The 144,179-nt window shown below is 45.2% G+C and overlaps 1 protein-coding gene and 1 pseudogene across 4 annotated transcripts; one reads left to right on the top strand and one right to left on the bottom strand.

Annotated features, from left to right (window-relative positions):
• Window positions 1–25,177: 25,177 nt before the first annotated feature.
• Window positions 25,178–25,872, bottom strand: LOC147464333 (uncharacterized; annotated as a pseudogene).
• A 1,191-nt stretch (window positions 25,873–27,063) lies between these two features.
• On the top strand, window positions 27,064–128,441 carry LOC147464332 (exocyst complex component EXO70A1-like). Of its 4 annotated transcripts, none has more exons than XM_086514145.1 (11): window positions 27,064–27,298; window positions 52,644–52,739; window positions 88,769–89,017; window positions 114,129–114,267; window positions 114,369–114,581; window positions 126,556–126,764; window positions 126,848–127,048; window positions 127,170–127,269; window positions 127,429–127,517; window positions 127,680–127,826; window positions 128,032–128,441. In XM_086514145.1, exons 2-11 carry the CDS (start codon window positions 52,723–52,725, stop codon window positions 128,132–128,134), a joined length of 1,467 nt encoding a protein of 488 aa, XP_086370271.1. In that variant the 5' UTR covers window positions 27,064–27,298; window positions 52,644–52,722; the 3' UTR covers window positions 128,135–128,441. The 4 variants fall into 4 exon arrangements, 3 of the variants coding, with proteins under 3 accessions (XP_086370271.1, XP_086370280.1, XP_086370292.1); XM_086514154.1 differs by lacking the exon at window positions 27,064–27,298 and adding an exon at window positions 51,899–52,453; XR_015188342.1 differs by lacking the exons at window positions 27,064–27,298; window positions 52,644–52,739; window positions 128,032–128,441 and adding an exon at window positions 88,011–88,548 and having other exon boundaries at window positions 127,170–127,355; window positions 127,680–127,725.
• The last annotated feature ends 15,738 nt before the right edge of the window (window positions 128,442–144,179 follow it).

Below are 144,179 nucleotides of genomic sequence, written 5' to 3'. Positions count from 1 at the left end.
TAGGTGTCCTTAAAATCGGAGCACTTGCTAGTGTTTTCTTCAATTGTTCATAGGCCTGGTCACACTCTTCAGTCCATTTAAATTCAATGAGAAGCTTGTACAAAGGACGTGCTATCTCAACGAAAAATAAAATAAATCGTCGATAATAACCCACATGTCCCATGAACCTTTGAACTCCCTTGTAATTGGTTGGTGGTGGTAACTCTAGAATCACTTTAATTTTGCTCTCATCGGTTGAGATACCATTCTTAGATAATATATGCCCTAAAATAACTCCATGCTTGACCCAAAATTGGCATTTGAACGGGTTCAATGAGATACGATATAACCTACACTTTTCAAACACCTTCCGCAAACATGATAGATGTTCTTTCCAAGAAGAGTAAACACAAAGGTCGTCTAAGAAAGCTTCACAAAACTCTCTCAAATATTCTTTAAAAGCAGTGTTTAATAATCGTTGGAATGTAGCAGGGGCATTTGTTAAGCCAAAAGCCATCACACGAAATGCAAACACGCCAAATTCTATGATGAAGGCAGTTTTAGCTTGGTCCTCTAGCGCTATCGTGATTTGGTTGTAGCCTGAGTACCCATCTAGAAAGCTATAAGCTTCATTGCCTGCAACTCTTTCAAGTACATTTTCGGAATATGGTAGGGGGTAATGGTCTCTTCTAGTAGCTGCATTAACTTTTTTGAGGTCCACGCACACCCTGAGTTTCCCATTCTTTTTTGGCACGATAACTATTGGAGACACCCATTCAAAGTGTTCAATAGGATATATGAACCCACATTTGATAAGCTTTTCTAGTTCTTCTTGAATGATCTTTGCGTACTTAGGATTCATTGGGTAGGGTCTTTGTTGTACGGGCTTCGCAGTGCTAATCATAGGGATTGTATGTTGGACCACAGAAGGTGGAACACCTTTCATATCATGTTATGTCCAAGCGAATATGTCCTTGAATTCCTTGAGAAGCTCTTTGAGGACCGCCTCTTCAACTTCTGTGAGGTCTTGGGCAATAAAAAGAGGTTTTGATTCTTCACCGGGGTCGGCTAATTCTATTTCTTTAACTATTGCCGGACCATCATAGATTCCATTATTCCCATCGATAGGTATTCTTTGGGCTTTTGTGTACACAACCTTTGCTTCCCCTGTGGTGTAAGATTTGAAATGTTCTAGTGCAGGATGCAAGTCTGTGGATTCTGGTTGTGCTTTGGTCTGTGCTTCTATTTCTGCTTTCTTGTGTTGTCGAGCTAACTCTTGGTTTTGACGCCTCCTTGCAGTGCGGCTCAACTTTGGCTTGTCTATGATCTCTAATTGGGCTATGTCATGGGGTCGTGGTCTACACCACATAACATTTTGGAGATATTCACCCCAATCGTCTACCAATTTTCAATGAGCATCACATGCTCCTATATAACTGAGCCATTCTGCTGAGGATCTCTTCTTTTTTATCCTAGCACGTACATTGGCTCGATATCGACGCCTCTTAAAGTTTTTCTTTTTCTTATTTGAGACCTGCTTTTGATTTGCATTTAGATCTGGCTCACTAAAGGAGTCCTCGTTGGTGTCCTCTTCACTCTCGGAGGAGCTATCATCGGTTGATGTGCTCGGTCCTTCCGAATGTTTTGACTCCGAACTTGCTCCACTCTCTAATTCATGAGATTCAGAATCTGTTTCAGTCTGGGAGTCCGTGTCTGAGTCGTGTTGGTCAAAGTCTTCTATTGAGCTATCGGTGTCACTGTCAGATTGGTCTACAATTGCCTTGCCCTTAGAAGATGCATGTATGGCACTTATCATGTTCAGAGGTGCAATTTGTGGTACCTCTTCCCCCTCTGGTGTGACCCAAGTGGTTCCTCTATTTCCCCAGGTATCTATGGTTGCAGCTAGGTGTACCCAGTCCACGTTGTCTGATTCCGTCATACCCGGTAACACATCCATGTAAGGAGAATCTTGGCCAATGTCTGTATCCTTCTTACAAGTGTAACAATATTGTAGTGGGGCCGAGTGAACTGTGGTGTCAGAGCGATGATCAATAATGGTTTTACTCCCTAAGGGGTGTACCTTACCAGTCACCAAATCCACTCTAAAGACAGAGTCTTGGAATTGCAAATAGACATGATTTTTAGACCAATCATGAACGATTTGTGCTTACCTCATGAATGGTCGTCCTAAAATCATTTCATATGACATAAGGTGTTTAGAGAAATCCATTACAATGAACGTATGTCGTACCTTGTGTCCTAGAACTTTGATCTTAAGATCCTTGAGCATCCCCATAGGTTTGGCTATGGTACCATTTGCCATCTTTACCACAATGTTAGTAACACTGAGGCGGGGTTTTCCCATGGATTCCCAACAATCTTTTGTAACGATGCTAACTCCCGCACCACCATCAAGAATTCCCTTTATAGTTAATCCCTTGGTAGTGATGGGTAGGGTCGCATTAGACTTGTCGCCTTCAAAATACTGCCCTAATTCGTTAATGGGTACCTCGATCACAGACTCGTGTCCATCTAAGTCAAGTGATTGCACATGATTTTCCTCATCAATCATAATCGAGTCAGGCCTATTTGTTTGCGCAAACTGCGGTAATCCCGTTTGTAGCTCTCCGTTAAGGAATGCTCGAAGTGCAAAGAATAACTCAAGATCTCCATACAACTTTGCTATGATCGTGGTTCGGACCTCAGAAGACATAAAGTCCACTAGTTTGGCAACATTCATTGGCATTTTGCAGGGTGTAGGTCCTTGACTAGGAACTGGTGAGGATGGAATCTCATATTCCTCAATGGGATCAGGTATTCCTTCGTTAAACATCCTTTCCAACAAGAAATGTGTATGCTCACTTTCTGATGTCCCGTCCTCACTCCCTTCTTGGATGATACTAGGTATGGCTAACGGTCTATGGTTCATGTGGGGTGGATGAACTTGCGTGGGAAACACTGTGTCATGAATTTTGACATGCATGGGTTCTGGTTCTAGTTTCCTTTGAGTCTCCTCCACTAAACCTCTTAGATGTTTCACCTGCTCAATCTCGTCTATTGGGTTTGGGTACGTCCCAATCTTCTTTTTACGATTCTTCCCTTTTTGCCCCTGCGGTTTATCTTGGGGGTCTTGGATTGGATTTGGAAACACTTGTGGTGTTTTCAGAGGCTCTTTATGGTTTTCTCTTATTCAGTTTTTATTTGGTTCCATGTTACGGTTTTCTTTGTCGGTCTTTCCGTTTGTGGTATTGGTTCTAGTATCCATTGTCTCGATTGAATCTGAATCATCCTCGAGATCATTCATATACACGGGGTCATCTCCTGTTCCTATGTTTGTTTTGGAACTTGGCTTTGAATTTCCCGTATTCTGCGACCTCTTCCTTCGTGTCTTCTTTTTCTTTGCTTGGATAACTGACACGGTATCTCTCTCTTCGAGGATATGGCCTGGCCCTTGAAGCATGGACCGTGTAATCGCATAAGCGGGTGCGACGGGTGGTATTGGCGATGTCACACTAGCAATTTCGACCAAATTTAGGGGTGTGATTTTAGGCGCATTTGGGTTATAGGGGCATTGGGCAATCAAGTGATCTATGCCACAACGATTACATGTGAGTATTGGCATTGCAGACGTGCTCCCTTGATTCATTTGCATCTGTGCAGCATTCTTTTGCAGCCTAATAGGGCACTCCACTGCCCGATGTGGTCCACCACACTCGTAGCATTGAAGAGGTGGCCTCCTAGCCTGGGTGTTGATATTTTGACCTCTGGATGCGAGAGCAGCAGCTTGATAAACCGGCTTGACTTGCCCCCAGCAATCTTCCATGTAGTATATAGGACACTCTTCCAATGTATCAAGTCCGTAGGCAATACTAGTGTCTATTTCCTCCTCACAGCCATCTGCATAAGCATTAGATGGCTCGCAACCCACTTGGTTCATAGGGGCGACTCTTGGATGCGGGGGCTACGGTCCTAGCACAGGAGGTGGTAGCGGTGTAGCTTGTACAACATTTTGAGATCTAGGGACCATGTGTTGCGGTAGTTGCTCAACAGGTGGAGCAGGCATCAATACAGGAGCTCGAGGCGCATCCGTCCAGGCTACAGGTGGTCTATTTGCCATCATACGTTTGATCATTAAACAATCCTTAGCTTGGTGAACATACCTACCACATGCGTTGCAAGTTCCATTAAATTTTACTCTAAACGTAGGGCACTCACTAGTGCTATGTGGACCTAAGCAAATGGAACACCATTGTTGCTCCCTTCTTGGATACATGTGACTATTTTGAGGGGGTCGATTATCCTTAAGAGACTCTTGGATTGCCTTGGTGAGGTCTGTCAAGAATGTCTCAAATACCTTTGGCTCATTGGCAATGGGCTTTGCAGTCATGGGTTCATACTCAATGGCTTGTGAGCTAGTGGATCTCGTGTCAGTAGACACCCTCATGCCTGTTATCATCAAGTTGTCCTCTAATTGGATTGCATTGGCAGTGACATCTTCCCAGGTTGTGATACCTCTAATCACTAGTCCATTATAGATTCCTTCATTCCTCAACCCTCGAATGAATCGATCAAGCAATTGGTTATTGTTGAAGCGCTCATTTACAGGGCAACGAGAGTTTAAGTGCTTTAGACGACTAATGAAGTCCCTTACTGACTCTCCTTCCTTACGTTCGGCCTTCTGTAGCTGAGATGCTACACCCCAAAGCACACCTTCTCGTATGTACTCCTTTAGAAACAACCTTCGAAGGGTAGGGTAGATTGTTTTCTCGTCCACCCTTAGGGTTCTATACCAATCTCCAGCCTTCCCACTTAATGTCAAGCTTAAGGCATTGCACTTATGTAGTTCGTTGCGTTCCCCTAAGGAATCACATACTTTTTCAAACACTTCAATGTGTTTTCTAGCATCTTCGTCCCCATTGAATTTTTGTGTGAGTTTGGCAATTTGTACTGCCTTACTTCTAGGCTCTCTATCAGATGCATGACGCATATTTTCCGCGATAGATCGAACTATGGTTTGAGCAAACGCTGCCAAGTCACCTATGTGAGGAGGCAGGGCCGGTGGAGGTACTCTTGGAATCATATGTGGGAGAGGGACGGGTACCGGTCTTGGCATATGTGTGGATGATGCAGGATATGGAACATAATCGGGCATAGGTCCACTCGGATAAGGGCTAGGGAGAGGCACTCGAGGAGCATAAACAAGTGGTACAATTGGAGGTGTGGGGGCCATGTGTGCATAAGGGGCTAGAGGCACATACGGTTGAGGCCCCATATTAGGTACTACGACACTAGGTAGTGGCACTGCGCTAACCGTAGATGTCATCGGTACATTCTCTGTCAGGTCTATCCCTGGAGTGAGCATTGTGTTTTCCTTAATAGAGGGTTGAGCCAAGTTAGGGAAGCTAAAGTTGTCGCTCGGAGGCTCAGATTGCATAGAGACCCCAGGTGAAATGACGTAAGATGGGTCCATGGGACTCATTAGAGGAGTCTCCATTTGTGATAGAGTAGGCTGTTGAGCCTTACTCGTATCCAGAAATCTCATGGGACCAGTTGAGAGTATATTTACCCCTCGGTTTTACCTTTCTGATTGAATAATGCCATGGATAACATTACAGATCATTTTCTGTTGATCTTCGATGCTCGTGGCACTAGAGGTGGATCGTACAATCTCTATCCATCCTACATGGTAGGCGTGGCCAGAGTGTAGATCCGTCAACACCTCAGTGTGGAGGTCGTATGTCCAATGATCATTAATGAACAATCCTTCTAGAGTCGACGTGTTAACGGTTTCTTGTGAGGTAGAAGCAATGTTGCTCCCCGTGGTTTTACTTGTCACCAACGGTACTCTAGAGGGAACTTCTGAAGGAGGCAGCTCAACAGGGCCTTCTTGGTAAGAAGTTGGCAGGATATCCACATGGACACTCTTTGGGGGTGTGGGGTCCACGTGCGATGTGAAAGGAGAGTCCACTTCCCCACCCCCTTCGTGTGCTTCATTTGCATCAGGTTCCGAGCGAGTAGCTCTACCTAATGTTTCCATGAAACGGCTAAACATACTAGTACTAGGCTGTGGAGCTTCGGGAGGTGCATGGCCTTCTCTCTTAGTGTTTTGGGTAGGGTATGCTTCCATGATTTCTGAGTCGGAGGAGGAATCACTAGCGGCTATTTTAGGGTCTTGGGTGGTGCTACCTTGTGTCCCCACTGAGGGTCTAGAGCCTATCGTGGATGGGTAATGGGTGTCCGTATGAACAAAGGCACCCTCAATATGCTCGTGTTCTAGCACCCGCCCAGAGCGTAAGTGCATGTGCTTTTGATACCCTAAGGTGTCAAAAAGCTGCTCTAGGAGGCCTTGTGACTAGTTTTTTGCGTGTTTTTTGTTTGTTTTTTTGCTAGATTTTTTAGAGTGTGTCGTGGAATGGGCCGTGTGATAGCTCGAAACGAGCGTATCGCTAGGAGGGACGCGCTGTGCTTTACAGCCCACTGTTTGGTTCTATTTTGCTCCAGAAAAGCCCGAAATAGTCTTTTCCTAGCTGGGGAACTAGGCTCCAAATAGCAAGTCCTAGTGTGCAATGAAGGAGAGGAGAGTGTAGGACTTATCCCACATTCCTCACTCCCTCCTTATGAGTCTAGCCTATATATATAGGAGTGAGACTACCCTATATCATAAGACAGAGACGGAGCCTGGGCCTAGGCTTGGGCTTGGGCTTGGGCTTGGGCTTGGGATTGGGATTGGGATTGGGTCAAATGATCCCGATCTCACTTTTATACAAACCAACCCGTCCGTTTTTATAACCTCCCTCACTCACGTTTTTATTTTTCGAATTTTTTTTTTTTAATTTGGATATTATTTGGTACGCGTTTTGGTGCGCGTTGACCTCACCTAACTATTTACTGTCTCACCTACCTACTGACCTGCTAATCAGTGGTTCACCTAATTACTAACCTACTTAATTAACTAACTGTGCGCCTAACTGTGCACAAACCAGAAAACACAGAAAATGCAGAAAATTGAAACTTGACAGAACTGTGCAGTGCAAACCAGAAAATGCAGAAAACGCAGAAACGCAAGAAATGCTTACCGTGTAAGCTGAAATCGGAGCTTAATAGAACTAGCAAAACAGAGCTTAACAGAACACAGAAAACTTGAATGCAGTCAACAACATTGTGTCTTTCTCTACTGTTTTTGCATAACAACAATAATCAAACTTAAGCCGCGCCTTTCCTACATAAAAAATAGCTTCAATACAATTTACAGGTCGCCATTGGAGCTTCACGCGCAGCAGCTCCCCGGCAGCGGCGCCGAAAATGTCAAGGCTAGGGACTTGCTACGCGCCGTGTGCGAGCCACAAAGGCTCCTAGCACACAGTCATACAACAGACAAGCTCACAAGGAAGAATGGTGTGTCACTCACCTTCCTGCGTAGTTGCGAATGAAGGATTCCCGCGCCGCGAAGAAGAGGGAGACGCCGCTACGCCGCGCTCAACTGCCTCGCCGCCGTCCTGCCGCCGCAACGCTCGATCACACACACACTCTCACTCACTCTCTCTCTCTCTCTCTCTCTCTCTCTCTCTCTCTCTCTCTCACACACACACACACACACACACACACACACACACACACACACACACACACACACACACGTACACACACACACACAAGGAGATGGTGAAGGAGAAGGTGGAAATGGAGCAGGAGCGGCTTCTATTGCACAATGAGAGAATGAGTAAAAATTAGGTTTAGTGGATTTTATATGAGCTCACCCCATTCACACTTGGGCGCCCATACTTAGCCAACTAACTCCTTGAATATTCCAGTTAGAGTGCGCCTGTCATCGGCGATCACCCTTACCCTGTTCCTATTGGTCCGACAAGCCCGGTACCTGACTCTAAACAATACAACGTCGTTTATAGATCATAGGGTGTCCGTGTGCCATGAGGGTTAACAGCCTTCAACCAGAAACTTGATGCAGCCTTTGGAGACGAGGGCTTCACGGAGTCCTCCAAGCTACACCATGTAGCTATGCACTTCTAGAAATTGGATTGTCAATGGTGGGCTAGCCTTCGTGGAAATGGCAAAGCCCCAAAGACATGGAAAACTCTACGAGATTTTTGCATGAAAATTCATAAAAGTGCTTGAAAACCAGTGCTAGAGACTTGGGGATGCTTGTGAATGAATTATGGCCAAAACTTTACCAGCAAACATTATGCGCTCATATGTCTGTACGGTAATTCTGGCAACAAAATGAACTTTTGACATTATACCCATCTCTTGCATGTTGTGTTGAGCACATACACCAAATTTCATCTGATTTGAGCATATAGATTGAGAATTGAGGGGATTTTACTTCTTCAAGAGATTTCCTTGTCAAAAGTGGTGATTTTGTGCAATATTGATTTCCAAAAATTTTGTGAGCACATGAGGGCACACCTTAATGCAGAAGCAATCTTGTGATTTGTAGTTGCTTTTTCCACAATGTGTTATTTTGAGACCTTGTGTAAGTGCCAATTCTTTTTTCTTCCTCTAGAAGTGAATTGATTACATTTTCAAGTGTGGGAATGGGATCTTTCTACTTAAGCACAGTTACGATGTTATCAAAGCTACTTGGTAGGGCTTTGAGAAGGATGGAACTTGTACCTCAACATAGATAAGCTCAGTTGAGATACTCTTAAGTTTGTTGACGAGGCTAGCAACATCATCTTACTCTTGCATAGTGAGACCATAAAGTTGAATTTTGAGGCTCATCTTGGAGTGCTTACCTCGATCACTGAAGAGAAGCTCTAGGGTTTGCCAAGCATGAAGTGCGGGTGTAGCATCATCAATGTACCTTTAGGGTTCTCCAAGCATGAAGTGTGGATGTAGCATCATCAATGTGGTGAATGAAGTCATCTTCGAGTGTAGTAATGATGATTCCAAGTGCTTGCTCATCTTTGGCTTGTTGTTGGGCATTCAAGGTTCGTGTTGAGGTGTCCCCCGAACCAGATGGCAATTTTACAATACACATGTTTTTTTTTCATAACAAATCCCTTTATCTTTGTTTGCCAGGTGTGAAACCCAACACCGTTGAGCTTATCAATGTTTTTCGTGGAAATTTTGTGTGTAGGGAAATCTTATCGAGACAAGTCGGCATTGTCTTAACCCTTTGACAAAAGGTGTGGCTAAATAGTCTAAAATGTGCATGCATAATAGAATTGTATGTAACCACTTTTAATACAAGCAAAAGAATTATGTTATGAAGTTGAAATGGTGTTGGGATTTTTTGACGGTTTGCTGCGAGTGTTGGTTGTTGGTTGTTGGTTTTGAAGAGGGCTGATGGGAAACCAACCGTGGGATGAGGTGTTGGGGTCGAGCAGTTCGATCAAACGAGAATTTCTTTTGGACAATAGGGACAAGCAGGGATTTCATTAATGTAATCACGATCGGATGACTACGTCAATAACTTTAGCATTTACACACAAAAAATCACGTGATCACATTAATTGTTAACGTGACTTTGATCATGACCTACAAAAACCTATAGAGCCGGTTAGCCCTCCGGGTTTTCCATTTTTCCATGCGGGGCCCGTCGGGCTTTTTCATTTTCCCAGCGGGCCCGCCAGGTATATGTAACTGTCTGACGGGCCCGTCGGGAAAATGAAAAAGCCCAGCGGGAATAATTATATAAAGTAAACAGTGTGTTAACCGCGGTCTTTTAGCTAGGCAAATCCTTGGAGAGTGTATCCAAGTGCTGGGTATAGTCATCTCCTTGTGAATTGACCTAAGGTTATAGAGTCACAGGTCCTTTTTTTGGGCCAAATGTGATTCTTAATTCAGTAACCACTTCTAAATTTTTTTAATTCATTTACCGACATAAAGGTACGAAACCAAAACAACTAAAAACTTGGAGAATTATGCTCATTGCGAAGAAGCCATTGGTCCAAATGAGGATTGTAATTGGTTTTAGAAGATGAGCATATGTAAATGACAAGTCGATAGTCAAGGGTCGCATGTCCTATACTAGTGTACCGGGCATATAAAGATCCTTGAAGTCTTGCATTTGAGTTGATTTACACTTGTCACTCCACAATATAAGAGCTATAATCCTTGATTGGGTTAAAATAGCTTTTATATATTGAATTGGTTGCATGGGTGGGCTACAATCCTTCACTGGGTACAAGTAGTCCTCAATTGAGTGATTATATTGAAGATTTATTTGCGTTAGTTCATGCATTGGTTTATACAGAGAGTGCATTATGTATTACGATAGATTATTAGTGCATGAAATGATCAATCATATATTATATTGCTTTTGTTTGTTTTTTTGTAGCAATTGAAATTAGATGTGTCTTATTGTTTGCAAATCAAAGTGGACATATAAATAATCATTATAATAATAATTACATAGAGAGATTCATAGCATTGTTATGCATAGACTACATTGCAATGTGTATGGTTGCTCATAATATAGGTGATCGATATGTGGATTGACTAGCGTGCATTGAAAATCTCATATTGTGCATCATGGTTACTTTCATATTGAATGGTTTTCAAATTTTAATATATATTGAAAATTAAAAAAATGTCTCAAAAACTGAACATCTGGTTCTTTTGTCTTCGGTTTTAATTTAAAAGCAATGGAGCAAAATGTGGGCACAAGTGGTATGAAGAAGCCAAAGAATAAAAAAGCTCCTAGCAAAGAGTGGGATTATGGTCACAACATATGCAACCGATATATGGAGTGGCAATGTAAATTTTGTCACACAACAAAATCAGGCGGTGCACCACATATTAGAGATCATTTTCTGGGTAGCGCTAAAAAGAGTTGTAAGAAATGTGAACATCCTTAGGCACCTGCAGTTGCAAAGCGTTTGAGAGAAGAGCTCGCCAAAAAGGGTGGCAAGAGACAACAGATATATATCTCTGTGGCTTCGAGTCAAGAGTTCCCGGAGCCAAATATTAATTCCGTAGATCCTCCAGTGATGCTAACTAACCTTGGAGAACAACCTGCGCAAGGAGAGAAAACTCCAGGCAGTGTTCCTTTCAAACGTCACAATGAAGGTGGACTTTGTCAAATGCGTCAAAAATCATTACATCAAAGCTTTCGAGTGCAATCTCTAGAAGAAGCACAAAATGCACTCACAAAGCAATATTCTTTATTGGAAGTGCTTTGGTCATGGTAGACAACAATTATTGGAAGGTTGCTTGAAAGAAAATCGATGAGTTTGGTCCAGATTTTCAGCTCCTTCTTATCACACGATAAGAAATATTTTCTTGGACAAATGTTACATCGAAGTCAAAGAGCGTGTTGGTAAAATAATACTTGGGAATATTTCGCTTTCATGATGTACGATTGCGAGTGATGGCTGGTAAAATGTTCAGAGAAGACCGCTGATCAATGTAATACTGGTTTGTCCAAGGGGAGAAACGCGATTGATAGTTCTGGTGCAATTAAAAGTGGCAAATACATTTTTGAGGTCTTGATTAATGTAATTAAAGAAATTGGTGTTGAACATGTCGTTCAAGTAGTCATGGACAACGCAAAGAATTGTAAAAACGCCAGTAAATTAATAAAGAAGTGCTTTCCACACATTTTTGCCAATGGTTGTAATACGCACAGCTTAAACTTGATGCTGAAAGATTAGTACACTAGTGAAGAAACCACGTGGTTCGCCAAAATAATTGATACAACACGTCAGGTTGTGAAATTTATCTTGAAACGACAGAGTAATCGATTTGGATAGGATGCGCATGTCAGTGATGTTGAAACTTCCTGTTGAAACTCGGTTCTGCACACACTTTTATACCTTGGAATCACTTCTCCGTAATAAATGCGCTATGATTGACACATTCAATTGTGGGGCCTTTGATGAATGACAGAAAAGTGAAAGATAAAATTACATGTCTACGTGGCAATGTAAACAAGGTTGCTTGGTGGAGGAGTGTAATGGATGGATGCATACCATGTAATGATGCTCGTTATGTTCGCGATACTCAATCTTGATCAAAGGGCGCCAAACTTGGGCAAAGTGTGGATGATGTAACATTTAATGGTCTAAAAACTTATGTGTAGCGGAAATTAGCATGAACATAGTGGGCATTTCATTAGAATAGATTCCTAATGAGAATTACAAGAGTGCTTGGGTGGAGAGAGCAACAAAAAGCATAACACCTAGTTAGATAGCATCAACAATACTTTCAAAAGAGAGAGAAATTAAGCTATTGACAACAGTTGAGGACCGGATTCGCATGGAGCCGGTCCCCCCTCCAAAAGGCTTTGTATTATGGTTTCTCCCATCAAGAGAGACATTGTACAATACAATTCTTTGTGTTCCTTCAAGACTAGCTAGTGCAATGAAGATGAAAGCTTCATGCACTAAGCAAAACACTTAGTAAACACAACTTTAATTATCCCCGTTCTCAGACCCAAGACCTCACACACCTTCGAAGATGGTGAGAGCTAGCAAGGTATGAGAGTAGATTGAGAGGAAGAAGGAGTATCTTATGAGAAAGATGTACATCTCCTCACATAATCACTCATATTAGCATAGCTTTAGCTTAGTAATTAGCTTGGTAGAGGAGATGAGCATGCATTGAAGCTTGGCTCTTGGTTGGATTTGCATCCACAAGCCAAGAGTGTGTCGATGTAGGCTTCTATCTCACAAGCTTGGAGTAGGTGATGAGCTTTCCATTAAAGCTTGGGAAGAGATAGTCTTCTCTTTCTTCACACATGAGATTGTGTGAGTGTGTGTGTGATAATGCCTTGCAAAAATCACCCCCCCCCTCTCTCTCTTGGGCGAGCCCTCTTGCTATTTGCTCTTGCACGCTCCCCATTGGACCTCCCCCAAGTCAAGCCAATGGCTATTAAGCAACATAAGTGATAGCCTTCTGACATGTGTCCCCCTTTCCCTTTTTGTGAGAGCTTTAGGTAATTTAATAATTAAACTAAACTCTCATTGGACCCCTTTGCCTCCTGGCCAATAGGAATCAGGCAAGCCATTGGGCTCCTGAATGCTCATTGGACCCCTTGGGAGACTGTCCAATAGTCTTCTAGGAGACTTAATTCTCATTGGTTCTTCTATTAAGTGTTTTTAAATTAATTAAACTAGATTTACTCTAGCCTAATTCTCATTGGTCCACCTCCAAGGCCATCCAATAGGAATTGGGCACACCTTGTGGGCATCTGGGCTAGGGAGCTAACATGTGTCCCTAATTCCCTTTGTGTAAAGGGAGCCTGTGTGTGTGTGTGTGTGTGTGTGTGTGTGTGACTTTCTCTCTCATCCCCTAGAAGAAGGGCTCGCCCCCTACCATGTAGGGATATGCAAAGACTTTTTAGTTACACACAAAGCATCCAATTTCCCCTAGGGTTGACCTTTGGACACAACCTTTGAATTTTGGAACCTTAGCATTTTGGAAGTCTTAATGGGCTGAACCTTAGGGTTTTTTTAGCCCATTGTTGCACATGGCTCTTTTGCAGATGCCCCCCCCTTTGGATCCCTATTTTCCCTCCTTTGGATCCCTATTGTGGCCGGTCTGCTAGCTTAACCAATATTCTAGCTTTTTCTCCCCTGGCACTTCTCCACATTAAATGATCAGTTTAATATGAGAAAATCATTTAGGAGAATTAGATATTGATTATTATGACATTACCTCTCTCTTGAAATCATATTCGTCCTCGACTATGGTGTAGAGAAGATAAAGCATATTCATGAGTCCTTTTCTTAGCGGGTAGAGGATCCCTATGTTACCCTACGACATCATTCCACAATGGATGACTAGTGCATTTGGCGCTTGAGAGCCTGAGGCTGCCGCAAGCATGTCTGCACATTAGTCCTATCAGTCTTCCATAGTAGAGTGACAAGCTCTACTTGGTGTTTGGGAGACGTCGTCTCCGCAAACTTGATCTAAGCATGCATACTACTTCATTTTTGTGCACAATAAAGAAAAAGAGAGTCTTATAAGACCAAAAAAAAATTGTTCATTTTTAACATTTTGTACATTTGCTTACTCTTGGGAAGCATTGTAAGCATTGACAAGGTTTAGGTTATCCTTTAATTGTATGCCTTGTATCCATCTAGCATCTTCAAAAGGATAATTCTTAAACTTAATAAGATATCGTCGGATAGTTTTACGTCTCTTAATACCTTGTCTTCGTGTCGGAGAATGGACTCGGGCTGCAGCACCTCCTCTTGGTCCTCGATCTCCGGTGGGTCTTCAATAGTTGGCTCTTGAGGTGGCTCTCCTTTGTAAGGCTTTAATAGGATCACATGGAAAGCATTGTGTATGAGCCAATGATTGGGCAACTTGAGTTGATAGGCCATCTCATTGATTGGCCTAAGAATCTGGAAGGGACCATAGTACCTTTTTGCTAGTTTAGCATAGTACTTTTGGTGGCCCGTAGGATTCTTGCCCGTCGTGTGCCTTAATCGAGCCTCGGGAAACTTTAACAAGACCCAATCGTTTTCTTTAAAGGCTTGGGCTCTTCTGTGCTTGTCAGCAGCAGCAGCCTTTTGCCTTTGCTGTGAGATAGAGATAGCATCCTTAATCTTTTGAAAAGATTCTTGTAGGTCTCGGCTATACTCATCTGCAGCGAAGATCTTCCGATGTACCTTAAGTAGCAAGGGACTTTTTGACCTCCCTCAATTACCTCGAAAGGTGCTTTTCCCGTGGAAGTATGTACAGTGTTATTGTAAGCATACTCCACTAAGGGTAAGTACTTCTCCCATTGGGATCTTTGATCTACTTCCGTTACATAGGCTTTTAGTAGATCGAGAATTGTTAGGTTAGCTATTTCACTTTGGCCATCCATTTGTGGATGATAGGCCGAAGAGAAGTTTAGCCTTGTTCCTAAATTCTCAAAGAGACCCTTCCAAAAATTACTGGTCATTCTAGGATCTCTATCCAACACTATGGACATTGGCAATCCATGGTACTTGAAGATTTGTGAAATGAAGAGGGTTGCCATTTTATGGGCTTTGATAGTCTCTTTGATAGGTATAAAATGAGCTTGTTTACTGAACATGTCTACTATCGTCCATATTCCCATATTCCCATGGATAGACTTAGGCAATCCAAAGATAAAATCCATGGATATGCTCTCCCATGGTGAATTAGGGACTGGCAAAGGTTGAAGCAATCTAGGTTGCTTCCCTCTATCAAACTTTGTCTTTTGGCATACCACACATTTAGAAACATACTCTTGTATGTTTTCTTTCATGGTAGACCAATAGAAATATGTTTCAATCCCCTTTAGGATAGACTGAATCGCTCTATGCCCCGCATAAGGAGGAGCATGAGATTCATACATTACTTTCTCATGTACTGAGTTAGTAGCGCATAGTCTATTGCCATAGAGAAGATAACCATCTTGTAAAGTAAATGGTTCTTCTTTCTTCCCTAATGCAAGGGCTGAAATCACATCTCTAAAATCGGGAGCAATAGCGTACTCATCTATCATTGAAGATAGATCATTGTGAGTTGCTATGGAAACCGCATTCACTCTTGGCCGTCTTGAGAGTGCATCAGCTACTTGATTATGCTTGCCAGCAATGTGAGCAATATGAAAATGAAATTGCGAAAGGAAATTTGCCCACCTCATTTGTTTGTCGGAGAGCTTGGTCTGCGTCATGAAGTACTTAAGACTTTGGTGATCCGTTCGCAGAATGAAAGGAGTCCCCAATAAATAATGCTTCCATGAGTCTAAGGCATGTAGAACTGCAAGGAGTTCCTTTTCATATATGCCTAGAGCTTGCTCAACAGGGTCGAGCCTTCGACTCTCATAGCCTATGGCATACCCTTCTTGGAGTAAAACAGCTCCAAGGCAATCACCACAAGCATCACATTGGACCTCAAATGGTTTTGAGAGATCTGGTAGTGTAAGCACAGGTTGAGAGATAAGCTTTTCTTTAAGCTTTTCGAAAGCATTGTTCTCCTTAGCAGACCATGTGTACCTAACGCTTTTCTTTGTTAGGTCATGTAATGGTCCTGCAATTTGTGAGAACTTTTCTATGAAGCGTCTATAGTATGCACACATACCTATAAAGCTTCTTAGTTCATGAAGATTCCTTGGTTTAGGCCATCCTTTTATTACCTCTAACTTTGATGGATCCATTTGGATGCCATCTTGAGAGATAATGTGACCTAAATACTGAATCTCTTGCAAGAAAAATTCACTTTTCTTTCGATTAACATAAAGTTTATTCTCTCTCAAAACTTGAAATATTACCTGGAGGTGTTGCTTGTGTTCGTCTAATGAATTAGAGTAGATGATAATATGATCAAAGAACACTCTAGTGAAGGTTCGATGAGGCCGGAACAGCTTCTCCATCAAGCGGTTGAATGTGGCTGGTGCATTGGTCAAGCCAAAAGGCATGACAATGTATTCGTAAAGACCAAATGTGGTGCGAAATGCAGTCTTTACAATATTTTGATCAACTATCCTTATTTGATGATAGCCACTTTTTAGGTCAATCCTACTGAAGTAGGTCGATCCTTGTAGCTTATCAAATAGGTCTTCTACCCGTGGAACGGGAAACCTATTCTTGATAGTGATCCTATTTAGTGCTCTATAGTCGACACACATACGATATGTGCCGTCTTTCTTTTGCACTAATAGCACCGGTGAGCAAAATGGAGATGAGCTAGGCCTAACCATGCCCTTCTCAACTAACTCATGCACTTGCCGCATAATCTCCTCTTGTTGAGCAAGTTGAGAAACTCTATAAGGAGGTTTGTTAGCAGGTGAACTTCTTGGAAGAAGTTCAATTGCATGGTCATCATTACCTCGTTTAGGAGGTAGCTCACAAGGGATGTCGTCAATAAAAACATCTTGAAACCCCTTGAGAAAATTGGATAACTCTAATTCCTTTTGGTTTCTTTTATTTTCTTTTGCTAAAGCATTAGGTTCATTTTGAGAATCTTTAACAAAAATCATGTGCACGGAAATAGAGCTCTTTATTGACTTGTTGAAAGCTGGTGTATGTACAATGGGGATAGTGTTACCCATTTCCTTAGCATCTATATACATGTATTTTTCCCTGAACTTAAAGGAGATTCCCCTTCCAGGAAATTTAACATCGGCAGCCAGGCGGTCAAACCATGGCGCCCCTAGGATTACATCCTCATGCTTGAGAGGAGAGATAAAGAAGTCCTCTTTGTCCACATAGCCTTGGACATGAAGCCTCAATTTCCCGATTAAGGGAGTGACTGAAGCTTCTTGCCCCTTAAAGGCACTGTCTGCGGGGTAGGACATCTCCCATCTCGTAGGATTGTATGCCTAGCTTGGTGGACAACTCTATAGATATAAAATTGTGAGTAGAACCAGGGTCAAAGAGAATAAAAGCATCATGTTCTCTTACCTTTCCCCAAGCATGGCATAGAGGAGATCCTTTGTGATGAGTTTGGTGAGTCTCCTCCTCTTGGATTTCAACCAAGGAAGCTCTAGGAGGATCTTGACGGTTGTTCTTTTGGGGACAAGCGCGGTACGCATGCCCTTGTTCGCCGCACTTGAAACACCGGTTATCCTTGCGATAACGCTCAAGCTCTTCAGGAGAGAGTTTGTTCTTACCTTTGTAAACTCCCTTCTCTTTAGCTTTGTTGGAATTGCCCTTATGAGACTTTTGGACATTGTCCTTCCCCTTAGGCTCATTGGAACCCTTGTTTTCCGGGGGCTTATTATTTCTTTTAGCCCCCGTTTGGAATTTGATTCGTGAGGCCACCATACTATGGTGTATTACCGCCGATATGGTACGTGGCCTTTGGGAGTTGACATACTCAGCCATTTCTTCGGTTAAGCCCACACAAAATTGTTGCTTTTGCTCTCCAAAATCCAACTTTTTAAAGACTGTGGCTTTCAGTTGTAGGTCCCAAAACTTGTCTACATATTTGTGGATGGATTCATTGGGAGAGAGCTTTCAGCTTCGCCATTCGGTGAGTACTTTGTCTTTGGCATCGGTGGCCAAAAACTGCTTCATAATGGAAGCTCTTAAAGCTTTCCATGTTCGTGGAGCTTCACCGTTGGCTCGTAGGCTAGACCACCATTGCCTGGCAGACTTTTGAAAGTGCATAGCTACATGGCGTAGCTTAGAGGACTCCGTGAAGCCCTCATCTCCAAACGCCGCATCAAATTGTTGGATAAAGGCCAAGACTTTGTCCGTAGCACCAAAGGTACCATCATAGGTAAGGAAAGAGATGCTCTTCCCTCCCTCTTTGAATTTCTTCAGCTTGGATGACCTCTTCCATGCGGCATATGATTTCCTATGGCCTCTTCTTTTTGATGGTTCAAAGGTTGCACCATCACTTTCTTCAGAAGGTGAAGAATTTGAAGAAGGTGGAGACGAGGGTGACCTCTTTCTTGCCTTTTTCTTGTCTTGATCTTCGTTGTCTTCACCATCACTTTCATAAGAGGAAGAGGATGAAGAAGATGGAGAAGAGGGTGTCCTCTTTCTCGCCTTTTTCTTCTCTTGCTTTTTATCATCCCTCTTTGAATTATGGCGTGGAGAAGAGTGTGATGGTCTTCTCCGCTTTGGTGGTGATGGAGAGCGTTTAGCCTACCGTCTTCGTGGAGCCATCTCCGCCGAGGTGGCGGGAGACTCACTTCTTTCTCGTTCCTTCGATGGAGGCTCTTGAGTTCTCCTTTGGGAAGGAGATGCATCATGAAGAAGTAAATTCTTGAGCCCTTCGTAGAGATTCTCTTCTTCTTCCCGAATTGGAGAGAGACCTCTTTTGGGAGTCTCACAAGGAGGCTTCCTAGGTGTTCTCTCGTCATGGTGATGAGCTTGGAGAATCCCATGAGCACGGAGCTGCCGTTGCACTTCACTTTGGAGATATGGATTGCCCATGGCTTGTTGAAGCCTAGAAACAAGATAGTTAACAAGCATTGAAGCATCATTAGTAGCTTGCTCATGAGCAAAATCAAAGTTATCAACATTAATTTCACTCTCTTTACTATTGTCAGCCATTCTAACAACTTTTAGGTGTAAACTTTTTAGGTGTACTTTGGCACTTCAAGCCCTAGTTGCTACTCCTCTTTACCCCTTTAGAAAAAGCACTCAAGCTACTGTACCCGCGGCTCGAATACCATTAATTGCAAGGAATAGAAGAGAGGGTCTTTCAACACCAAAACAGTACCGGCTCCTGTCAAGCTTCTAATAGCTCAATAGTGGTTAATCCCTAGTTGCTACTCCTCTTTACCCCTTTAGAAAAAGCACACAAGCTACTGTACCCGCGGCTCGAATACCATTAATTGCAAGGAATAGAAGAGAGGGTCTTTCGACACCAAAACAGTACCGGCTCCTGTCAAGCTTCTAATAGCTCAATAGTGGTTAAGCCGTAGGCAAGCCCCGTAGGACTCCACTATTAAGACCATAGCTCTTGACGGTGATGCCCCGTTAACTGCAGGCGCACTGCAAGACTGAAAAATCCCTATTCTACTTACTCACAGGCAATTAATAATACCAACCATTTATAGCTAGCTTGAGGACCTCCCTTCTTGAGCAAGAAAAGAGAAACCTTGTGCTCTGATACCAATGTAACATTTAATGGTCTAAAAACTTATGTGTAGCGGAAATTAGCATGAACATAGTGGGCATTTCATTAGAATAGATTCCTCATGAGAATTACAAGAGTGCTTGGGTGCAGAGAGCAACAAAAAGCATAACACATAGTTAGATAGCATCAACAATACTTTCAAAAGAGAGAGAAATTAAGCTATTGACAACAGTTGAGGACCGGATTCGCATGGAGCCGGTCCCCCCTCCAAAAGGCTTTGTATTATGGTTTCTCCCATCAAGAGAGACATTGTACAATACAATTCTTTGTGTTCCTTCAAGACTAGCTAGTGTAGACATGTAGTAGTGTTAGTGTGTATACGCGCTTCACCAGGGGCACTTTTCTCCCACTGGGTTTTTCCCCCTGGACATCTGGTGTGAAAGGACACCTTATCTCTTAGGGTTTCATATAAGCTTTGTAGCTCTGAGTTTGTATACACAATTATTATTCCAATACAGAGAGAGAGACTACAGAGATCTCGTACACAAGCTCTGTGTCTTCTCCTTCTCCATCTTCTTCCTACTCTGAGTTGCTGTCTTCCTTCTGTTTCCTGTTTCATCATCTTCAACAATTGGTATCAGAGCAAGGTGATTTCCAGAGCCTCTACTTGCGTTTTCGCGTCCGCGCGCGCAATCGCAGTTTTCAGGCAGTTTTCGGAAAATTTGTTCGTGGGAGCATCCTCGACGTTCCGGGAGTATTCTGATCAGGCGACCTGGGGTTTTACCCCCCTTTCGAAGCCGTTCGAGCCCTCAGAATTTCGTTCTGAGCAGCGTAGCAGAAGTTACTTTTCCGAGGCGTTTAGATCAAGAGGGTGTGCTTTCTGACAGATTTTCTTCAGGTAAACAGTTCTTTTGGGAAGCAGCTTGTCTTAGCTTTGTGCTGACATCCCTCAGCAGTTACGTGGGAAGCTTGATGATAAGGCAATCAAATGTATATTTGTGGGGTACAGTAGTGGAAGTAAAGGTTATAGACTTTACAATCCTGCTACAAACAAGATTTTTGAAAGTCGTGATGTAATTTTTGCAGAAACTACTGCTCAACCTATGGTTTCTTTTGATGTACCTCATATGCAGACACATGATGTATTTGAAGATTTGCTTCCTTCTTTTGTGGAGAATCAAGAATCACAACAGGTTGATAATCTTGATCAATCTTTTGATCAGCATGTGACACCTCATGATGTAGAGGAAATTGTGCGTGAAGAGCAAGAAGTTCTCAGGGAAGAAAGAACCTTGCCTAAATGGGTTCAGAAAACTTTGCAGGATAGCAAGTTGGATGCACCGTTGCCACGGAAAACACGTGCTGGTACTACTTTTGGCAGAGAGCAAGTAGATTTGGCTTGCTTTAGCACTCTTTGTGATGCAGATGAGCCTGATTCATTTGAACAAGCTTTAGAGTCTGTTCAGTGGAAAGATGCTATGCAGCAAGAAATTGATTCTATTCATAAGAATCATACATGGGATCTAGTGGACTTGCCTACAGGTAAAAAGCCTATTGGTACAAAGTGGGTTTTTAAGGTAAAAAGGAAACAAGATGGTACTGTTGACAGGTACAAAGCAAGGCTTGTGGCAAAAGGCTATGCGCAACAGAAAGGCATAGATTATGATGAAACCTTTGCTCCTACTTCTCGTGCGTCCACAGTTAGATCACTAGTTGCAATTGCTGCTCATCATGGTTGGAAAGTGCATCAGTTGGATATCAAAACTGCTTTTTTGAATGGTGATTTGCAGGAAGAAGTTTATGTAAGTCAACCAAGTGGTTTTGTTGTAAAAGGTCAAGAGCAAAAGGTATGTAGATTGCGTAAAGCTTTGTATGGTCTCAAACAGGCTCCAAGAGCATGGTATGAGAAGATACATACTTATTTGATTGGCCAGGGATTTCAAAATAGTCCAGCAGAAAGTACTTTGTATGTCAAAAAGAGAGATGGAGTTCTCATTATGCTAACACTTTATGTGGATGATATGCTTCTTACAGGCAATAGTGCAGATGAAATTGAAGCGTTTAAAGATGCTCTGAGAAAAACCTTTGAGATGTCTGATCTTGGTTTGCTACATTATTACTTGGGTATTCAGTTTGTGCAATCAGAGGATGGCATATACATGTTGCAGGCAAAATATTTGCATAAAATTTTGGACAAGTTTGGTATGCAAAATTGTAAGCCAATCTCTACACCCGTAGAAACTGGATCAAAGTTGAGCATGCATGATGCTAGAGAAACTTTTGATGTACATACTTATGCAGCAGCGGTTGGTTGCTTGATATATTTGGCAGGCAACACTCGTCCAGACATTCAATTTGGGGTTTCACAAGCAAGCAGATTTATGCACAGCCCAGGTATGCATCATTGGCAGGCTGTGAAGCGCATACTTCGTTACCTTTCAGGTACCCCTAATCTTGCCATGTTCTTTCCAAGGGGGGATATGTATGGAAAGCACAGTTCTATGCAGCTTCTTGGTTACAGCGATTCAGATTGGGCTGGTGATTTTGACACACGACATTCCACAAGTGGCAATTGTTTTTTCTTGGGAAATGCATGTATATCTTGGCTAAGCAAGAAGCAACCCACAGTGGCTACATCAACTTGTGAAGCTGAGTACAGGGCAGCTTTCACGGCAACAGTTGATTGTGTATGGATACGCAGGTTATTGGCAGATCTTTGTGAGTGTCAACAGGCACCCACTACCATTTTCACTGACAGTCAGAGTGCTATTGCAGTTGCAAGGAATCCAGTATTTCATGCAAGAACAAAGCACATAGAGGTTCACTACCACTATGTCAGGGAAAGGCTACATGCAGGGGAGATCACACTAACTTACTGTCCTACACAGGATAACATTGCAGATCTATTTACGAAGGCGTTATCACGAGAAAAGTTTGAAGCTTTCCGAAAAGCTTTGGGCTTACTCTCATACACATGATGATCTGCTACCTTGTACGGATTCACACTATCACTACAGGGGGGATTTGTAGACATGTAGTAGTGTTAGTGTGTATACGCGCTTCACCAGGGGCACTTTTCTCCCACTGGGTTTTTCCCCCTGGACATCTGGTGTGAAAGGACACCTTATCTCTTAGGGTTTCATATAAGCTTTGTAGCTCTGAGTTTGTATACACAATTATTATTCCAATACAGAGAGAGAGACTACAGAGATCTCGTACACAAGCTCTGTGTCTTCTCCTTCTCCATCTTCTTCCTACTCTGAGTTGCTGTCTTCCTTCTGTTTCCTGTTTCATCATCTTCAACAGCTAGTGCAATGAAGATGAAAGCTTCATGCACTAAGCAAAACACTTAGTAAACACAACTTTAATTATCCCCGTTCTCAGACCCAAGACCTCACACACCTTCGAAGATGGTGAGAGCTAGCAAGGTATGAGAGTAGATTGAGAGGAAGAAGGAGTATCTTACGAGAAAGATGTACATCTTCTCACATAATCACTCATATTAGCATAGCTTTAGCTTAGTAATTAGCTTGGTAGAGGAGATGAGCATGCATTGAAGCTTGGCTCTTGGTTGGATTTGCATCCACAAGCCAAGAGTGTGTCGATGTAGGCTTCTATCTCACAAGCTTGGAGTAGGTGATGAGCTTTCCATTAAAGCTTGGGAAGAGACAGTCTTCTCTTTCTTCACACATGAGATTGTGTGAGTGTGTGTGTGATAATGCCTTGCAAAAATCAGCCCCCTCTCTCTCTCTCTCTCTTGGGCGAGCCCTCTTGCTATTTGCTCTTGCAGGCTCCCCATTGGACCTCCCCCAAGTCAAGCCAATGGCTATTAAGCAACATAAGTGATAGCCTTCTGACATGTGTCCCCCTTTCCCCTTTTGTGAGAGCTTTAGGTAATTTAACAATGAAACTAAACTCTCATTGGACCCCTTTGCCTCCTGGCCAATAGGAATCAGGCAAGCCATTGGGCTCCTGAATGCTCATTGGACCCCTTGGGAGACTGTCCAATAGTCTTCTAGGAGACTTAATTCTCATTGGTTCTTTTATTAAGTGTTTTTAAATTAATTAAACTAGATTTACTCTAGCCTAATTCTCATTGGTCCACCTCCAAGGCCATCCAATAGGAATTGGGCACACCTTGTGGGCATCTGGGCTAGGGAGCTGACATGTGTCCCTAATTCCCTTTGTGTAAAGGGAGCCTGTGTGTGTGTGTGTGTGTGTGTGTGTGTGTGTGTGTGTGTGTGTGAATTTCTCTCTCATCCCCTAGAAGAAGGGCTCGCCCCCTACCATGTAGGGATATGCAAAGACTTTTTAGTTACACACAAAGCATCCAATTTCCCCTAGGGTTGACCTTTGGACACAACCTTTGAATTTTGGAACCTTAGCATTTTGGAAGTCTTAATGGGCTGAACCTTAGGGTTTTTTTAGCCCATTGTTGCACATGGCTCTTTTGCAGATGCCCCCCCCTTTGGATCCCTATTTTCCCTCCTTTGGATCCCTACTGTGGCCGGTCTGCTAGCTTAACCAATATTCTAGCTTTTTCTCCCCTGGCACTTCCCCACATTAAATGATCAGTTTAATATGAGAAAATCATTTAGGAGAATTAGATATTGATTATTATGACAAATGACATGGTGGTCAGTCCAATAGATCCTTGAAAATCCTGAAGAGCTGAAAGAGTCTGTAGTAGAGAAGGAGTGGCGATTACCATTCTCTTTCAAACAATGAAAAATTTTGGCTAAGTATTTTCATGCAAGGTGGAAGAGCGCTCATAGTCCACTCCATAGCGTTGCTTACATGCTCGATCCAGAGTATTGGAATTTAGATGTGATGTCCAATACAGAGGTGATAAGCGATTTCTATCACGTGGTCAACACGTTCTATTCCAACATTCAGGACCGAATTGATTGCATCAAAGAAATGAGTGCATTTAGATTAAAAGAAGGTCCTTTTGCGAATGATTTTGTACACGTAATGGCAAAAGAGCAACATGCATGGAAGTGGTGGATGATGAATAGTGGAGAGCATTACTCTACCTTACGTCCCCTTGCAATGAAGGTGCTCGCACAATCTGTAGCAAACTCAAGTTCAGAGAGAAATTGGAGTATGTACAAGTATGTTCACAACACTATTCGCAACAGACTATTAAGAGACAGAGCAGAAAAATTTGTGTATATGTTTTGCAATGAAAAGATATTGAATCACATCAAAAGTGCTGGCTATGAGGAGGAAATGCAAACCTGGTTGTATGATTGTCAGAACGAAAATGAAGAAGAGTTCAATGTTGGTGTATCTCTTTATTGATCTCTTTCCATTGCATGTGGTTTGGATTTGCCCATTTTGAGAGTCGTCGAGCAGTATGCGTCGCTTGTTGTGCCGACATGCCGTGTGCTAGAGACTTCATGCGCTGAAATGCATTAACAGCCGCTTGTTGTTGATCATCGGGCAGTGACTGGGTGCCAATATCTTGTTCTTCATCGGCCATTTTCTATTAGATCTACAGTCAATAGATAGACAAATATTCAATATCATTGGCAAATATATATTCTTACGATTCAACAGTCTCACAGATGCAGAATATAGCAACCACAAGGAAAATTTGAAATACTGACAATTAAATGACAAATTTGAAATGAGTAAAAATAATTGACTCAATTAGGTGAACCACTTCAAACCAGATAATACACTTCAATTAAAAATAGAATACCCTGGACAAGACATACGTATCTCATAAAAATGTTTAAATCCGATAAAATGATGGTGCAAGTTCAACAAGGGGACGTTGGACAGAGTTAGGGTTTGTCTTTAAATGTTCTTTGAAAAATATCAACACGTCAGAAGCATTCCTTCTTTGTTCTCGCTCTTTTAACTTCATCCAACAATCTACTTTAATCCGAATAGCCCTCATAACATCTTCGTTCAGGTGGTGAAAAACTTCTTCTAGAAAATAAACTTTTTTGGCTGCACTCCAAAAATCTGCCAGCATGTCGAATAGGTAGCCCAATGTATAAATATCGCTCGCTTTTGTGTATGCATCTGTGCACCGTGGATCGTATAGTTCGGGAGCAATCCACTGTCGCTTAGCCATCTCGGCATTCCTTGCTCTCTGTGCATCCAAAACTGCTTCGTCCGACTGTGAGCTTGGATGCAGGTAATTATTTGCTGCACGCTTAGCTGGTGTTGATCTCAACATCATACCCCAATTAATGATGTTGACGCGGGGTTTATGGTGCGAGTTAAGTCTAACATTATGTTGAACGGGTGCAGGTCACTGTGCACAATACCGACCGAGTGGGCAGGCGCAACGCCGTCGATTAAGGCATGACAAATGGCTGGCATTTGCTCGATCACTTCTTTGATCCGCACTGTGTCTATCTCGCTTACAGGAAGATTCGCTACAGGCAATGACCTCCAGTCATGTTGTAGCTTGTACATGTGTCGTCTGAAAAATTCGTGAGCGAATGGTAAGCGACACATCATGTCGTCCACGAAACCCCCATTGTAATATGGGAATATCGTGATCCAAGGAGCTTCGGTAGTAAACCCAATGCACCTTACAATAGAGGGGTGAAGCGTTTGCATTCCTTGCTCTATCTGAAGCTGTCATTTCGCCTCACTCCCTCCCTTGTAACATTTTCCCACATATGTAATGTGGTCTGGAAAAAATGAGATGCCTTTGATGGTGTACAATGTGCACACACCGAAGGAGCCTGTTCCAATCCTCATACCTTCTTCTAAGGCTTCGTGAGGGATGCCGACAAGATGAGCGCACTTTGCATTCAAAGCAGTGCGCATGATTGTGTCGGTGCCACCTCCCAAAGCTATTTGCGCATCTTGGGCCATCTTCAATCTCTTGGGTAAGGCTGCTTGGTCCTGCGCTTTTACACGCTTCATCTTTACCTTCTGTTCTTCCCACAATTTATCCCAAAGATTTCGCTACGAAGAATGATGTTATTAGCTTAATTCCGTCACACTGTTGACAATGTCACTTGATTGGTGTTCGATTAACCCACAATGATTGAACAACCTTTTTGGTTGAGCACACCCAATGGTTAACCTCCAAGAGTGGTACATAGGCAACCATTAAACGAGAAGAGCCAATCACACCTCCCACCACTTGTCCATCAAGCGGATCATTTGTCTAACTCATGGAGAGTTTGATATTTATCCAGAGTCTCATATTTATCGAGAACCTCTGGTGCGCACATGGCTTTCTTGATCTCTGCATTCTTAAAAAGAACCCTACAATCATTATGGCCCCACAACACCCCTATACTGGATTTCGCACATGGCTTTGTTGAGCTTTGCGTTTGTTCAAAAATAGTCTAGGATAAAAGCCCCAACTTAAGGAACCTTGATCATAATCCCTTGGATATGATGTAGGATGCATCAATCTTTGTGATCTAGAGTGCATATGATGGCTCGAGACATTCTATTTTCTAACAAAGTAGATGGTAGTGCGTCCAACACTCCATAGAAAAAACGCAAGAGAGTTCTTTGATTGGCTATGTAAAAGAAGCACAACCTACAAGTCGGACATACACCAAAAGGCCAGCTACGAGTGAGAATTGGTCAAACCTAACCGTGTGTACTTCGCTCCCCTTACATGACGTTCGCGTCCCCACGTTCAATTTGAACCGAATATCAACCTCTTGAGGCCAAGAAGCCGAAAAGCGCTCCGACCATGGAGAAGACACCTCTGGACGAAGACATGCTTCTCTCGACGATCAAGGATCGATCGTGCAGCTTGAAGGAGGGCTTACAGCGCAGCCACCAGCTCACTCATGCCATGCTTTCTGTTCTTGCCTCCTTTGATCAGCGTCTCTCCTCCTCCCTCGACGCCTCCTCTGGTTCTCATCAGGCAAGGCCCCCCATATAGATGCACTTCATATCTCTGAACATATAGATAACCCCTAGAGATAAGAGTTCCACCCATGTATCTTGTATCCTAGCCATCCATGAATCACCCCCTATCTACTAGTAAGGACCACATTTTATTACTTCATACTTTTGTCCTTTCTCAATAGATAGAGACACTTCATTAGTCTCATAGTCTGGTCTCTAACAGACGCAAAAAGATCTCTCTCTCTCTCTCTCTCTCACACACACACACATGTAACCCTATAGCATGCTATATTTGGTTAGTCTCATAGTCTGGATTCTAATAGACGTAAAAAGATCTCTCTCTCTCTCTCTCTCTCTTAGAAAGATGTAATCAAAGTTGGCCTCTAAAAGACATGAATAAAATCTTTCTTTCATTTCCTCTCTCTCTCTCTTTCTCTCTCTCTCACACACACACACTAAAACCCAGCATAAAAGATGCAAAAAGTGGAGCAACGAGCTAGAAATAGTCAAAATACATACTATAGGCATCAAGAGTGATGTCCCCAGCATAATAGGCAAAATGCAACGCTTACCCAATAAAGATTTAGAGTAGGGAAACGGGTCGGCATCAATGCCTTGAAACATTAAGGAGTTGCAATGTTGTCAAATGGTCCACATAACCCAAAATCTGACCCAGCCAATGAAGATTGCAAACTGAGACTGTGGAGACTGAAGCTCCCCACAAAGCCAGAATCATCTACATTTGAAGGAAAGTATTTTCTTGTGGCGCTACTTGGTGGGAGTTTTACTTGTTGGTAGCTTGTTGCATGCTCGGCTTATTGCGCCTCCTTATTGTCTCACTTGTCACGATGTTGAGGAGACTGTGCCACACTTATTGTGGGGTTGTCGTTGCTCTTGGTCCTTCATTCAACAGGTGTCGGCTGCTCTTTGGTTGCATTTTTCCTCCGCGACTTTTCTCTCTCTCTCACACACACATTCTCAGATGTCCCGTCTCTCTACCTTAGTGATCTCTCTTCTCCATAGTTGCCTTGTATATGTATGTGGCATTGTAGGTATTGAAGTGTATTTAAAGATTTTGTAGGAGTCAAGCTAGATTAGAGTCGAGGTGTCCACATCAGAGGCCTTCATTGCGTCTTCCGCTATCTATTTTGACATGGTATCAGAGCCTTGGTGGCTCGACCACCTCGGTTGCATGGTGTAGGTTGATCTGGTGCTGTATTGGGCTTGATTGAGAGTTCTTCAACACTTCTGGAGCATATTCGTATGGTTGTGTTTCTTTGAGGAGATAAATTTGGTGATTGCTTTTTCTTCTACAATTGCACATTTACTTATTCATGATAAGGAGTTCTACCTTGCCTATACAAGCAGATGTGGAGTTTAAACTTGTCTTCAAAGAGGGGTAGCAAGTTGACTCAATTGCACCTTTGTATCAAGTTGTGATTTTCGATGATGGAGGAAGATTACTGTCACCAGGAGGTGTAATTTTTTCGTTGCCTTCTTTAAATATGTACTGCATATTTTTATTTATTTTCTTTTAACTTGTTTTCCCCGGAATCCTTGAAAAGATACAAGTGGACATTGCATGGCCAGTGTGAAACGAGTCTGAGAGTGGTCGGGCCAGTTAGCATTGAATTCTAATAAATATGGAAGCCTATGTACCCCAGATGGATTTTGGGCCACTTGGCAAGTCACTTATAACTTTATAGGTTGGTTGGTTCTAGAAAATTAAACCAAAGGGAGTCAAATGGACATATGTCAGTAGAGCAGCTGCATGTAGGCTAAAACACACGTTCTAGAAGCCTCATCCAAGAGTGGTGCCCAAAATCGAAGTGGAGGCTGATTTTTGAAGGATTGTGATCTACGGAGTGTGTGTGAGTAGTGGGTGTAGGTAATCACAGCTTTAATGGAAAGCTTACCTTTTTCGTTGTCTCATGTAGCACGCTGATTTTCTCCCGTGCATCTCTCTCTCTCTCCTTTGCACATATAGTAATGCTCCACTAGTTGGGCTACTCAATTGACTATGTATAGTTCTGGGGCTTCTAGGCGTGTTTGCCAAGGCAAGAGCCTTTCGAACAGGGACCGGATTAGCTAATTGCTAATTCCCCATAGGTACGCATAATTTTATCACGAAAGATTGCGAATTTGGAGAGTTTTCTCGTGTGAAAACGCGTCCAATTTACAAGGGAATTGTCCCTTGTATGCGGGAGCCCTTGGGACATGTGTAGACGTGTTCGCTCCGCAAAAACGATCTAAAACAGAGAATTGCAGTCTGCTGTGTTTTTTTGCAAGTTTGGGGTTTTGTACCTAAACTGCAAGGAAACACCACGGAAGCCCTAGGAAAGCCTTGTGATGTGTGTACAGGGTTTTGGGCACCCAATAGTGGAAAAATAGAGAATTACAGCACGCTGAATTTCTGTTACAGCTCACCAGAAAGCTTCTAAATTGCGAGAGAATCCATCTTAGACAGGTACTTTTGACCTACAGGGGTTCAGACATTGTTTTGATGTTGAAATCAGGTCGAAAACTTGCGTATTCAACCCTGGCCAGGTTTGGACAGCTTTGTGAGAGTTTGATCTAAGTGTTCGAATCGTTTACTTTCAATTGAATAAAGAAATACCAAAATGGGTGCTAGTCTTTGGGGCCTACAAGGTGTCGGTCTCGTGTGTGTAGTGACATTCTAGTCGGTGGACGTGTGTGTGCTCTTTCCTCAAAGTGCTCTGTGTAAAGTTAACAGGTAATTGAAATAGTACCGCCCTCTACTGTGTACAGGCCGGTTATATGGTTCCATCGATGGGATAGCCACTTTTTCTTCAAAAAGTGCAACGTGGATTGTTGTGGGTGAAAGCAACACAGAGCTTGTTATTATGGCAGAGAAGAGAGACTAAGTTCGTTAAGAGGGATCTTCCTCACATGGCACAAAGAAAGTTTCTTCAACTCTTTAAGAAGAGGACAGGTTGTTCAGAGCTCAACTGCCAAGCACGCAGGAGTTCTTACAGGCTCCTACATAGGAATTTCAGGTGCCGACACAGGGTTTTCAGGCTCCGACATAGGTCATGACCGAGCCGTTGCAGGAAAACGAGATTTCCAATGCACAAAGGACACGTCATGCTTGAGGGAAAGCCCATGTGATTGAGCAACTAGTGGTGTCCATTAATCCAAAGCAATTTGCTTTAGCTAGAGAGAAACCGTTTGTGAATGGTCAAGGGAGTAATGAACAGGCTATGCCTCAGACCTTTCTCTTATTTACTTCATACCCCGGTTATTTTGGAGGTGGTTCAATGTCTCAAGCTATGGCTGGACCTTCCACAGATTATATGCCAGGGAATGTGTTTGGGACAATGCAAACAGGCATGGGTGGTTAACCCTATGTACGGGAACATGGGTGTTCAATCAAGTTATCAGGGTGCCTATGGTCAATCTAGAGTGCCTGGAACACAATTTGGTATGGCTGGTTTTTCGCAGCCATATGTCCAAAATGCAGATATGACACGTAAATCAGGTGATGCGAGTGCTGGAATGGACAATCATGGAGCACCACTTTTGCGGGTACCTGTTTATGACAATTTGACTCCTTTGAGTTGAGTTAGCCTAAGGAAAAGGAAAGGCAAAGAACGTTTGTTTCCAAAGCTCACTATGCGATATTATGGTCCTTTTCAGATTTCAAAAAAGATCAGCAATGTAGCTTACAGGTTGAAGCTACCAGAAGGCTGTAAAATACATAATGCTTTTCATGTTAGCTTTCTAAGGCCCTTTGTTGGTGATGTGCCAGAGAAGCTTGATGAGGAACAGCCCGAAGTGGAAGAATTGGACGAGATTCTTGTTCTTGAACAGATATTGGCACATAAGGAAAGGAAGGTTAGAAGAAAGGTTGCAAGACGCTATTTGGTGAAGTTCAAAAACTACCTATCTTTGGATGATAAATGGATGAAAGAGTCTGAATTAGTTGATTCACCTCAGATATTGCAACTATATCTTTGAAGCCTTTCAGATGGAATCCATAGTGACTTGATGTAGCCCTTTAGAGCCAAGTGAGAGCATGGTTCATGATGCTTGTTAGGTGCAACGGAATGAATGTTTGCGCTTTGCTCAAGATGAGTGCTCCGAACTGTGCTCAAGGTTCCTTTTGTTCTTATGGAAGGTAGAGCCTTCCGTTCTTAATGAGAGAATGCTATGATCACAAACAAAGTGAATGAACACTGTGCGTGCAAGTGTATGAGACTGAGAGATAGAGAGAGAAGAGAGATACGACACCAGAGACGTTTGTAAAACCCTCCTTCGAAGGCACCACTCTCGTCGACGAGAGTGGTCTACTTATGATTGCACAAACTGGTACAATGGGAATGCATGTGACTAATGCAAGTCTAGGCTATGTCGGCGATGATGGGGACGACGAAACCGACCTAAGGGTTGCAATCTGGTATCTGCTGTCCAAAAACGTTGTGGGCTGAAATCTGCTACAGTCCAAAAACGCTGATTTTGGGGGTTGTTTCTGAAGGTCTTTGTCGCTGAAAATCTGCAGGTTTAGGGCTGTTTCTTAAGGCTGAAAACTGATGGTCTTTCCGGGTTGAATCTGCTACTCTTTTAGGGGCTGATCTTGATGGTCTTTCTACTGCTGACAATCTGCAAACTTCAGGATCTCCAAAACGCTAGGGCTGATATCTGCTTGTCGATGTAACTGTTGCAAAAACGCTAGCTGTTGGGGCTGATCTGCAAATAAAAAACGCTAGGGCTGAAAACTGTTCTACTGTCATCTGATGTTCTGCAAATGCAAAAAGGGTAGGCTGATCTGCTGTGTCTTGAGGACACCGGGGTTGATTTGCTGTGCACAAATCGCCAAGGCTGATCTGATGCAAAAACGCTAGGTCTTCTATGGAGAAAACGCCAGAGTAGTCGCGGGGGTTGGTCTTGCTGAGAAGTTGCCTGTTGAGCAAGGTGCTCCTGCTGTCTCTTCTGCCAGAAAGTGCTAACTCTAGTTTGCTTATATACAAACTTACTCAATTTGCCCTACCTACTTTCCAACAAAAGTCACTTAAAAATAATAAGTGAAAAATGTCAAAATAAGGTAAAATAGGCTAAATACATTGGAAAATTCCTCTGAAGGATTCTGATGGGAATGCTTATGATCATGCTGTGTGCAACCAGAGGATATGCATCTATACTAAGTGATTGGGTATGCACGGTTTACGAATAGACTCACTGAAGTGCCAGATCACTTCTAAATCTATACTGACTGGACTGACTGAACCCTAATCATGCTGTAGCTTGTTCACGGACACATAGGGTTGGATGTGTCACGTGATAATGCTCAACTCTTTCCATACAGAATTTGGCTAGAGAAGTTTGTGCTTGAGAGTACACTAGAAGACTTCTATGCTTGATATATGTGTAGTAGCCAGGTTGGTGGGATTGTTTAATCGTCCAACACTACATTTTCGAAAACATGTATATTTTGGATTCCCATCATAGAATATATGTGATATCAGAAGATATCCGCATGTATTATTGGCATCTTGCCAATGACGTGCTGCAGCGGGGCGGGCCTCTCTCTGTGCTGCAAGTATATGACGTCCAAGCCGAACAGTGTACTGAAAGAAGGGGACTCCTGGGCGGTCTGCAGAAGAGAAGGGGTCCCTCCATAGCCACTCACCAGGATCCCACTGTACTCGTGTCAGTGGACATCACTCCCAAGCCCATAGCCTCCAGTGTCCTATCTCAAGAGCTGCTGGGTCAGGGTCTAAGACGCAAGTCCTCCCACAGATGCCCACAACTCGGATCCTCTGGAAACAGCACTCTGCTACCTGCGGGGCCTCTACTGCAACTCGCTGTAAGCGTCCCCCACCCTGAAGCTCGAAGAACAGGGCTGGGACAGTCGTTGAGCAAGCCCTGACTGAAATGAGAACCTCCAGTCGTGTGAAGGCTCCTATTCACCGGGGTGCTACTGGCTCGAGAGGCGTGAGCCACTCAGCTGGAACTGACTCTGAGATGTCCTGACACATGCTCTGCACCCCTCTCATGCCCTGTAGCTGGACAGCCTGCACCTCCTCCGACAAACCTGTGAACTCTAGCCAGTCACCTAGAGAGCGCGCTGGACCAGCTGCCATGGGACCCCAAGAAACATGAGGCCGACTCCCAACCAAGTGGCCTCTCTGAGTGCTAACCATGGGGTTCCAGACGAGGGGCTGCCGTAGGCGCTCCTCCGTGCACGTCGGCGGTCTCTGCTCTAGGCCACGCCGTAAGAGCTCCCAAGATCGAAGCAAACTCACAGCAAATCGGTCCTCCAGTCTCCTGCTCAAACCAACTCGGCGTAGCTCTGTAAAGATCCATCTGGTCGAAGGTTGCCAAGGGCCTCCTGACTGAGGCACCCTGGCATGAAGCCTCTGCAGTAAGAACTCCTTCCAGGGCTCCTCGCCTGGAAGAAGTCCTCTGACGACGAACTTCCCAAGAAGGGCTGTGCTCTGCTGTGCTGGATCAATGATCCCAAGCCCTCCCTGAGAACAAGGAAGTGTGATGACCGACCAAGCCACCTTGGCTCGGGCAATCTGAGTGTCGCGACTTGACCAAAGGAAGTTCTTGATCAGCCTCTCTACCTGGCTGATACAAGAACTCGAGAAGATCCAGCAAGAAGTGATGTACCACATAGTCGCCAACAACACTTGGTTGGCAACTACTACTCTACCAGCCAGCGAAAGTCGTGCTGAGCTCCAATGTAACAGCTTTCTCCTGATGGATAGGAGAAGAGGAGCAATCTATTGCTCGGGGGACAAGTCCAAACCAACCTGACAACCCAAGTACCGAACTGCAGTCCCTGGAGGAATCCACCTGAAACCCTCTCCTGGCATCCAATCTGGCACAGGAGCACTGCCAACCGAGAAAGCCACTGTCTTTCTCCAGTTGATCAGTGCGCCCGATGCACAGCAGAAGGTCTGCAAAGCCTGCTCACATCTGTGTAAATTGGCCTCCTGGCCCTCTAAGTACAAGGCCGAGTCGTCGGCAAACTCAGCGTCCAGAAGCTCATCTCCCCGTATAGGGAGTGCTAAACCCCTCAGACCAACCTGCTGTGACACCAAAAATCTGCTCATCGCCTCCGCATAGAACAGAAAGAGAAAGGGGGCAAGAGGACAACCCTGTCTGACCGATCGTGTGAGCATGAAGTGCTCACCTCTACCGCCTGCCAAAAGCACCTGACTGTGAGCCTATCTGTACAAAGCTGACACCCCTATGATCCAAGCATCTGAGAAGCCCATCCTGCGTAGCGTGCCCTCTAGAAAGTCCCAGTCAACTCTGTCGTATGCCTTCTCAAAATCGAGAAGAAGAATCACAAGGTCCTCCCCACGGAGTCGTGCCAGGGCAGAAGCCTCCCAGAAGGTGAAGATGTTGTCAAGGATACTGCGTTCCTTGACAAAACCTGTCTGAGTCCCATGTATAAGGCTCTCCAAAAGTGGCTGAATCCTCAAACTCAGAGCCTTGGCAAGAATTTTGTAGGCTGAGTTTAGGATGGTGATGGGGCGCCACTGTCGAATCTCATCCAAGGAGCCACCCTCCTTTGGAATGAGGTAAATCAAGCCCTCACTCATGCTATCCGGCATCACTCCTGTGAGCAGAATGTACTGAAAGGCACTACACAAATCTGGGCCAAGCAGGTCCCAGTACTCCAAGAAGAAACTGGGAGTCAGCCCATCCTCACCTGGACACTACCACGAGGGAGGGCCCTAAGAGCCGTGTGCAGCTCCTCAAGCTGAAGAGGTATCTCTAGCCTCTGGCGCATCTCCTCAGTCACAAGACAAGGCATCTGTGCCCAAACCTGCTCCTTGCATGCATCCTGTCTCTCTGACTGGGGCTCAGCCGACAGTAACTCACGGTAAAAGTCAGTAGCAACTGCACGCATATCCTCGGGCTCACAAACAACTGACCCATCTGGTCTTCTCAACTGATTGACCTTGGCATGCGAGTGCTGAGGTCCCACTGTCTCAAAAAAAGCACCTGTCACTCTGTTAACCACCTGAGTCCACTGAGATGCCTGTCGGTGAAAGGCAAACTCATGGCGCCTCTCCTCTGTGTAAGCAAGCTCCTGTCGAGCCTGCTGTAACTGCTCCTCCAACCATGGACTGTCGGGATGCTGCTCCTGCATCCTCTGTAGTGAAGCAATGCCTCATCTGAGACGCTGCTCCTCCTCTCTCGCTGCAGCCCGTCGAGCCAGAGACTCCTGTAGAAAAAAGTGGCTAAGCTGAGCTAGGCCTAAGGCCACTCTGTCTGCAGGTAGAGCCTGGCTGTCCATGCCCTCTGTCCAGAGAGCCTCTACCCTCTCTCTGAGTGCTGAGTCCAACAAGACCCGCTCTGGGATGCGAAGCATTGTGCTCCCACTCCTCTGCCTGTCTGCCACTGTGAGGATCACTGGTGCATGGTCCGAGAAGGATGTCCCTGCCAGGATGCCCACTGAGCCCCCCAAGTCACTGAAGTGGTCACTAGTGTAGAAGCGATCTATCCGCGATAGATTCACTCCTCCCACTTTGCGGTCCGATCTAGAGAAGGCAAGACTCTCTGGAGGCCTCACAAAGCCAGAATGCTGCCATGTATCCGAGACCCTCAAAGTCATACACAACCTCTCCCAAGCTGCTAACTCGACTCCATGCACAGTAGCATGGCTGCCTCCGATACTGTCAGAAGGGTCCTCCAACATGTTGAAGTCCCCTCCTACACACCAATGGTCAACCTGTGGTAGGGACTCAACAATTTGTGACCAAAACTCTGCACGAGCACTCGCCACATGGGGCGCATAGATGTTCAGGAAGCCCACAAGGCCACCCTGAACCTGCATAGTGATCCACTGAGCCCTACCTGGCACAATGATCCCTCTGCCCACAATGGCCTGCTGCAATGAGTCCGCAATAGTCATACATACCTCTCCCTGGATGCCTCCAGGTCCAAAAGCAGCTGACCAAAAGGTATCATAACGTCCACGCAAAATCTGACCACATCGCCGAATGCGGCTCTCAGACAAATGGTGCTCCTGAAGCATAAGGAGATCAATCTCTCCTCCCACAAGCCAACGCTGAAGCTCCTGACGCAATCGGCCCCGCTGTCGCTGAAACTGGGGCCCACCTAGTCCCTGCACGTTCCACGAGACGATCCTCATGGGGAACGAGAGAGAACAGATGCTGCCGCAGCAGCAAGACGGGCTATCTTCGAGGCTGGCTTGGATGGGGAGTAATCCGCATCCGAGCGTCCTCTAGATAGGCGAGTCTGCAGTGAGTGCCTGGCCCAAGCCCAAGCAGAGCGAGCCGTGCGTAAAGCAACCTCCTCTGTCCAGGAGTCCTCATGAATGTATACATAGCAAGGCAAACACTGCGTATTAGCAAAAAAGTACACCACAATGTGCCTACATCCTGCTGAGTCTGGGGGTGTCACCGCAAACTTGGCCAGTGGCCACAAAGTCTGCAGCAAATCTGTAACTCCAAGTTCTCCCATGTGGTGAGAGAACTCGAGAACCTGTGTATGCAACTATCCCACCACTGAGTCGAGGGACCACTCTGTCTCGGTCCTACCACAGAGGGGGAAGGAGAAACCAACTGCTGAGTCCAAGGCCTCTGTCCCCCTAGCGGCGAGGAACAAAGCATGTACTCTGAAGCAGGCTGCCTCGTGGTCTGCTGCGGAATCGCCGAGAAAGCGAGTGAACCCGTAATCGAAGAAATCCCAGCGGCGTCGGAGGTCAATGCTCGTCAGACCTCGAGGGATAGTTGCAAGGGAAGATGTCTAAATCTGCAGAGGGGGCCGCAAGAAAGGCTGACCTTCTCTCGCTAGGCGACTCGTGGCAAAAGCGCTGCAAAGAGATCTCCTAGCTGCCGGCGAGGGACCAATCTCCTGAGTCGACTGTGGTACTGAAGCAGGAGGAGGGGGAGAAGGAGCTGGGGGGGGGGGGGGGGGGGGGGGGGGGGGGGGGGAGGAGAAGAGAAGCGGGGTGGGGCGACAGAGGCAGGGGGGCAAGGTGGGGAGTGGACGGGAGCAAAAGGCGGGGGGGGGGGGGGGGGATGAGGAGAAGGAGGGGAACTCTGAAGGGGGGGCGGCTGGCGAGGGTGAAGCGGAGGTGGATGCTGGTGTAGGGGGCTCCTCCTGCTCAAGAGGACCAAAGCGGTTCCCCGTGGGAACCCACAGCTGCTGAGTAGGCACCTGAGGGCCACTCTGAGTGCCAGGCTGTCGCTGTGGCCCCTGGCGTCGACGGCCATGGGCCTGTTGCCACCCCTCCTCCGCTGGAGCCCCAGGCTCGGAGGGTGGCTCTGAATCTGTGTGCTGTGCCGCTGGCTGTGGCTGCGGCCCAGCCTTGGCAGGCTGGGGCTGAGGTGCAGGTCGTGGTCTCCTCCGTGGACAGGCCTTCGCTAGGTGGCCCATCTGTCTGCAAATGAAGCACTGGTTCGGGAGACCCGAGTACTCCACACTCTGTCTAAACCAACCCCCACTCACCCGAGGCAGAAGGATGACCTTCGGGAGCGTGTGGGTATCTCTGACCAAAACTCGAACTGAAGGGATGCAAGCCGCCTTGGCAGCTACTGATGCTGCCGTACGAGGTGTCTCCAGGACTGTCCCGATGGCGGAGCCAATCCTGGAGAGAAGTGGAAGGTACTCCCTCCGTAAACCCGGAAAGCAGACTGAGATGGGGATGTCTGCCTCCTCTACTAGCATATCCGAAGTCGGGTCAAAACCGTGTCGCCACTGTCGAAAGTGGGCGCGTGACGCTCGGATGGCCAGTGGACTCATAGCAATGACCTTGGAGGCTATCTCGGAAGTCTCGAACTCGATCTAGCAGTACCCCCGTCCGAGAATCTGGACATCCACGATCTTGCCCACCTCTGCGAGAAGGCGGGCCTGGAGAAGGTCTCGCAACTCTCCTGTGCTAGGTCGGGTGTCGAGAACCTTGCAAATGACCGAAGTCGCCTGCAAGCGCTCTACCTCTGCGGCAAGGCTCACTTGCTCTGTCGGCGAAAGAGCAAGTCGAATGGTGGGCTCAGCGGGGTCGGGCGAGGGGGCTTCAGGCGAGTCCCTCTGTGGCGAAGCTGGAGCCTCCATCTGTGTCTACTGCTGTGGCGTAAGAAGAGGATGGCGGGCGGACTCTGCAACTTGATACGCCAGGCACTGCCCCAGAAAACGGAGTCAATGCTGAGAGTACCGATGTGCAGGATGTACCAATGAGAAACAAGAGCAGGCGGGTCGAGAGAGGGGGGGGGGGCAACGGGTGGAGACGGCTACTGTGAGAGCACTAGCAGCAGCGGGCGGGGGCAATGGCGGGAGCGGCACAACAGGGGGAGTCGGCAGCGAATGGCAGCGGCGGCAGTGGCGGGAGGGGCTGCAGCAGCGGCAGTGCCGCGATCTGCTACAGCTGGGGATGGGCAACGCGTGGACACGCAAGGCAGCAAGGGGGCAGCGAGGGCTGGCGGCGGGGGGGGGGGAGAGAGAGGGCAGGCGGGCAGCGATGGGGGGGGGGGGGGGGGGGGGGAAGCGGGGGGCGCAGCGCAGGGGAGACAGCAGCAGCGAGCGCGTACTAATTAGGTACGTATAGTTTTATCACGAAAGATTGCGAATTTGGAGAGTTTTCTCGTGTGAAAACTCGTCCAATTTACAAGGGAACTGTCCCTTGTATGTGGGAGCCCTTGGAACATGTGTAGACGTGTTCGCTCCGCTAAAAACGATCTAAAAGAGAGAATTGCAGTCTGCTGTGTTTTTTTGCAGGTTTAGGGTTTCGTACCTAAACTGCAAGGAAACACCACGAAAGCCCTAGGAAAGCCTTGTGATGTGTGTACAGGGTTTTGGGCACCCAATAGTGGAAAAATAGAGAATTACAGCACGCTGAATTTCTGTTACAGCTCACCAGAAAGCTTCTAAATTGCGAGAGAATCCATCTTAACTAGTGGTGTCCATGTGATTGAGCAACTAGTGGTGTCCATTAATCCAAAGCAATTTGCTTTAGCTAGAGAGAAACCGTTTGTGAATGGTCAAGGGAGTAATGAACAGGCTATGCCTCAGACCTTTCTCTTATTTACTTCATACCCCGGTTATTTTGGAGGTGGTTCAATGTCTCAAGCTATGGCTGGACCTTCCACAGGTTATATGCCAGTGAATGTGTTTGGGACAATGCAAACAGGCATGGGTGGTTAACCCTATGTACGGGAACATGGGTGTTCAATCAAGTTATCAGGGTGCCTATGGTCAATCTAGAGTGCCTGGAACACAATTTGGTATGGCTGGTTTTTCGCAGCCATATGTCCAAAATGCAGATATGACACGTAAATCAGGTGATGCGAGTGCTGGAATGGACAATCATGGAGCACCACTTTTGCGGGTACCTGTTTATGACAATTTGACTCCTTTGAGTTGAGTTAGCCTAAGGAAAAGGAAAGGCAAAGAACGTTTGTTTCCAAAGCTCACTATGCGATATTATGGTCCTTTTCAGATTTCAAAAAAGATCAGCAATGTAGCTTACAGGTTGAAGCTACCAGAAGGCTGTAAAATACATAATGCTTTTCATGTTAGCTTTCTAAGGCCCTTTGTTGGTGATGTGCCAGAGAAGCTTGATGAGGAACAGCCCGAAGTGGAAGAATTGGACGAGATTCTTGTTCTTGAACAGATATTGGCACATAAGGAAAGGAAGGTTAGAAGAAAGGTTGCAAGACGCTATTTGGTGAAGTTCAAAAACTACCTATCTTTGGATGATAAATGGATGAAAGAGTCTGAATTAGTTGATTCACCTCAGATATTGCAACTATATCTTTGAAGCCTTTCAGATGGAATCCATAGTGACTTGATGTAGCCCTTTAGAGCCAAGTGAGAGCATGGTTCATGATGCTTGTTAGGTGCAACGGAATGAATGTTTGCGCTTTGCTCAAGATGAGTGCTCCGAACTGTGCTCAAGGTTCCTTTTGTTCTTATGGAAGGTAGAGCCTTCCGTTCTTAATGAGAGAATGCTATGATCACAAACAAAGTGAATGAACACTGTGCGTGCAAGTGTATGAGACTGAGAGATAGAGAGAGAAGAGAGATACGACACCAGAGACGTTTGTAAAACCCTCCTTCGAAGGCACCACTCTCGTCGACGAGAGTGGTCTACTTATGATTGCACAAACTGGTACAATGGGAATGCATGTGACTAATGCAAGTCTAGGCTATGTCGGCGATGATGGGGACGACGAAACCGACCTAAGGGTTGCAATCTGGTATCTGCTGTCCAAAAACGTTGTGGGCTGAAATCTGCTACAGTCCAAAAACGCTGATTTTGGGGGTTGTTTCTGAAGGTCTTTGTCGCTGAAAATCTGCAGGTTTAGGGCTGTTTCTTAAGGCTGAAAACTGATGGTCTTTCCGGGTTGAATCTGCTACTCTTTTAGGGGCTGATCTTGATGGTCTTTCTACTGCTGACAATCTGCAAACTTCAGGATCTCCAAAACGCTAGGGCTGATATCTGCTTGTCGATGTAACTGTTGCAAAAACGCTAGCTGTTGGGGCTGATCTGCAAATAAAAAACGCTAGGGCTGAAAACTGTTCTACTGTCATCTGATGTTCTGCAAATGCAAAAAGGGTAGGCTGATCTGCTGTGTCTTGAGGACACCGGGGTTGATTTGCTGTGCACAAATCGCCAAGGCTGATCTGATGCAAAAACGCTAGGTCTTCTGTGGAAAAAACGCCAGAGTAGTCGCAGGGGTTGGTCTTGCTGAGAAGTTGCCTGTTGAGCAAGGTACTCCTGCTGCCTCTTCTGCCAGAAAGTGCTAACTCTAGTTTGCTTATATACAAACTTACTCAATTTGCCCTACCTACTTTCCAACAAAAGTCACTTAAAAATAATAAGTGAAAAATATCAAAATAAGGTAAAATAGGCTAAATACATTGGAAAATTTCTCTGAAGGATTCTGATGGGAATGCTTATGATCATGCTGTGTGCAACCAGAGGATATGCATCTATACTAAGTGACTGGGCATGCACGGTCTATGAATAGACTCACAGAAGTGCCAGATCACTTCTAAATCTATACTGACTGGACTGACTGAACCCTAATCATGCTGTAGCTTGTCCACGGACACATAGGGTTGGATGTGTCACGTGACAATGCTCAACTCTTTCCATACAGAATTTGGCTAGAGAAGTTTGTGCTTGAGAGTACACTAGAAGACTTCTATGCTTGATATATGTGTAGTAGCGAAGTTGGTGGGATTGTTTAATCGTCCAACACTACATTTTCGAAAACATGTATATTTTGGATTCCCATCATAGAATATATGTGATATCAGAAGATATCCACATATATTATTGGCATGCAAACGAGGTCGCTTGCAATATTTCAAGGGTGGGGTGTGTCACCAAAAGGTGTATTTTTCCCGTTGCCTTCTTTAAATATGTACTACATATTTTTATTTATTTTCTTTTAACTTGTTTTCCTCGAAACCCTTGAAAAGGTGCAAGTGGACATTGAATGGCTAGTGTGAAACAGTTGCGGCCAAACAAGTTTCTCACATCAGAGTCTAGGTCGGTCAGTTTGGGATTGGTTGGGCTAGTTAGCACTGAATTCTGATGAGTATGGAAGCCTGTGTGCCCTTAGGATTTTGGGCCACTCGGCAAGTCACTTACAACTTTATAAGTTGGTGGGTACTAGGAAATCAAACCAAAAGGAGTCAAATGGACACATGGCAAAGGGGAACTGCATGCAGGCAAACACACACGTTCCAGAAGCCTCATTCGAGAGGGGACGCCCAAAATTGAAGTGGAGGCTGATTTTTGAAGCATTATGACCTATACAGTGTGTGTGAGTAGTGGGTGCAGATAATCACAACTTTAATGGAAAGCTTGCCTTCTCCTTTGTCTCATGTAGCGCGATGATTTGCTCTCGTGCATCTCTCTCTCCCCTTTGCACATATGGTAATGCCCCAGTAGTTGGGCTACTCAGTTGACTATGTACAGTTATGGGGTTTTTATGCGCGTTTGCCAAGGCAAGAGCCTTTTGAACAGGGACCGGATTAGCTAATTGCTAATCCCCTATAGGTACGCACAATTCCATCACGAAAGATTGTGAATTTGGAGAGTTTTCTCGTGTGAAAACTTGTCCAATTTACAAGGGAACTGTCCCATTGCGTGTGGGAGCCCTTGGGATACGTGTAAACGTGTTCGCTCCGCTAAAAACGATCCAAAACAAAGAATTACAGTCTGGTGTGTTTTTCTGCAGGTTTAGGGTTTCGCACCTAAATTGCAAGGAAACACCAAGGGAGCCCAAGGAAAGCCTTGGGATGCGTGTACAAGGTTTTGGGCACCCAACATTGGAAAAACGGAGAATTACAACACTCTGAATTTCCGTTACATCTCACCATAAAGCTTCTAAATTATGAAGGAATCCATCCTAGACAGGTACTTTTGACCTTCAGAGGTTTGGACGTCGTTATGTTGCCCAAATCAGGTCGGAAACCTGTGTTTTCAGCCCTCGCCAGGTTTGGACAGCTTTGTGAGAGTTTGATCTAAGTGTTCGGATGGATAAATTTCAATTGAACAAAGAAATACCGAAAGGGACGCCAGTCTGTGTGGCGTACAGGGTGTTGGTCTCGTGTGCGCAGTAACATTCTAGTCGCTGGACGCGTCTTTGTTCTCTTTTCTTCACAGTGTGTAAAGTTAACAGGTAATTGAAATAGTAACGCCCTCTACTCAGGCCGGTTATAATTACCTTCCTCCTAGAAGTAGAAGATGTACTTTGTTTTTTTCTTTTCATCAAGGATGGACGTTCTCAGATCTGGTTTCAATTGCTCTTGTTTATCCGGTATAGAGCAGACCAAGTGCATGCGTCAGTCCATGTGTTGGAGTTGGCTTTGGCAGGTAGAGGGAACTTTTATATCTCGAGTACCACTTCTTGTATAATTTTTTGAGAGAGGATGATGCCTAGAGATGGAGCATGTGGTGCTAGATGCTTAGCCATCTATGACAATAATTCGAGCAGGTATTGTTGCCTGTGTGGTATTACATCTTCAGCACTTTCTACTAGGATAGAGACTCGTTATAGAGAACGTGGGTCATATTGAAGAGAAAATAGCTTGTTGTAGCGAGGAAAAGGTGTCGTGCTCTCTAGAGTGGGTGCTCCTCAGTGCAGTATGCATGAAACCTCACTCCAAGAAGAAACATCACACAGGAATATGACTTAAACACAGAAGTGGAATATGACTCAGGACACGATACGACTCAAAACACAACTGCAGACTCAACTCAAAGGAACTCAACAACTCAAGAACCATATAACTTTGGTTGGCAGCACACACAGCTCCAAGCTCAGGACTCAAGGTACAATGGGGGTGTGGAGGCCGGAACGGGACGGGAACGGGGAGGAGGAGGGGGGCTCGGAAAGGGAACGGGGCCCGAACGGTCAACTAAAGGAAGGCTTGAATTACCTCCATTCACCTTAGTCCTAAACAACCCCAAAACTGTCCCCAAACTTGCCCTCAAAGTACCCTAAATATCTCCCCCAAATAGTCCCAAATCTGCCTCCACATGCCTACTTTTTTGCCCCCAAATACCTACTTTTACCTGTTCCCCGCGTCCCATTCCCCCTTGTCCCGGAACACCCTTCCGATTACACCCCGTTCCGGAATGGCGTTCCGTTCTCGACTCTGTTTCGGGAACGGGACTCGTCCGGAACGCCGTTGTGGAACGTTTGGGTTGCATTCCGCTCGTTCCCTGTTACATTGACAAGACCACCCTCCATCGCAGTGAGATAGAACAGTGAACTAGAGAGAACAGTGAAACTCCAGGATAAATGTAGTACACTCTTGACTGAAGAAGGTGATGTTTGGAGAAGATTTTAAGTTCCTAGGAGGAAGTACCAATGAAGCAATGCCGATATTTGCAAGATATGCTGAAGAAGTAATGACCCCGGCTCAATGAGGTAAGCTGACCAGAAAGTAGAAACTGAAGACTGCCAAGATGAACACATCCCACAAAGCTAGTGTAGATGCAACCAATCTTGAAATACATTGAGCACATACACGAAGTCATTGAACCAATGGGAAGCTGACCGGACAGGTCCATTTCTTCAACAATTTTTTGCCTTCTATAAAACAAAGTGGTGGGCTGCGGTTTCTCGTTTTTGCAATTCGTGCACATGAATGATTTTCGCAGCAAATTCATTCTAGGCTTCTCTGTATACATGGGTATCTCAGTGCCTTATTACTTCACTCTAGAGGGGAAGGGGTAGATAGGGGAGGCGTGGGTAGGGGTGAGGGGGTTGGGCTAGATAGGGGTGAGAGGAGAGGGGATAGGGGCAAGAGGGGGAGGGAGGGTGGGTAGGGGCGAGGGAGAAGTAGATAGGGGCGAGGGGGCGAAAGGTTGGGTAGTGGCGAGGGGGAAGTTGTCACGTGCACGTCTAACCCTTTGTTGATGTGAACAAGCTACTTCATGTTCAGTTCAACATAGGAAGTGTTCTGACACCTTTGTGAGTGTTCACAGGCCGTGCATGTCCAGGCACTTAGAGTAGTTGCATTTCCTCTGGTTGCACATAGCATGATCATTAGATTACAGTCAGTACCCATCAGGAGCATTTTACAATGCATAGAACCCATTTTCCCTATTTTAGCATTTTTTTACATATTATTATTAAGTGACTTTGTTGGGAAACTGGGTAGGGTATTTTTGACAAGCTAATATATAAGGAAACCTAGCGCTAGCACTTTCTGGCAGAAGAGACAGCAGATTGCATATGGCAGTACACCTTCTCAGCAAGACCGGCAAGGGAACCTAGCATTTTCAGCCACGAGGACCAGCCAACGTTTTTCGTTGCAGATTAGCCTGGCGTTTTCAACAGCAACAGATCGGCACTAGCGTTTTTGCAGATCACAAGACAGCCTTGCGTTTTTGCAGATTGCAGCTCAGTCTAGCGTTTTGCAGATTCCCGGCGACAGTTCAGCCCATAGCATCAGCGTTTTGCATTTTCAGCAGTTAGACTCCGTACCGAAGCCCCCAAACCTCACAGATCTCACCTTCTCACTGCAGATCCTCGCCGCACGGTCAGATCAGCCAGCATTCGCAGATTCAGCTCACTATTCGCAGATTTCAGCATATACGTTTTCAGCTCATCGTCGTCGCGTCGGCATCACCGCCGTAGTCACCGACATAGAGTCAGAATTGAGCAGATACAAGATTTGCAGATTTCAGCCCTTAGCGTTTTCAGATTTCAGCCCGTCTCGTCGCCGTCCTCATCGTCGTCGATATCATCGGCAAGTCCATTGCATTTAGACCATTGTATAAGATTTGTGCAATCAATAGCATAGACCTCTCTCGCCATAGAGAGTGGGGCCCTTGGAGGAGGGTTTGACAACATTTTGGTGTCGTATTCTCTTCTCTATCTCTCGGTCTCAGTACCTTCATTCACAGTGTTTTTCCACTTTGTTTGTGATCATTTGCACTCTCTCAATAAAGGAACGGAAGGCTCTCCCTTCCGTGAGTAAAAGAAACCCTTCAACACAGTTCGGAGCACTCATCTTGAGCAAAGTTCAACATTCACTTCCGTTGCAGCATACATTGGTATCAGAGCTTTGGCAGTGTTTTGTATCAGTCAAGGAAAGAACCACAAGAATTTTTTTTTTGCTTGTTGCGGTCTCACGTAACCCAAGACCACTTGGGCGTGTCGATTCCTAATCATGTTTTTGAAGAGTACAGGTGGTTTGGTTGATGCTTTTTCTAGTGACGCTTACCTCATTGCATATTCGATCAATCACGAAGAACCGGTCTTGGCTCTCGAGTCAAGATCTAAGGAACCCCCAACAAGAAGTATTATGTGTTTGCATGATTAGTCGATACGCATTGTTCGAGTGTTTCATTCGTGACGGTTTCCTGTATTTTAGTCACTGTCTTTATGTGTTCCCTTTTCATAGGCATGCCATATTGTACGATGAACATGATTCACTCACGAATGAGCACGGATGTATGATGATTACTCATGAAAAGATGAAATGTTTGCATTCAAGGAATTCACATTCCGTGTCTCTTCCTTGGCATGACACAGTATCCGAAAGAGCACAAAAAGGATTGAGCATCAAGCATGGGCATTTCCATTGTGATTTGCCACAATTGATTAATTTAGATGAGAGTCAAGATTCCACCCTATTTTTTTGCGTGTGTTTGATGAACGGTTTGGCACTCCGTCACTTTGTTCATCTGCATTGCGTGCACAATTTTTTAGGAAGACTACTATTTTTCCAGTCACTTTACATGGAATGGGTATGTTCATGTTTTCGTGTTGGAAGTGGTTTCAGGAATTTTCCTCCTCGGAGATTTTTGAAGAAGATAGATCCATGACTATAGCCGAAGTTGGAGCTTTGAAGCAGCCACAGATGACTTTGTGTCGCTTTCGGCGCGGCCCAAAGAAGCAAGCGTTGCAGACCTTTATGAAGTTCAAGTATCGCACGACCCACACATCAGAGTGGGCCAACGAAGAGTCCTTCCCAGGATTTATCCAACGTGATCTCCCTCGACGCCATATAATTCGGTACCAGTACCTCACTTTAAAAAGGAGGGGATGTCATGTGCACATCTAACCTATGTGCATGTGGACAAGTTACTTCAGGTTCAGTTCAGCTTAGGAAGTGTTCTGGCACCTTTGTGAGTCTGTTTGCAGGCCGTGCATGTCTAGGCACTTAGAGTAGCTGCATTTCCTCTGGTTGCACACAGCATGATCATCAGATTACAATCAATATCCATCAGGAGCATTTTATAGTGCATAGAACCCATTTTCCCTATTTTAGCTATTTTTCACTTATTATTATTGACTTTGTTGGGAAACTGGGTAGGGAATTTTTGACAAGCTAATATATAAGGAAACCTAGCGCTAGCACTTTCTGGCAGAAGAGGCAGTAGATAGTATCTGGCAGTGCACCTTCTCAGCAAGACTGGCAAGGGAACCTAGCGTTTTCAGCCACAAAGACCAGCCAACGTTTTTCCTTGCAGATCAACCTGGCGTTTTCAACAACAACAGATCAGCACCAATGTTTTTGCAGATCACAATACAGCCTGGCGTTTTTGCAGATTGCAGCTCAGTCTAGCGTTTTGCAGATTCCTGGTGACAGTTCAGCCCATAGCATTAGCCTTTTGCAATTTCAGCAGTTAGACTCCGTACCGCAGCCCCCAAACCTCGCAGATCTCACCTTCCCGCAGCAGATCCTCGCCGCACGGTCAGATCAGCCAGCGTTCGTAGATTCAGTCGGCTATTCGTAGATTTTAGCATATGCGTTTTCAGCGCATCGTTGTCGCGTCGTCATCACCGCCCTCGTCACCGACATAGAGTCAGAATTCAGCAGATACAAGATTTGCAGATTTCAGCCCTTAGTGTTTTCAGATTTCAGCCCGTCTCGTCGCCGTCCTCATCGTTGGCAAGTCCATTGCATTTTAGACCATTGTATGAGATTTGTGCAATCAATAGCATAGACCTCTCTCCCATAGAGGGTGCGGCCCTTGGAGGAGGGTTTGACAACATTGTGGTGTCGTATTCTCTTCTCTATCTCTCAGTCTCAGCACCTTCATTCACAGTGTTTTTCCACTTTTTGTGTGATCATTTGCACTCTCTCACTAAAGGAACGGAAGGCTCTCCCTTCCGTAAGTAAAAGGAACCCTTCAGCACAGTTTGGTGCACTCATCTTGAACAAAGTTTAACATTCACTTCCGTTGCACCTTACAAAAGTAGATAGGGGGAGGGGGGGAAAGGGGTGGGTAGGGGCGAGGGGGGAAAAGGGTGGGTAGGGGCGAGTAGATAGGGCGGGGGGGGGGGGGGGGGGGGGGGGGGGGGGGAATGTAACAAACTGCTGACGTGACAAAGCCTAAAGAATGGAGCCAACTTACAGATGTGGCCGAGGGGCCTAAACTGTCACAAAGTGATGACGTGGCTGCCCGAGAGCAAAAACCCTAACCCTAATTTTTGCCAAAACCCTAACTGTTGAAACCCTAATTCTAGAAACCCTAACCCTAAAACCTACAAACCCTAATTTTATAAACCCTAACCCTAAAACCTACAAACCCTAATTTTGGAAACCCTAACCCTAAAACTTGCAAACCCTAATTTTGCTGCCAAAAACCCTAAAACTGCAGAAACTTAACCCTAACTCTAAGGACAGCAAGGAGATTTCCGAAAATTGCGCTGGCTGATGACGTGGCAGGTTGTATGGATTTCCGTGATTTACTTAGACAGTTTTTTGGCTTTGCTTTTGGACCAGAAGCTTTTGAGTTTTAAAGGCTTTTTACTATAACTGCTTTTCAAGCCAAGGGCCTCTAAATATGAGGCTAGGGCTCATTCTCTGACATGCTTCCTGGAGAAGGTGCAGAGTCTGGAGTACCGGCTTGTACTTTGATGATGCAATATAAAGAAATACCGAAAGGGGCGCCAAGGTTTGGGGCCAATACTCTCTGGGGTGGAATTCCGCCACTCCGTGTCGCATGTCGTCTCTCTCTTTCAGTTCAGTTGTTATTGAAGTGCTAAAAGTTTGTTCAGTCTGTTCTTTTCTATTGGCACGTGGTGCCCGTCTTTGTGACAGTGGTATCAAAGCATCAAGCGTGTGCTTTTCTGAAAGCATACCGGTCCCACAAAAGAGCAGACAGAGCTATTGGAATTATTATTTGAGGTATCTTCGCCCTCTAACCCGAACTTATTAGCCACTCCCATCCTTACTTCATCGCGCATCGGACGCGCTCCCGTCTTCACCGCTCATGTCTTACAGGGCATAAGCCAATTAAGATTACTTGCAAGAGAAGGATCCAGATTTGTTTCAAGTCACTGTTTTTTTTCTCAGAAGCAGTGCCATGCAGATGTTGATGTCTACAGCTACCAAGCAGCATACTCCAAGTACTTGGCAAGCTTTCAAGAAAAATTTTGCCCGAAGTTATATGGTTTCTGACATCTTCCTTCGGAGTGAAACTTCTGGCAGAGTGGGGTATCTTGAAATGCTTGCCATGGAAACCCTAGCAGATTATAACTTGAAGTTTCTCGACGTCTCCCAGTAGATGTCTCTTCACGATCAGATGACCTTGGAGGTCCAGTGTGATTGCTATCTCTTGGGACTACCATCGTCGCCAAAGAAACACTGTTTGTCCAAGAGCTGATGAACCATGCTGTGCTTGGCTAAGATCTTATGGAAGGAACCTAACCCTAATTTTTGATGTAGGTTTCAGGATGGAAAGTCAGTCGACTTTTCGAGCTCGACTGATGTCGAGATTGCTTTTTAAGTTTGAGTTTTGTTTGATCTTGTTTGGTGATCCTGTTTGGAGTTTGTTTGAAATGGATGGTATCTGTTTTGAACCTGTTTTGGTGCCGATTTGAATTTTTTGGCTCTGGTTTGATACTGGTTTCAATGATTGGTGATTTTACTCCCGGGTGGAGAAGTGAGAAATTATGTTTGAGAATGCTTGTTCGTACTCATGGCCCGGACCCTTGTAACCGGTTATGTGCGGGGGGAGTATTGAATGATTAGAAATTGCTGTTTTTTTTTTACTCATAGCCCGGACCCTTGTTGTTATTTACGGGGGGAGTATTGTTGTTGTGACTCCCGGCCCGGACCTGGATGGTTATGCTGGAGGATTATTAAGAAGTCCGAGCAATGGTTACTCTCCGCACCTCCAAACAACGTAGGCTGTGATCTGGGGGGCATTTGGTTGTAAAAGGCCTCTATATCTCCCGGCCCGGACCTTTTTAGGTTATGCGGGAGGAGTGATGAGGGAGTCGTTGCATACCTCCCGGCCCGGACCTTGTTAGGTTATGCGGGAGGAGTGTTCATCGGCGGCTTTATGTTTCTATGTCTTGTAACATGCATATGTAAGCATTTGTGTTGCATTGTGATGTTCCAACTATTGAGTATTCCTAATTGGATGAGATTGCCTGGGTATGTAATTTTAGTGCATCAAGACACCTGTGGAAGATCAGTACGGTCTGGGTGTGATGGCTAATTTTACTACGCCGGAATATCAAGAGTTCCGATCTGGATGAAAGGAAAAGCTAACTCCTTGATCAAAAGAGCAGAAAGGATAACCTAACTCCTTGATCAAAACAGCTGAAAGGAGAAGCTAACTCCTTGATCGAAAGAGCAAAAAGGAGAAGCTAACTCCTTGATCAAAAGAGCAAACTGATTGTCCCTCGGAATATCCCTCGGAATGACCCTCAAAATTTTTTGAGCTAACTTGAGTTGTTTTGCAGATATGCTGTAATTGCGGACGATTACTCTCTTTCAAGAAGGGGAGATGTAACAAACTGCTGACGTGTCAAAGCCTAAAGAATGGAGCCAACTTACAGATGTGGCCAAGGGGCCTAAACTGTCACAAAGTGATGACGTGGCTGCCTGAGAGCAGAAACCCTAACCCTAATTTTTGCCAAAAACCCTAACTGCTGAAACCTTTATTTTGGAAACCCTAACCCTAAAACATGCAAACCCTAATTTTGGAAACCCTAACCCTAAAACCTGCAAACCCTAATTCTGCTGCCAGAAACCCTAAAATTGCAGAAACCCTAAATCCCAACCCTAAGGATAGTAGGGAGATTTCTGAAAATTGCGTTGGTTGATGACGTGGCAGGCTGTACGGATTTCCGTGATTTACGCTGGCAGTTTTTTGGCTTTGCTTTTGGACCAGAAGCTTTTGAGTTTTAAAGGCTTTTTACTGTAACTGCTTTTCAGGCAAAGGGCCTTTAAATATGAGGCTAGGGCTCATTCTTTGACATGCTTCCTGGAGAAGCTGCAGAGTCTGGAGTACCGACTTGTACTTTGATGATGCAATATAAAGAAATGCCGAAAGGGGCGCCAAGGTTTGGGGCGAATACTCTCTGGGGTGGAATTCCGCCACTTCGTGTCGCGTGTCATCTCTCTCTCTCTCTTTCAGTTCAGTTGTTATTGAAGTGCTAAATGTCTGTTCAGTATGTTCTTTTCTATTGGCACGTGGTGCCCGCCTTGTGACAGGAAAAGGGTGGGTGGGTGGGTAGGGGCGAGGGGAGGGTAGATAGGGGAAGGGGCTAGGGGCTAGGCGGGGTGGTGATGGTGACGTAATGGCAACATGCCATGTGACAAAGGCCTTAGAGTAGAAGCAAAAACCAAAGCCGCCTTCTCTATTCCAAAGCGTTGTATGCTGTAGAGAATGACTAGAAAGGCGACAAAGATAAAGACTACATATACCTCTTGTAACCGTCCTGTTGGAAGCAAGGAAAAGGTGTCGTGCTCTCTAGAGTGGGTGCTCAAACACAGAAGTGGAATGTGACTCAGGACACGATACAATTCATAACACAACTGCAGACTCAACTCAAAGGAACGCGACAACTCAAGAACCATACAACTTTGGCTGGCAGCACACATAGCTCCAAGCTCAGGACTCAAGGTACAATGGGGGTGTTGAGGCTCCAATGTGCAGGGATTGTGCAGACGTGCTGTGTACAACCCAAGATGATAGACTCTAGACGACTGACCACACAAAAGTAGATGCTGATGCATACCCATGACTGGAACCAACCACTCATATGTATCTCCTAAAGAGTCACCAACACTTGGCAGATATCCCAATGCAGCTAAGCCTATCTACTAACTGAGGTGGTGGTGATCTGGCCACGGTGTCCATTGGACCACAATCCGTAACACTTGCCACGTGTCATTGCCCAGGCGAGAGTTTGCCCAGTGTGAACTCGAGTCCAATTGCAACTAACTGTTTGTCCCATGCCAGTGACATTGTAGCCCTGCTACACTTGTCGGCAACAAAGATTCAAAGGAGAGTGATCTGAGGGATGCAAACTAAGGACATCACATGAGGGGAGTACATTGGCCAGCTTGCTATATTGGTGAAGCATAAGGCAGCATGTCTCCAATTCCCAGTTTGTTTTTGAGGTTGAGGTCAAATTTTTGGTTGAGGTCTTTTGGGAAACTTGCCCCCTAGGCAACAATGTGTGGACAATATATATAGTCATGGAATCTAAATAATGTTAAGATGTCAAGACATAAAGACATTCTTTACATTGTTAAAACTTAGTTTGTCTCAACAGACTTGAATTTAGTGAAATTGGTTTGTTGTGTTAGTTGCCCATGTGTACACAACATATTTTGTAGTTGTAAAGTGAAGACCTCTTGTTGTATGTAGAGGGGCAAGAAAGAGAATTTACACACTTTATTGGAAGGAAGCTCAACTACTGTTAAGCAAACCAATGATGAACTTTTGGTAAGCTTGATCTTATATAGATAACTTTGTGGATTGTCAAAGGTCCTAAATTTATGTTTTATTTTTATTTGCTTTAATGGTTATGGACGTCAATATTTTCAATAAGACTGCCGAAAAAGCAGCCCTTCCCTCATACAGTTGAACCCTTATTAAGGTTTTCTACCAACTTCAAACCTTCTTTCTTGTACAGAGACACACTCACAACATCGGAATGGCTCATGAAAACATCGATAAGAGTTTGAAGGTGACGAGAACTATTTTAGAACACTATGAACTTTGTCGCGAGGTAAATCTCTCATTTACTTGAGTAGTTGTCACTTGTCTTGTTGACCTTCCACAAAGATTTCGTTCAATATGTGGCAAGTGATCTTCTCAAGTTTAATAAGTGGGTTTATTGTAGCATAAATAAGTGTGAAATATGATTTCTATTTGAATTGATCTCCTTGTGAAGTTTCATTGCAGCTATATGACACGTGGTATATTTTAAACCATGACTTTCCTTTTTTGTTTAGCGTATAGTATTTAGCATTGATAAATGTACGCTTTTTTAAACCGAATAAAGTTAGTACTAAAACATTGTGGATTGTTGTGGTTAGATGTAGATGATGAAGCTCATGAGAACAAAGGGAGAGGAAAAGGCACCATAGCCATGTACACAAAGGTTGACAGAGAAGAATTGTCAACGTGAAAGAGAGTTTTATTAATGAGAAAACCTTACATATATAGCTAGCTAAAAACTGGTGGGATTAGGGTTGCAGGAAAACACAGCTTGGAGAAGACGAAGGAAGCTCAAGGCACACAAGTTACAACAGAGAGTGTATTACTTAGTGTGCAATGGTAAGATAGATAGCCCTAGAATGATGGGCGTATATACAATGCACGGGGGAAAAAACCTCCTAGTGACGGAAAAAAATGCCCCGGCGGTCCTAAGTGTGTTCACACACATCACTACCACATGTATATGGTAACAAATCCCCCCTGGAGTGATGCGGTGAACGAGAGCTGGCACATGAGTAAAGGGAAGTGCCATGCCCTGAGGACAGGATCAGTCCACAAAGGGGAGTAAGCCCAAAGCTTTGCGGAAAGCTTCAAGCTTCTCACGAGATAGTGCCTTTGTGAAAAGATCTGCAAGGTTCTTCTGTGTTGGCACATAGTTGAGAGCCTCTCCCTGACATAGTGGTAATGCACCTCAATGTGCTTTGTGCGAGCATGAAAAATTGGGTTCCTCGCAACTGCCAATGCGCTCTGACTGTCAGTGTAGATAGTGTTGGCAGTGTCCTGTCCAACACCCAAATCAGCCATAAGGCGTCTGAGCCATACACACTCAACCGTAGCTGTGAAGACTGCCCTGTACTCAGCCTCACAACTCGAAGTGGCCACAGTAGGTTGCTTCTTGCTCAACCATGATATACATGAACTGCCAAGCATGAAACAAAAACCACTTGTGGACACTCGCGTGTCAAAACAACCAGCCGAATCTGAGTCCGAAAAAGCATGTAAGTCTGGCCTCAATGATCCCCCCTTGGGATAAAACAAGCCAAGATGTAAAGTGCCACTAAGGTAGCGGAAAATCCTCTTGACTGCCTGCCAATGCTTAGACCCTGGGCTATGCATAAATCTGCTGACCTGTGAGACTGCAAACTGAATATCCGGCCTTGTGTTGCATACATAAATGACGCAGCCAACAATAGTTTGGTAAAGAGTGACATCAACAGGATCGCCATCATCATGTAGACTCAACTTCAAACCTGTTTCCATGGGAGTGGCAATAGGTTTGCAATCCTCAAGTCCAAACTTACATAGCAAAGTCTCTATGTAACTTTTCTGACACGAGGCAATACCACCATCACACTGCTTAAACTGTATACCCAAGTAATGATGCAACAGCCCCAAATCTTTCATCTTGAAAGTAGCATTCAAATCAGCCTTAAATTCAGCAATATGTCTCTCATTTGGTCCAGTGATCAGCAAATCATCAACATAAAGAACCACAATGAGAAGTACATCACCCTCACGCTTTACATACAATGTGCTTTCTGTTGGACTGTTACGAAAGCCTTGTTTGACCAAATGAGTGTCAGCTTTCTCATACCAAGCACGAGAAGATTGCTTCAACCCATACAAAGCCTTGTTACATTTGCACACTTTGTCCTCTTGTCCTTTTATGACAAAACCGCGAGGCTGCGTTACATAAACTTCCTCAAATATGTCACCATTCAAGAAAGCAGTAACAATGTCTGATTGATGTACATCCCAACCAAAATGAGCTGCCAATGCACATAGAAAATGCACAGTAGTCATACGACAAGTGGGAGCAAAAGTCTCTTCATAATCTATGCCTTTTTGCTGTGCATAACCCTTTGCAACAAGTCGAGCCTTATGGCGATCGATCTCACCATCCGGCTTGTCTTTCAACTTGTAAACCCACTTCGTACCAATGGCCTTTTTGCCAGAGGCAAATCACATAAAGTCCATGTGTCATTTTCTATAAGTGCATCATATTCTGATTGCATGGCAGCCATCCAATTTTCTGAATTCTGTGCTTCATCAAAAGACAGAGGTTTCTCAACATCATGTAAGCTAGAGACAGCCAAAGCATAACAATCTGATGCATAAGATGCATGGCGAGAGCCTGAACGAGTACCACTAGACAAAGGTACATCTAATTTACTGTCACGCAATGTATGCACTAGCCATTTTGGCATACCTCTAGCCTGCTCGTTTTCAGCCCTTTCCTCATCAAGTACATTATGTACATCTACATCAGTAATAGGCTGATCTGTAACATTTTCAAAAATCCCCATAGGTTGTACATTTGCCTCATTGGAATTTACATCAAACTTCTACCATTGAAAAGAAGCAACAAAGTGTCATAAATGTCCTGTGAGATGACATTACTGTCTCTAGTACATGACAACAAGGGCTGCACAAAATCTTCCAGAAACACAATATCTTGTGAGACCAAGATACGCTTTGTTTACGAATGATACAACCTGTAAACCTTTGCTTTCAACACTATAACCAATAAAAATACATTTGACAGCCTTGTTATCCAATTTTTTTGTGTTGTGTTTGTGGCACCAAAGCATATGCCAAACATCCAAAAACACGCATGTGCTCAATAGAAGGCTTTCTATCATGCCATGCTTCATATGGAGTAAATAGATTGCAAAGCTTTCGTAGGACACCTGTTTAGTACTTAAGTGGCACACATGATGGCCTCAAGCCAAAAAGAATGCGGCAAAGCTTGACATTTGACCATACACCGTGCTATTTTTATAAGTGACCTGTTTTTCTTCTCAGCAACACCATTCTGCTGAGGCGTATAAGGCACTGTACATTGGTATTTTATCCCACGACTAGCCAGAAATGCATTAAATTCATGAGACATATACTCCTCCCCTTGATCGGAATGGAGGGTGTCCATAGTACATTTCGAGACATTTTCAACCATAGCCAGAAATTGTTTAAGGCACATAAAAACTTCGGACTTCGCTTTAAGCGGAAATACCCATGCATGCCTGGAGTAATCATCAATGAAAGTCACGAAGTAAAGGTACTTTTCCAAGAACATAGTTTGCATGGGCCCACAAACATCACTATGCACAAGCTGCAACCTGCATGTGGATCCAATTGAACCATCCTTTGGAAACTTAGAACGCTGCATCTTACCCAAAATACAGCCTTCACAAACATGTTTGACAGGTGCTTCAAGAGGCGTCAAAGAAGCAACCATATCAGATTTTCGCAAATGTAGCAAACTGGCAAAATTTAGATGCCCAAAACGTGCATGCCAAAGTTTTGCATCTGAAATAGCCTTAGAATCCACAACTGCATTTGCAAAATTTTGACCACACTTGTCATACAAAGTGAGCTTATACAACCCACGACATAATATACCAAATGCAACAATTTCATCACCAAAACTGAGATCATGTACTGTACATCTGTCATCCACAAACTTGACTATAAGTCCAAGTCTAATAAGTGCAGATACAAACAAAAGGTTCTTCTTGGGTACATAAAGTGCATCAACAAGTGTGAAAGAACTGCCATTTGTAGCAGTAAGCACAATCTTTCCAACTCCATGAACCGGATAAGAGGCATTGTTGGCACAAGTGATTGTGTTCCCATAAGGGACACACTTGAGAGAGGTGAACAAATCATGATGTGAGGTAATGTGCTTTGTAGCACCACTGTCAAAATACCACACATGTGAATCTACAGCAATTGACATGCATGCATCATGGACAACAGGATTATAGGTACACTCTGCGCTAAAAGCCCATTCTGCATCAACATTAGGATCACAGTCTCCTTTCACAGAAGACTCAACAATAGTTGCATTTGTAGTGGATCCAGCATTTGGAGTGGAACTAGCCTCTTTGGCCTTCAACTTAGGACACTGCTTGATCAAGTGATCATTAGCTTTACAATAATGGCAACGCATCTTCTTTTTGCCCTTATCACTAGAGTTTCCAACGAATTGCTGCTTTCAGAAGCATTAGGAACAGTTGATTTTCCACTCATAGAAGAACCATAAGAAGTGGTTGCATTGTTTTTTTTTTTTCTTAGAAGAAGATCCTTCTATTAGTCAATGAAAAACTGCCCATAGAGCTACAACCACCCCTGCAAGAGAGGGCTACAACAATCATGATGGGGAGACTCTCCCAATGAAAAAACAACATATGCACAATGAGGCTAAATCAAGAGATGGGAGGAGGGAAGAGCCACACAGGTGGACGGTAGTGCCATCTGAGCACACCCTGGACCATGGTGAAGAAAGGCCCAGGACGCCAGAGTTGAAGGAAAGCCTCTCTGCGCTCCCGCATGTGGTCTCTCGAACTATCCTCTGAGAGTATGGACCAGCTCTAGCCAAAGATCCCAAACGGTCTCTGCTAGTGGTACAAGGTGAGCCTTGAAGATGTGGAAGCAGCGGGCCTGCCAAATGAACTAGAGTGTCAGGCCACTAATGAGCTCCCAACACTCCTCTCTCTCACTGCACCACTCCTGTGAAGTAAGCTCTGTAGCAGGTTGGAGTGTAGGTCCACCCCCCTGCATCACTATCATCCTGTTGGTGGAGGATAGCTCAAACTGAAGTGTCGGGCCCGTGAGAGTAGACCAAGCAGCTGCTCCCCATGTGTGCTACCGAGCTGTGGAAAGAGCTGGTATCAATCGAAGAACACGAAGCAACACATGCTGTGCCAAAGGACAGTCCCAAAGATAGTGACGTCGACTCTCCACAAGATGGTCACAAGCTGCACATGCGGCCGAGAGACCACCATGTACAATCCAGCTCCCAACTGCTGTAGCTCGGTGTGCAACCAGCCACTGGAACAAAGTGACTCGCCTCGGCTGTCTGGAGTCCCACAACCTCTCCCAAAAAGCTGCCAAGGACTAAGCTGTGAGACCCTCCTCCTGCTAATGAGGTGCTGCAGCAGGACGAGCCTCTCTTTGCGCTGCCAGTATGTGACGTCCCAGTCGAACAATGTACTGAAAGAAAGGGACCCCTGGATGGTCTACTGAGGAGAAAGGGTCCCTCCAAAGCCACTCCCCAAGGTCCCACTGTACTTGTGCCAGTGGACAGCTCTCCCAAATCCACAATCTCCAGTGGCCAGTCTCAAGAGCTGCTGGGTCGGATCTATGACACAAGTCCTCCCACTGATGCCCACCACTCGGATCCTCTGAAACCAGCACTCTGCCACCTGTGGAGCCTCTACTGCAACTCTGTGTAAACGTCCCTCACCCTGTAGCTCGAAAAACAGGGAGGGTATAGTCTTTGAGCAAGCCCGAACTGAGATTCTCCAGTCGCGTGAAGGCTCCCATCCATCTGGGTGCTGCTGACTTGAGAGGTGTGAGCCACTCAGCTGGTGTTGTCTCTGAGATGTCCTGACACATGCTCTACAGCCCTCTCATGCCTTGTAGACTGAATGCCCTGGAGCTCCTCTGACAAGCTTGAAAACTGTAACCACTCACCTAAAAAAGAGCGTGCTGGACCCTCTGCCATGGGACCCTAGGAAACATGAGGCCGACTACCAACCATGTGGCCTCTCTGAGTGCTAACCATGGGGTTCCAAACAAGGGGCTGTCTTAGGCTCTCCTTTGTGCAAGTAGGCTGACGTTGCTCCAGGCCTCTCCACAATTACTCCCAAGATTGGAGCAGACTCACAGCGAAGCGGTCCTCTAGTCTCCTGCTCAAGCCAACTCTGCGCATCTCTGTGAAAATCCATCTAGTCGAGGGGCGCCAGGGGCCTCCTGCTTGAGGCATAGCACTAAGCCGCTGAAGCAAGAACTCCTTCCAGGGCTCCTCACCTGGACGAAGTCCTCTGACGATAAACTTCCCAAGAAGGGCTCTACTCTACTGTGCTGGGTCTATGATCCCCAACCCTCCCTGAGAACAAGGAAGAGTGATGACCTGCCATGCCACTTTGGCCCGGGCTATCTGAGTGTCATGCCCTGACCAAAGGAAGTTCCTAATCAGCCTCTCTACCTGGCTGATACAAGAAGTCGAGAAGATTCAACAAGAAGTGATGTACCACATAGTAGCCGACAACAACTGGTTGGCCACTACAACTCTGCCTGCCAGAGAAAGTCGTGCAGAGCTCCAATGTAACAACTTCCTCTTGATAGACAGGAGGAGGGGAGCAATCTGCTGCTTGGGAGACAAGTCCAAACCAACCTGACAGCCCAAGTACCGAATTGCAGTCTCTAGGGGAATCCACCTGAAACCCTCGCCTGGCATCTAGTCGGGCGTAGGAGCACTACCAACCGAGAAAGCCACTATCTTTCTCCAGTTGATCAGTGCGCCAGATGCACAACAGAAAGTCTCAAGAGCCTGCTCACACCTGTGAAGGTTGGCCTCCTGGCCATCGAAATACAAGGCTGAGTCGTCTGCAAACTCAGCGTCCAGTAGTTGATCTCCCTGAATAGGGAGCGCTAAGCCACGTAAACCAACCTGCTGCGAAACCAAAAACCTGCTCATCGCCTCAGCATAGAACATAAAGAGGAAGGGGGCAAGAGGACAGCCCTGTCTGACCAAACGTATGAGCATGAAACGATCACCTCTACCTCTTGACAAAAGTACCTGACTGTGTGCCCGTCTGTATAAAGTTGACACCCCTCTGATCTAAGCATCTGAGAAGCCCATCCTGAATAGAGTGCCCAAAAGTCCGAATCAACTCTGTCGTAGGCCTTCTCAAAATCGAGAAGAAGAATCACCAGATCCTCACCACGAAGCCGTGCGAGGGCAGATGCCTCCCAAAAAGTAAAGATGCTATCAAGGATACTACGCTCCTTGACAAAACCTGTCTGAGTCCCATGTATAATGCTCTCTAGAAGTGGTTGAATCCTCAAACTCAGAGCCTTGGCAAGAATTTTGTAGGCTGAGGGCGGGCAGCGGGTGGGGCTGGCGACAGGTAGGCAACGGGTAGCGGGCAGGGCAGAGTGCGCAGGGGGCGGGCAAGGGGCTGCACGCAGGAGGAGGAGCGGAGGGGCTACGTGAGGGCGGGGACGGGGGAGGGGGGGGGGGGGCAGCAGCAGCGAGCTCTCGTTTTTCGGTTGCATTGTTGTTACCACCCTTTCTTTGAGCAACAATAAAAGCCTGTTCAACTGTACGCTTTCTAGTCTTGTTTTTTCTGAAAAGTGACTCTTGCAACAGCAATGTGCATAATGCATCAAACTTGACAAGTTCAGGATTTCCTTGGGTCATAAGTCTCCAAGTACTAGCAAAAGTCTGGTAAGAATCTGGCAAGGCATCAAGAACAATCTGCACAAGGAAACTGTCTGAAATGACTTCACCTGCAGAAATAAGTTGCTCATTGATATCCTTGACACCAGCAAGGAAAGTGTGCATATCATCTTCCTCATGCATAATCTTCGATTCCAGCTCTTTACGCAACAATGCAATTTTAGCCTCATTGAGACTTGCATAAAGACCAGCGAGAATATCCCAAGCCTGTTTGGCAGATTTCGTTGAACGAATGTGGGGAGTAATAGTGTGCTTCACAGACAACGCAATCAATGCATGAGTCTGCGCATCTTTTACATCCCAACGAGCTTGCTCAACTGTAGGCAAAACAACTCTAACAGCAGCAATCCTTGCAGCAAGACCTGCAACATCCTCAACATCACCTACATTCTTAGAACCAAGACGTACATCAATGCCCTTCACAATATTCCAAACACTCTTCGACACAAGAACATGTTGCATCATATAAGCCCACATAGGGTAATTGTCCCCATCCAATCTGTCCTCAGCAGCAAACATCTTGAACACATTTGTGTTGTTGTCAGCCATGGCAAATGCTGCACCTGATGTGAAAAATTCCCGAAAAAAGGAGAAACGAAGCGGGAACAACACGTGCTATATAGCACAAACCGTAGAAGATTGTAAGGGACCTGTTATGCAAAAAACGGCATTGATAGAAATCCTTCACAAAATGACGAAATATGGGATGTCTCTCCCTCACCTGAAAAAGAGAATTCACATGCAAACGGGTCTCATGAAACTCGTGGAAAGGCTCCTGTGGAAGAGCAACAACAGGTGGTGAAGACACCCAATGTGTCTACAGGTCTAAAGGAACATGTGGTATCTCGACATGAGGCTGCGAATGGTCAAGGCAGTAATGAACAAGCCGTTCACCATACCATTCTACCGTTTACTTCATATCCTGGTTACTTTGGTGGTGGTTCAATGTTTCAGGCTATGGTTGGACCATCCACAGGTTTACAAGGATACATACCAAGAAATGTGTTTGGGGCAATGCAACCAGGTGCGGTTAACCCTATGTACGGGAACATAGGTGTTCAACCAGGCTTTCAAGGTCCTTATGGCAATTTTGGGATGCCTGGAACTCATTTTGGCATAGCTGTTTTCTCACAGCAAAATGCTCAGAATGCGAATAACCCTGGTAAAACAAGTGATATAGGTGCTGGAATGCTTAATCGAGAAGTACCACTTCTTAAAGCATCTGTTGATAATAATGTGGTTACTACGAGCCAGCCAAAGGAATACAAGGAAGGCGGGGCAGCCGTGAAGTTTGACACTTTTAATGACACACAGGACAAAATGAAGGCCTTGACCTTCATACAGCAATTTGATGCGGCATAGGCAGGTGGAAACTTCACAGAGTCTTCCAAGATACGCAAGGCTGCCACCTTTTTGAAGGGAAATGCGTTGAGATGGTGGACCACATTGTTAAATTAGGGCCAAGCACTTACAACATGGGTTCAATTTAAACAGATATTGGCTCACAAACACTTTTGAGGTAGATGTGATCACGGCATGGTATGATTTGAATGCGTCAATTTGTGCAAATCTGGAAGAGTACAATCAGAAATTTTGGGATGCTTTGTTACCCATAAGCTCTTAGAGGTTTGTACCATTGACAGAACAGATTGAAAGGTATTGTTGTGGATTGCCAAAGGAAATGAGGGACTATTGTACGAAGACCAATGTCATCAACATTATGCAGTTGATTGAGAATGTGACAGTGGCCAATAACTTGTTGTAGGGTAAATTCAGTGGATTTAAAGGCAGCAACAAGGAGTCCCAGGGCAAGCAATTTTCAGCCAAGGGCAATGTCACAACAACTCTCACTGTACCACCTTTCAAGAAGAAGCCTTTTGGAGGACAGAGGCAGTTTAAACCTTCTTCTGGGCAAAGCCAAGGGAAGAAAAGGCATTTTTCTGGCAAGACGTTTGAGGAAAGGAACGCTCTAAGAGAGGCCAAGAAATGCTACATTTGTGAAGAGAAGGGACATTTTGCTAATGAATGCCCGCAAAGTAAGTCACAGGATAAGGATGACAAGTTAGACCATAAAGGGAAGAAGCCAAAGCTAAGTGCAGGACTTGTCCCAGATTTGGTTGGTTATCAACCAAACATAGATGCCACGGAATTGTGCAGAGCATGGGGCAAAGTTAGAGACCAGACAGTGCTCGTTTTCTTTGATCCAGGAGCTCGTGCAAATTTTATATCACCAGAATTGGCATCAAAGTTGGGCATTCATGCAGAGGAGATGGGTATGACAGGTGAGGCAGGTTTGGCATGCCCAGGTCATTCAGAGCCTGTTACTCCTATTTTGGGGAAGCACCGTCTGCACATTCAGAGTTATGTGGATGTGGAAGAATTCCATATTATGCCACTTGAGGGCTGTGACGTGTTATTGGGTATCCCATGGTGTTACAGGTTGCATGCTATGGTGGATACTTACAACAAAAAAATTACCCTTGTACATAGAGGAAAGCCTCATGTCCTTGATGTAAAGCTTAAAGGCGAGTCTGTTCCAGTTGTTTCTGCTTCTGCTATTTCATTCGTAATAAAGAATCATCTTTCTGCGTACTTGATCTTTGCAAAAGAAGTACCTAAAGTTGTATCTAATTTGTCTACTTTAGATAAAGACCGGTCAACTTTTTTGAGTGGTTTTGGTGATTGTTTTTCGGACTCTTTGCCGGGGAGTTACCTCCTGAGAGATCTGAGGATCATACCATAGATCTTGTGTGACGTTCTAGTCCACCGAATAGACCACCATACAGGGTTGGTGCAACCCAGCAGAAAGAGATTATGAGTCAGGTCAACGAGCTTTTAGAGAAGGGGCTGATTCAGCCTAGCTCATCCCTTTTTTGTTCGCCTGTGCTCCTAGTTGTAGCAGGCTACAGTGTCGCTTTCACAGGACACACAGCTAGTACAGTTGGTCTAGGATGGTTCACACTGGACGGACTCTCTGGGCTTGGCAGTGACACGTGGCAGCAGAGATACGGACTGGTCTAGTGGACATCGTGGCCAGGTCACCATATGGATGACATTTATGAGCCGTTGGTGACTCTTTATGGTGGTACATATGAGTAGTAGCGGTTGGTCATCGGGATTATCTTCGTCACCTTTGGTCCAGCATTGTCGTCGAGAGCAGTGAGTCTATACACAGAGACGTCTTCACCATCTCTGCACATCTGAGCCTCGACACCCCATTGTACCTGTGAGTCCTGGGCTGGAGCTGAGTGTGCTGCCACGCCAGAGTTTGTATCAGTCTTTGAGATAGTAGAGTCCTATGTTCTTGGTCTGCTGTTGTGTCTTTGTGAGCTCTGTTGACGTCTATTGTTTCCTTTTTGTTCAGTCTGTTTGAGTGAGATTGTCACGCACATTGCACTGAGGACCACCCACTGTAGAGAGCACGACACATTATCCGCGCTATAGGTGCTCATTTTGGCGATCACGGTGGGACCTCAACTGAAATCTCACTCTGTGGGTGCAAATCTTGAAGCTAGTTGGGTCTATCTAGCTTCGCCTACCTTGCCTAGCTTCTCCGACCTTGCCTTGCACTGTTCTCCTCTCGCCTGGTCCAACTGTTCTCTCGCCCTGGTCCAACCTGTCCTCGTCCCTGGTCTAGTTCTCCTCGACCCTGGTCTAGACCTCGTCCCTGGTCCAGCTTGGTCTAGTCACTTGCCTAGTCTAGTAGAGCTAGACTAGTCTTCAGCCAGTTCAAGGTCTTCTTGCCCAAAGCTTGGTTGGGTTGGTGGTCACTGCATGACACATACAAGGCGGTCAGTCGAGCGTCAAAGCGCACTACTGAGCCCTTTGAAGCACTACAAAAGAAGCAAGGCGGTCAGTCGAGCGTCAAAGCGCACTACTGAGCCCTCTGAAGCACTACAACAGAAGACGACCCTTGGAACCTGTTAGAAGTCCATCAACCTCATCACCCATACCTCCACATACAACTTCACCCATTCCTCCCTCCGGTTCCACATGTTTTAGATCACCTTCGCCAGTAAAGCTCTCTCCTATTCTGCTACAACAGGCTACTGAGCAACAAGCTCAGCAAGGGGCCATGGAGCCGTTGGCTAGCGTTTTGGCTAAGGTAAACGTCAAGTTCCCTACATTCAAAGGACTCTCTTCAGAAGATGTTGAAAACCATGCAAGGAGGTTTGTATCTCTCTGTAGGGGTCGTGGTCTTAACAGGGAAGATGCTTATTTGGTACTCTTTCCATCCACCTTGGATGGCTTAGCAGACAAATGGTACAGCCAGTTTGCAGAGAACCATTTTGCAACTTGGGCGACCTTAAGACAACAGTTCTGTGCAGCTTTTAGGCCAGGTGACTACCAGGAGAAGGTGTTGGATGAGTTGGCCAACATGGTGCTCCAGCCAGAGGAGACTTTTGCAGAACTTATGACGAAAACCAAGTCTCTGGTTGCCAAGCTTCCCCAGCAACCAAGTGAATTTATGGTTAAGAAATGGGTAGAGAAGGCGCTTCCCAAAAGTTCTCAGCAAAAACTACGAGAGAGTCTCCGACCCGACATCACTCTGGACGAGTTCATTGCAGCTGCTACGAGGATAGAGGGGGCTAGGAAGCTGTTCACCAACCCCCCTCACATAGAGACCCCCTCTCTGTTTTTGGAAAGTCCCTCTGATCCTTTAACTTCTTTACGCAGGGAACTGGAAGCCCTAAAGTTACAGCGAGCTCTTCAAGAGGAGAGGTCCTTCTCTCTTAGAGAAGAGAAGCCTCCACATCAAGAGGCATTGGAACAGATTAAGCGTGAGCTAGAAGAGCTCAAGTGTCATCAAGAGATAAGGCTACGGTCTGGTGTAGCTCATGCCGCTCTCCAGGGCACCCTCCACAGGAATGCCCCCTTCGGGTTTACTGCCTACTTCTGTGAAAAATCTGGACATGAGGACAAGGATTGTTACTACCTCAAGGGATTGCGACAAATACAGCAAAGTCTTGGTCCTACTCTTCAACAAGGGCCAACACCTGCATCCAACATGGTTTCTCCTTGTGGCCATCCACACCATATGCCACCCTTGCTAATAGCCCCTCCTATGCAAGGTATGCAGAGCACTTTTCCCTCTCAGAGCTTTTATCATACCCTTGCTCCCTCATCACCTCAAAGCTTCTATGCCTCCACCTCCAACTCAATGCACCAGGAGCAAGGACCACCTCGCCCTTCGACTAGCCCTTTGAATCGGCCCATTTTGTGCTACAGATGCGGGGAATATGGGCATTACCAAAGCAAATGCCCCCTACCAGAAGGGTCCCCTCCTTGCCGTCATTGCCCTGAAACGAAGGATCACTACAATAAGGATTGCCCTAAAACTTCGTGCATCCACGGCTCGAACTCAAGTCAAAGCCAGAATGAGTTTGCCTTTCCCAAGCTCAACTTGATAGCAGTGAGCACTGTTTCTCATCCACCCCCTTCTACCCACGTGGTTACCCCTCAAAATAAGCCGCCGCAGTTGGCAGAGGAGCCATCGGGCGTCCTCACCCGGGCCCAGAGAGCCGCTCTCGGTCTTAGCATTCCATCAAGTTCAACTCCCCCACACATTCTCACACCAGTGGATACCTTGCCTACAACTGTAAACAAGCCATCCCCCAGCGCCATCAAGGAATCCAAATCTTTGCTCTCAGATATTGATGAAGCTTTCTTGGAAGCAGTTTCCGATCTACAGAAGATCAAGGTACCAGAGGAACAACAGGTAGAAAAAGAGAAGCTTACAGCAAAGACAGTCTTGAAAAACACTTTCCAACAAGTGTCCCTCTATGACATGCTGCGGCTAGATGCAAGTTTTAGAAGTGACACCCTTGCTGTTATTCAATCACTTTACCCTGGAGCAAGTTCTAGTGGCGGGCACCTCCCAGTGCGACCATCAGAGTCCTATATGATATCCAATCCCGTTGCTCCACTCACTGATTATAGAAGCCCTCGCCTGACAGTGTCTGTTTTGGGTCGGAAATTCTCGGGGGTGATAGTGGATGGTGGATCTGGTATCAACTTGATGCCCGAGTTCACTATGTTAGCTCTAGGTCTATAGCCTACTCGCCCTGCTCCCTTCACAGTTACATTGGCCGACCAATGGATAGTATACCCAGTGGGCATCGTGGGCAATGTGCCTCTGCAGGTACAAAACTTTACTTTTAACTTGGATTTTGTGGTGGTTTGTCTTCCCCAAGTTGAGGGCGGATTTCCCTTGCTTATTGGAAGACGATGGCTGTGACACACTAAAGCACTCCATGATTGGGGAAACGATGCAATGTGGATACATACTTCTGGCTCCACGATGCAACCCATCCTCTTAGAAGGAGGTATGGATCCAGTGGTGCAGCAAGTTTCTTTGTCAATGGAAACCAACCCTGAACAAGAACAACCTACTACACCTGAAGGGTCATACGAAGATCTGTTGGAGTGGCTGGAGGCTACCAAATCTATGCCTTGTTATGGAGTCTCTATTCACTCTTTGCTTGAAGGTAAATTTGTGAAGCATTATAATAAAGAAATACTGAGAAGGGGCGCCTGTCTCTGCGCCCAGTCTCTCTGGGCGCAGAACTTCACCGTGCCGTGTCATATCTCTCTCAGTTTTGGTTCAGTTCTTTCAGTTTTCTCGTGTGTGTTGCTTTAGATCTTCGGCTTGAGTGTCCAAGTCTATTACTCTCCTCTCATTCGTAAAAGAAAACTTTGAAATACTGACTCCTCCATTCCCAAAACTCTCAAAGAGAGTAACTAAATAGTCCTTTTATCTCAAGCTATCAAAAAATAGCTTAGGACTTAGTGGTGGGGTTCGTGGGCAGCCAAAAGGCATTACCAAGATCTCATAAAGTCCAAAGGTTGTGTGAAAGGCAGTCTTATGGGCATCCTCAGGGGCTATGCGTATTTGATGATACCCGCTCTTTAAATCAATGCAGCTAAAGATGCTTGCACCCTGCAGATTATCAAGAATATCATCAATCTGAGGAATCGAAAAGCGAGTCTTGATAGTGATCTTCTTTAGAGATAGTAGTCTATGCACATTCGAAACGTGTCATCTTTCTTCTACACAAGTAAGACTAGAAAGCAACAGGATGAAGTACTTGGTCGTACTAGACCTTTTTCCAGAAGCTCGTTGGCTTGCTTCAAAATTTCCTCTTGCTGAGCAAGGCTTACCCTGTAAGGGGGTTGGCTTGGCGGAGAGCTACCTGGTACGAGATCAATGCGGTGATCTTCTGAGCGTTCCGCAGGTAGCTTATCCGGAACAGTGTCCGTGAAACAATTATATTCTCAAGAAATTGAAATTTTTAATTTCCAAACTAGAGAGCAAACCCTCATTAGTTTTATATTTTTCTCATGCAAAAATCAAGCAAGAAAAAACGCACGCTATGGCTTACAATAGGGAATAGCCAATCCCTTGCGTCAACAAAAATCTTCCCTCGTGCTCAAGAGCAAGGGTGTTTTCTACATAATATGGGATTGGTTGCATATGGTAGTGCCATGGCATACCCAAGATGATATCACATCCCTTGATGGGTGCCATCTACGCCGACAATGTGGCAATGTACAGACTTCCGTGAAACGTGCTGGCAGCTTTAGGCATCAGCTTTTGGGACCAGATGCTTTTAGAACTTGAGGGTTTTCATGTCAACTACTTTTAGAGGCCAAGGGCCTTTAAATATGACCCATGGCCTCTCACTCTGGGAGTCTACCCATGAGAGATGCAGAGCAGAGCCATGGGAGTTGTACTAAGTTGAAGCAATATAAAGAAATTCCAAAAGGGGCGTCAGCGTTTGGGGCCAGTGCTCTCTTGGGATGGAACTCTGTCACTCCCCGTCTCGTGTGCCATGCATCTCTAACAGTTCATTGTTATTTGAATCGCTAAAAGTTGTTCAATCTGTTCTTTGGCACATGGTGCCTATTCTCGTTACAGTGGTCTCACAACTTCCGACATGTGCTTTTCTGAAAGCATACCGGTCCTACCAAAAAACAGACAGAGCAAGATGGCGCTTCCAAGTTTTTACAAGAAATTTTATCAAAGAATCTTCTGACCTTGCCCTGGTCCATCGCACATTGGGCGCGCTCTCGTCTTCATTGCTCTGTCTTATGGGCATATGCCATTGTTTTTCTCAGAAGCAATGCCATGCAGTGGTGGAAGTCTATAGCTAGCAAGCCGCACACTCCAAGGACTTGGCAAGCTTTCAAGAAAAGTTTTGCCCAAAGTTACATGCTTTCTGACATCTTCCTTTGGAGTGCAGCTTCTGGTAGAGTGGGGTATCTTGAAATGCTTGCCACGGAAACCCTAGTAGATTGCAACTTCAAATTTTTGAACATCTCTCAACAATGTGTTGGGAGTTTTTTGGGAAGTTTTTTTCAGCTCTTCTTTCATGGCTAGACAATGGAGATCATATGTAGCTATTCGATAGCTCCTCGTTTTAGCTTGACATCTGGCATGCATTTGTGTGGATGATGTTAATGCCCCCGAAGATATTCCATGCACTGCTCCCTGCGGATCTTTGATCTCCTTGCTGCAAGAGCTTTCACCCGTTGTGCTGATAGAGTTTGCCCATCGGTTACGTATCTACTTAGCTGCAGATTTCTTGTTGATAATGGATGCCATATTAGGTTTTTTGTTGGATGAGCTGATGAGCCCAATAGTCTTTGGAACTCAAACCTAAGTGGGTACATTAGTGATCTGCTAATGCTCTAAGGTGAAAAAAGTTTTGAGCCTCAGCTTTGGTGAAAAGAAGACCATAGCAATGCCTTGACTTGGAAGAAGGACGTTTTGAAGCAGCTAGCTGTCGAAAAGAGAAGCGGGTATTCGATAAAAGATGTTGGAGGGCTGCCCGCATGAGGCTCTTTATCTGTAAGCGCTTGCAAGTTGAGAAGCCAGAAGGGGGGCTTGAAAATCATTTTTAGCAATCAGTCATCATGGCAAGCAGAGGTGTCTGACAAGACTCGGGTGTTATCGTTTTTCAAGCTGAATGGCCCAGGGCGAAGGAAATAGAGAAGAACTCCGCCCGGTGGGAGCTGGTGGGGAGGACGAATGCACAAATACTGAGATGTTGAAGATGAAGGGCTTTTAACGGCATCATGAGTGGGAGCTTGCGAAGAGATCATGTAAAAGTAGAGCTCAAGGGACTGCACAATATGACTCAAAGGGCATGTGCGTGGCTGGTTCATGGTATTCAGGAAAATTTGCACGGATTGATAGCTACCAGGTTCTGGCTTGAAGGCTATCGATCAGCCTATACTATAACCGGCCTGTACACAGTAAAGGGCGGTACCAAATCTACAACATGTTAATTACACACAAAGTATTGATGGAAAAGAGAGAGACTCAACACTTGCATCCAGCGGCTAGAACGCCGTGCGCATAGATGACCGACACCCTATTGGCCCCAAAAATTGTCACCCCTTGCGGTATTTCTTTATTCGATTGAGATGGGAAATCCCCAAGCAACTTTACAAGCTATCCAAACCTGTCTAGGGCTATAATTTCAGAATTTGGCCCAATTTCGACAGCATAACGGTAGTATAACCTGTATAGACCAAAAGCACAAGTCTGGGGTGACTTCACATGCAATTTTGGAGCTTTTCTGTGGGCTGGTGAGAAAACGCAGAGTGCTGTTTTTCACTGTTACAGCCTCTAAAAAGTTCCCAAACACTTGTACAACCACACTCTAGCTTCCCCGAAGCTTCTGTGAAGTTCTGGTGCACTTTAGGAGCAAACCCTAAACTTGCAATTTTACATAGCAGGCTGTATTTCTTTGTTTTGGGTCGTTTCGGACGGAGCTAACGCATCAACACGCTCCCCAAGACCTCCCATACGCAATGGGACAGTTGCCCTATGATTTTGAGGAGTTTCCACGCGAGAAAACTCTCCAAATCCGTGTGCCTTTGTGATGGGGCTGTGCGTACCTGTGGGGAATTAGCAATTAGCTAATCCGGTTCCTGTTCAGAAGGCTCTTGCCTTAGTGAACGCGCATAAAACCCACACGAGTGTACATGATCATCTGATTAGCCCAACTAATGGGGCATTACGATATGTGCAAAGGGGAGAGAGAGATGCACGAGAGCAAATCGTCGCGCTACATAGAGCAAAGGAGAAGACAAGCTTTCCATTAAAGCTGTAAACCTGCACCCACCACTCACACACACACTGTAGGTTCACTTATGAGTCAAATCAGCCTCCTCTCTCAAATTGGGCGCCCCCTCTTCATGCTGGAAGTGGCAAATCCACCTAGAGCCGCCATGTGTCCAGTTTGCCCCTGTTGAGTTAATTTTCTAGTTCCCACTGACTTATAAAGTTATAAGTGACTTGCCGAGTGGCCATAATTCCATCTGGCGCACACAACTTCCATACTCATCAGAATTCAGTGCTAATTGGCCCGACCAGTCCCAGACTGACCAGCCTAGACTCCCGATGTGAGAAACCCGTTCGGCCGTAGCCATTTCACACTGGCCATGCAATGTCCACTTGCACCTTTTTAAAGGTCCCGGGGAAAACAAGTAAAAATAAAATAAATAAAAAATATGTAGTACATATTTAAAGAAGGCAAGAGGAAAAATACACCTCCTGGTGACACACCCGACCCTTGAAATACTGCAAGCAACCTCGCTTGCATGCAAATAATACATGCTGATATCTCATGATATCACATATATTCTATGATGGGAATCCAAGGTATACATGCTTCTGAAAATGTAGCGTTGGACGATTAAGCAATCCCACCAACCTGGCTACCATACTCTCAAGCAAAAACTTCTCTAGCAAAATTCTATATGGAAAGAGTAGATACAATTGCTTAACTACTCTTTTGAGCATCATGAACCATGCTCTCACATTGCACCATAGAGCTACATCAAGTCACTGTGGGTTCCATTTGAAAGGCTTCAAGATATAGTTGCAATAGTTGAGGTGAATCAACCAATTCAGACTCTTCCATCCATTTAGCATCCAATGGTGGATAGTTCTTGAACTTCACTAAAGTAGCGTCTTGCAACCTTCCCTCTAACCTTCCTTTCCTTATGTGCCAATATCTGTTCAGGAACAAGAATCTCATCCAATTCTTCCACCTTGGGTTGTTCCTCTCATCGAGCATATTCTCTGGCACAGCACCAACAAAGGGCCTTAGAAGGCTGACATTAAAAGCATTATGTATTTTCCAGCCTTCTGGTAGCTTCAACCTGTAAGCTACATCGCTGATATTTTCTGAAATCTGAAAAGGACCATAATATCGCATACTGAGCTTAGGAAACAAACGTTCCTTGCCTTTCCTTTTCCTTAACCTGGCCTTTTCGAAGCGCAAAAGTACCCAATCACCAAGTGAAAATACAAGTTCACGACGGTGACGATCAACAGCTTTCTTTTGCTTAGCCTAAGTCTTCTCAAGAGCAATCTTTATCTTCTTGTATGTTTCATCCATATCTTGCACATACTTGTCTGCCTCAAATATCTTGTCCTTAGTCTGCAAAATGGGCGGGGCTTTCTTCCCTCCTTCCACTATTTCAAATGGTGCCTTACCTGTTGACGTATGCACAATGTTATTGTAAGCATATTCAACCAATGGGAGATGGTGTTCCCAAGTTGGCTTGTGCTCTGACACATAGCATTTGAGCAGATCCAGGACAGTAGAATTAGCCTCTTCTGACTGTCCATCAGTTTGTGGATGAAACGAAGAAGAGAACTTTAGCGTACTACCCATGTTCTCGAACAATGCCTTCCAAAAAAGACTCGTCATACGTGGATCCCTGTCATTGACAATTGACTGAGGCATCCCGTGATATTTAAAGATATTGCTCATGAATATCTCAATCATCATGTGTTCTGGCTTTATCTTCTTCCTAACACGAATAAAATGGGCCTGCTTATTGAACCTACAAATGATAGTCCAAATCCCATCATTACCTGTTTGCGTCCTTGGAAGATCAAAGATAAAGTCCATTGCTATGCTTTCCCATGGCCTATCAGGGATCGGCAATGGTTGCAACAATCCCGGTTGCTTTTATTTGTCAAATTTGACTTTTTGGCATACTAGGCATGATCTTACAAATGTGTCAACATCTTGACGCAAAGCTCGCCAATAGAAGAATGCCTCGACCCCTTTCACTGTCGCATCAATTCCACGATGCCTAGCATAAGGTGGAGCATGACTTTCCATCAAAACCTTTGGCCGTAACTGTTTAGTAACGCATAACTTTCCATGCATCATGAGAAAGTCATTCTTAAGCATATAGTGCTCATGATGTTGGCCATCAACAAGCTGATCATAGATCCTTGCAAAATCTGAATATTCAGCATATGTGTCTTCATTTCGTCTAATTCACAATGGTACAGAATTGACACTGCTGAAATTTGGGGCTTTCGTGACAACGCGTCAGCCACCACGTTCTTTTTCCCTTGCACATGCACAATTTGCATTGACAAGTGCTTCTCGGACAACTTCGTTTGTGTGAGAAAATATCTCAAGGTTTGATGATCTGTTTGGACAACAAAATCAGCCCCTAGCAGATAGTGTTTCCAACTAGTGAGAGCATGAATTACTGCCAGCAATTCTTTCTCATAAACTTGCAAGTTCCTTTCGGTCTTCAAAAGAATTCTGCTCTCATATGCGACTACTCGGCCATTCTGTATTAGAACTGCACCAACTATGGCCACACGCATCACACTAAACCACAAAAGGTTTCGAAAGATCTGGCAAAATGATTACCGGATCTGAAATTAGCTTCTCTTTCAAGTGTTTGAAGGCTAAAATTTCCTTGGCTATCCACTTGAAAGTAACTCCTTTTCCTTGCAGTGCATGAAGTGGAGAAGCAATCTCAACAAAATTCCGGATGAACCTCTTGTAGTAGGAACATAAGCCTAGAAAGCTTCGAATGTCATGTACGGACTTCAAGTCTGGCCAGGACCTAATTGCTTCCACTTTAGCAGAATCCATTTGTACCCCATCCTTCGAAACAATGTGCCCAAGGAAGTGAATCTCTTCCAAAAAGAATTCACTCTTCTTCGCATTAATGAGTAGCCTATTCTTGCGTACCTCATTGAAAACTGCGGTCAAGTGATCTCTATGCTCCTCTTCAGACTTTGAGTAGACAATCATGTCATCAAAGAAGGTACCCACGAAGTTTCTATGTGGTCTAAAAATTATGTCCATCATTCTATTAAATGTGGCAGGAGCATTTGTGAGACCAAATGGCATAACAAGAAACTCATAGAGACCAAATGTTGTCCTGAACGCAGTCTTATGGACATCTTCTGGCCTAATGCGTATCTAGTGGTACCCACTCTTTAGGTCTATCCTTGTAAACAATGACGCTCCCTCAAGCCAATCAAGAATGTCATCTATCCTCGCTATGGGAAACCTGTTCTTGATGGTATTTTTATTCAAGGCGCGATAGTCAATGCACATGCTCCATGAACCATCCTTCTTCTGCACTAGTGTAGCGCGGATAATGTGTCGTGCTCTCTACAGTGGGTGGTCCTCAGTGCAATGTGCATGACAATCTCACTCAAACAGATTGAACAGAAAGGAAACAATAGACGTCAACAGACCTCACAAAGACACAAAAGCAGACCAAGAACATATGACTCGACTATCTCAAAGACTGATACAAACTCTGGTGCGGCAACACACTCAGCTCCAGCCCAGGACTCACAGGTACAATGGGGTGTCGAGGCTCAGATGTGCAGGGATGGTGAAGACGTCTTTGTGTATAGACTCACTGCTCTCGACGACGACGACTATCTCAAAGACTGATACAAACTCTGGCGCGGCAACACACTCAGCTCCAGCCCAGGACTCACAGGTACAATGGGGTGTCGAGGCTCAGATGTGCAGGGATGGTGAAGACGTCTTTGTGTATAGACTCACTGCTCTCGACGACGATGCTGGACCAAAGGTGACGAAGATAATCCCGATGACCAACCGCTACTACTCATATGTACCACCATAAAGAGCCACCAACGGCTCATAAATGTCATCCATGTGGTGACCTGGCCACGATGTCCACTAGACCAGTCCGTATCTCTGCTGCCACGTGTCACTGCCAAGCCAAGAGAGTCCGTCCAGTATGAACCATCCTAGACCAATTGTACTAACTGTGTGTCTTGTGAAAGTGACACTGTAGCTTGCTACAGGTTGCTCGCCAGAAGACTGCTCACCGTCCCGGTGAGAGGAATACTGAAAAAATTGTGAAAGAAAACATTAGGTATTGCATCTGTACATCTTTCTTGAAGCAGGTTCTAGGCCCAAAAGTGGAGTTTAAACACACTGCACTGCTTGCAAACATTTTAAGCTTTGAATAGGCGGGACTCAGTATGATTGCATAATCCAAGAATCCCAATTGGCAAAAAAATGATGCTCTACAGCAAAGAGATAAGCTCAGTTTGATTCCAGCGCATCTTTATCTGCCCTAACCATAGTGATAGGAAAATGACCTGGTCCATGCTTGCAGTTGCAGATGAACCTTGCCACACTTTTTGCAACAACACTCTTCTCAAAAGGAGGGATGACCATAAGCCCGAGTAACACCGCAAATAGGGTTAAGCTATAGGGTTAAGCTCCATCATGATGGCAGAACAGAAAGGCCTTCACAGCAACAACAGGATGGCAACCATCGAGCCATCTTATCATGCACGGTGGGGTGGGGAAAAACTTGCTACAGGATGGCAACCAAGTGAAAGTTGAGAGTCAGCTATGATGCGGAGTGGGGAGGGGGGGGGGGAACTTGCGGGATGGGGGGGGAAAACATGCTGAGGCTGAGAGGGGTGGGGAGGCATAGATAGGGGGCTGGTTAGGGGCGAGTGGAAGGGAGGGGGTGGATAGGGGCGAGGGGGGGCCGGGTAGGGGCGAGGGCAAGGGAGGGGGTGGGTAGGGGCGAGGGAGGGTGAGGGGGGAGGGTAGGGGCGAGGGGTGAGGGGGTGGGTAGGGGCGAGGGGGAAGTGAGGGGGAGGGTAGGGGCGAGGGGGGAGGGGGAGGGTAGGGGCGAGGGTAAGTGAGGGGGTGGGTAGGGGCGAGGGCGAGGGGGAGGGGGAGGGGGAGGGGAAGTGAGGGGGCGGGTAGGGGCGAGGGCGAGGGCGAGAGGGATAGACAAGGGGGGGTGAGGGGGCGAGGGCGAGGGCGAGTGAGGGGGCGAGGGAGAGAGGGATAGACAAGGGGGGGTGAGGGGGAGGGAAGGGGGCAAGGGCAGGGAGGGGGTGGGGTGGGGTGAATAGGGCGAGAGCTGGGCAATGGAGAGGGATAGACAAGGCTGACGAGGAGTGGCAGGGGATGATGGAGCTGCTCTCCTTCACCAACCTGCATTTACTGTTTAAGCTTTACGCTTCTTGCTACAATCTACAGCTTTAGTAGCGGCTTGTGAGTTATACTGAGCTTCACCATCACTTACCGTTACTGATTGCAACCCAAAGTCAATATGAGAAAAAATATGCCAAGGCGACACCGCCCTACTGCATAGGCGATCATCATGCTTGTCCCTGTGGAAAGCGACAATTTCATCTGCTGAACAACAGAATGCAGGAACCGGTACCAAAGGAGGATTCTGTAGGAGCTGGCACCAATGGAGGAGGGCCTGTCGCCAGGAGCCTACAGCAGTAGGGGACAACATTGGGGAGAACATTAGTGCCTGCTCTATATTGTTTTGGTGACTCTCATGTAGATGATGGGAACAACAATATTCGGCGCTCTTGATGATCTCTTTGCCACAGCTGTGAACCCTAAGGATGTGGGCATTCTGATTGTGGGTAAGGTGGAGGGGGTAAGGGTAGATAGGTACAAGTAAGGAGCAGAGAGCTATCATGAGCAAGACAGCTATCATGATCTTGGAATTCATCTTGCAAGACGGGCTCTGAGAAGAGAGTTTGCTAGACACAGAGGAGAGCTTTGTTCTGGTCGGAGAAGCAGACACCAAAGGGGTTGATGTTTGAGGGGGAGCGAACTCCTGTATAGGAGATTTCTTGCTGCTTCTACGCTTCTTCATAGGCTCAGGTGGCTCATTAGGTTTAGTTACTATGGAAACATTTGAACACCCCCCGAGCGTCCTCTTCTCTTTGCAGTGCTCCCAAGCTAATCTGCAGGAGATAGGCTCTGGCAACTCATATAAGGTCCCTGGCTAGAAGCGATACATAAAAGCATCAAGTCCAAAAGCATCTGGCTCCAAAAGCTAGCGTTTCCAGTAGCCAACGCGCTCTGCGAAAATTTGTATGGCCTGCCACATCACCAACGTCAGCATTGCAATTTACATAAAAGTCATTTAACAGAATACTGTCAGTCCTCCTGAAATCTCAAAAGAAATCAGTGACTTTATTCCCTTGAGGTAATATGTGACAAAGGAGCGGAGTATTTCCCCTCTTGTGCAGTCCCACAGCACTAGATTCAACGTGTTGATTCATCGGTAACTCTTGGAATAGTCGGTGCTAGACCAAAAGCTTCAAGGTGAAGCTCTAAAATCCGAGAGGTATCTACTAGGTCCTCCTCCTCCATCCATTTTGCTTCCATAGCAAGATAGACTAAATACCAGCGTGTCAGGTTACCTTTCACTTTGCTTTCCTTGTGAGCCAGGATCTGTTCTGGAATGAGAATCTCCTCTATCTCTTCCACTTCATGTTGCTCTTTTGGCTTCCTGTCCAACTGGCACTTCACCTTTGAAAGGTCTCAATAGACTCACATGAAACGCATTGTCAATCTTCCAAGTATCTGGTAACTTCAGTCTGAAGGATACATCATTTATTTTCTCCTGAATCTAGACAGGGCCATAATATCGCATACTCAACTTTGGAAAAAGTGTCTCCTACCCTTTTGTTTCCGCAGGCTTGCCTTCTCAAACCGTAAAAGCATCCGATCATCTTCCTTCAGCTGTGCCTCGTGTACCTTAGCAAAAGCAGTGTTGAGATCTTGAATGTAATGATCTGCTTCAAAAATCTTATCTTTGGTGCTTAGAATAGGTGGAATAATTGCAAAGGTTGTCTTCCCCGTAGACGTATAAACTGTGTCGTTGTAGTCAAACTTTGCCAAGGGCAAATACTTCTCCCGCTAAGTCTTCTTATCAGAGATATATGACTTCAACAAGTCCAACACTATTGAATATGCTATCTCCGATTGCCCGTCTGTATGTAGGTGGAAAGAGGACGAGAATTCTAACCTTGTACCAATGTTTCCCAAATTGCCCTCCAAAACAAACTAGTAAAGTGGGGATCTCTATCCGAAACTATAGACTCAGGTATACCAAGTAGTTGAAAAATCTGTGAGAACCAGTTTAGCCAAATGATCGGGCTTAACTGTCTTCTTGACTGGAACAAAATGAGCATGTTTGCTAAATCTGTCGATGATTGTCTAGATGCCATCATGCCCACTCTGAGTTTTGGGAAGATAAAAAATGAAGTCTGTTTTCCCATGGTGGGATAGGTATAAGTAAAGGTTGCAGAATATCTGGTGCCTTATGCCTATCAAACTTTGATCTTTGGGCATACTAAACAACTGGGAACAAACTCGTCCACATCCTTTTTGAGCTTCGGCTAATAGAAGAACCGTTCCACACCTTTCAAGGTGGTTGCTATTCCGTGATGGCCCAAAAAAGATGGAAAGTGGCACTCTGTCAAAACCTCATTCCGCAATGCTTGTGTAACACACGTCGTGTTTTTCCTCATTAAATAGCCTTCCTTGAAAGAGTAGCCTGCAACCACCTCTCCACTCTGTAAACGGTCAAATATCTCAACGAAATCTGGATTTGTGGCATATTGATCTTCCATATTCTCAAAGCTATGATGATGAATGGCGAAAATAGCCCAAATTAGTTGCTTGGAAGATAATGCGTCGGCCACCACGTTTTTCTGTCCCTGTATGTGGACAATCGGAAACTGAAATTGCGACAAAATGTTTGCCCACCGCATCTGCTTGTTGGAAAGCTGCAAACTCTGGTGGTCGGTGAACACTGTGAAATCGGCCCCGAGTAGAAAGTGTCGCCATTGAGTAGGAGCATTGATGGCGTCCAAAATCTCTTTCTCGTAGGTCTGTGTAACTTGTGATCGTGAAAACATTCTGCTCTTGTAAGCTATAATATGGCCCTCCTGCGCTCCCAGACTGCGATCACATGCATCAAAATAGACTTTAAATGGTTTTTGCAAATCTGGTAATACCAATACCGGACCAATTGTCAACTTTTCTTTGAGAGTCTTGAAGGCTGCAATCTTAGATGGTAACCACGTAAAAGGAACCTCTTTTTGCGTCAAAATATGTCAAGGAGAAGCAATCACTGTAAATTCTTGAATAAAACGCCAATAGTAAGAGTACAAACCCAAAAAGTTGCGAACTTTGTGAATATTCTTCAAATTTGGCCAATCTCGAATGGCCTCAACCTTGGCCGGGTCCATTTTGACTCCCTCTGTAGAGACAATGTGCCCCAAGAAGTGGATCTCTAGCAAGAAAAACTTGCTTTTCTTCCCATTAACAAACAATCGATGTTGCTGCAGTGCCTAGAAAACCTGTAATAGAGATGGTGTCGGTGCTCTGTCTCTCTTGGAGAATACGATCATGTCGTTGAAAAAGGTCATCATCCATTAAATGTTGCATGAGCATTTGTGAGACCGAAAGGCATCACCAAATACTTGTACAATCCAAAGGACGTCCTAAGCGTGGTCTTGTATACATCTCCAGGAGCAATCCTGATATGATGATAGCCACTTTTAAGGTGGATTCTATTGAAGCATTTAGAACCCTGTAGCCTATCGAGTATATCATTGATCCTGGGTATTCGAAACTTGTTCATGATGGTGATTTTGTTGAGAGGTCAATGCACATTCTTCAAGATCCATCTTTCTTTAAAACTAACAACATTGGTGAATAGGAAGGTGATGTATTGGGCTGAATGAGACCCTTGTCTAGAAGCTCTTTCACTTGGTTCATAATTTCCTCGTTTTGTGTTCAGATGACTCTATAAGAAGGTGGCCGGTTTAGTGGCATGCTGCCAGGAATCAAATCAATGGTGTGATCTTTAGGTGGCTGAAGAGGTAACTCTCCCGGTAAGCCTTCGGAGAAGCAATCAGCAAGACCTTGCAAAAAGTCTTGTCGTTCTTTCTCAAGGTCAAACAAACTTGATGTTTTCTTGTCATCTAACTCATGTAAGTAGATCGAGTAAACAAAGAGGATGGATTTTATTAATTTGGAAATGGTTGAAGCCGATACATGTGGGACGGATTCGGCCTTCAATTTTACATCAAGAATTATATCTCTATCCTTCTCATTCTTCAAAGTTTCTTTCCTTGCCCTGTAATCGACCACCACAATGTTCTTATGGAACCAGGGGATTCCCAAAAGGACGTCACACCCTTCCAAAGGGATTATGTAAAAGTCCTTGTGCCCTAAATACCCGTAAACAATGCAACCAAAGTTTGCCTACGACAGGTGAAATGGCAACATCCTATCCTGGTGCCGCTAGAATTGCCTCAGCCGCCGGCGGTCCCATTTTCTCTGGCATAATTCCAAGTTGAGCCGCCAATTTAGTCGATATGAAGTTGGCCTTGGCTTCTCCGACGAAGAAGATGAGGGCTTCTTGATCTTGTACTTTGACCCACGCTCTGCAAAGCTCCGTACTTTCGTCCATTTGTTCAGGGTCGGTCCCCACAAAATCTGCTACGATTTTTACTTTTTTCTTTCCTTTCTTTGCTCGCTCCTCCACTGCTTTGGAACTCTTTGGCTTGTCCTTTGACTGTTCCTTAGGTGCTTTGTTGGGGCACCTGGCAAGTACATGCCCCTGTTCCCCACCACCGTAACATTTACCCTCTTTGAAGTATTCGGCACAGTGCTCCGCTGACAATGGAGGGCTTCAAGGTTTCTTTTTTTGTTGCTTTCCCTTCCTTTTGTTAGCGTTGTGCAATTCTTGTCCGTCCGAACTGTGACCAATCTGTCTGTAGGGTACGTAAGAGTGCCCCTATGCATTGCAAATCCTTGCTAGACATATCCTATTAGTCGTTGCATGGACTCGCACTTCTCGAGCAGACAATAATCTTGTATCTCTTTAGGTAGACCACAACAAAATCACTCAATTCGTTGCTTAAAAGTGATTTTCTTGAAGGAAGAGGCCGGTAGAAAAATGTCCCAAATACTCTAACAGTAGGTGTCCAGTGTGTCCTCCTTGGTCATCCTCAAGCTGTGATCACATGCGTTTGTATTCCTGGGTGAGCCATGAGAAAGTAAAAGCTCGCTTGAAGTGTAGCCACTTCGGCGGTGCCTCCCTCCGTAGAAGCAGGGTAAACCACCATGTTTGTGCGTTCCCCTTGAGGTAAGATGCCGGCCTCCGGACCTTGGAATGCTCTAAGTAACGTCTTCCTTAGTAGGCTATGTCAAACTGTTGGACAAAAGCGAGGGCCTTATGAGTATCCTTGAAGCGAGAAAATGTATCAAATTTAATTGCTTGCCCACCCTCCTTGAAATCCTTGGGCTTCTTGCCCTTATCCTCGAGAAAATCATATTGGTTGGCTCTGTAAATGTACTTTCTCTTGGTTGAAAACATCGGCTCATCAGAATCCGAACTTTCAGAGGAGGAAGAATCCTCGTCCGAGTTGTCGAAATACTTCCGAGATCTTCTATGGGGTCGGCTCTTCTTTGCTTTCTTATTGCCTTTGCTATGTCTCTGAGTCTTTCTCCTCTTCGTGCTCTTTCTATCCTCGTCACTAGACTCAAAGGAAGAAGAACTGTCCAAGCAGTCAGAAGAGGATGAGGATGAACTGGAAACACCCTCGAATCTCACACGTTTCTTTTCCTTTTGGCCACTCTCAAAAGTAGATGTCCGACCCAAGTAGCTTGGATAGTCTGTGGCTCGACTCTGTTTCCGCGGTTGCGTCTTGGTCTTCACGAGTGTGTTGACTTGCCAGTCTACTGCTTCCTCAAATTCATCCTCTGAGTACACCTTCTCAACGAGTGTTCCTGGTGTAGTCATCTTCTACAAACCTGACTTCAGAGGTGAACGGATGGTGGTACTATTGAGGCTGATGGTGTGTGTGTGTGTGCGCACGCGCGCGCTCAAGGAGGTTTGTGTGTGTGTGCAGACATAGCTTACACAATTAGAGAAAGAGAGAGTACTCGTGATTTTGACTCAAAAGGTGTTACATTAAAGTACACTGGTGTAGTCATCTTCTACAAACCTGACTTCAGAGGTGAACGGATGGTGATACTATTGAGGCTGATGGTGTGTGTGTGTGTGCGCACGCGCGCGCTCAAGGAGGTTTGTGTGTGTGTGCAGACATAGCTTACACAATTAGAGAAAGAGAGAGTACTCGTGATTTTGACTCAAAAGGTGTTACATTAAAGTACACACCATAGTATAAAAATATGTACATAGAGGGCTTTATTTATAAGCCTGGAGTAGATAGGCTGGAGCTCCTCGTCTTTTTGGCTTACACATAGCCATAATAGAAAATCTTACAACACATAGGCAAGATGCCATATAGTAAGCTATACAAGTGTAGAGGTGTTTCCCATGGTTACAGAAGGACATGCCTATCCCAACAATTCTCCCCTTAGGCATGGACTATATTGAATGAAGCTGAATCGAGACCTAAAGCCACACAGGCTAATAGTCACACAGACTGAGTGGTCTCATGATATGGTGTCACACAGACTAAGAAATCCTCCCCTTAAACAAAGAAGGTGAGAGACCATTCACAATACATCAGTATACTTGCAAAAGTAGTTGGAGGCGGCACACACATGGAGACAATTCTCTGCTTGTTGAGCTGTAGAGAAGTAGGTGTCATTGGTTGTCTTGTTGAGCAAGAACTTGCCGCTGCACTCGATCAAGGGGTGTATGGAGGGTCGTTTTTCAGCTGCGACTGCATCCGCAGGGGCTGATCGGCGAAACTCCAAGACCGTGAAGAGATTCCGAAGCGAAGCCGGAGCCGTCCAATGAGGAAATTGGTTGAAATTTTTAGCTTTGCATGATCCAAAGTTGCAGGAGAGATCGCCTTAGTGAGGGAAAAACATCCGCGAGCTCGGATCGAAGCAACTTCAAGCCATGCTCTCGATTTTCTTCGATTAAACGGCTGATTTGGGCTTCTTTATCACCTTCTAATCAGGACTAATTGCTTAAAAGATCAAAAGATTGGAAATCTCTGTAATAGTGCTAAGATTGCTAAGCTCATGGCGGTGCCAACTAGCTTTGATACCAGTTGTTGAAGCTGATGGGGTGTGTGTGTGTGTGTGTGTGTGTGTGCGCGCTCAAGGAGGTTTGTGTGTGTGTGTGTGCAGACATAGCTTACACAGTTAGAGAGCGGGAGAGAGTACTCGTGATTTTGACTCAAAAGGTGTTACATTAGAGTACACACCATAGCATAACATAGAGGGCTTTATTTATAAGCCTGGAGTAGATATCCGGCTAGAGCTCCTCATCTTTTTGGCTTACACATAGCCATAATAGAAAACCTTACAACACATAGGCCAAATGCCATATAGTAAGCTATACAAGTGTAGAGGTGTTTCCGATGGTTACAGAAGAACATGCCTATCCCAACAAGTACGCCATCGAGAATGCATCTCGTCAAGCGGTGCATGATTAAAAAATTCGCATACTGGAGATCCTTGGAATATTGAAGGATTTGCTGAGCACAGGTGTCGACTTGCTATTGACCCTGCATCTCCATTCTTGCGTATTCAGTAGGTGGAGATGGGTCATACTTTTCCGAATCTTAAGAAGATGGTCGATGTCGGTTTGAATTTCCATTATTCTCTCCCAAACGTGAGTTGTCGGGTGCCACAATTTCCTCCTGGCAGGTTTCATTGACTGAATTCATGTGTGCTACAAGTAAAGGGATCAGATCCTTTGTAGAAGAAGAATCGCCAGAGCTCTGATACCATTGTAATAGACTTGGATACTCCAACCCGAAGGTCTAATGCAACACACACGAGAAAACTGAAAGAACTGAACCAAAACTGAGAGAGAGATGACATGGCACAGTGAAGTTCTGCGCCTAGAGCGACTGGCCCCAAAAGCGCCCCTTCTTGGTTTTTTTTAATTTTATGCCTCACAAAGTACCATGTCCAAGGGTCCTTTTCTCTCTGTAGTGCTCCGAAGCTAATTTGCAAGAGAGAGGCCCTGACAACTCTTATAAAGAACCCTGGGGCCAAAATCAGTACATGTAAAGCATCAAGTCCAAAAGCATCTGGCTCCAAAAGCTAGCACTACCAGCAGCCAGCGCGTTTTCCGGAAATCTTTACAGTCTGCCACATCATTACCGTAAAACATGGACGTCCGTACAGCTGCCACGTCAGCGTGCCTTGATTCAAGGCTTGTGTGTGTGTGGCCCTGCTCTGTTTTTATGTCTAGTGTCCCCTAGGCCCCATCGGACAGGGTCCCCATAAGTTAGTGGAAACCGACTTTAAAAATAGGCCAATCGGCAAACCTTGTAAGTTTGGTAAACCTTTATGTGCCTCTTTCACTAGGTGTGGACCCCTCTTTGTCTGGAGTCCATCCTTTAGGCTATGACACGTCATCAATTTGTGAAAGAGGAGTGTCTACCTAGCTGAGATTATGTATTGCTTAGTTGGATGTTATCTACTGTTAGGCGCAGCGGAATGAATGTTTGCGCTTTGTTGAAGATTAGTGCTCTGAACTGTGCTCAAGGTTCCTTTTGTTCTTATGGAAGGTAGAGCCTTTTGTTCTTAATGAGAGAATGCTATCATCACAAACAAAGTGAATGGACACTGTGCGTGCAAGTGTATGAGACTGAGAGATAGAGAGAGAAGAGAGATACGACACCAGAGACGTAAAACCCTCCTCCGGCCCCACTCTCGTCGGCGAGAGGTCTACTTATGATTGCACAATCTGGTACAAATGGAATGCATGAGACTGATGCACGTCTGGGCTACGTTGACGACGACGACGGGGATGACGAGGCCGACACTAGGGCTGAAATCTGCAATCTTCCTACTGCTGTCCAAAAACGCTATGGGCTGAAATCTGCTGCTGAGCCAAAACGCTGATTTGGGGGCTTTTTTCGGTGGGTCTTTGACGCTGAAAATCTGCAGGTTTAGGGCTGAAAACTGAGGTTCTTCAAGGCTGAAAACTGATGGTCTTACCAAGGCTGAATCTGCTACCTTCAGGGGCTGAATCTTGCTGACTCTTCATGGCTGAAAACGCTGCATTGCTGAAATCCAAGTAGAGGGCGATCTGGGTTGGAAACGCTAGGGCTGACTGTGCATAGGCGAGGGTCCTCCTGATGGAAAACGCTAGGTGCTATGACTTGCTGGCGATAGCACTTGCTAGAGAAAACGCTAGGTCCTCCTAATGGAAAAACGCTAGGTTAAATCCTTCTTCTTGCTTGGAGGAAGTCCACCAAGGTCTTGTTGAGAAGATGCTTGTTGAGCTTGGCTCCTGTTGCCTCTTCTGCTATTTAGTGCTAACTTTGGTTTACTTATATATTTTCTTACCCAAATTGCCCTACCTACTTTTTTGTTGGGAAGTCACTTAAATTAATAAGTGAAAAATGTCAAAAATAGGGAAAATAGGCTAAAATCACTAGAAAATTTCCCTGACTGATTCTGATGGATTTTGATGGGAATGCTTATGATCATGCTATGTGCAACCAGAGGATATGCATCTACACTAAGTGGCTGGGCATGCACGGTCTACGAATAGACTCACAAAAAGTGCTAGATCACTTTAATCTAGACTGACTGGACTGACTGAACCCTTGTCGTGTTGTAGCTTGTCCACGGACACATAGGGTTGGATGTGTCACGTGACATCCCCTCCTTTTCAAAGTGAGGTATCGGTACCGAACTGTATGACGTCGAGGGAGATCGCCAATAGCATCCGGAATCCTGGAAGGGACTCTTCGTCGGCCCACTCGGATGTGTGGGTCATGCAGTGCCTGAACTTCATAAAGGTCTGCAACGCTTTCTTCTCTCGGCCGCGCCAAAAGCGACACAAAATCTTCTGTGGCTCCTTCTATGCTTCAACTTCGTCTTTAGTCATGCTTCTTTCTTCTTCAAGAATCTCCATGGCTAAAAATTCCTGAAACCACTTCCAACACAAAAACATGAACATACATATTCCATGTAAAGTGAGTGGAAAAAATCTTGTCTTTCGAACAAACTGTGCATGCAATGTAGAGAAAAAAAGTGACGGAGTGCCAAACCGTTCACTACACACACGCAAACAATGAGATCGAATCTTTCTCTTATGATCTAGAGCAATCAACTGTGGCAATTCACAACGGAAATGCCCATGCTTGGTGCTCATACTTTCATGTGCTCTTTCTACAAATATGTCATGCCAAGAAAGAGACATGGAATGTGACGTCCTTGAATGCATACTTTTCAGCTTTTCATGAAAAATCCTCATACATCCGTGCTCATTCATGAGTGAAACGTGCTCAACGTACAATATGTCATGCCTAGGAAAAGGGATCACATAAAGACGTTGACTAAAATATAGGAAACGATCACGAATGAAACACTCGATCAATGTGTGCGTATCAATCATGCAAACACATAATACTTCCTGTGAGGGTTCTTTGGACCTAGGCTCGAGAGCCAAGATCGGTTCTTCCTGAATGATCGAATCGTTCTGTGGGGGTTCTTTGGAGCTCGACTCGAAAGCCAAGATCGGTTCTTCGTGATTGATTGAATCTACAACGAGTTTAGCTTCGCTAGAAAAAGCATCCACTAACACATCATCCTTGTGAACAATCACATCATCTTCATGCAACTCATCCTGCTTGTGAGAAATCACATCTTGATCATGCTTATCATTGTCAATCAAATCATCATCATGCAAATCATCATGCTTCTCACAATCATGCAAATCCTGTGTGTCCTGCTTGGGAGAAGAAGAGACTGAGAGAGTCTCCTTTCCCCAAATCGCTTGCATCTGTGCCTGAACTTAAGAATAGAGTCGCCAGAACTCTTTGTTTTGTCGGTCGCTCTGTTCTTGTATTGCTTTGGATTCCCTTCTTGCTACTTCTCTTTGTGCTCTTCTTTCTGCGTGTTTTCGTTCCATTTCTGCCATTCTTTCTGCATTTTTGCGATCCATTTCTGCATTTCTTGCTTCGCGTTCTAACTTCCTTTTCATAAACATCTTGTCGAAAGCCTCCATAGGAGTTAGTGCAATCCTTGACGTGGATGGGGAAGGGTCAGAAAAACCTCCTGGTGGGGAAAATTCTTCTTCGCCTCTCTCATGCTCATCACCTCCAAGCGAAGTATCCATTCCGCTTCGAGTGATGACCATTCTGAAATCGTGGGTTCTTGTGGATTCTTGGGGTCTTGGGTTCTTAAGTTTACGAGGAACTTGGGTTCTTGGGGTTCTTGGGTTCTTAAGTTCACGAGGAACTTGGATTCTTGAGGGTCTTGAGGTTTTCTTTCGCTTGCAAACCGTGTTTGAGAAGGATCTTCTCTTCACCCTAGTTCTACTCTTTTCCGCGGGCGCACCCCTTTGCGGCCTTGCGCTCACACCAAGGTTGCTTTTTCCTACCTCACGTCGATTGGCCGGCCGCTAAGTGCACAGTCCGCTCTCAATGAGTGAAAAGAGACACAAGGGGAGGCTGGACAAGCCCTTCTTTCCTGGGTTTCCTGTCACTCTTCAAAAACACGATTAGGAATTGACACGCCCAAGCGAACTTGGGTTCATGCGACCGCAACAAGCAAAAAAATTCTTGTGATTCTTTCCTTGAGTGATACAGAACACTGCCAAAGCTCTGATACCAATGTTAGGTGCAGCGGAATGAATGTTTGCGCTTTGCTCAAGATGAGTGCTCCAAACTGTGCTCAAGGTTCCTTTTGTTCTCATGGAAGGTAGAGCCTTTCGTTCTTAATGAGAGAATGCTATGATCACAAACAAAGTGAATGGACACTGTGCGTGCAAGTGTATGAGACTGAGAGATAGAGAGAGAAGAGAGATACGACACCAGAGACATTGTAAAACCCTCCTTCGAAGGCCCCACTCTCGTCGGCGAGAGTGGTCTACTTATGATTGCACAATCTGGTACAAATGGAATGCATGAGACTGATGCACGTCTAGGCTACGTTGACGACGATGACGGGGATGACGAGGCCGACACTAGGGCTGAAATCTGCAATCTTTCTAGTGCTGTCCAAAAACGCTATGGGCTGAAATCTGTGACTGAGCCAAAACGCTGATTTGGGGGCTGTTTTCGGTGGGTCTTTGACGCTGAAAATCTGCAGGTTTAGGGTTGAGAACTGAGGTTCTTCAAGGTTGAAAACTGATGGTCTTACTGGGGGGTGAATCTGCTACCTTTTTCATGGGCTGAATCTGCTACCTTTAGGGCTGAATCTTGCGACTCTTCATGGCTGAAAACGCTGCATTGCTGAAATCCAAGTAGAGGGCGATCTGGGTTGGAAACGCTAGGGCTGACTGTGTGTAGGCGAGGGTCCTCCTGATGGAAAACGCTAGGTGCTGTGACTTGCTGGCGATAGCACTTGCTAGAGAAAACGCTAGGTCCTCTTGATGGAAAAACGCTAGGTTGAATCCTTCTTTTTTCTTGGAGGAAGTCCACCAAGGTCCTGTTGAGAAGATGCCTGTTGAGCTTGGCTCCTGTTGCCTCTTCTGCCATTTAGTGCTAACTTTGGTTTGCTTATATATTTTCTTACCCAAATTGCCCTACCTACTTTTGTTGGGAAGGCACTTAAATTAGTAAGTGAAAAATGTCAAAAATAGGGAAAATAGGTTAAAATCATTGGAAAATTTCCCTGACTGATTCTGATGAGCTTATGATCATGCTGTGTGCAACTAGAGGATGCATCTACACTAAGTGACTGGGCATGCACGGTCTACGAATAGACTCACAAAAAGTGCCAGATCACTTCTAATCTAGACTGACTGGACTGACTGAACCTTGTCGTGTTGTAGCTTGTCCACGGACACATAGGGTTGGATGTGTCACGTGACATCTACATTTTCATTCTCCTCATTGATGCATGTATATATCTCATTTATCTTTGTATGCTTCAAGGCAGTTCTTTCAACAGAGATATTTAACAAGTTGTTAACATGGCCTACTGTAACGTTGTTGGGGGCATATGCTTAGTGCAAGCTCTAAGTGTCTGTCACATTTTTTTCTCCTTTCACAATGCCAAGTATATTTGAGAAATAGTATGAAAGTAATAGCTACCTGATCATCACACCAGACTATTGTTCTCTGCATCTAGGTGGAGATTAAAGTAGCAGATGATCCAACTAGGGATTTTACTAGCTATATGATATGTGTGGACAAATTACAAGAGGTCATTGACTTCTTCAAAGATAATTGCTGGTTAAAAGACAGTGCTGAGACTTTGCACAATGCTGAGAACCTGCAAAAAAAAGCTGTGGCAAAGTTAGAAGATGTTTTCAGGCATACACTAACAGAGAACAGGTTTACACATCTGTTTGTAGTCGATTGGTCTCTCTTTTTGCAACTCAGCATATTGTTGTATAGGCTAATAAGATTAATATAAACATGTTGTAGTCCCTCCAGGGTACATTAAACTTCTTGGAATTTTTGAAGCATTGTATACATTAATTGAGTGCATGAATTGCAGACTTGATTTTTAGGCTCTTAAATGTAAATATTTGATGTGGTCCCTTTGTTTCAGCAACATTGTGGATCCTTCTCAACTCTTGAAGTTGCTGTCTCAAATTTCTGAGAGTTCTGCTGAAATACAAAAGATAGTTTCGATTTCTTGTGCAAATTTGGAAGCCAAGCCAGAAGAAGAGTGCGATACAAAAACCAAAATTATCACACTGCCAAACCTAATTTCGCCTGCAAGCTTTTTTTACCTGCATGAAGTTGCAAAACGTATGATTTTTTCAGGTTATACGGAAGAGTGCCTCCGTGTCTACAGGTATATTTGTGTTGAGATTTAGAAAGGTTTTCCTTTACTTGTTGTATGCTTTGTTTCTTTGGAGTATAGGACAAGAAATCACCTATATCGTATGTCCAATGAAAAGTTTCTGTCATTCCACCCAGTGCTAAATGTGCAGTCCCATACCAAAGACTTTGAAGCTTCTGCGGCTACAAGCATGGTGGAAACTCACTTATGGAGTGGCAAGGCTGAGAGAACACTAGGCATAGGAAGGAGGGGTATGCAATAAAGAGGTGGAAAGACAGCTGGCCCCCTAGGTGGTCCTCAATAGGAGCAAGTTGGATATAATTCTTCATGTTTAGTGGCTAGTGTTGTGCCTGGCACATGTAGTGCAAGGTATTAGCTAGTATTTAGATAAGATTCCAATACTTACTAAAACATACTTGGTGCCGAGACTAACTAATGACAGTTTCCTTTAGAGCATAAGAGCAAGATGAAAGCATGGTCACCGCTAGTTGTTTTCTTATTAGTTCTTTACTTCAGCACTTTCCCAAAATAACTACTCATATAGAAATTAAAAACTGAGAGAGGAGCTTTATGCTAGGGTTTGGGTGGATTAGCGAGAGTAGCATTCGTGGTGCGTGCATGTGTGTGTGTGTGTGTGTGTGTGTGTGTGTGTGTGTGTCTCGTTCTCATACGTTACAATTTGTGGACCGCATCTCTACGGCTTTTTGCACGCGTTTTCCTGGCATGCATTTTGGTAGATATTTCTGGATCTTTGGAGTACTTCCACCGTTGATTCGGCCGTACGCATACTCTTTTGGCTGGGCCAGATTCTGGGCGCTTTGGACGGTGTGGAGAGCACGTAATTCCCTCATGTTTCAGCAGATGCAAGTGGACTACGTTTTCTTCTTCAAGACATCTCTTCTACAGTCTCTCCGAGTGGCCTATGACTTGGATGAGATTCCTGTTGGCCATCACGAGCTCTGCTTTGATTGTTTCTGATTTCCCGTTTGTAGTATTTTTCATGGGTTTTCCTCGTCTCGAGGTTTCCCATTGGTAATTCAAAATGACATTACAAAAAAAAGTGTGTGTATGTGTGTGTCCCAGGCAAGCTGCCCACTGCGCAAGACGTGGGTCAGTGGGTGGACTTCTTGCTTAGACGCCAAGCAGTTCAAGGCGTTTACTTTGGTGCTAGAGGATTTTATGAAGTTTTGCTAGCTGATACTGATGCCCGTAACATGTTGCTTGAGTTGTCTCCCCTGTTTTTTGGCACTCAGATGACACATGTATTGCCATGGGCACTTACCAAGGACTATCAAAGCCTGATCTGTCCTAAGTGCTCTGTATGGGTGGAAATCCTTGATTTTTCATGCACTTGGCGCCACTTCCTTCCTATGCTCGCCTCTCGTTTGGGAAAGGTGATTTGTCCTCCCAAACTCTATGCTAATACAAATCGCTTTTGTGTGCTTTGGGACATGGATGTTCCCACCCCTGAGGGATTTACTATCAATTCGGGGGACTCACTCATTGGGAAACTCTCTTTCAAGCTTAGATGGGGAAAATTTGCAAATTCATGCTTTCGTTGTGGGAAACTTGGACATATACAATCCGAATGTTCCGAGCCTGTTTTGCAACCCCCTCTTTCAGCTGTCCCTCAGCTCGCGGTCTCTAATGAGAGAGAAGTCCCTAATCCTAGATCTGCCGCTGTTGCAGCTTCTACACTGCCTAATGTCGCACCTTTGGAGAAAGGCAAGGTTAAATCTGCTGCTTCCACAAACCCTCTGGATAAAGGAAAGTCGCTTTCTTCCTCGGAAACCAAAAACAAAGGAAAAAATGTGGACTCGGCGGAAGGATCTCCTTGGGTGACCCCCAAGAAGACTGTTAAGATGCGCTCGTAGCTTTCTTCTCGTAATTATGTACCTCCCGAGGTTAAATCTGCAGGACAAAAACCCCTCCCTTGTAATGATAATCGCACTCAAAAACAAAGGGAAAAATGTGGACTCGGCGGAAGGATCTCCTTGGGTGACCCCCAAGAAGACTGTTAAGATGCGCTCGTAGCTTTCTTCTCGTAATTATGTACCTCCTAAGGTTAAATCTGCAGGACAAAAACCCCTCCCTTGTAATGATAATCGCACTCTTACAGATGCATGGAATAAGGTGGTGCACTCTTATAGGGATGCAGTGGTTCATGGGGCTTTTCAAGAATCTAAAAATTTAGTTGCCCCCGAGACAGGCATGCAGAATACTGTGGTTGAATCGCGGGCTGTTGATGTTGATGTGCTTATGGGCACGTCAACTTAGTCCCATCCTTATTTTGCCTTTGTACATATATCTCTTAAATGCATAGTTGTGTAAAATGCATTTCATATAATGCGCATGGGTTATGTAACCTTGATAAGTGGAGATTAACCTAGCACTATGTGCATACATGTAAGGCTGACATTGTGGTTTTGCAAGAGCATAATCAACATGATTATGGTGGGCAATGCTCGTATTTTGCGAGATACTGGATAGCATATGCTAGTTCATTGGGCTTTTCGGGTGTTCTCATTATGGTTAGGCATGAGTTGCAGCCAGTTCTGGCATATAATGATCCGGCGGGTCGTTGGATGGTGGTCCAATGTACGATCAATGGTCAGATTTATGAAATTGGTGTTGTTTATGCGCACACGACCATGGGACAACGAGCTATTTTGTGGCGTGAGATATCTTCTTATCCATGGCTTTTGTAGCAAGGCTATAGTGTCACTTCATAGGACAGACAGACAGTTGGACAATTAGTTATAGTTAGTCTGGTTCACACTGGACGGACCCTCTGGGCTGGGGAGTGACAAGTGGCAGGGTACCGACGGTGGTCTAGTGGACATCGTGGCCACATCACCACCACCACTCAGTTTTGAGATAGACGTAGCTGACTGGACATTTATGAGCCGTTGGTGGCTCTTTATGGTAGTGCATATGAGTAGTCGTTTTGGGCCATTAGGATTATCTTGTACGTAGTCGTTTAGAGTGAGTCTATACACAGAGCACGTCTTCACCATCCCGGCACATCTGAGCCTTGACCCCCCATTGTACCTGTGAGTCCTGGGCTGGAGCTGAGTGTGCTGCCACGCCAGAGTCTGTATCAGTCTTTGAGATAGTCGAGTCATATTTTCTGGTCTGCAGTTGTGTCTTTGTGAGCTCTGTTGATGTCTATTTCTTCCTTTCTGTTCAATCTGTTCGAGTGAGATTGTCACGCACATTGCATTGAGGACCACCCACTGTAGAGAGCACGACACATTATCCCGGCTACAGGTGCTCTCATCTTGGCGACCACGATGGGATCTCAACTGAAATCTCACTCTGAGGTCTATCTAGCTTCGTTTACCTTGCCTAGCTTCGTCGACCTTGCTTTGCACTGTTCTCCTCTAGCTTGCTCCAACTAGTCTAGTCCTCTCTTGCCCTGGTCCAACCCGTCCTCGTCCCTGGTCTAGACCTCCTCGACCCTGGTCTAGTCCTCCTCGTCCCTGGTCCAGCCTGGTCTAGTCACTTGCCTGGTCTAGTAGAGTCTAGACCAGTCTCTTCAGCCAGTTCAAGGTTTTCTTGCCCAAAGGTTGGTTGGATTGGTGGTCATTGCATGACACATACAAGGCGGTTAGTCGAGCGTCAAAGCGCACTACTGAGCCCTCTGAAGTACTATAACAAAAGACGACCTTTGGTACCTAGTCGAAGTCCATCAACCTCATCACCTATACCTCCACATACATCACCCATTCCTTCATCCGCTTCCACATCTTCCAGATCACCTTCTCCAGTAAAGCTCTCTCCTATTCTGCTACAGCAGGCTACTGAGCAACAGGCTCAGGCTTAGCATGGAGCCATGGAGCCGTTGGCTAGCGTTTTGGCTAAGGTAAACATCAAGTTTCCTACATTCAAAGGACTCTCTTCTGAAGATGCTGACGACCATGCAAGGAGGTTTGTATCTCTTTGTAGGGGTCGTGGTCTTAACAGGGAAGACGCTTATTTGGTACTCTTTCCATCCACCTTGGATGTCTTAGCAGACAAATGGTACAGCCAGTTTGCAGAGAACCATTTTGCAACCTGGGCAGCCTCAAGGCAACAGTTCTGTGCAACTTTCACGCCCGGTGTCTACCAGGAGAAGGTGTTGGATGAGTTAGCCAACATGGTGCTCCAGCCAGAGGAGACTTTTGCAGAGCTTATGACTAAGACCAAGTCTCTGGTTGCCAAGCTTCCTCAACAACCCAGTGAATTCATGGTGAAGAAGTGGGTGGAGAAGGCGCTTCCCAAAACTTCTCAACAAAAACTCCGAGAGAGTCTCCGACCCGACGCCACTTTGGAGGAGTTCATCGCAGCTGCTACTAGGATAGAGGGGGCTAGGAAGCTGTTCAACAACTCCCCTCACATAGAGACCCCCTCTGTGTTTTCGGAAAGTCCTGCTGATCCATTGACTTCTTTACATAGAGAACTTGAAGCCTTAAAACTACAACGCGCTCTTCAAGAGGAGAAAAATATCTCTCTTCGCCAGGAGAAACCCCCACATCTTGAGGCTTTGGATCAAATCAAGAGAGCTAGAAGAGCTTCGGTCTCAACAAGAGACTAAGGCTATGGTATGGTGTAGCTCGTGTCGCTCTCCAGGGCATCCTCCACAGGACTGTCCCCTTCGGGCTTATTTCCACTTCTGCGAAAAATCTGGGCACGAAGACAAGGATTGCTACTATATCAAGGGATTGTGGCAAATACAACAAAGTCTAGGTCCTTCTCTCCAACAAGGGCTAGCACCTGCATCGAACATGGTCTCACCCTATGGCTATCAAAACCCGTTGCCACCTCTGCTGACAACACCTCCTATGCAGCAAGGTATGCTCAACTTCTTTGCATCTCCCAGCTTTTATCATTCTAGTACTCCTTCAGTTCCCCAAAGCTTCTACACGTCAGCCTCCGGTCCCATGCAGCAAGGGTAGAGACCACCTCGCCCCTCAAATAGGCCAATTTTGTGCTACAGGTGCGGGGAGTATGGACACTATGAGAGCAAATGTCCATTACCAGAAGGGTCCCCGCCTTGCCGACATTGCCTTGAAGCTAAGGATCACTATAGTAAGGATTGCCCAAAACAACGAGCGTCCACATCTGCAAGCACAAGCCAGAACCAGCAAGAGTTTACATTTCCAAACCTTAACCTCATCACAGTAAGCTCCATTCCACAGGCACCGCCTTCCACTCTTGTAGTTGCCTCTCAAGAAGGGTTGAAGCAAGTGGAAGAGCCGGCTGGGGTGCTCACACGGGCACAGAGAGCTGCTCTTGGCCTCAGCCTCCCTGGTAGTCCAATCTTTCCATCTCTTGTCACACAAATGAGTCAAACTCTAGTAGTAGCTGACAAACCAGCAGGTAGTGTCAAGAGCCAACCTACCTCGCTTCTATCAGATATTGATGGTGCTTTCATCGAAGTAGTAGAGGACTTGCAGAAGCTTAAGAAGACTTGATGCAAATTTTAGAAGTGACACCCTTTCCATCATCCAGTCTCTGTACCCTGGTGCAGGGCCTAGTGGCGGGCACCTACCTGTGCAGCCCTTGGAGTCCTACATGATTTCATATCCAGCCGCTCCCCTCACCGACTATAAAAGTCCTCGTCTCACTGTGTCTATTCTTGGGCATCAATTCTCAGGCGTCATAGTGGATGGTGGATCTGGGATCAATTTGATGCCAGAATTTACTATGTTGGCCTTAGGTCTGCAGCCTACCCGCCCTGCTCCATTCACTCTTACATTGGTAGACCAGAGGACCGTCTACCCTGTGGGCATAGTAGAGAAGGTGTCTCTGATGATACAAGACTTCACATTTAGCTTTGATTTTGTGGTGGTCAGTCTTCCTCAGGTGGAGGGAGGATTTCCTTTGCTGATTGGTAGACCATGGTTGAGGCATACTAAGGCACTTCATGATTGGGGCAACGACGCCATGTGGATACATACTCCTGGCTCCCCCATGCAACCAATTCGGCTCGAAGGAGGTATGGATCCAGTGGTTCATCACAGCTCATTGTCAGTACAGTCCAACCCCGACCCTGAGCAGCCCATCCCACCTGACGGGTCTGACGAAGACCTGCTGCAGTGGTTGGAAGCTACTGCCTCGATGCCATGCTATGTGGTCTCTATTCAAAACTCAGATGTGCCGGTAACACTCTCTCTGCCAACTCCTCAGGCGGACACAGATGTCACAAGTCCTACACTGGACAGTAATCCTACAGCAGACAGTGGACCAGTCGAAGAAGTAAGTGGGTCAGCCCCAAATTCTCATGATTCAGATGATCCTCCTATGGAAGCCCTCGGCCTCGGGGAACCTATCACACATCACCGAAGGGGGAAAAGATCTCCTCTGCATGAACTCGCCAATGATTCCCCCCTTCCTCTAACATCTCCCAGGTCGGATGCCCGGTCCACTCTAAAGCACCCTGTTATGTCTGTGTCTGAAGATTTACCCTTCGATGAGCTTCCACCAGGTTGGTTACAAGAAGAGTATGCAGGGTTTCCAATCGATCAAACGCCAACACATGATGTCTCGAAACTCCAAGAGGCAGCTCATTTTTCAACTTCTGAAGTATCCTCCACAGTTACACCTCCTAACCCTGTCAAAAAAGTCAACTTGGGCGACCCTGACAACCCTCAACACGTCCTCCTAGTAGCTTGGTTATGGGAGCATCCCGCATTACTTGACCAGGTAGTTTCTTTTATTCACTCTTTTAAGGATGTTTTTGCTTGGTCCTACAAGGATTTGGAAGAGATCCCACCAGAATTGGGTCTCCACACAATCCCTCTGGTTGAAGGGGCTAAGCCTATCAGAGGCTGAGCTTATAAGCTCAACCCGAAGTATGCAGAGGCTGTCAAGTCAGAGCTCGAAAAAATGCAAGAGGCAGGGATCATTGTACCTGTGGAGCACTCTGAGTGGTTATCACCCATGGTGATAGCGCCTAAGAAGCAGTCCAATAAAATTCGGGTGTGTGTAGATTACCGCGCGCTGAATAAGGTAACTGTTCCAGATGGTTTTACAACACCTTCACTGAGCGTGTGCTCGAAGATGTAGCAGGGCATGTTTTGTACAGTTTCATGGATGGGTTTAGTGGATACAATCAGTTGGGCATCCATCCAGGTGATCAGATGAAAACGGCTCTTGTGACTCCGTGGGGTATTTTATCTACACTAGAATGTCTTTTGGGTTGAAAAACGCTCCACCTTCTTTCAATCGAGCGGTATATCTCATCTTTTGCCCTCTGCTTACGGATCATCTTCGCATCTTCATGGATGATTTTTCGACCTTCTCAGGTGCTCAATGTTCAACCCTAGTGGAAAATCTAGAGAAACACCTCGCTCAGCTCTCTGCTGTCTTCTTCAGGTGCAGAGAGGCACGGCTAAAACTCAATCCTAACAAATGTCACTTTTTGGTCACTGAGGACACACTTCTAGGCCATGTGGTGTCTACCAAAGGTTTAGCACCAGACCCAGAGAAGATCGTGGCAATCTTGAAGTTACCACCTCCTATCAATCCGTAGGGCGTTCAGAGCTTTGTAGGCCACACAGGATATCATCGTAGGTTTATACGGATGTATGCACAGGTGGCTCAACCATTGACCCGACTCACTAGTGCTACAGTACCCTTTAAATGGTCAAAACCTGAGGCTGAAGCATTTGAATACCTCAAAAAGCGCCTCACTGAAGCACCTATTTTAGTAGCTCCAGATTGGTCTCTTCCTTTTCATGTGCAGACGGATACCAGTCAACTGGCTGTGGGGGCTGTGCTGACTCAGCCTAGTAAAGCGTACAACCTGGATCGCCCTGTTCACTATGCAAGTTGCCTGCTCACCAAAGCAGAGCGCAACTACAGCACCACAAAAAGGGAAGGTTTGGCTATGGTGTATTCTTTACAAAAGTTTCGTCATTACTTGTTAGGGGTCCACTTCACTATCATCACGGATTATCATGTGCTACACTATCTTCTGAATAAACCCTAAGTATTGGGCTCACCTGTGTGTATGCGAGAGAGATGGTCGGCCATGACGTGCCGCTTGCCTGGACTAAGAACTACTTTGAAGTCGAACTCCTGGAATATGAGTAGCCATCTTTTTAAGGTGGACACAACCCCAGAATGGTATGGAGATGTGTTACATCTGCTCTCTACTGGCCTATATCCTGAGAATGCTTCTCCCTTGCAAAAAGGAAGACTCTTGCTGAAGTTTAGACCGTTCTCTTTGATTGGCGGACAACTCTATAAATCTGGGCCAGATAGTGTGGTGCGCAGGTGCGTCTCCTCTCATGAAGTAGACCACATTCTGGAGGATGCACACAGTGGTCCTACAGGTGGCCACTACGCTGGTCACATCACGGCGCAAAAAATCTTACTGACAGGCTTATGGTGGCCCTATATATTTTAGAGATGCTATTGCTCATGTCATGATGTGTGATGTCTGCCAGCGATGTGCGCCCAAGCCTAGCAAGCAATCAAATCGCACTCTGCAGGTATCTATGGCGTGGTTGCCCTTTGAGAGATGGGGCTTGGACTTTGTTGGTCCAATTACTCCATCTCCTCAACCAGGCAATCGTAAGTATCTCTTGGTAGCAACAGATTATGCAACAAAATGGGCCGAAGTGGTGGCTACCATCGACTGTATAGCCGCCACTGTCGCAAAATTTTTGTATGAAAATATTTTTTGCAGGTTTGGGTGTCCTCTGGAAGTCACCAATGATCGAGGTAGTCATTTTGTCAACGACTTGATCTCCACTCTCCTCACGAATTACAAGATTTTTCATCGCAAATCTTGCTCTTACTATCCTCGAGCAAATGGGCAAGCTGAAAGCACTAACAAAGTGCTAATCACGCTTGTCAAAAAAGCTTGTCATCTGCATCCAACATCTTGGGCTCAGGCTATCCTCGGCACAGTTTGGGCTTATCGCACCTCCTTCAAGGCAACCACTAACTACACCCCATTCCAGCTAGCTTTTGGCTTAGAAGCAATTGCACCATATGAGTTCAACTCAGGTTCAGCAAGAGTGGGAAGTGTTCGTGTCACAGCTGGGATTGCTTCAACAAACTTCTCTCGTCTCTCAATGTTAGAAGAAAGCAGGAGGTTAGCTTCACATGCTCTCCAAGCTGAGCAGATTCGTCGCAAAGCGTGGCATGATCGCCATCTCCGAAGGCCGAAAATAACGCAGGGCTCCCTGGTGCTACTCTATCAAGCTAAGTATCTAAAGAAAGCTAAGAAGCTGGTTCCAGCCTGGCAAGGGCCATTCAAGGTACATGAAATTTTGCCACAAGGAGCAGTCCAGTTAGTAACTTTGGACGGTGTTCCATTGCCTCTGGTAAATGGCTCCAGAATCAAGTGCTATTACTCCTCTGAGTAAACGGTCTGCAACTATTCTGCCATTTGTAGGTTCTATATCCCATCTCTCACCTCCCCACTATCTTTCCACCAAAACAAGTGTTCTGTTACTGTCTCAGTTTCTGCTCTCCTCCCCACTATCTTTCCACCAGAATGGGTGTTCTGCTATTGTCTCAGTTTCTACTATGTCTGTAGAAGTTTCCGCATTTTCCTCGTAAGGTATCTTTTCTCCACCAAGTCTTGGTAATTGGGTATTGTCTTGAACTTCTTCAGTCCAAACACTCCTTCTCTAATTGTTTCTATCCTCAGTGTTATTTGCCATTAAGTACTAAGGTCTTTCCAGTTAAGCTTCTAGTCGGGAGTCTCCAAGGGTCGTGGCTCTGTTCAGTTTGAACAAGTGGACTCTGCTTAGATGGCGATTGAGAAAGTGAACGATATGTAATCAAGGACTTGATGAGGCTCAAAATTCACTAATGTCTAATTGAAGAATATGGCAGAGTTTATGTCAGATAAGAATTTAGGACCGTCTTTGAAACCTTTGGTCCCATTAGCAGTGCAGTTCTTATTCTAGCTCAAGGATTGGGCCATTAGAGCTTCTTTACTTTTGTGCTCCAAAACTGGCTACGAGTAAAAATTGCTTGCGAGCCTTAATCTCCTAATCGCCTTCTTTTCTCTAAGCTTCAATACCAACAGATTAAATTCTCCCACTCTGCAAGCATCAACTTCTCTTCCTTCTCTTCCCGGTGTATCTGCCAACTGCGTCCTTCTCTTCCTGGTATCTGCAAACTCGTCCGATTCCCTACCCTCTCTCTACCTCGCCCTTAACCAATCCCACCCCTACCCTCTCACCCCCTCGCCCCTACTCTCCCTCTCACCTCTCGGCCCTACCCTCTAACCTCTCCCTCGCCCCTACCCTCTACCCACCCCCTCGCCATACTCTCTCCCTCGCCCCTACCCTCTACCCTCGCCTCGCCCATACCCTCGTCCCTACCCTCTACCCACCCCCTCGCCCATACCCTCTACCCTCGCCCCTACCCTCTCACCTCTCGCCCTACCCTACCCTACCCACCCTCGCCCATACTCTCTCCCTCGCCCCTACCCTCTACCCTCGCCCCTACCCTCCCACCCTCGCCCATACTCTCTACCCTCTACCCACCCCCTCGCCCCTACCCTCTCCCTCGCCCCTCGCCCATACTCACCCCCTCGTCCCTACCCCTACCCCTACCCAACCCCCTCGCCCCTACCCTCTCTGCCCTTCGCACCTATCCACACTTACCCCTACCCCTACCTCCCTCGCCCTTATTTCCTTTGGCTTTGGCTCGTACTAACTTGCCTGAACCCTCTCCCTCCTACCACTTTGCGCCTCTCCCCTAATGGATCGCCCCAACTAATAGGACGTGTCTATAGAATCTACTGCTCTCTACGTCAACCTCCTTTTAGTGTCGGGATCTCGTACCTGAAACACTCTTCCAACTGTACTCACTATGGCAAGAGGTAGCAAGAAACACACAGCAGAAGGTGATAGCAAGCAAAAAGAATTGTTGCGAAAGAAGAAAGTTGTGGCTACAGAATCAGAGGAATCAGAAAGTGAGGAGATGTAAGCAAGCAGTAGCCACGGCTTGGATGACATAACTTCCAGCAACCCCAGTGATGAAATCTACAAAGCAAACTCGTCGTTTGAGTCAGAAGCACACTCCGAGTCAGATGCTTCGAGTGATCAAGAGGACCATACAAAATCAACTCAAAAGAAAGGGAAACAACCAATCATGAGTCATATAATCAAGAGGCCTGCAACATCCAAAAATCGCACTGCGTTCTCTTTGGATTTTTATTTACAGCAGCCTCGACCATCTCTGAGTGAGGTCTTTTCCAATGCTCAGCTGCAAACTTTGGGTCTCACACCATAGGCCGATGCCAATCTACCTACCACTGTTCCTGTGGAGATGATACATCAAATGTTAAAGGAATTTCCCAAAGTAAGGGGCCACAAGTTGACAGCTACAAGGCTTGGCCATGCCATGGGTATGACTAGCTTTCCATCTGTGAAGCCGGCTACACGCACTTTTTCTAAGCTGTCCAAGGATGCCACAATTCAAGCATGTCAAGAACTGCTAAGTTCGGATCACCCAAACTATGAAAGGAACAAACAAATTCTGGCAATCTTCAGGTATTACTTTCTCGCTAGAGAAGCCAAAGAAGATAAAGAAAAAAGTGATCTTCCCACTATCTTCTCCCACTGCGACGGCCTCTACTGTTTAATCCACACCATACCCTGTGGATTCCACCAGATTCTTTTTACCTCTTTACAGTCTAGGGCTAAAAGATTTCGGGCCCAAGTGCAATCTGTGCAGTTAAGCTTCAAATGTTTTGCAGCACCTCTTTTGGCATGGGTCATAAATATATATGTTAGCCTCGACGAAGTGGATGAAGATCCACAGGAAACCTCGAGAGGGAAAAGAAAATCTGTAAGTATTCAGGCTGACTCTACAGTTACCAAGAGAAAGAAGATAAAAGCAAAAGTGGCGAAGGATACAGTGCAGTCTTTACTCTCCTTGCGAGTTTTAGAGAGCCAGTAGACTAGGTTAACTGTCTTCCGAGTCACACCCCATCTACTTCTATCCCTAGTTCTGCTGTGCCAGCAGCACCAAAACCAGTCTCTACTTCCCCCCTCCTCAGGACAGGATGGCCGCTGCGCCCTTACATGATCCTCTCCCTTCTTCTCCCATCTTCACTCATACTCCAGTTAACATATCTCACTCTCCATCTATAATAACCATCTCAGAGGTACCTACCACACCAGCTGTACCACCTCCTAGCTCGCCGGCTGTGCCACTTACACGTCCTCCAGCATCCCATGCATCTGAGGGATCTTCAGGGATGCCCGACTCTACTTCTCTGTTTCAGCTTTCTGAGAAGTTACTTCAGGACTCACGGGCTGCTATTGCCACCATAGAACTAGGTACAGAGCAGCTAGCTGCCACGCACCAGCGTCACTCCGCCACATATGCAACTATGGAAGGATCTCTGAGAGTCGCCGAGAGTGCCATCGCAGATAGAGATGCTACGATTTTCGCATTACAACAAGCATTGAAGATTAAGTCAAAGATCATTGACGACCTAAGAGACTTATCAGGATTTCAAGAGACGCTTTTGTATGGTAATAGGTCTACACAGGTATACGGATGGAGTGGGCCAGGGACACAGGTCCAGACTCCTGTAGGCTATGGGTATGCAGGAGCAACAGGTCTCTCTCAGCAGTTCTTGGGATCGTACACACAGCCAGGGACATAGGTCCAGACACTTGCAGGGTATGCAGGAGCATCAGTAGGTCCCTCTCAACAATTCTTGGGATCGTACACACAGCTCCCAGTCCAGTACTATACTTCGCAGGGGCCTCAAGGTCAGGTACCATAGGTGTAGAGCGTTCCTTGCTGTGACGGTGTTGATGGTTCACACCGCCATGGTTGTGTCACTAGGCGTCCTGAGTACACTTCAGGGCAGGTGCTTCCATCCGCTGTGCAGCAGGTGGCTGCTCCAGCCAGAGGGAGCCAGTTTGTTCAGAATATAGTCCACAGCCGCAGCGTTACACGATCGATTTGATGGCTCCCTCGGACGTCGAGACTTCTGGTGCGGCAGTGCCTACGACACTTTCTCTTGGATGACAGGACCGCACTACTTGCTACTCCTTTCATTGTACATATGGTTACTTTTTGCAGTTTTTCAGTGTTTGGCTCACCGAGACAGTGACCAGTCTTGTGGCGGGCAACCTGTAGCAGGGCTACAGTGTCACTTCACAGGACAGACAGACAGTTGGACAGTTAGTTACAGTTGGTTTGGTTTACACTGGACGGACCCTCTGGGCTGGGGAGTGACACGTGGCAGGGTACCGACGGTGGTCTAGTGGACAGGTCACCACCACCACTCAGTTTGGAGATAGACTTAGCTGACTGGACATTTATGAGCCGTTGGTGGCTCTTTATGGTTGTACATATGAGTAGTCGTTTTGGGCCATTAGGATTATCTTGTACGTAGTCGTTTAGAGTGAGTCTATACACAGAGCACGTCTTCACCATCCCGGCACATCTGAGCCTCGACACCCCCATTGTACCTGTGAGTCTTGGGCTGGAGCTGAGTGTGCTGCCACGCCAGAGTCTGTATCAGTCTTTGAGATAGTCGAGTCATATGTTCTGGTCTGCTGTTGTGTCTTTGTGAGCTCTGTTGATGTCTATTGCTTCCTTTCTGTTCAGTCTGTTTGAGTGAGATTGTCACGCACATTGGACTGAGGACCACCCACTGTAGAGAGCACAACACATTATCCGCGCTACAGCTTTCCAATGCGTTGCTTTGTGATGATTTCAACAATGCGCCGGCTTCATCTGATAACACCACATGACATCTCACATGTTAAGCATGGAATTGAAAGCTTGGACGGATCTTATGGCATGTACACGGATGTTGGACCTGTGGACTCTCTTGCATCCTGATGTATCGGGGTGTACATTTCACCATAATGTTTTTTCTGCATACCCTGTAAGATTAGATCGATGGTATGTCCTTGGCATGTAACAATTTGACGAGTTTGTGTGCGAAATGAGCATTGACCGTTCTTTGCTTTTACCTGTTGTGCTGTTGCTACGCTTTGGGCAACTACATTATGATCAGCCTCTTTCCAAGAAGCGTCTGTTGCATATCAACAATGCATACCTTTCTCACGAGGTATTCCGTGAGATGATCTATGAGGTTATTCCCCCTTTGGTTGCTCAAATGCATCTTGATCCTGATGTTGCTTGGGTTCACTTTATTGGGCGTGTGCAAAGTGTAATTCAGGACTATGGCAAGCATTACATGTTTCAATCACGTGGTGATGTTGAGGATGCCAAGCATATGTATCAATAGCTCCAACTCTTAGCTGACACACGTTTGTTGTCGGAAACTGAATCCACGGACCTTTGTCAGGCCAGGGTGTGTCTGCTCCATAATGACAAACGAAAATTGGATAAATGGCAAACTCGTGCTCGTTATCGAGCGTTTGTGGACAAGGGATATGCCTGAAATCAGTTTTTTAAGCACTTGCATCATTCGAGGGCCTCGCAAATTATTAAGCGGGTTATGTTTCGACTAGGACCTTGGACAGCTTCGAAGCATGAGCTTGCAGAGGCCATGGTGTCCCATTTTAGGATTGTTTTTGCCGCTCCCCCCGTGGCATCCGCCGCAGTTATTCATGCACGAAAACTTTTGTTATCTACGGTGCATTCAATTGTCTTGCCTCAGGATGCTTTGGCCATGGAGGCGGCTTTTACAGAGAATGAATTGCACTCAGCTTTGCTTGCTCTTGGAAGATGCCGCTCGTCTGGTTGGGGGAAGGATCAGGAAACAATCCTCCTGGTGTAGAAACTTCTTCTTCTACAGTGAGATCTTGGGTACTTAAGTTCTTGAGGAACTTAGGTCCTTGAGGTTCTTGGTTTCTTGAGGTTCTTGAGTTCTTTAGCTTGCAATCGGTGTTTGAGAAGGCTTTTCTCTTACCGGAGCTCGACTCTCCCTGCCTTGGCGACCTTGCGCTCACACCAAAGTTGCTTTTTCCCACCTTACGTCGATTGGCCAGCACTCTAAGTGCACGGTCCGCTCTCAATGAGTGAAAAGAGGAACAAGGAGAGGCTGGACAAGCCCTTCTTTCTTGGGTTACCTGTCACTCTTCAAAAACACAATAAGGAATCGACACGCCCAAGTGGACTTGAGTTACGTGCGACCGCAACAAGCAAAAACTTTCTTGTGGTTCTTTCCTTGAGTGATACAGAACACTGCCAAAAGCTCTGATACCAATGTAAGGTGCAACGAAAGTGAATGTTGATATTGCTCAAGATGAGTGCTCCGAACTGTGCTCAAGCATTCCTTTTACTTACGGAAGGGAGAGCCTTCCGTTCTTAGAGAGAGAGTGCAAGTGCAACGATCACAAACAAAGTGAATGCTACTGTGAATGAGAGTGTTGAGAATGAGAGAGAAATGAAATGAAATGAAATGTAATATTAACGTCTTCAAAAGGCCAAAATGACCTATGAGACCAAAAGGTTACATGTGGTGAATCTAATACCAGGTCTGGGTACGAAAAGTACAAAGAACTAAAAAGAAAATAGTGGGTAGGGGTGGAGTGAAAGCTGATACAAAGGGAAGACAAAGGGTGAGCTGATACAGTGGAGCTCTCTGACAGTCGAGGCATCATATACATATACATCAGTATCCGGGACGGCTCCTATGTCGTGCCAGTATGGTCTGGATCCTCTATCGCAGTCTGCGTCGATATCAAGAGGGCCCTCTCATCCATGGTTGACGGGACCGCCGCAACTCTATCGCCCGATCAAGCAGTATGCCTCTGGTACCTCTGGTGTGGTTATGCTGTGGGGGCTTCTCGAACTCCTCTATCTGTGACTGAAAGAAATCTGTGACCTTCCGCTGTCGCTGGATCTCTCTCATTGTGCCCCTCTTCAAGAGAGAGAGAGAGAGAGAGAGAGAGAAAGAGAGAGAAAGATACGACACCAAGCGGTTCTCAAACCCTCCTCCAAGGGCCCACGTCTCTATGGCCACAGAGGTCTATGCTATAGATTGCACAAATCTGGTACAATGGTCTAGATGCTATGAACTGGATGATGAAAATATCGATGACGACAATGAAGACTATGACGATGACGACAATGGTGTCGTCGTCAAGTCCGGGATCTATGACAATGGCGACAAAGGTGTCGTCATAAAGATAGGGATCTGCGATGACGATGACGAAGGTGTCGTCGTCAAGATAGGGACTTCGATGACGATGACGATGTCGACGACGATGGTGTCGATGATGACAGCGTCAAGGCTGAAAACTGAAAACGCTAGATGCTTTGCTATGGATTTGCTATTGTGGTGGCACTGCGGCTTGGATTTGCAACCGCTGAGTCGTACTAATGCTGAAATGCAAAAACGATGGCTGATCTGGTGAAAATGCTGGCTGATCTACTGAATTCTGAAAACGCTAGGCTGATCTGGGACTAGATGGGGAATCTCGCGAGGATCTGCAACCGGGTGGGAGCGGGTTCTCGCGAGGCCAAGGCTGAAAACTGAAAACACTGGGTTGTCTGCTGAAAACTGAAAACGCCAGGCTGATTTGGGTCTTGAGAAAAACGCTAGGGCTCCTGTTGAGTTGTTGCCTGACTGCTGGGTGCCTGCCTCCTTGTGTCCCTGCTTCTTTTGCTTCTACTGAGTGACCATTGGGTTTCTTTTATAATTCCTTAGCAATTTGCCCACTTACTTTTCCAACAAAAGTCACTTATTCATAAATAAGTGAAAAATGTGCACTTTGGCAAAAAGGGTTCTATGCCTTGGAAAATGCTTATGGATTACTGAATGTCATGCTAATGATCATGCTGTGTGCAATCAAAGAATATGCAACTAATCTAAGTGCTTGAACATGCAAGACTTACGCACAGGCTCACAAAGGTGCCATAACACTTCCTAGGCTAACTTGAACCCTAGACCTGAGATAGCTTGTCGACATGCACATAGGGTTAGATGTGCATGTGACACAACCATGCCAATGTGTGCCCAACCAAAATAGTGTGGTAATTCCCATGCTCTGTAGGATCACCTGCTTTGAAGATAGGCACAATAGTAGACAACTTCCAAGTCTCAAGTAACCCCACACATGGCACGATTGAACAACACTGCAAGAACCTCTACCAACATATCTCTAGCATGTGTAAAGTGCTCTGCTACTAGACCATCATGATCATATGCCCTGTTGGCCCTCGTCTTGTCAATGGTTCTCTTTACAATCTCAGTGGTAAAGAAGGTGCTGGTAGGTGGGCATGGCTCTGTAGGATCTGGAAGGGGGTCCTGTCCCTGAACCTTATATAATGATGAGGCATACTGGCACCACACATCAGGAGAAGTAATCACTGGGGGAGGGGAGTGCTCATGAAAAAATCACCATGCTTCTCTTTAGTCTCTACTCAAGAACAACTGATACAAGTCTCGCTCCATTTGGGCCAAGAAAGCTCGTTTCTTTCGTCACACAAGGCACACCGAGAAGCAATCCGAGATTGTCCGTAAGCGATGACTCCTAAAAGAAGATCCCTTTGAAGATGGGCTCTCATCTCTCTACTCTTCTCATCATACCAACTATTCTGGGGCATGCTTCCAGAATATCGCCTCCGACCCGGCTGAGTGTGTGGGTATGCCTTTGATACTGTACCATGTAGTGTCTCAGTTAGTAAAGTGGTGCACTCCTCCACTGAGAGGCCAGGACCAGCTGTGCATAGATGGCTATAGATCTCCTCTGTATAAACCGAGTCAGTCTCTAGTGTAAATATATAACGGGTATGTGACCTGCCTCTTGATGTCTAGGCTGTACTATACTGAAATGAAACAGACAATGTCAAAAGTGCATGATCCACTGCTTACAAGGAATAAAGCTCGGCTGTTCCATAACATAGTCCATTGTACTGGCCCCGTGTTTGTGTGGAAAGCATGTGAAACTGGCTGCTCTAGGAAATTGTTGTAAGCCATTAAGTATGGCTAACCCATGTGTAGTCGTCATCTCCGTGAGGTATCTCCCATACTCCGTCTGCTCTCTATCATGTGAGCATCTGTCAAGCCCCAACTCACCGACATCCATCTCTCTAAGCATCTCATCTGAAGTGCCGTAGAAGACTGTTTGAGAGTTGCCCGTTCGGGCATTGAAGTCCCCTTAGGAGGATGATATCACCATCCCTAGAAAACTCCCATATATCATCATCTAGTATAGAGAAAGGCGAGTGTCCTCTGGATGCAGCATGTACTGAAGTATTGGGCCAGGGGGGGGGAGTAACATATGGCAATGTATAGAAATTGGCCCGTGTCAGCTCTCAGCCTCACCCACATGTATCTAGCATGATCATCTCTCCGTACAATATGTAGTAGTGGTTGTAACTCCTCCCAAAATAGCATTGCTGCTACTCTTGAACCTCGACTCCCATGCTCAGATCTCGCAACTGTCCTGTGGGCTGTCTCCCATCTATATCCCACCACATGTGGCAGAAGCTGTCCAGGGGCGTGATGAGTCTCTGAGAAGAAAACAATGTCCATGCCTTTGAAACTGTTCTCAAAGGCACCAACATCCAACCTCATAGATCCATTACAATTCCAAGTATCCATCTTCAATGTGGTCCCATAGGTCTCACACCATCATGTAGAGCGCCGCTCTACAATCACCACCCGACCATCTCTGTAAAAGGCTATCTTTCCCTTCTCCCTTGCCGCTGTAATCTATGGCATTACCTCTCTCATATGCGCAAGCTCTGAGAGAGTGAAAGCATCACCGAGGAAAATACCTGTCTTCTTGAGAGTAGGCCTCTTTCTCAAGAATTCCTTCTTCTCTTCCAAGGAGGGGAAGCGTAGTATGAGAGCTCTCCCTATTGAAGCTTCTCCTTGTCCATCACTCTTCTTGCCCACTCTCCGTGCCTTTATGTGTGAAGGCTTGTCCACCCCCATCATGGATGTGAGGCTTGTGACCTCTTTTTCCACATTGTTATGTCCTTGAGGCCGGTTATCCTCACATGTAGAGCCTGCATCCTCCTTTATTCCTCTTCGAGGGTCATGTTAATAAGAGTGGGAGTACAAGGAGCTTCCTTACCTTTCCCTTTCTTGGCAACCTCAATCCATTTTTCGGACTCCTCTACTTTCTTTTGTGTTGCGGAGATGACCGCGGCCCATGACTTCTTCTCCTCACCTTCCTTGATAACCAGTATTTCTTCTCTCATGGTATTCGATTCTTCCATCATGGATGGCTGAATTTTGTCTTCTTCGAGCCACCCACTTGAGAGAGAGAGAGAGAGAGAGGGAGAGAGGGAGAGGGAGAGAGAAATGAAATGTTATATTAACGTCTTCAAAAGGCCAAAGTGACCTATGAGACCAGAAAGTTACAAGGTGGTGGATCTGATACAAAGTCAGAGTAACAAAATAACAACAATACAAAACAAAGATATATACTATGGGATCCTAAACTGGTCGATGTGAACTAAGCAAAAATGGGCGGCTTGCTGTGAGAGAGAGAGAGAGAGAGAGAGAGAGAGAGAGAGAGAGAGAGAGAGTAACACAACAAAAAATACAAGAAACTCTAAAAAACAGCAAGAAACGCTTGTGAAATCCAAAAAACAGCAAAACACAGATTTGAATCCTAAAAAATAGCAGAAAACAGTGGCAAAACCCTAAAAGATAGCAAGAAATGGTGACAAAATCCTAAAAAACAGAAAAAAAGAGTGACAAAATCCTAAAAACAGCCAAAATGCAATTTCGAAACCCTAAAAACAGCAAACAGTGAGAGACCCATGTGTGAGAAATGAAATGAAATGAAATGTTATATTAACGTCTTCAAAAGGCCAAAATGACCTATGAGACCAATCAGTTACAAAATAGTGAATCTAATACCATGTCTGGGTACAAAAGAACTAGAAAAGAACTAGAAGTGGAACAAAATACTACTACTACTACTACAATCTAAAACTACGTGGGTGTAGCAGCTGATACAATAGGTACCCGGTAAACTGGATGTAACAGTGTGTGAAACAAAGATGGAAGAAATGGTGAGGATCCATCCTCATCTGCACTCTGGATGTCGAGAGAGTATGGCTCGAATCTTCTGTTGTAGTCTCCGTCGATGCTGTGTAGCTCCTCTCCTCAGTCGCGGTCGTCTGTATCTCTGTAGCTCCAATGCTCGGTCGATGAGAGTGCCAGTAGTGGTCGAATGAGTGTGGGACGAGCTCTGCAGTGGTGGCTGCTCCTCTGGCTGTCCCATATCTAGTGAAAAGAAATCTGTAATGTGTCTCTGGGACTGCCTCTCTCTAGCTCTCCCCAGTAAAGTGTCTCTATACCTGTGTAACTCAAGTAGATATAGTCCAAGACATCTCTGATCCTCATAACTCATGACCCTAGATAGAGGACCAAAACCCTCTCTGAATAAGCAGTGGAAACGCGAGAGATGATGATGATGATGATGTATTTACGTCCTCGGGGGGCCAAAATGACCCATGGGACCCAAAATCTCATATATGAGACGCCCCCTTCCCATGTGAAGGAGGGGACGTATCATGATTCTGTGGTGATTTTGTTTGTGAGTGTGGTGTGATGTTCTAGCACTTTGGCAAGATAGATGCCTAGCAATACTGGAGAGGGATGTGTTCTTGAGAGAAGCTCCTCAAATGTAGTACATCCTTGAATAAGTTGGGGAAAGTCGACCCGAATGTGTGCATATGCTGGACATTCAAGGTTACATGTGCCTCATTTTCCAATGAGTTCAAGTTGCATTGAGTGCATCTCCTCATGTTTGCATCAATATTCAGCCATCCTCCCGTTTCACTTTTGAGCATGTGTGATCTTGTCCGCATCAAGGTGATGGCCCGTCTCGCACGGTAAGACATGGGTGTCCTGATATGTATTTGGGTTTCCCCGGTCTTGTACTCTTCCCAGTATCTCGTGTTTATGTGCTTGCAATAGTATTCAAACTTGGACCTGTGCGTTGCATTCTTCCATTTGCTGTGGAGGGCCTCAAGTAATTGTAGTTCAAAATTCAGCTCGTGCTCATGTTCGGTACCTGCCTCTACATGCATGTCCACATGTGCTCCCACATTCCATTTAGAGAACCATTTCCTGATATCCTCAACAAGGCTAGAGGTGAGAAACTTGCTTTTGTGGTTCTTTTGCGGCTTACATCCTACCTCCCATGCTATGTGAGGCAAACGGTTATGAGGCATCAGCTTCACCCTCAAGAGATATCTATGCATTCTTTGCAAGGCAAGCATTTCCAATGGTCTTTGTCTAGTCTCCAATAACATCACTGAGTATGGTGTTGTGGTTTTTATCTCCATATGTCTACATAAGAACTTTTTCTGAATTTTCTCAATGTCATTCCATGTGCTGGCCGGAATACTTGGTCCCCATACCTCTACCCCATACAATAGCGTTTGGACCACACACGCATTGAAAGCCATGGACTTTATTTCCCACCTTCTAGTGACGCTTTGTTTGCACATGTTTTCAAACTTGTAATACCTTGCTTGTCCTGCTTCAATTCTTGTTTTTGCACATTGCCCCCATCTATGATTCGAGGGTATAATGATGCCCAAGTATTTAAAGCTGTCCACTGCTTGAATCTCTTGCCCATCATACATAAGGGCGGGCTGATCCTTTGATGTGTGTGTACAAATCGCTATACATTTTGTTTTCGTGACATTCATTGAAAGTCCTGTGGCTTCGCAGAACCGCATCCAAAAGTTTTTGCAAGAGAGACATGCTATGTGCTAAAAGAACCACATCATCAATATAAATGAGGAGTAGCAAAGTAATGAGACCTATGTTTGGTGCATCTCCATTATCTTGCGTCGTTTGGCAGATAAAGTCCTCAAGCTCATCTATGCATAGCCCAAATAATGTTGGGGACAGAGGGCATCCTTGTTTGACCCCTATTGTGCTAAAGAAGTCTTTGGAGAAACCTGTTTACATTTTCAGTTTACATCGAACCGCATGGTATAGGCGTGCCACCGCAACCCTCAAGTGTATGGGAACCCCAATGGTCTCTATGCGGGACCATAACCCATGACGAGGTACCGTATCAAACGCTTTCTTAAAGTCCACAAAACTGTTAACAGTACATAGTTTCCCCTTTGAGTCGCGCCTCTTCCATCATAATCCGGATTGTAATCAAGTGATCTATGGTACTATGTTTTGCTCTAAAACCTGCTTGACCGAGAGCTCTCTTTCCACTATTTTCAGCCCATGTGCTAATATCCTTTTCTATTAGGCTCCCAAAAAGTTTTGTCATGCAAGAGCCCACCATGATGGTGGGGTAATTCGTGGGTAGGTTATGGTCTCCGCCTTTAAACAAAGCTTTGACCCAATTCTCTTGCCAATCTTCAGGCATGCCTTGGTGGATAGCTTGATTCATCATGCAGTGTATCCATTTCTTGGCTTCATTGCCCGACCATTTCAGCATTTCGGAGTTGAAGTGCAAAATGTCAGAGGCTTTCCCAGTGGCTAGTTTTTTCAAACCTCTCAAAGCCGCTGCAAAAGTTATAGGTTCCTTAGTGTCAATCTGAATTTCAGCATTCATCATTATTTGAGCATCGGTGGGAGCATAGAGTGTTTGTGCATATACATACATTTCGTCCATGCTGAAATTTCCCATTATATCCTCCTTTTTTCCTTTCATGTTGCGCCATGCTTTCTTGGGCTCTTTCTTAAATCTGATCACCTCTTGCTCCTCCTTCAAAAGTTCATGCATCCTTCTCTTTTTCCTTTTCAGCATCCTGTATTCCTTGGCTGCACTTTCCCACTCCTTCGTGGACTTATTGAAGCACTTTAACTTGCGTTTGGCTGCTTTACATTCTGCATCAAACCATGGGTTATGAGGGAGACCTTTCACTTGTTGGTGATTTCTTTTAGATCGTCCCATAGTGACCTCTGCAGCCTCTTCTATTGCTTGACGAAAGGTAGCCCAATTTTCTGAAATGTTTTGGGACATGCATTGGCTACTCAATAGGCTGTCCAGAAAAGTGGCATAATCGAATTTCTTTGTGGCTTGCATTCGATATGCCCAACTTGTCGCCTTTTGGATGCGTTGTGTAGGCATGTGTGGGAGGTCTAGACATACATGAATTGGAGTATGGTCCGAGTTCGGTGACCGAGCCCCAATTTTAAAGTGTCCAATTAAATCCAATGCATTGTGGCTAACTAACGCATAGTCATTAGTGCTTCTTCCATGGTTTGATGTATAGCATGTGTATGTTCCGGAGCTTGCAAATTTCTTGGTGCCATTCATGACTACAAGTTGCATAGAATTCATCATGGATATCAAAGCAGAACCTTGTTCATTCATGAGGTGATCGCATGAGCATCTATCCCATATTGCATCTAATACAAGATCGCCATCTTTGTCGGCGGGATGGGTTGAGTAGTCAACCAATTGAACCTGTATGTTGGCTATGCGAGCATTAAGATCCCCGAGTATCATCATTGCCCCCTGTGGTGTGTAGGTTGCAATATCTGTATATAGGTTGGCAAAAGGGTGATTCTTGGAGAGATTATGCAAATCATAGAACGGGGATTCCCGATGTGGGATGTAGCATCCCGCAATGAACATCGATCTCCCAAATGTACAAATCTCAGCCCATATGTATCGTTTGTGTTCATCTATCTTGCATATCTTAACCTGATTTTGCATTTCCTCCTTGTACATTATAGCAACACCCCCTTGCCCGCGCATCTTAGTACCAGGCCACCAAACCAAGTGTGTAATATATCCTGGAATACTTGGCAGTCTACATGTGTCCTGTTCCCACGTTTCAAGTAGAAAAAGTATGTTTGCTTGTGGTAAAACCTCTGTCAATCCTTCCCCTTTGTGCCAAGGGAAACCTCGGCAATTCCAACTTGTGACGTGTATGTTCGTGGTCCCATGGGTTTCCCCCTGTCATGCTTCTGGTGGTGTTGTCCCTATGGGGGTGGTGTTCTTTTTCATTCATTCTTCATATGCTTGTCTTCTTTCCTTTTGTTTCGCGGGTGTCCTGTCTTCACTGATGTAAATTGGGCCGTCCCTTAGATAAATGCGAGCATTTTCGAGTATGATGGCTCTTTTATGTGCATCCAACATTGTGCATACAATTGCGCAATTGTTCTCATGTCTCTGCTTACCCACACGGTGTGCCCCATACACCACTACATCATGCATGCCAAATGTGTTTGCAAGGAGGTCCGTGACCTCCGCATTCAACATGAGTACTTTCTCATTGTCAGATTCAGGTATGCCTCGGATTACAATATTCATACTGCGTTTCTCTCGCTCATTATACTCTGTGTCATCTACATTTGCATACGTCTCATGTGTCTGCGGAATGGCATTTGGAGTACTTCTTACTACATGTGCCCAGGAGGTCGTATTTCTTGTTGCATTATCACTGATGTGTGCAAGCTTCTCGTCGTGTGTAGCTAGAGCGTCTTGCACATTGGAGACCTGTGCTCCACAGCAATGCTGCGTAGGGGTGCTGGGCTGTTGAGGACTGTGGCGAGAGCAGTGGCGAGCAGCAGGCAGCTCATGGAGTACCGCGCGAGCAGCAGAGAGAGAGAGAGAGAGAGAGAGAGAGAGAGAGAGAGAGAGAGAGAGAGAGAGAGAGAGAGAGAGAGAGAGAGGAGGACGGTGGGGGGAAGCAAGTAGCTAGCAGCATCAAACTTTCTCAGCTATATGCAACAAGTTGACATGGGCAAATTGTATTCATGAACATCGTGTGCAATTTTGTGAGCATTTTCTTTTTGAGCCCAATTCTTTATCGTGGTAAGCTTAAAATTCTAAGGAGAAATTGCTATGATGAGTGTATAAAAAGATCCTTAAAAGGATTTTTAATGATTCTTTTCGAGATGCACATAGCATCTTACTCAAAACCACACACATACAAGGCTATTGTTGATACTTGTGACAGTATGCAATATACATGAGAAGTACTAACACAATATCAATAACATATGCCATTCATGATAACACATGAAAAGCTATAGTGAGCTTTTATAGTGTGCAATGCACATAAGACTTTGTAAAAAAAAAAGTCCCAACTCAGTCTCATAACATACATGAAAAATTTTCAACATTTGCAATCCTCTAAAAAATGAATCATATGAATATGAATGCAACTACGTTGTGATACACATTTACTCTCCCATTCATGATCTACTTATAAGAATGATGCATCTGTAAAGCATTGTTTAAACTTTGATAGCCAATTATCGCGACAGGGAGGTTAGATCTTCAATTTTGGAGCACATGCTTCAAAAGGTGGGAATTCAGAACTTACAGAAGGATGGCACCCAAAAAGACTCTCTAGATAGTGCAGACGTAAGGGTCTCAGAATGGCCTAAACATCTGCAATTGTCAGTAAGTTGGCCGTGAAAATTTGCTCGCTCATGAACTTTACTTTTTCCAACACAGTTTTTTACTGAGGCTTGCTACAAAAACTTGTACCAACTGCATTTCAGATCCTATTGCTGTTTGCAGGGGAACAGAAACTTTGTGATAGAATCTTTGACCATCTTGACCCACACAGGAGTCGGTGCTTTGTCAGTGTTGTTGAGACCAGCATGTGTGCATTGTTAAATTTTGCTGAGGCTGTCACAGCAAGCAAGAGGCACTCTGAATTTTTTTTCCGCATTCTCGACATGTACAATGCTATGGATGTTATTCTTCCTGAGGTAGCTGTGGTTGAAATTTTCAAATCATTATTTTCTTTTGCTGATTTACAAGTTTGTGATGTACTTGAGCATATTGTGATAAAGTAAGTAGTATGAGGATAGAGTTAATGGTAGAAATAGAAGTTTCTCTTTTTGCAGCTGGAGTGCCTGCCTGTCAATGCATCTATCCCACAATTGGGGGCAATACTGATTGAGCTTTGAATTTATTTTGAGTCTGAGCAGTTGTCTCACCTTCTCATGCCCTCGGTCATTGAGTTCCACTATCAAGGAGCAAGCGATTCCTTGCTCTCAAGGGGGCATGCAAAGTTTGAGACAGGATCTCTGAGTCAGAGAGGCTAATCATCGAGCTTTGGAAAGGAACTGGTGGTGAATTGTAGCTGATGGGGTGGCACGTGTGATACTTAGTCCTTGTCACTAGATTTAGGGTACAGGCCATGTAGAGGTCATGGGGGACTGCCCTCCTTGTATGTTATCATTGTTAGCAGTACATGTGGGTCCCGGAGTTCTTGGGGTGCTTGCTGCACCCATAATACTGATGCATACGTGCTGATCCTGCGGACTGAGTTTTGCTGAGTATTGACTATTGAATAAGGTGGTGCTCACCTAAGGCACATTGAAGTCAGCAGGTTTTGTAAAGTTTTTCAGCATTGCATGGAATTTGTCGCTGAGTGAAAAGATTTTTGCAAGTTTCTTATGTGAGGCTTTGAACACATGCCTAGAGCTTGCTTAATCAAGTGGCGGCCTCAAACTCAGGGGCAGCTTAATCAAGGGCCTAGCTTCACAAGAAAGCAGAAACACAAGACATGGCATGATGGAGTTCTCATCTGACGCAGAGTATCATGGCATATATCAGAAGGAAACCCAAGGCACAACAAGAATTTTAGAAACGGGTACAGGAAAGCATAATATCTCTAACTCTTTAAAAGCACAAATCCAGTCTAGAGTCAAGGATGTTTTGATGTATGAGAAAATGCATACTATGAGCGAGATGGAATTGAACAACTGAAGTTGACGAAGGGAATGGATGAGGCTATGGAAGCTCGAAAGAATGCGGTGCATGACCGCATGAAGAAGGAAATACGAAATGACTTTTGAATTGAAGTGTATGCAACAACTAGATGGAAAATGCAAGCTTTTTTGAGAATGGAGTTGAATGTATTTGAGATGGCAGTTTCTAAAAAACCGAATGGGGCACTTGCTAACTTATAGCCAGCTACAGGGTTCATGGTTCTACAGGTTAAAGGTTCAGGGAAAAGTAGAAGTGAAGTGACTGGAAAGTGATTCCAGGGTGGGGCCTGACCCGCTTGGAAAGGTGTCCAGCCAGCCATACAGACGTGGACCCAAGGGGCAAGGGCAACTTTTAGCAGTGTGGACCAAGGTTGACCGGTAACCAGTGGACCATGGGGACTCTGGGCGTGTGGGCTAACCTACCTTATCACCAACCTCTGGTAACGGATGAGGATTTAGAAAGCCACAAGTCTAGATATTTGGAGGGATATATCTTGGGGTCTATCAATATCGCTGGGGCTATCAGTACATGGAGTCATAGAGTCTCGGGGTCATAGAGCCAGGTAGCCTCTGCCTAAGGGAACACTCACCTTGGTGGAAGGGAGCGCTCACCCTTAGTCGAAGGGAAACAGTCACCCTCGTCTACTTGTCCTTTGGTACTGCTCATCCTAGTTTCTTCTAATTCAGTTGGGTGTCGGCACTCACTGCACTTAACCATTGCACATCAGCCTCTGCACCCCCTTGTACCTTTGTCCGAGTCTTGGTCTGGAGCTTGGTGTGCTACCATCGCCCAACTACAGAATTTTATTGGGTTTCAGATGAGGAAATTGGGAACATGAAAGGACAACTAGAGAGATACAAGGAGTGGTAGGCCACAATCACTGCTGCAATTGAACCACCAGCTGTTCCCACAGCTACAGCTCCAGTGCCCTCTGCCAGTTTGAATCGTCCTTCAACACGTCAGGATCCACACCACCTCATTGGTAATGTGAGTGGATTAGTGGCGGGAAATGTGTAGCCAGCTACAGGGTTCATGGTTCTATATAGTTGAAGGCTCAGGTGTAGGTGTACCTGGGGAAAAGTAGATGTAGAGTCACTAGAGAGTGATTCCAGGGTGGGGTGTCACTTGCATGGAAAGGTGCTCCAGCTAGCCTTATAGAAGTGGGCCCAAGCGACAAGGGCTATAGTGGAAATGGCCTATGAACTTTAAGAATAGCGGAATTAGGAGAATTAGAGTGAGCATTTTTGTTAGAATACTTTGAGAACATAGAGGGTGAACTTAATTAGCGGTAGCAACATAACCATAGTACTTAATTAACTTGGCATGAACAATACTTTTGCAAGAGAGAGAGTTTAGAGAACTTGACAACAGTTGAGGACCGGATTTTATGTAGAGCCGGTCCCCCCTCCAATAGGCTTTTGTATTATAGATTCTCCCATCAAGAGAGACTTGGTACAATACAATCTTTGTGTTCCTTGTGACCGAGGTGATGCAGTGAAGATGGAAAGCTTCATGCATCACAAACATAACATAGATTTTGTAGAAAGCATTAACCATCCCCGGCCTCAGTCCCAAGGCCTCAAACACCTTCAAAGGTGGAGAGAGCTAGCGGGGGATGAGGATAGGGAAGAGGAAGAAGAAACATTCATAGGAGAAAGAAATAGTTCCTCACTTATCATCATTCTTCTTGCTTAGCATACATAATAGCATAGTAATGAAGATGGAGAAGATGGCAAGCTTAAGCATTGGAGCATGGCTCTTGGTTGGATTTGCATTCCATAGCCAAGAGTGTTATTGTAGGCTCTCAACTTCTCTACAAGCTTGGAGAAGGAGATGAAGCTCTTGCACTTTGCAACTCCACAATAAGAGAGTGTGTGTGTGTGTCTGTGGGAGAGTATACCCCCCAAGCTAGCCCCCTCCTTGCTTTGGTCGACCCCCTCTTCTAGCACTAGCTGGCACTTGATTGGACCTCCTCAAGCTTGCCCAATCACATGCTTAGTGCATATCAAGCAACAAGGGTAGTCTTGGGATAAGTGTCTCCCTTTCTTCTTTGAGAGAGAGGACTTGATAAATGCATACACAATTAATTAAGTTAACGAAATTATCATTGGACCCCTTGGGATGCTAATCAATAGACTTTAGACACACCATGAGGGCAACATGAAGAGGAACTTGACAAGTGTCCTAGTTGCTTTCTTTGTACCAAGCTTGCCTTGTGTGAGGGTGTGTGTGTTCTCTCTCTAGCTCCTACAAAGTGGGCTCACCTCCTTATGAGTAGGGATATGCTTTGACTTTTGAACACCTTAACCTCTCAAGCACTTTAGTCATGGAGCACCTTAGCACCTTAGTCATTAAGCACCTCAAGCACCTTAGTCAGCAAGCACAACAAGCACCTCGAGCACCTTAGTCATCAAGCACGACAAACACCTCAAGCTTGGGCCGGGTTCCCACCTCAAGCACAGCCATAGCTTGCCTAAGGTCAAAGGACTTTTAACACTAACCTTTAGAGGTCTTTAATGAAGCTAACCCTAAGGTCTTTAAGCTCCATTAGCTAGTCTTTCTGTTTGACAGACCATCTCTTATTTGGACCCCTTTACCATTGGCCCCGTGTTGAAATAGATCTGTAAGCACATATCTATATTCTAACCCTTGTTCCCATTTATTCTCCCACACTAAATGATCGGTTTAATATGAGAAAATCATTTGGGTTGGTTAGATATTAGATTTTATGACACGGGCAACATTTAGCAGTGTGGACCAAGGGTGAGTGATAACCGTGTGAACCATGGGGACACTAGCAGTGTAAGCCAGCCTATCCTATCACAAACCTTTGGTAGCGGATAGAGATTCAGCAAGTCACAAGTCTAGATATTTGGAGGAATATATCTATTTGTAGCAATGGGGCTATCAGTATGTGGAGTTAGGGAGTCATGGTTTCATTGAGTCGGGTAGTCTCTGCTAAGCTGCTTAAGGGAACACTCACCCTTGATCGGAGGATACGTAGAGGGGCATCAGTGAATATGTATCTAAAAGTTCACCTCCAGGGTCCATCTGCATCCATAGAGCCATAGTGTGGGCGCATTGCTAACAATAGATGATATAAGAAACGCTTCGAAGGCTCATCCCAAGGGAATAGACCTGTGACAATAAGCTTGGAAACGAGGGTTTGCATCTTCAGATCTATGATACCCAAACATCTTTCCTCCTTCAACATAATAACGGTTTGGGTTTACCATCAAAGGTGCACAGTTCTTTTTCCGAAATACATCAGAGGCTCAATTTGGACGAGCATATGCAACACTTGGTGCATTAGAGAGGTAGTGTGTAGATTTACTATTTCACGAGCCATGTACCTAACTGTTTCCTTTTGATACCATAGCTACTCGCGCACTGCTCTATGAGGAGGCTATTTGGGGACCAAACCTTTACAATAAATGAAGACTGCCACTACCAGAGCATGACGGGTTAGAGACGGAGTATTATGATGGATGTGAGCATATGCAGAGACCACTGGTCATGTTAATATAACGTATGCTGAGAGCAAAGGCTGTGCTTCCACATGAGGTCATCATAGCAAAGATGGGGGCAGCACCTAGAGTAGTTGATGCCTTGTTCAGTCAATGAATTCTCCTGCATCCAGTTATGGGAGCTCCCTTGAGATAGATAAACACGACTAGCATTGGCAGCCTCCATGCAGTTAGCAACTTGGGGTGGCAGTCAATGGCATATTGACAGACTACGCCCCTTTGAGTCAAGACGAAAAATGATATTTGGGCACGACATCAAGAGACGAGGAGGAAGGTGAGGCCAGTAGCAGCACTGAGAGCACCCATCTCTCTACACATTGTGGTTCAGTTGTCAAGTATGCATGTATATATTTAACAAAGTAAGGGGAAAAAAAGGAAGCCTGTCACAAACTAGTGACGTGGCAGGCCCCCAATTTTCGTTGACAGGCTGTACGGAAATCCCACTTTTTGCGCAGGTTTGCTAGCGTCGCGTTCTGTACGGATTTTCAAAGCTTACGCTGGCAGTTTTAGCAGCTTTTGGATGGAAGATTTTTAATCAATTGCTTTTGGGCATAAAGCTTTTGAGTTTGAGATTTTTGGGCCTCTGCTTTTGGGCATCCCTTGTACCAATAAATAAGTTGATTGGGCCTCATTACTCAGAGCATCTGGACGCAGAGTCTTGAGTGTGAGTCCCCGCCAACTCCCTTGTACTTTTGCACCAAGATTAATATAAAAAGAAATACCAAAAGGGATGCCAGTTTTTGGGGCCAATACCTCTTGGCACGGAACTATGCTGGGCCGTGTCGTCTTTGTGAACTGTTTTGAAGTGAATCTGCCCCAGAATACCTCTTGGCACGGAACTACGCCGGGTCGTGTCGTCTTTGTGAACTGTTTTGAAGTGAATCTTTGTTGTGTCACGGTAGAATCTAGACTTGGGGGTGTCCAAGTTTGTTACAGTGGTATCAAAGTGCGGCCGATTTCTCTTCTACCGGGAAATCCGATCCTTTTCTTGCGACATTTATGGATTCCAACAAGAACCAGTCGACTTCTGCATCTGCTAATGCGGGAGGAGATCACAAAGAAGATTTTCATGATCAAACAAAGAAAGAGTACAGCCCACCTCGGCCTACTCAGTACGAACTTGAAGAGATGGAACGTCGACAGCAGATTGACGAGTGCACAAACCAGATGATTAAAATTGCGAAGGATCCAAATTTTGCAATTTTTTTGTCTTAGCAATCTATTGCAGAAGTGGACACCCAGTAACAGACTACCATGGAAGACATCATGAATTCTGAGATTAGAAGGTAGCCTTAGATTGTAAGATGGATCACTTATCACTTTGACAATCTCATAGGGTCCACAGTATCTTGGGCTGAGCTTCTTAAACTTCCTAATAGCCACAGAACCACCCATCAAACCGGCAATCAAGAAACCTCCTCCGAGGATGTTTACAGAGCAAGAATTACAAGTTCATTTCACCTGAATTGGCAGCGCGGCTCGAGATTACACTTGATAGAATGGGACCCACCTACAGAGGCAGTTCTAGCAGCACCCCTCCTCTTGACTGCCTGCCAATGCTTAGACCCTGGGCTATGCATAAATCTGTTAACCTGTGAGACTGCAAACTGAATGTTCGGCCTCGTGTTGCATAAATAAATGAGGCAGCCAACAGCAATTTGGTAAAGAGTGACATCAGCAGGTTCACCACCATCATGTAGACTCAACTTCAAACCTGTTTCCATGGGAGTGGCAATAGGTTTGCAATCCTCAAGTCCAAACTTACATAGCAATGTCTCTATGTAACTTTCTGATACAAGGCAATACCACCATCACACTGCTTAAACTGTATGCCCAAGTAATGATGCAACAACCCCAAATATTTCATCTTGAAAGTAGTATTCAAATCAGCCTTGAATTCAGCAATATGTGCCTCATTGGGACCAGTGATCAGCAAATTATCCACATAAAGAAAAACAATGAGAAGTACATTGCCCTCACGCTTGACATACAATGTGCTTTCTGTCGGATTGTTATGAAAGCCTCGTTTGACCAAATGAGTGTCAGCTTTCTCATACCAAGCACGAGGAGATTGCTTCAACCCATACAAAGCTTTGTTACATTTGCACACCTTATCCTCTTGTCCTTTCTTGACAAAACCGCGAAGCTGCGTTACATAAACTTCCTCAAATATGTCACCATTCAAGAAAGCAATAACAATGTCTGATTGATGAACATCCCAACCAAAATGAGCTGCCAATGCACATAGAAAACGCACAGTAGTCATATGACAAGTGGAAGAAAAAGTCGCTTATTAATCTATGCCTTTTTGTTGTGCATAACCCTTTGCAACAAGTCGAGCCTTATAGGGATCAATCTCACCATCCGGCTTGTTTTTTAACTTGTAAACTCACTTCGTACCAATGGCCTTTTTGCCAGGAGGCAAATCACATAAAGTCCATGTGTCATTTTCTATAAGTGCATCATATTCTGATTGCATGGCAGCCATCCAATTTTTTGAATTTTGTGCTTCATCAAAAGATAGGGGTTCCTCTATATCACATAAGCTAGTATTGCGCAAAGTATGCACCGGTCATTTTGGCTGCTCATTTTCAGCCCTTTCCTCATCGAGTACATTATGTACATCTACATCAGTAATAGGCTGATCTGTAACATTTTCAGAAACCCCCATAGGCTGTACATTTGCCTCATTTGGATTTACATTCAAACTTCCACCACTGAAAAGAGACAATAAACTATCATAAATTTATCGTGAGCTTACATTACTATCTCTAGTACATGACAGCAAAGGCTGAACAGAATCTTCCACAAACACAACATCACGTGAGACCAAAATACGCTTTGTTTGTGGATGGTTCAACCTATAACCTTTGCTTTCAGCACTATAACTCACAAAAATGCATTTGATAGCCTTCTCATCCAATTTTCTACGCTATGCTTGTGGCACTAAAGTATAAACCAAACAGCCAAAAATACACATGTGCTCAATAGATGGCTTTCTATCATGCCATGCTTCATATGGAGTCATAGACTGCAACGCTTTCGTAGGACACCTGTTGAGTACATAAGTGGCACACGTGACAACCTCTAGCCAAAACGAATGTGGTAAAGCTTGACTCTTGACAGTATATCGTGCCATTTTCGTAAGAGACCTGTTTTTCCTCTCAGCAACACCATTTTGCTGAGGCATATACGACACTCCACATTGGTGTTTTATCCCACGACTAGTTAGAAATGTATTAAATTCATGAGACATAATACTCCCCCCCCTGATCTGAACGGAGGGTGCCCATAGTACATTTCGAGACATTTTCATCCATAGCAAGAAATTGCGTGAAGCACATAAACACTTCGGACTTAGCTTCCAACGGATATATCCATGCATGCCTAGAGTAGTCATCAATGAAGGTCACGAAGTACAAGTAATTTCCCAAGGACGGAGTTTGCATAGGCCCACAAACATCACTATGCACAAGTTGCAATCTGCATGTAGCACGAACTGACTTATCCTTTGAAAACTTAGCACGCTGCATTTTACCCAAAATACAGCCTTCACAAACATATTTGACAGGTGCTTGAAGAGGCGGCAAAGAAGCAACCATATCAGATTTTTGCAAACGTAGCAAACTGGCAAAATTCAGATGCCCAAAATATACATGCCATAGTTTTGCATCTGAAACAGCCTTTGAATTCAAAACTACATTTGCAAAATTCTGCCCACACTTGTCATTCAAAGTGAGCTTATACAGCCCACGGCATAAAATGCCAGATGCAACAATTTCATCACCGAAACTGAGATCATGTAGTGTACATCTGTCATCCACAAATATAACCTACAAGACCAAGTCTAGCAAGTGCAGATACAGAAAAAAGATTCTTCTTGATCCCAGGTACATAAAGTGCATCAACAAGTGTGAAAGAACATTTGCAGTTGTAAGCACAATCTTTCCAACTCCCTAAATGCCCATTCTGCATCAACATCAGCATCACAATCTCCTTTGTCAGATGACTCTACAATCACTGCACTTGTATTGGACCATGTAGTGGATCCAGCCTCTTTCTTCTTAGCCTCTTTTGCCTTTAATTTGGCCACCGCTTGATCAAGTGACCATTAGCTTTATAATAATGGCAACGGATCTTCTTTTTGCCCTTATCAATTGTCAGATGAAGTGCTGCCAGCAGAAGCATTAGAACAGAAGTTTTGTCACTCGCAGTAGAACCATAAGAAGTGGCTACATTGCTATTTCCACCTTTTCTTTGAGCTGCAATAAAAGCCTGCTCATTGGCACGCTGCCTAGTCCTGTTTTTTCTAGAAAGTGACTCTTGCAACAGCAATGTGCATAATGCATCAAACTTGACAACTTTAGGATTTCCTTGGGTCATAAGTCTCCAAGTACTAGCAAAAGTCTGGTAAGAATCTGGCAAAGCATCAAGAACAGTCTGCACAAGTGAATAGTTGCTCATTAACATCCTTGACACCAGCAAGAAAAGTGTCCATTTCATCTTCCTCATGCATAATCTTCGATTCCAGCTCTTTATGGAGCAAAGCAATTTTAGCCTCATTGCGGCTTGCATAAAGACCTACTAGAATATCCCAAGCCTGTTTTGCAGATTTTGCTGAACGGATGTGAGGCGTGATAGTGCGCTTCACAGACAATGCAATCAATGCATGAGCTTGCGCATCTCTTACATACCAACAAGCTTGCTCAGCCGTAGGCAAAACAGCTCTGACAGCAGCAACCCTGGCAGCAAAACCTGGAGCATCCTCAACATCGTCTGCATCCACAGTACCAAGACGTACATCAATGCCCTGCACAATGTTCCAAACTCCCTTTGATACAAGTACATGTTGCATCACGTAAGCCCACATAGGGTAATTGTCCCCATTCAATCTGTCCTCAACAGCAAACATCTTGAACATATCTGTGTTGTTGTCAGCCATGGAAAATGCGTGCAACCTGATGTGAAAACTGCCTGAAATGAGGAGAAACTGAGTGAGACTAGCACGTGCTGTATATTGCATAACCCACAGTAGACTGTATGGGACCTGTTATGCAGTAATTGGCACTAACAAAAATTCTCCACAAAATGACGAAATTGTCTATGCAGACCTGGCTGTAGTGGAAACGGAGGTCGAAATGAACCCGAAATGAAATTCTGAGCAGACGCTGGCAGTTGAAATCTGAGAAAATGAGCAGGGGTGTTCTGGCCACACTAGCGACTATGCTCGGGAGGACGTGACCTGCTTTGATATCAATTGTTGGAATTAGGTTGCAGGGAAACACACACAGCTTGACGAAGGAAGGTCAAGGTACACAATTGAGAGTATATTACTTAGTCTGCAATGGAAAGATAGATAGCCCTAGTGTGATGGGCGTATATACAATGCATGGGGAAAAAACCTCCTAAAGAGGGGAAAAATGCCCTGGTGGTCCTAGTGTGTTCACGCACATCACTACCACATATATATGGTAACAGAACTATCCTCATTGGATGCGAAGTGGATGGAGGAGGAGGACCTAGCAAATACTCCTCAGATTTTGGACCTTTACCTTGAAGCGTTCGGTTTAGCATAGTCTACTCCGATAGAACCCCTATTTCTGCATGGATGAATCTAGTGCAGCGGGCTTGCACAAGAAGGGAGTCATTCCGCTCCTTTGTCAACAGATTACCCCGATTTTTTGGAATAGAGTCACTGATGTCCCTTTGGGTTTCAGGGATACTGTTGGGCTGACAGTATTCTGCTGTATGAGTTTATAAACGGGAATTTCCAAAAATGAAAATGATTGGTTTGTACTTGACTTGTTTGAGTGCAGAAATTGAAAGACGAAATGATTGTAGCATTTCGGTCTCATAAATCTCTATAGACATGATTGCAATAAGGATTAGTTAATTGGGCATGTGTGAGGTCCCGATTAGATCTAGATGCGATTACTAAACTCGTTGCCAATTAATCTTGGTCTGAGATTTAGAATGAATTTGAATGTGATTTGTCATGTGATGTCCTGTGATGTCCGGTGATATGACTGTCGATTTGTACAAGTGCTAGATGTGTTGTGTCTAGTGTGTCAGTACTAACAGTCAGTGTCTACTAAGACATTTTATGGCCTCTGTCTGTTTTGCAAGCGTAATCGAGGGCGATTACAATTCTTTCAAGAGGGGGGTATGTCACAAACTGGTGACGTGGTAGGGTACGGACAGCAGTGTACGGACCTGCAAAATGCGCCGACAGGCTGACGTGGCAGTACCGTATGGACGCTCCGTAATTTTCGGTGACAGGCTGTATGGAAATCCCGCTTTTTGCATAGGTTTGCTGATGTGGCATTCCGTACAGATTTCCAAAAATTATGCTAGCAATTTTAGCAGCTTTTGGATGGAAGATTTTTAATCAATTGCTTTTGGGCATAAAGCTTTTGAGTTTAAGATTTTTGGGGCTCTTCTTTTGGGCATCCCTTGTACCAATAAATAAGTTGGTTGGGCCTCATTGCTCCGAGCATCTGGACGCAGAGTCTGTGACTCCCTTGTACTTTTGTACCAAGATTAATATAAAAAAAAAAACCTGAAGGGGCACCAATCTTTGGGGCCAATACCTCTTGGCACGGAACTATGTGGGCGGGCTGTGTCGTCTTTGTGAACTGTTTTGAAGTGAATCTCTGTTGTGTCGCTGTAGAATCTTGACTTGGGGGTGTCCAAGTTTGTTACAAAGCCCACAAGACAGTTCTACAGCTTCATGATACACATGATATGAAATTTTTTAATGCATGATTTGTCCACATGGCATAGAGACATCATGATTTGTTTTTTTTGATAAGCTTCTTTTCCCATGAGCAAATTGAAATGCTTTGGCTTTTGATTGGGCTTGGCAATGAAGGAATGGCTGTTGGCATAATAGGAAATATGAAAATGGCACACGACTGACATCTAGAGTCCTAAAGCCTACTCAATTATATGCGAGCGGTGCAATTCCTTCCCCTCTTGATATACCTCCCTACTGTCCACCTTCTCCACCAAAAAGTCAATTCACCAAATGGATGCCAAACCATACCTAACTAAGTATGGTCACACCGTCTAGGTGTCGATGCCTTTGAATGACTCTTGCAAAGTATCTTTCTAGGAGTAGCAAGAAACTCAGCTTGCAAAGAATGGACCGAAATATTATTTTGTGAAGGTAGACTCCGTCTTCTTGTCAATAAGTTGCCAAACGATTTGAAAGTAGAGAGGCGGAAACTTGACATGAATGATGAATCTACTTTCTGATAACCCATCAAATAGATGAGCTTGATGTCATGGCTGCGGTTGGGTAAGTGAGCAAGGGTAAGGCTAACAATGTGTCCTAGATGACTTTCTGCAAGCTGTTTCTATTATTGTGCACTCAAATGAGAAAGCTGATGGAGTAATAAAAGCTCATATAACAGACTTGTGTTGGGCAACCCTGCAGGTCAAAAACATGTTCCAAGAAAAGGAGAGTGTGAAGCTGTATCAGAGATACGACAGCACACTACACATGCTTGCACAGACTTCCCTTCAAACTTTTCACACGCTTGAGCAGACGGTATGCAATGATGATCTTATCAAGACAAATGTGCAAGATGGAATGGTTCATCCTCTTACTAGCAATGCGGTTAATTTTGTCAAACTTCTGTCGGAGTAAGGTCACACACAACTACAAATTTTTTGCTCATCCTGCTGCTAAGGTTATGATGCTGCTAAGTATATTCCCTGATTCGCAGTTATCCGACTGTATTGGAGAAACTCATAAATGCAGAAAGAAGAAAACATGATTGCCTGGTTATTTTATCCTGTAAAATTGCTCAAATATTCGCAGCTCTACTTAGCAAACTCGAAACAAAATCCCGATTTTACAAAGACCCTGCATTGGCCCAAATTTTCCTCCTGAACAATGCTCAATTCATCATTCATTCTGTTCAGAGGTAGCAACTATAGTTGCGTGCTCCCTCCACATGCACATGTGCACGCTTTTGGTTCTTAGGCAAAAGAACATACTAAAAATCATTGTGCTTCTTTCTGCTCAATAGAAAAGGTGTTGTGCAGATGCAAGGTTCAATACCTTCTTGGTGAGGAATGGCTGCAAAGGCACCAATCCATAGTTCAGCTGCATGCCACAGGCTATTTGCATGCTGCTTGGGACAAGGTGTCTTAGATCCCACACTATGCTACCTAAACCTTGATTCTTAGAACTTACAGAAAATTTTAAACTTCAGAGTTCCAACTTTTAAGGTATATTTCAACAAACAGCACATGCGCAGTGCTTGGCTGAGTCTCACAATTTCCCATTGTTCTACCAAAACAGGTTTTACAAATTTTGAATGTGCATGAGCTAATGAATGAAAGTCGTCAAATGGTCGGAACTGGATTGAGCCGGTCACTGTTGAAGGAGAGGTAAGTTGTGTTGCATCTTACCAAAAACATGTTTTCTTATAGACTCGCAGGACTAGAGTTGATTGATGTTCGATGAGCTAAGACAAATTGGTTTGCTTTATCTGGTTGTGTCTGGGGGGCGGACATGGGGTGGGTGGGTGTGTTTTGTGCACTGTGGCGTAGGCTAAAACTGTTCAATCGGACTGTGGATGAACTGTATCGAAAACAAATGCAGTGGACTGTGCATGATCCTCAGTTAAGGAAGGCATTGCAGAAGGCAGTTGTGGAGAGTGTTGTGCCAACTTATGGCTTGTTTTTGAAACGATTCAGGTTGGAGTCAGCACTCACATTGTTTCTTGTATTGCATTCTAGTGTTACACACCTTGAAGCTATTAGGCATACTATCTACCCCACAAAACCATAGCTAAGTGCATTATTAAGCTTGCCTACTTGAACAAATTCAAGGCTGGTAGGATCTATTTGTTTTCAAGTATATATTAAGTTGGGTTTTCCCTACTTTTATGATATGCTGCAGTGAAGGTCTTGACAGAAGAAAAAATGATCAAAAGTACATCAAGTACAATGTGGAAGAGCTGGTGCATCTATTAAAAGAGCTCTTTGAGGGAAAAACTTCTTAACACTTTTACAGAAAACTGCAAACCTTTAGGTTTGCAGGGATTCATCCCCCTGCTCCCCCCCCCCCTTCCCTTTCATCAAAAAAAGGATAAGAAACAGGAAGAAAAGCCTTTATAATTGCTTTTATTCTTCATAGTTAAAGCCTTATGCGTTGTAAAACTATGTTGTGATTGAAGGGCTTCTTGTCTATTTCAAATGAGAAGCATCTTTCTCTTCCTGGTTCAAAACCTTGGACACTTGACAAAACCTTGTTATGTAAATTGGGCGCTTGTCTATTTCAATTATAAATCTTATCTGTCTATATTGATAATGTAGCGGAGATAATGTGCCGTGCCCTCTATAGTGGGTGCTCTCTGGATTGAATTAAATTTTTCTCTAAAACTTTCTTCACTTGGTCCATAATTTCTTCGTTTTGGACTCTACTTATTCTGCAAGGTGGCCGGTTTGGTGGCGTAGTGCCTGGAATCAAATCAATGGTGTGATCTTCAAGACGCTGAGGAGGTAACTCTCTTGGTAAGCCTTCAGAGAAACAGTCAGCTTGAGCTTGCAAAAATTCTTGTCGTTCCTTCTTGAGGCCGGGCAAATTTGACGTTTTCTCGTCATCTATCTTATGTAAGAAGATCAAGTAAACAAACAGATTGGATTTCATTAATCTGGAAATGGTTGAAGCCAATACAAGTGGGATTGACTCGCCTTTTACATCAAGATGTATTTCTCTATCCTGTTCATTCTTCAAAGTTTCTTTTCTCGCTTTGTAGTCGACCACCACATTGTTCTTGTGGTACCAAGGGATCCCAAAAGGATGTCACACCCCTCCAAGGGCATGATGTAAAAGTCCTCGTGCCCTAGATACTCTTGACAATGCAACCGAAGTTTGCCTATGATAGGTGTAATGGCAACATCCCGTCCAGGTGCCGCTAGAACTGCCTCATCCAGTGGTCCTGTTTCTTCTGGCATAATTCCGAGTCGAGCTGTCAATTTAGTTGAAATGAAGTTGGCCTTGGCTCCCTCGTCGAAGAAGATAAGAGCTTCTTGATCCCATACTTTGCCCCACGCTCTGCAAAGCTCCGTACTTTCATCCATTCGCTCAAGGTCGGTCCCCACGAAATCTGCTACCAGCCCTGCTTTTGTCTTTCCTTTCTTTGCTCGCTCCTCTGTTGCTTTAGAACTCTCTGGCTTGTCCTCTGACTGTTCTTTTGGTGCTTTGTTAGGGCACCTGGCTAGGATCTTTTTCTTCAAGAGCTTTAACTATGTAATCATAAAGGGTGGCAATGCACCTAAGAAGGATTGCAACTTTGTCATCTTTAGGCACAATGTTCTCAATATAAGTGAGTTGTGTGACTAAGCTCTTTAGCCTATTAATAGCTGATTAACTAGGCTAGCAATATCCTGCCCTTCAAGCGTAGTTATTTGTAGAGTTGCTTCTTCATACCAACTTTGCTTATTTTAGCCTTTGCCCCAAAGTCTTTTCTAGGACTTCCCAAGTTTCATATGCATGCACACACTCGTCTACAAAGAGAACATAATTATCATGGAGGAGTGATGTGATAATTATACCCAACGGTTGTTCATCTCTAGCCATGAATTGTTCTTTTGTTGCAGATGTGTATGCTCTTGTTTGTGCTCTTCCTTGTTCAATTTTTACTATTAGTGGTTTTACTACAACCCATAGATTCTTTTTCATTAAGTATTTGCTCAACTTAAATTTCCCCAATAGGAGCTTTGTTTAGGCTTGATTTGGAGGGGAAATTATCAATTTTATATTACTTTTCATAATCAAGAGCATCTTTAGGTCACAATTTTTGTGTACGATCCTAGCCCTCTACAAGAGCTTCCATTCGAGTCCTTAACATCTGCATTTTATGTGAGTAGAACCACCAATCAATTTGATGAGTGGGTGTGTGTGTGTGTGTGGTGTGGTGACAAATTGCCTGCGCGCGAGGTTGTATCTCTGCTCTGTCGCAAGAATCTCCTGCGCGCTGCTGCAGCACACTGTGCCAGCGCCAGCAAGGTGTGTGTGTGCGCGCGCGCGTGTGTGTGAGTGGGTAAGACAGAAAAAGCTTTGCGAACCCTGCTGATCTTTTGCGTCAGAGTTCCGTCGCCAGCAAGCTCCTCTGCAGTGCCGTCAATCGCCGTGGAGCATCCATCTTCAGCCTGCGCGCGTTTCCCTCTGTTGTTCAATTGTGTGACCTGCAGATTCGCGGCCTTCTGTTAGTCTGCTGCAGTTTTTGATCTTTAGTGTGCAGGTTTTAGGCAGCCCAGAATTCGGCTCTGGTGAATTTTTTGCAAGGGGTTTTGGGCCTCTGTAGATTTTTTGTCAAGCTTTAGCAGTACAGTTTTGTTTGGAATTTTGTAGAGCGGAGTTCTTTTTTGTTTACAGTCTTGAGGTTGGTACAGAGAATGACTGATAAAATAAAAAACAAAAAACAGAGTGTTTTTCTCGTGGAGTTCAAGCTGTGATTTTTAATCGAAGTAGACTTTTGTCTGTATAAAGAGAAGGCTTTTGTTGGTCATGGCAGAAGTGGCTGTATATAAGCGTAGGAAACAGGTTGACCTTTCCTCCATGGATGTTGCAAATATCATTAAAGAGTGTTTGTCGGAGGATTTCGCGAATGCTCGGGATACGTGGGAAGGTCAGCAACAAGCTACTGAAGTGGTTATTCCGGTTCAGCAGTTGATGGATCCGGTTGCACAGTATGCATTGAATGCCATTATTTTGTTTTTCCCTGGCAAAATGCCATCGGTACAAGATGTAGGTCAATGGATTGACTTTCTGTTGAAAAGACAAGTAGTCCGACGGGTGTATTTTGGTGCCCGCAGGTTTTATGAGGTGCTTTTGGAAGACATGGATGCTCGTTCTCGTTTTTTGGAAATGTCGCCTTTGTTTTTCAACACGCAAATGACACATGTTCTGCCATGGGCGCTTACTAAAGATTGTCAGAGTTTGATACGACACAGGTGCCCGGTCTGGGTGGAAATAGTCGGATTTCCGCGGACTTGGAAACATTTCTTGTCTCTCTTGGCTGTGCAATTGGGCAAAGTGATTTGCCCCCCAAACTTGGATACTAATTCCAATAGATTTTGCGTGCTATGGGATACAGATAAGCCGACGCCGTCAAGAATTACGGTTGACTCTGGTGATCCAATGGTAGGAAAAAGGCCATTTAAACTCAAATGGGGGAAGTTTGGAGGTGCTTGTTTTGGTTGTGGCAAATTTGGCCATATGCAATCTGAATGCCAGGAATCTTTGTTTAAACTGCCATCATCTGCTGTTCCTATGAGTGGAACTCGTGTTGCTCCTCCTTCCTCTTTGTCCGTAAAGCCAAAGATGGGGGATTCTAATGGAAACATGCAAGCCAAACAAGGTAAAGACTCCATTGGGAATCTGGCTAATACGCAGATTGCTGTAAAGGCTGATACTAAAGGTAAAGCCAAATTGGTAGATTCCACTGATGATTGGCAAATTCCCAAGAAGCCTGCAAAACCTTGTGTTTCGCCTGTCTCGAGGAATTATGTACCTGCTTTGGATGGGAGAGGTGGTGGAACCTCTGCATCCGTATCCCATGATCATAAGTCGTTGGTTGAAGCGTGGGATAGAGTGGTTCATTCATACAAAGACGCTTTGCTTGGGTCGACATCTGCGTCGTTGCCGATGTATCAAAATCCCCTGCAGGGATGCATATGGATTCTGCTGTATTGAATGTTAGCATGGAGAGGGATGTGCCTATGGGAAATCCTACTGATGATTGTGCCTCGTGGTTCATTTGTAAATATTGTATAGATGTATTCTCCCCTTAGATGTTTTACGTATAATGTGCACGGATTGTGCAACCATGACAAGTGGAAGCTGATCTGGCACTATGTACATACAAATAAAGCAGATATAGTGGTATTACAAGAGCATAATCAACATGATTTTGTTGGTCAATCATCGTATTATGTAGGATTTTGGATTTCTTATGCTGATATTGGTTCTTTTTTGGGAGTTAACCATGAAACCGGCCCGTGGGGCGGTAGGCGTTGGCTTTCACCCGAAATTCTTTACTTTAGATACACACACAAAGCACTTTGCAAAGGAGACCTGTAATGGGAATTAACACTTAATCACACACATGGCTCGGAAGCTAGAATGCTCCGAGCAGACGCCGACAACCTGTAGGCCCCAAAATTGGCGCCCCTTTCGGTATTTCTTTATTCTTTAGGAGGGTAAAGTACAACGAAGAGTCATGGGAATCCTTTGACTGTATTCCACTAGATACCGCCTGTTTTGGCCAAATTTCGGCAGCATAACAGTCCCTAAACTTGCGCGAAACCAATTCCCCTGCTGGAACTCGCTTCTACTGGTGTATACCCTCTGATTCCTACCCAAAAACAGTAAATTCAGCACGCTGTATTTACTGGTTTTTGCCCTGTTTTCAGACCCAAACAGTCCCCTAACTGTCCTCTGCCAGTGGGGCACGATTCCCAAAGGTTCTGGCGTCCGTATGGCTGAAAAACAGTAAAATTACAGCGCATACACAGCGCTGATTTTGCACCTATATGGTGAGGTTATGACCCTCACCAGTACCTGCTTTGGAGTAGCAGCTAGCTACCCCTGTTCCTGCTCAAGGAGGCTCTTGCCTCAGCACAAAAGCATGAACCCACACAGCTGTACATCAGTCAAATGAGGAGCCCTCTTGTGGGGCATCACATAACTGCACGTAGGGGAGAGAGAGAGCAGTGTGTAGTGTGCAGGGCATCACTCCTAGCACCACACTGTACATGAGAGGGAAAGGAAGCACTCCATAGCTCTTAACTTGTGACAAAAGCTGAAATGAGGCCTCTCCCAGCTTAAAAATCAGCGCCCATTATTCTGCAAGGGGAAAGTTCATGAAAAATCGACACTTGGCGCATTTACAAGCATTTGCCCGTTTCGGGTTCGCCGCTTAAAAATATCCTGACCGGTTGCGCAGTTGACTGCGCGGCAGAGTTGTAAAATGTTCGCCTAGTCATACCGGAGGTAATGACGCGAACACATTTCACGGCCCAAAATAGCAGTTCCCTAAATTTTAGGAGATGCTTCCGTTGGGCTCCCACTGGTCATCTGACCATCTATCCTCATTGGGACCGCATCCAAAAGTACAATGTGGCCCCACAGCAGGATACTTTCTGTTGTAGTCCCACCTTGACTTTATGCCTTTATTGAGTTCACTTTCTAATATCCACCAACTTGCTAAGTGCGATGGCGTGACCTACATGATCTTGAACTGAGCCTAGACATCCTTTTACTTTACGAGTTGCAACGCCGACCAACTTCCCGTCTGCGGGTGAAACTACCTTTCACATTGGCCATACAATGTCCGACCATTTCAGCTTCAAAAAGAGGGTCTCAAAAATTAAACAAAAATCATTGAAAAGAAACCAACAACTAAGGTTAGCAGTTGCCACGTCCTCGTGACAGTTTTAACGATGGTGCTTCATAAATTGCAGCCGGTTTTGGCACATAATGGAGCGACGGGACGTTGGATGGTTGTTCAATGTATCGTGCAAGGCAATATTCCGGAATTTGCTGGTATTTATGCTTGTACTGTCTCGGCACATAGATCTCGTCTTTGGCAAGATTTGGTCAAATATCCCTGGCGTTCACATGCTTTTTGGTGTGGGGATTTAAATAATGCGCCGGCAAACATGGACAATACAACTGGCCATTCGCATATGTTAAACTTGGAACTTTCTTCATGGAATGCATAGTCTGTGGCACATGGGTTTTGGATCTGTGGGCTAGTTCTCTCTTTGGAGCGAGGCTACACTTTTGCTCATAATGCTCGCTCGGAATATAGAGCACGATTGGATCAGTGGTATGTACTGGGCTCTCAGCAATATGATATGTTTGCATGTGATATGAGGATTGATGGCTCCTTTACTCTATCTGATCATTTTCCTCTTTGGCTCTTGATCCATATTGAGGCCTTGGATACAGATTCCTTGCTTCCCACTAAGCGATTGCTGCATATTAATAATGCATATCTCTCACACAAGGAATTCGGCGCTTGTCTCTCATATGTTTATAGATGTGGATGTGGCTTGGTATTGTTTTGTCATGCGGATTCAAGCAGTCATAAAGGATTATGGTTCGTGGTACATGCATCAGATGAGAGTTAAAGTACAGGAAGATAAGGTGACTACTCAAGCTTTGGAAAGTCTTGCAGATACTAGACGGCTTTCTCGGTCGGAACAAGACAAATTATGTGCAGCTAAAGCCTCTTTGATGCATAATAACATAAGGAAACTTGAAAAATGGAAAGTTAGATCAAGACAATATGCTTTTATGGATAAAGGTTGTTCATCGAAGCAGTTCTTTAAGCATTTGTATCATTCGAGGTTATCCGTGTCTATTAAAAGGGTTAAGATTGATAGCGGGCAATGGACGGCCAATAAAAGTCAATTGGCAGATTTCATGGTTGATTTTTTTCAACGGGTTTTTGCTAAGCCTAAGGTTCCCTCAAGTGAGGTTTTGCAAGCCAAACAACTACTGTTGTCGTATGTGCATCCTATATTGACAATGAATGATGCAGCTACCCTTGAGGCTAGTTTTACTGAGGCTGAGCTGCATGACAGCTTGTTGCATCTTGGGCATTGGAAATCCCCTGGATGGGACGGTCTTACAGTCGAATTTTTCCTTCGCTTTTGGGAGTCCCTTAAGCAACCTCTACTTTTCATGATCAATCATGCATGGGCTATATAGTCATTGCCGCAATCGTGGAAGAAGAATTGGTGAAATTGCTACCTAAGCAAACGTTATGTGATACTGTAGCGCGGATAGTGTGTCGTGCTCTCTACAGTGGGTGCTCCTCAGTGCAATGTGCGTGACAATCTCACTCAAAATAGACTGAAAACAAAGGAACAATAGATAACAACTGATCACATAGAGACACAACAGGCTACAGCAGACCAGAACATAGAACTCGACTATCTCAAAGAACTAATACAGACTCTGGCGTAGCAGCACACTCAACTCCAGCCCAGAACTCACAAGTACAATGGGGGTGTCGAGGCTCAGATGTGCAGGGATGGTGCAGACGTGCTGTGTGTATAGACTCGCTACTCTAGACGACGACCATGGACCATATGTGAAGAAGATGATCTCTATGACCCAACAACTACTACTCATGTCCCACCATAAAGAGCCACCAACGGCTCATAAATGTCAGCCATCTAAGTCTATCTCCAAACTGAGTGGTGGTGGTGACCTGGCCACGTGTCGCTGCCCAGCCTAGAGAGTCCGTCCATTGTGAACCAGACCAGACCAACTGTACTAACTGTGTATCCTGTGAAAGTGACCTGTAGCAAGAAATACTGAAAAAACTTCAAAGAAAACCACTAGGGACCGCATCTGTACGTCTTTCTTGAAGTAGGTGCTAGGCCCAACCATGACCTTACATGCCTCAAAAGTGGAGTTAACAACACTACACTGCTTGCAAACGCCTTAAGCCTTTGAATAGATAGAAACCCAGTATGATTGCATAGTCCAAGAATCCCAATTGGCAAAACAGACTGAGGCTCCACAGCAAAGAGATATGCTCGTTTTGGATCCAGCGCATATTTATCCTCCATAACCATAGTGAGAGGAAAATGACCTGGTCCATGCTTGCAGATGAAGTGGCTCGAAAAGAGGGATGACCAGAAGCTCGAGTAATACCGCAATTAAGGTTAAGCTCCATCGTGATGGCAGAACGAAAAGCATTTACTGCAATAGGATGGCAACCAGGTCCCATGGCTGGGAGGGGTGGGGAGGGCTAGATAGGGGCGAGGGCAAGAGAGGGGTGGGTAGGGGCGAGGGAAAAGGGAGGGGGTGGGTAGGGGGGGCGAGGGGTGAGTAGGGAGCGAGGGAAGGGAAGGGGTGGTGTGGGTAAGGGGCGAGGGCAAAGGGAGGGGGTGGGTAGGGGTAGTGAATGGTGAGGCTGGAATGACATGGAGCAGTGAGATATCATGAGCATGAACAGGGAATTTATCATGCTTGAAATCAACATCTTTTTGGTTGTATCCCGTCTTGAGGAAGCTCTGCGAAGGGAGTTCGCTAGACACAGCAGACACTGGGGCTGATGGTGAAGGGGGATGAACTCCTGTAGAGGGGATTTCTTTCCGCTTCTATGATTCTTCATAGGCTCACCAAATTCAAAGGCTTCCACCAAGGGCGCATCAGGAGTATTCTCTGTGACCTTCAACCTTTGAGCTGGCTCAAGTAGCTCATTAGGTTTAGTTACTGTGGAAACATTGGAAGAGGGTGTAACTTCAAGCTAAGAGTGAATAGAGACTCCATAACAAGGCATAGATTTGGTAGCATCCAACCACTCCAACAGATCCTCATCTGACCCGTCAGGTGGAGTCAGGTGGAGTAGGCTGTTTCAATTCGAGGCTGGTTGCTAGGGACAAAGAACTATGTTGCACGACGGGATCCATGCCTCCTTCTAGGCGAATTGGTTGCATCGGGGAGCCAGGAGTATGTGCGTCGTTTCCCCAATCATGAAGTGCTTTTGTGTGTCGTAGCCATGGTCTACCGATGAGCAAGGGAAATCCGCCCTCCACCTGTGGAAGACGAACCACAACAAAATATAAACTAAAAGTGAAATCTTGTACCTACAAAGGCACCTTTTCCACTATGCCCACAGGGTATACTGTCCTCTGGTTGGCCAATGTTACTGTGAAAGGGGCAGGTTGAGTAGGCTGCAAGCCTAAAGCCATCAGAGTGAACTCAGGCATCATATTGATGCTAGATCCACCATCCACAATTACTCCTGAAAATTGCTGACCCAAGACGGACACTGTCAGGTGAGGGCTTCTATAATCAGTGAGGGGAGCAGCGGGATTGGATATCATATAGAACTCTGATGGTTGCACTGGGAGGTGCCAGCTACTAGGACCTGCTCCGGGGTAAAGGGATTAAATAACTGCAAGGGTGTCACTTTTGAAGCTCGCATCTAGCCGCAACATGTCATAGAGGGACACTTGTTGGAAAGTGTTCTTCAAGACTGTCTCTGCTGTGAGCTTTTCTTGTTCTACTAGTGGTTTCTCTGGTACCTTGATCTTCTGTAGATCTGAAACTGCTTCCAAGAAAGCTTCATCAAGTTCAGAGAGCAAAGATTTGGATTCTTGCTTGTCACTTACTGAGGGCTTGGCGCGAGCTGAAGACAAAGTATTCATTGTTGTGAGAATGTGTGGGGGAGTTGAACTTGCTGGAATGCTAAGACCGCAAGCGGCTCTCTGGGCCTGCGTGAGGACACCCGATGGCTCCTCTACCAACTGCAGCTTATTTTGTGGGGTAACTACGTGGGTAGAAGGGGGCAGCTGAGGAACGGTGCTAACTGCTATCAGATTGAGCTTGGGAAAGCTGAACTCATTCTGGCTTTGACTTGGGTTCGAAGCCGTGGATGCACGAAGTGGAGGGCAATCCTTACTGTAGTGATCCTTCATTTCAAGGCAATGACGACAAGGAGGGGATCCTTCGGGCAGAGGGCATTTGCTTTGGTAATGACCATATTCCCCGCATCTGTAGCACAAAATGGGTCGATTCAATGGGCAAGTCGAAGGACGAGGTGGTCCTTGCTCCTGGTGTATGGAGTTGGAGGTGGAGGCATAGAAGCTGTGAGGTGGGGAGGGAGCATGGGTGTGATAAAAGCTCTGAGAGGGAAAAGTGCTCTGCATACCTTGCATAGCAGGGGCTAACAATAAAGGTGGCATGTGGTGTTGATGGCCACAAGGAGAAACCATATTGGATGCAGATGCTGGCCCTTGTTGAAGAGTAGGACCAAGACTTTGTTGTATTTGTCGCAATCCTTGAGGTAGTTGCAGTCCTTGTCCTCATGCCCAGACTCTTCGCAGAAGTTGCAATAAGCCTGAAGGGGACAGTCCTATGGAGGGTGTCCTGGAGAGCGACACGAGCTGCACCATACCATAGCTTTAGTCTCTTGCTGAGACCGAAGCTCTTCTATCTCTCTCTTGATTTGATCCAAAGCCTCATGATGTGGCCCTTTCTCCTGTTTAAGAGCCATTCATTTCTTCTCTTGAAGAGCGCGTTGTAGTTTTAGGGCTTCAAGTTTCCTCCGTAAAGAAGTCAAAGGGTCAGTTGGACCAGGGACGAGGAGGGACTAGACCAGGGACGAGGAGGGACTAGACCAGGGACGAGGAAGGACTAGACCACGGTTGAGGAAGGCCTAGACCAGGACGAGAGCTGGTTGGACCAGGGCAATAGAGGACCAGACCAGCTGGACCACCAGGGTGAGAGAGGACCAGCCCAATTGGACCAGGGCGAGAAAGGAAGACCACCAGTAGGTTGCACAGTACAAGGCAAAGTAGGCGAAGCTAGGTAAGAACCAGCTAGCTTCTCGATTTGTACCTCAACAGAGAGTGAGACTTCCGTTGAGGTCCCACCGTGATCGCCAAAAATGAGAGCACCTGTAGCGCGGATAGTGTATCGTGCTCTCTACAGTGGGTCTCAGTGCAATGTGCGTGACAATGTCACTCAAAACAGACTGAAAACAAAGGAACGATAGATAACAATTGATCACACAGAGACACCATAGCAGACCAGAACATAGGACTTGACTATCTCAAAGAACCGATACAGACTCTGGCGTGGCAGCACACTGAGCTCCAGCCTAGAACTCACAGGTACAATGGGGGTGTCAAGGCTTAGATGTGCAGGGATGGTGCAGACGTGTTGTGTATAGACTCGCTACTCTAGATGACGACCATGGACCATATGTGCATTTGATGATCTCTATGACCCAACAGCTACTACTCATGTCCCACCATAAAGAGCCACCAACGGCTCATAAATGTCAGCCATCTAAGTCTATCTCCAGACTGAGTGGTGGTGGTGACCTGGGCCACGATGTCCACTAGAACCACTGTCGTATCCCTGCCACGTGTCGCTGCCCAGCCCAAAGAGTCCATCCAGTGTGAACCAGACGAGACCAACTGTACTAACTGTGTGTCCTGTGAAAGTGACACTGTAGCCTGCTACAAATACTTCTCGCATTGGCGTTCGATCACGCTTATGCCGGTAGTTTATAAATTGTTGTCAAAAATGATAGCTTCTCATAGTAAAGATCATTTGTTCTCAGGCATATATCCTACTCTATTGCTGCTTGTGGTATATAAATTAATGGCAAAAATGCTAGCTAACCGACTCAAGTACTTTCTACATGAAGGCTTGCATCAATCCCAATACGGCTTCATTCCACGACGTCAAATTACTGATAACCTCGCGAATGTCATCATTGGTATGGAATATGCAAAATATACTCGATAGGATGTCTTGATCATGCAAGTTGACATTGAAAAGGCATTTGATACTGTTCTTTGGGATTATATTGCGGATACCGTGCAACACTTGGGATTTGGGCCTAGGATATCCCTTGTCGTGCTTTTCTTTTTGCACACAGTACTTTTGCAGGCTTGCTGGATGGATCTCTTTTAGAATCTTGGCCTTTGGAACGGTCGGTGAGGCAGGGCTGCCCTTTGAGTGCTTTGCTTTATGCGATTGCTACTCACCCCTTGTTTATGTATTTGGATTCCTTGACTTCCACTGGTAGGCTACATGGCCTGACTTTACCTTTGGGACGACAGTTTGCTGGTCAGGCCTATGCGGATGACTCTTTTTTTATGCCTCGCAATTATTATGATGATGTACATCAAATTATGCATACTCTTCACTTGTTTTGATTGGCAGCAGAATTCAAAGTTAACATTTGTAAATCCAAGCTATTGCCTCTGAAGCAATGTGATTGGCATAAGATATTGTGGCCTGGGGAGATTGTTCCTCCACATGTTCTGGTGCATCATTTGGGTTATTCATTGGGTTGGAATGTATCGGCTATGCAAAAACTGGATTGGGTGCTCCAACGCCTACATTCCAAGTTGAATTATTGGAAGTTGTCCACGTGGCCATGTACGTCTCAGGATTGTCCAATGCATCCTTGTGGCCTATGTGCAGTTTTACTTGCCTTTGTTATCGTGGCCTCGGTTGCGCTTGCAGTCCCTCATGTCCAATATTTTAGAGCATTTTTGGCGGACCTCGTCTACCAAGAAGGGTCTTCGGCTTCTTTCTATGGATAAGTTGTGTTCTCCCAAGCGGCTTGGAGGGTTAAATATTTTGGACTTGCGACGTCAGTTTTGGTGGAGCAGCAGCAACCCTGGGCTCTCATGGTCACACATTTGTGTACGCACATTGTCACCTCAGCTTTTGGTCATTGGCAACCGACTTATTGGGATGTTGTTTTTGGGAAGCTTGAAGGACACATTCATGGATGTCCCTTTACTTCTTCTCTCATTGTTGATTGGAAGGTTGTCACTTCGCATTTGGCTTGGAATGGTCGACAATCCGATGTGGGTAACTCTCTTCGTTTGGAGAGTTTGCATTGGAGCAGGGCCTTCGCTTCGCGACTTTGGTTCAACGGTCTCCTCGCCAAGCATATTTTCTTTCCCAAAAAGGAATCGGTCAGGTGCATCAGGTGCTTGATGACTCGGGGTCTGTTCTTTCGTTCGCCGATGCAGTGTCCCGCTTTCGGTTAAGTCCTCACTATTCTCCTCTCTGGCGGGAAATTCAAAGAATGCTTGCTGATCACTCACCCATTCCTCCTTTGGATGTGGACTCTCGCTTCTCTGATTGGAATCTGGCTACTACTAGATTGGACTGCATCTTAGCTGGTAGTGTATATGCCCTCCTTCATTCTGATATGGATTGTGCATCATGGTAATCAGTTGTGGTTGCTTTCTGAGTCATCCTTGTGGTGGCAATGCACATTGTCTCGCATTTGGCAGAGTCATCTGCCTTTGAAGGAATGTGTTTTCTTGTGGCGCTGCTTGGTGGGAGCTCTACCTGTTGGCAGTGTGTTACATGCTCGGCATATTGCGCCTTCCCATTGCCCCAGATGCCTTGAAGCTAAGGAGACTGTGCCACACTTGCTATGGTGTTGTCGCCACTCCAGAGCCTTCATTCGGCAAGTGTCGACTGCTCTTCGGCTGCGTTTTCCTTCCGGCTCTTTTCACAAACGCTTTTGGCTTTTCGGGGTGCTCCAGTCACCGCATTCTAAGTTTGCGGTGTTCTTCACCTGGGTCAGATTTTGGACTCTGTGGGCCATCTGGCACCATAGAAACTCCTTCATGTTCCAAGGCACTTATGTTGACCCCTTCCCCTATTTCAAATTATCTCTTGGTCAAGCACTACATTTTGCTTATGACGGTGGAGACATCACTCTTGATGCCTACAGGATTTACTTTGACTGCTTCTAGCTTTCGCAACCTCATAGTGCTCTGCTCTTTGTATCCCTTTCTTTTCGTGGGTTTTCCTCGCTTTGAGGTTTCCCACTTGTAAAGTAATCAAAGCAGATTTACATAAAAAAAACTGTCTGTGTGTGTGTGTGTGTGTGTGTGTGTGTGAGAGAGAGAGAGAGAGAGAGTGAAGTGTGTGTGTGTGTGTGTGTGTGTGAGACATTGGCGCGAAGGTGTGGAAAGCTATGTTGTTGCTGACACTTGCACAACAAATTCAGCCTTGGACTCTTATGTTTGCTCACCTTGGTCAGCATGTTGTTACTTCCTCTTTTGGCCATTGGCAACCATCTATCTGGGAGGTGGTTTTCGGCAGGATGAAAGGGTACATGAAACCAGCCCGTAGGGCGGTAGGCGTTGCTTTCACCCGAAATTCTTTATTTTAAGCACACACACAGAGCACTTTGCAAAGAGAACCTGCGACGGGAGTTAACACTTGAATACACGCACGGCTCGGTAGCTAAAATGCTCCGAGCAGACGCCGACAACCTGTAGGCCCCAAAATTGGCGCCCCTTTCGGTATGTCTTTATTCTTTAGGAGGGTAAATTACAAGGTAAGGTCTTGGGAATCCTTCACGTGTATCCACCTAGATACCATTTGATTTGACCAAATTTCGGCAACATAACAGCCCCAAAACTTGCGCGAAACCAATTCCCTTGCTGGAACTCGCTTGCACTGTCGTATACCCTCTGATTCCTGTCCAAGAACAGTAAATTCAGCACGCTGTATTTACTGGTTTTTGCCCTGTTTTCAGCCCCAAACAGTCCCCTAACTGTCCTTTGCCAGTGGGGCACGATTCCCAATGATCCTGGTGTCCGTATGGCTGAAAAACAGTAAATATACAGCGCATACACAGCGCTGATTTTGCACCTGTATGGTGAGGTTATGACCCTCACCAGTGCCTGCTTTGGAACAGCAGCTAGCTACCCCTGTTCCTGCTCAAGGAGGCTCTTGCCTCAGCACAAAAGCATGAACCCACACAACTGTACATCAGTCAAATGAGGAGCCCTCTTGTGGGGCATCACATAACTGCACGTAGGGGAGAGAGAGAGCAGTGTGTAGTGTGCAGGGCATCACTCCTAGCACCACACTGTACATGAGAGGGAAAGGAAGCACTCCATAGCTCTTAACCTGTGACAAATGCTGAAATGAGGCCTCTCCCAACTTAAAAATCAGCGCCCATTTTTCTGCAAGAGGAAAGTTCACGAAAATTTGACACTTGGCGCATTTTCAAGCATTTTCCCGTTTCGGGTTCGCCGCTTAAAAATATCCCAACCGACGCGTCAGTTGACTTCGTGGCAGAGTTATAAAATGTTCCCCTAGTCATACCTGAGGTAATGACGCGAACACATTTCACGGCCCAAAATAGCAGTTCCCTAAATTTTAGGAGATGCTTCCGTTGGGCTCCCACTAGTCTTCGAACCATCTATCCTCATTGGGACCGCATCCAAAAGTGCAATGTGGCCCAACTGTCGGATACTTTTTGTTGGTAGTCCCACCTTGACTTTACGCCTTAATTGAGTTCACTTCCTAGTATCCACCAACTTGCTAAGTGCGACGGGGGGACCTATATGATCTTGCTCTGAGCCTAGACATCCTCTTACCATACGAATTCCAGTGCCGACCACTTCCCGTCTGCGGGTGAATCTACCGTTCACATTGGCCATACAATGTCCGACCGTTTGCTACTTCAAAAAGAGGGTCTCAAAACAAATAAAATAAACCCCATTGGAAAGAAACCAACAACCAAGGTTAGCAGTTGCCACATCTCTGTGACATGGTTAATAATTGCCACGTCCTCGTGACATACCCCCCTCTTGAAATCGCAAACGTCCTTGATTGCATACCATAAATACACGCCACTGATGATCTTGTGCTATTAACACTCTTTTATCATCGCATGTATCCGCAAGAAAGGTCGTAACATACATAGATACAAATGACTTAATGAGGCCTTCATACTTTTGCCATTTCCATCTATGGCACTGAATTCATATGTACATTTGATGTACTAGCTCTATCATTACCCCTCCTTTGCACACGTTGGGTTGGGGCATAAGTAGGCTGTAACCCAAAGGCTTCAAGGTAAAGTTGCAATACATTTGGTGACTCTGACAGTTCATGCTCTTCCATCCACTTTGCATCCATAGGCGGATAGTTCTTGAACTTCACCAAATAGCGTCTTGCAACTTGTCCTTTAACTTTTCTTTCCTTATGTGCCAAAACTTGCTCAGGTACCAGGATCTCATCAAGTTCCTCAACTTCTGGCTGATCCTCAACTGGTATATCTTCTGGCACATCACCGACAAAGGGTCTTAGAAGACTCACGTGAAACGCATTATGAATCTTCCACGCATCAGGCAGTTTCAGCCTGTAAGCCACATCGCTGATCTTGTCAAGCACTTGAAAAGGCCCATAGTAACGCATGCTGAGCTTAGGAAACAGCCGTTCCTTGCCCTTCATCTTCTTCAACCTTGCCTTTTCGAATCTTAACAGAACCCAATCACCAGGTGATAGTAGCAATTCACGACAGTGACGATCAGCAGCCTTTTTCTGCTTTGCCTGAGTCTTCTCCAAGGCAACTTTAATCTTCTTATACATCTCATCCATGTTCTCAACATATCGATCTGCCTCAAAGATCTTGTCCTTTGTATGCAAAATGGGAGGAACCTTTTTGCCGCCTTCAACAATCTCAAAAGCTGCTTTGCCAGTAGACGAATGCACCATATTATTGTACG

The sequence above is a fragment of the Adiantum capillus-veneris genome, chromosome 1, assembly GCF_014529385.1.
Source record: "Adiantum capillus-veneris isolate H3 chromosome 1, ASM1452938v2, whole genome shotgun sequence".
Taxonomy (NCBI): Eukaryota; Viridiplantae; Streptophyta; class Polypodiopsida; order Polypodiales; family Pteridaceae; genus Adiantum; species Adiantum capillus-veneris.
The sequence above is the reverse complement of the archived record's forward strand: the minus strand, read 5'-3'. Positions and strand labels throughout refer to the sequence as shown.

What these genes read in the sequence shown, in the direction of transcription:
- LOC147464332 (XM_086514145.1), top strand. An exon ending in ATCATTCATTCTGTTCAGAG is followed by an intron (nt 127,049 to 127,169) that starts GTAGCAACTATA and finishes GGTGTTGTGCAG; the next exon opens with ATGCAAGGTTCAATACCTTC. An exon ending in CGGTCACTGTTGAAGGAGAG is followed by an intron (nt 127,518 to 127,679) that starts GTAAGTTGTGTT and finishes ACTGTGGCGTAG; the next exon opens with GCTAAAACTGTTCAATCGGA.